Below are 132,687 nucleotides of genomic sequence, written 5' to 3'. Positions count from 1 at the left end.
TGGGCAAAGTGGGGCAACGTGGGGCCAGCAGGGAACTGCTGCCCTCCCTCCCTTCCCCCAGGGGCAGTTGTTGAACCCAGGAGGCAGACGAGCCATTTACAGTCCCACACAGCAGTGCCGGGGTGGCAGCACCCACCGCTTGAGGCCGTGGAGGTCTGTCAGCTCGCCCAGCTTGTGCCGCACCGACTCCACCACGTCTGAGTCCCTGCGGGTGGCAAAGACCACGGTGAGGACAAAGGAGGAAAATCAAATGGGTGCAGCACGTTTCAGGCACTGCAGTGATGGTAGAGGTGGGGGTGAGGGTACTGGGGGCTGAGGACACCCTCAAAAACCAGCTGTCTGCCCCAGATCCGCAAGCATGCTGCTTGTTGCCATAAATTAAATCAAGGCTTGGTCCTCGGCTGTTTTTTGCCTTGGGCAATGAGTCCGGGCTGTGCAAAGCCAGCCTGGGCTCTCTGCCCTTGGCAGGGCTTTCAGTGACTGCTTGCAGGTGAAAACAAGAGGGAAACAGGGCCCCAGAGGGTTTGGGGGCTTTACAAAGGGTGCTGATCCCAGGACCACCCCAGCGACCCTCCCAGCCCCGTGCCAGGAGCAGGACTCTGCCCTGGCTGGGCTCACCACATGTCCAGGTGGAAGCTGGCCGTTTCCGTGTCCTCGAACTCCCTGCAAGGCACAAGCAGAAGGCGTCACACCAGCAGCAGCGGCGGGACCAGCAGCAAGGGGGCAGGACAGCGGCCATAAGGAAGATGGAGGTGATGGAGATGGAGATGGAGATGGAGATGGAGATGGAGATGGAGATGGAGATGGAGAACTCCCCCCCCACACACACACACACCATGCAGCCTGGGAAATCAGTGCCCTAAGAGACTGATTTTGGCCACCCCTTTCAAGCTCCCTGCATCTGCTGGCTGGGTCAGGTCAGACACTCAGCGAGACCCAGCAGGCATCACCCCACAGAGCCCCAAATCCCACCCAGGCAGGTTAACCAGCCACCACCCTGCGACCCCCGTGAAGCGATGGGATGGAGGGGTAGCAGATTACAGGATAAATGTCTCGTCCCACACCGGGCTGAGGGTCTGGCTTATGACTTGTGTGCGATGGATCTGGTCTTCGGGGATGAGGTCCTTGACCACTGCCTTCAGCCGCTTCTTGCTGTCCGAGTGGGCTGGCTCCTGGCTCTTGGCCTCGATGCCCAGCAGGCAGTACGGGTCACTGAACCCTGCGAGGGCCCGGCAGTGCAAGCCCCGTGTGAGCAGCAGCCGTCCCCTTTCGGGCTAAGCCACCCCTCCCATCTCCACTTACCGCTGACGTCTTTCCCCAAAATCCCCTTGGCTTCCTTCACGGTTGCTTTCAGACAAAAAATTGGGCTCTGAAAGAAAGCAAAGATTGCTTAACCTAGGGGAAAAGCAGCCACGAAGATCTGCTCCAGCCTGGATGTGCACCAGGGGGTGAAGGAGGGTCCTGGGGACCCAACCCCGAGAGGAAGTTCAGCGCTCGAGCAAGACCCTGCCATCACCTGCCCCTTGTCACAAACAGGCTCAGCCTCGGGATCTCACACCCACAGGGCACCCCAAACCTGAATATGGGGACCAAGTACTGACCCCGAGTCGGGATCCCATCCTGCTCCCTACCTCCAGCTCCTTGACCCGCTGCATGCTGACCCTGTGCTCCTCCGCATCCATGCCGAAAGCCTGTTATAAATATTAGGGCTGGTGACGGATGTGGCCCTGTTCTTAGCAGCTGGACAGCAGCCAGGGACTTCCCGCCGCGCCCCGGCAGCCAGCTGGAGGCAAGGAGCAGCGGGAGGGCTGGGGACCGGATGAAATTTGGGAGAGCCTTGGGCTGAGCACCCCGAGCCCAAGACAAAGCTCTCTCCCCACCGCTGCTACTCCCAGCCCCGTGGCTGGATGCTGCTGCTGTGTCTTTAGGGGTGTCCCCTCCGAGTGTGGTTGCACAACACGGGGGGGACAGGATGGGATTGGGGGTCCCAGCAGGCTGCACCCACCTTCTGCACGTAGGCGTAGAGTTCCTGGGCGTCCGCGACGTGGTGGGGCTCGGGCTTGCCCAGGCGGTGCCGGATGGTGTAAAGCACCTCCTCGTAGAGCAGGGCCAGCTGTGGGGACAGCACTGAACCCTCGCCACCACCCCGGGGACCCCGTGTGTCCTCCCCCAACCCAGCACCCCACTCGCCCTCCTCCCCAGTGCATCCAGGGGGTGCCAGCAGCCGGGTGCACTCGCTCCAGCACCCAAAGGTGACGTCCTCGGGGAGCCTGAGCCGGAGGCTCTGCTCCCCCCTGCACCTCGGCGTCCCCCTCCGATGCCCCCAAGGGAGCCCACTCCAGCGCCGCGCTCGTACCTCCTGCTTGGAGAAGCGGTGAGACAGGTCCATCTGGAGAAACGAGAGAAGCAGAGAGGTTTCCCGTCAGGTCTGGAGGCACGGAGAGAGTTTAGGAGGAAACTGCAGGGATTTGGGGACGGGGTGGGCTTGTCCCCAAGGTGCCATTAAGCACCGCAGATGGCCAAGGTGCAGCATGAAGCATGAAACCAGATTCTCCATCACCCATCGGTGGGGGCACAGGGGCTTCCCCGAGCCCTGCCGATTGGGGGGGGGACAAGAAATGGCAGCTGAGCTGCCCAGGGCAGCCGTGGGCAAGGAGCCATCAGAAAGCAGCGGGGTTGTGAGGCTGCAGCCCCTTGCAGGAAAGAAATGTGATGCTGAACCTCTCTCTGCTGGCGTGAAGACCTGTGCCCCACTCAACAGATGACCAGCAATGGCATTTGTTTTCCAAAAGCCAATGGAATGAAAAGCAAGCCACGCAATGGGGCACATCCTGGCCCTGCTGTCCCCTGCGTCAGGAATCACACCCCAGTCATCCTGCACCAAACACAGCTCTGCAAGGGCTGGTAGAGGAATTAAACCGCCTCTGCCCCAAATGCCCCTGTACCAAGCTCTCAGCCTGTGCCCACGTGTGCTGGTTCCTCCCCGGGGCCAGTCCTGCATTTGGGCTGGATTTGGCCACAGCTGCAGCTGAGCAATTTGTTCCCTGCACCCATCCTTGTCTAGTGACCGTGACTTTGCCACCACGAGCTGGGTGACTGCAATGGGTGTCATGTGCCAGCCGTGACAGCTCCGGGTGTCTGAGACCCTTGGGAGCGCAATGGGGTGACACCACCACACCACCCCCAAAAAAAATAATTCAACCTAATCTCATCTTTTGGACATCTTTGAAATGCACTTGGTTCTCTCCATGCCAAGTATGGACCCGGCTCAGTCAGGGTTGGGATGCTGGGGGTGGGTGGGAAGGGGGATGGATGAACCCCACCCCCAGGTCAGCCCAGGCCCCCAAATGACCTTGGGATCCTCCTAGCAGAAAGAAAAAAAATACAGCCACTGGAACGTCACCATTTGCTTATGGCAAATCCAGGGCTGCTGTAATCCCCCAGCCATCTGGGCTCCGCCACCCGCAGCGGGTTTAACCCTGGAGCTGCTCCAGCCCCGTGCTGGGGGCTGTGGTCTCCAAACACCCCCTGGACAAAGTTGGAGCCTTGCCACCAGCATCAGGGCAGCACGGGAGGGGGGCAAGGGGCTGCTGCTGCTTTGTGGGGTCGGGGCTCTGCAGCTCCCCACTGAAATCGGGGAAGGCTGCCCCAGTGGCTGCTTTGTGCTCGCCCACACGAGCACAGGACTCTGTGAAATAAAGCCAAGCCCCCACGACGTGTTCGCTGCTGCTAATCCCCGTGCCAAGACCCCAGATGAAATCCAGACGCGTTGCCTAAATCCAGGCCCGGACACGGCTGCCAGCACCCCCAGCCTGTGCGTGGTGGCAGCGACGCGGTGGGCCAGCTTTTCTGCAGGGACGGAGGGAGAACGAGTCCCTCGGGGGCGTTTAACCCCCAGCACAGCTCATCAGCATCAGCTGCAGGCACCCAGCAGCACCAGGCACCCCCCGGAGGCTCCTTTGGCTCCGGCAGAGCCCTGGTCACATTTCCGGGGGGTTGGGGGGGGTGTCACATTTCCTGGGGACATCTGCAGGGACGCAGCCCGCCCGGCTGCCATGGAGGAAGTCGCTTGGGGTGTTTGGGTGAAGAGCAGGGCTTTTGGGGGCTCTGTGGATGGGAGGGAGCTGGGAGACAGCTGAAGGGCCCTTCTGCACCAGCACAGAGCTCAGGTGCCTGTGCAGGTTCGCAGCAGGATGCGGCCCCACCCAGCTCCCACCCCCACTTCTTGCTTGGCATTAGCATCAACGTCAGCATCAGCCCAGCCTGGCCGCACGCTCACCCCAATTCTCTCCCTGAGCACCTTCCCCCTGTCCAGCTCCAGCACCCAGCGCTGCACCCTGGGGTCCTGCAGCCCCTCTGACCCCCAAACCCAGCACTTCTGGGGCCACCATGCCCCAGGTGCAGCCCCCATCCCCTGGGGAGCCGAAGCGGGCACCTACCTCGGGGGTCTCCTCCTCCCCGAGGAGGGTCCCCGCGGGGACCTCGCCAGCAGCCTCCATCCCGGGGTGAAGCTCAGCGGGGACAAGGCAGGCTGTGCAGCAGGGCCTCCCTTCCCCTCACTCACATGCTCAGAGGAAACCACAGCCCTTATCTGCCCGTGGCCATTTGAGCAAACGGAAACGGCGCGCGGGCCTCCTGCGAGGGGAACAGGGCCACGCAGGCGCCCCCAGCCCTGTGGGGCAGCCCCTCAGTGCTTGGGGTGTAGGTGGGGTGGGAGAGAGTGTCACATCCAAAGCTGGCAGTTGTTAATGAGAGAAAGTTTACTTTTGGGGGGGCAAAAGTAATCCTAAGAAGGCAAACGATGATGGTGGGGGAGAGGGTGGTGACGTACGTGGAGGATCTGGCCTGCAGCTCATGTATTCGGGACCCAGTGTGCCCTTGTGCCCCTTAAGCACGGGTGGGGGACCCTAGAGAAAGCAGAAATCATCTGGGGGCTGGAGGGGGTCTGCAAGAACCCCCTATGGCACCCAAAATGCCTCGAGGAAGGCCGGGCTGAGAACTGATGCGGTTACTGCATGCCTGGGGACGGCTGCGGGGCTGTCCCTGCCGGGAGGGGGCACGCGGCCTTCCTCCCCTCCCCGGCCGGTCACCGGGAGAAAAACGAGCAGCAGGAAACTGGTGTTTTACTGTCAGCTTTTGTTCCTGTAAACACTTTATCTGATCGCAAGGCAAGCTGACGGTTCCTATCAGCACCCGCCAGCAGCGCCCCCCCAGAGATGCCTATCGGTAGGGCACGGGCTGGCAGCACAGCAGCACCGGGGGGAAGGCAGCTTCCCACCACCTCATATTTCTGGCCCCCAGATCCTCCTGGATGAAGCATCTCCTACACGAGATGCTTCAGGCCAGCCTGGGCTGGGGCAGCGGGTGGCGATGCTGGGAACATGGGTGCCGCGTCCCCTGGCAGGGATTTCGGTTTGGTCCAAGCAGGAAACCACAACAGTGGAAACTGTGCCGAGACATTTGTCCCCGTAACAGTGGTATGAGGCGATGACGCTGGTGGTGTGGGGGTGCCCCCGGCACGCTGAGTCAACCTGGGGCTGCAGGAGGGGGAAGACAGGCAGCCCCCCTGCTTGCAATCACCCCTTCCCTTAATTCAGTATATTGCGCTCCCGTAGCTGCTTTAGGAGAGACCCCAGCTTCCCTTTGCCCCCCAAACCTGCAAGGGCAGGTTGTGTTGGCAAAGAGAGGTCTCTGAAGTTGGGGGACGGGGAGATGGAAGAAGCTGGTTGATGGGATGCTCAGGTCTCTACCGAGCTCAGCTGTCACAGTCCATCAGGGCTGTGCAGCCCTCACCCAGCGCTCACTCTGTCCCTCCTGCAAATTTCCACAGGCAGGGGGATGCAAAGCAGAGACAGCAAGAACCTGAAGAGCTGCAGCCCATCCCCACCAAATGGCCTCGACCCCTGAGCCTCGAGAGAAGCTGCTCAAGCTCTTGCTCTCCCATTTCAGGAGGGCTCCTGTGCAGCACTGGGGCACAGGACTGGGCTCAGCACCACTTTGCCTCCACCTCACCCTAATGCAGGAATGCTCAGGGCTCTTCCAGCCCTACCATCCTCATCTCACACCTTTCCAACCTGCAGGAATTTCGGTTTAGTGTTTGCTTCACCTTGGGCAAGCAGTTGAAAGGTGTCCCCTGCCCTGCTGGTGGTGGGGACATGGCAGAGGTGCTGAGCTCTGCTCTGCCCCGCCAGGCGCATGTGCTGTGCATTAACCTGGGACAGCAGTGCCTTGCTCCACTGCCCAGTGTCGTCAGAGGAAAGCAGAGACGTGAAGTGCACGATGCCTTTAAAACGATTGCTTTCAGCTTTGATTGCAAAAGCAAAATCTGGCATAGCAAAGAGCAACCACAGAGATAAAGGCAGGAGGCAGGCACAGCACGCCAGCTCCCCCTGAGCTGCTCACACCTTCTGCTGCTCCTTGCCAGCAGAAACTAACAAGGGGCAAAGGAACACCCAGTGCCTCCCCCAGCACGGAGAGAACAACTGGTAAAAGTTTAGTTAAGCCTCCCATCCACCTGCCTTCCCCTTCTAAGGCTGAAGAAATACAATCAGCTGCAAATGGTGCTGAGCATCAGACAACAATTCCCCAGCCAGAAGCCTGTGCTGTGGTTTTGCAGATTTTAGAGAGCAAAATCCAGCTTCAATGTCGCAGGTTCTGTTAAAAAATTGTCGCCAAAAGTGCCCGAGATAAAACAGGTCCCACTGGCACAGGACAGGGCTTGCACAGGGTTTGGGGCCTCTTTGTGTAATGTGAAAGGAGAGCTCTTTGGGGATCGTGTTTCAATAACAACAAATGCCCTTTTTTCCCCCTGGGTTTTACCAGCAAGCACCTGCTCCAGAAAACACCAGAGCTCACATCTCACTGTACTTGCACCTCAAACTACTCATCCTGGAAACACAGAAAAGCCCTAAAAAGCAGCTACCAGAAGTAGCACAGGTTTCTGCTCAGTAGAGACAGTTAACTCCATGCCCCAAATTATCAGGACCTTGCAAAACATCCCAGACACCCCCCGTGCTGCCGAAGGATGTGGTTTTCCAAAGGGACCGGGTCAGGGTTCCCCAGAACAGCCCTCCCTCCTGCACACCGGTCAGGGGCACACACCGTATACAAGCACAATATAGAGCAAACCTCTCAATTCCCTTTAAAAGCAACTCATCCTAGAGGAAAACACTTTTCCTTATAGGCTATAGGGCTATACTCCTATGGGGCTGCAAGCTGCCCCAGTATAAATCAAGTCCACGGTTAATTCATGCACAGGGTTGTAGCTGCTACACCAGGATATCCAGAGAAAATAGGCCACTATAGAGCAAGCAGTATTGCACTCTTTAAAGTTTATCTTTCCTCTAAATGAAAACCTGCTATAAAAGGAGACCCTCCACAGGCATAAATAGCAGTTTGTCTTCCTACCTCTTGGCTTGATAATCCCGGAGACGCCGCCTGTCCTCACCCTTATCTCAAGCTCTCGGCTGGAAATGGGCAAATGGTCAAAAAATTGATTTCAACATGTCCCTCCCTCACTTCTCCTTTTAAACACTGGCTCCAATGACTGTGCAAAACCAGGCTGTGCCTGCTACGGTTTGGCAAGCCGTACAGCAGAAGCCCGAGGCAGAGGAGAACAGGGCACGGTGGCGGAAGGCACTTTCAAAATGAGACCAGGGAGGCTCCTGCTCCCCCCCGGGACTTTCTGCCCCAAGACACCAGATGCTGCCTGCCCTGGGACCAGTGGTTTCATACCCTGACCGATGTCAGCCAGTCCCCCTCCTCACCTAGTGCAGGGCCTTTCAGTTATTTCTGCCCCTAAACCCACATCTTTTCTTCCCAAAGGTTCTCCTGAGCAGCTGGAGTGCTGCCCTAGCAAAATGTGGTGGTGGCTGCTTGGGGGGAACACAGCCCCCTGCCAAGTCCCATCTGGGACATTTCAGAGGGATGTCAAGGCAAACCCTGTGCTGGGGAGTGCCTCGGGGACTTCCAGCCACCTCCTCGGGGCAGTGCAGCTGCGAAATCTGCATTTCCCTGGGAGCAGGACGGGTTTGGAGCACGAGGTGCCTGCTGCACCGCAGATGCAGGTGAGGATGACTCTGGTTTCACAAGGCAGCCAGACCCCAGCCCAGGGGGGCTCTGTGCTGTCGGGCAACGACCAGATGTCACCGTCCCCAGCCCCAACAGAGCAAACACAGCTGTGACACCGGCCTCTGCCCACTGCAGAGGGAGCAGGGAGTGCTGCAGACCCGCACCTTGGCTCTGCCAGCAAGATCAGATCCGTTTCAGCCCCTGGATTTCTCATCCCCACACCATGTCTGCGAGCCCAGGGCAGTGGCTGCTCTCTGCAGGGCCAGCAAAGGGGGGACAGAGATTTCAAGGCCACTTCGCCTGCTGGCTTGCAGCACTGGGCTCAGGGGCTTCTCTTGTGAGAATTTGGGGCTGACACTGGGGTTCAGGCACGCCAGCATGGTGCGCATTGAGTGCATTCATACCTAGCCTGGAGCATGCGTGCAGAATCATTGACCAGCCTCACTGCTCAGAGCCCTCCAAAACATGCTAAAGCTCCTCCAATGAAGCTGCCCTGAGCCCCTGCAGAGCAGCACGCTGGGACAAAAGGCACGGGTCGCAGGGCTGACCCCACCTGCCTGCAGATCCCAAGCAGACAAACCAAAACACCGAGATTTATGGCAGCTGCTCTGTGTCACGGGGAGAGCAACCGCTTCCCAGGCAGGACACAGCCCTTGCAGAGCAAAGTACAGAGCCAGGCAGGAGAGACGAGGCTCCAGCAAGGAAAAGAAAAAATGTAGATAGACAGGATCTGCTGAACCGAGCTCCGAGCCCAGATCCAAGCAGCACAGTCCAAGCCAATACCTTTTGCTCCGGTATCCACCTGTGTCAGAAATCCGTCACCCAACAGCAGCCAGGAGGACACAGCAGAGGTTTTCCCGGTCCACGTGTATGTGGCAGCCCCCGCCGGCAGGTACAATCCACGTCCCGGCTCTCACAGTTATGTGGCTCCTTCACGTCCCGCTGCGGCCTCTCCCCGGCAGCCCTTGAGCAAGGAGGGTGCTGAAATACCGGTTTCCAGTTGGGTCCCATGATGGCAGGCAGCTCTCTGAGCTGACTCACACAGGGGAGCAGACGGGTGAGTAATAGCAAGTGTGACTGCAGAGAAAACCCTTGCCTAAAATTAAGATCCCCGCCTCGCTTGTCCTGGTATTTCAAGCCAACCCACAAAACCCCACATTTGTCACTCAGGCTTGCTCGTAAAGCTTGAAATCACCTCTTTTATTGTGGCTTGTGTTAGCAAAACCCGACTTCTGTGCCCAGCTGGGTGTTATTTACAGCTGACACGAGCCATTGCCAGCTGCTGCCCTGGGGGTGCCCACAGTGATACCACGCGAGCCCACCCCAGCAGCTCACCAGCGAGGGCTGGGTGCGCTCCTGGCAGCGGCCGCTCCGGGACCAGCTCGGTCCCAAGTTCACCCCGTGCCTCCTGCCACCTCCAGCTGTGCTCACAGAGGCGGCCGGTGCTGCAAGATCTTAAATCAGGACATCCTCGCTTTGCTAAACTGCAGTTTGACCATCTACTGATGGGAAATGGTGGGCAATCGCGGCAGTCCCTGAAGGAAGGCACATGTGGGGCATGCAGGCACGGGCCAAGCCGGCCTAGCTGCTGTCCATTTCCCCAGCTAGAAGGGAATTCATGAAAAATAATTATTATATTTTTCCTTCTAATAGCTGGCATGAAATGCTCACAGTGAAATCCCGGCAGAATGGCTCAGCTGAGGAGGGCCTGGTCTCTCCTTTGGCTGGAGGCCTTCCTGAGCAAGCAGGCGCAAGCCCCGTCCTTCCAGGGCGAAGCCCTTCACCAGCCCCAAGGGATTTCGGCAAGACTTTCAGGTCCTGCAGCAGGACGTCTGCAACCAGCACCTGCAGTTCCTGCAGTAACAGTTCTTTGCACAAGATCTCAAAGCACTTTAGAAATACCCAGTTTCACCACACCACAGTGAAGGAGGGAAACAGCCCCATACTCACAGAGGGGAAGCAGGCCTGAAGGGTACGTGAGAGACTTCTCAAACGAAGATCCAACGTCACATCAAGAAGACAATTGTATACATACCGCCTATGCCAAAAGATTTACTGGAGCCAACGCTAACTGCTCCCTGTGCCCTGCCTTTCTGTTCAATGGCATAGTACTATCCAAATGTTAGGATTGGATTTAGCTTTCATAGGACAGTCTTTCTGCCACATAACTGATGAATCATTCAGGCAGATACTAGATCTGGAGACATACTCATGCACATTTCCTCCTGCCCTGCTCCCATCCCCACTTCCAGAGCAGAAGACAACTTTCAGTACAACTTTTCTACTTTAGTATTTAAAATCTGCCCCTGTACATGGGCAGCGGGACCAGGCGATCCTTTGACCCTCTCTAAGCCCTTTAAAAAGCTGAGCACCGCTCACTCTTCCCATCAGGGAGCTACCAGTGAGTGCCAAATACCCAAGACAAATCTGGGTTATCAGGTTTTTATGAGCAAGGCAGAGATTCTCACCAGCATCTAGCTGGCCAAAACCTGCACCCTCCTAAATCGTGCAGCTCCACTCAACCTAATACTAGCACGAGCCTTACTGCGTGACGGGCCTGGCCTTTTGGTCCCACAGCTTCAGCAGCACCAAAACTTGCTTCAATCCTCACCATCTTGCTCCAAACGTACCAAGAAGACCATGATCAATCTTATTTCTGACTTGCTCCTTCTCTCCTCCCCGTAGACTATGCCAAGGTCTAGCATTCACTGACAAACCACTGATTTAGTTCACTAACATCCATGTTAAGGAGACGAATATTTTATTTCTTCTAGCCTGACTCACCCACTCATTTATTTTTAAAGGCAGCAAACATCCTGGTCTCTCTGCAGATCTTACCACTTGCCTGCCCTGGTGAAAAAGACACTGTTTGAACCAAGGAGCCAAGTTCTCATCCAAACAAGTAGCTAAATATTTCTTCTCTCAAGCAGATTTGGTTGTGGAAGGATACTAAAAATAATTAAACAAATAAAACCACTTGTGTTTGTGCTGATTGCTTGCATCTAAGTGGTGCTGGGCTAGAGACCTGGAGACTTTGTACAAACTGTTTTCTAGGAATATCCATCTGGAAGTAGAGTGTAAGTGGGACACATGTTTTGAAACAGAGTGGGAGCCCTGGAGTACAGAGTGGTTTGACAGACCCACAGCAGCAGCTTCCTGCAGTGTCTTACAGTTGGACTGATAATGATTCAAGAAATCTAGAATTGAAGTAATTTAATTCCCAAAACAGGATTTATTGCATTCTCCCTGGGCTGTAACATCTGTCTTAATATCTGTCTTAGTGCTTTCCTTCTCCACCCACCTCTTGCTACGGAAAACAAACCCAAGTACATCAGCCAGCCTAAAACAGTTACAACTTAGTAAAATGGTTGTGTGGGAGGACAAATACAATGTAGAAGAGCAGAATTTGGAAGATGTCCACACCAGCTGGTCCAGGAACTTTGAGGTGGCTACTTACAGCTCAGAAAAGGAACAAAGCCAAGCAAGGTTTGGCTCCTGGTTTTCCAGGGAGAAGAGCTACTAGGTAAGGTAGAACCACACCACCTTAGAGTTCAGACCTAGCTGAATACAGCTGTCCAGATATCTCAAAACACTAAAAAAAAAAATAAAATTAAAAATGGGTAAAATCAGGGATTGCTGTCTGGTAATTAGAGACAGATTTTAGAGGCACTAACTTTTTGCTGTCTACTAACTCTGCTTTGTTCCTCAATGACTACTTTCAGCAATAGATTGCAAAGGATTACAAGGACGACTAGTCTGGAAAAAACAACCATCTTGGTAAAATGTTGAGCAGCTGCGTCACCAATTTACAACAGGATCCGGGAAATGAGCATTTGTAAAGATTTAACACCTGATTATCATTTCACAGAGTAAGCCCAATTCAAGAGAAATCAAGTGACTAATGCCACCAATGACAAGCCAAGGCAAGAAGAAAATCCCTCTGTACCAAGCAATTTTGCTGTTGTTTAAATTCCCTCTGCCCCCATCCAAAGCTACTAAGTCGCTGTCAACTTTGCCCATTGAGACACACACACACAAATGCACAACGCCAATTTTTGAGCTGATTTCTCTTTACTTCACAGTCTCAGCAAAACAAATCTGCATTCAAAAGTCATTTCACATTAATATATTAATCAAACATTTTCAAAATAAATATATATTTTTTAAAATAACCATTTCTTTACATCACTGCAGTAGCAATTCTAGAAAAGTCAGTGCACAGAGAGTAGCAATTCCATTAATCACCTAGACTCAAACGAAAAGAAAACAAGAGGTGGACCATTTTTCTCTCCAAGCAGGCTGCATGCAGTAAGTCTCAGCAGTTCCCTAGCACATGATCTTTCTTCACACTTGCTGGGACGGATCTTCTCTCTCTCACAGACACTGTCACAAGTCAGTAAAATCTGATTTGTGCAAAGCTTTGTACAACGCAGTTTCACAACCTGGTTACTGCCCAGTCCTGCAGAGGTTCTGAGCACTACAGTCATTGCTAATGAGATCAAAGAATCAATGTCACGGAAGGAACATGCTTGAACCCTCAGTCCAGGGAGCTGACATTCCAGTTACTGAGAAGTGAATTCACAGCTGATCCAGGAACACTAACAGCATTAAACAACATTCAGCTGCACAGCTCAGTTATACCCAACAACTCATTCCACCTTGTTGCATATTCTCTCAAGTGCTTCCAGGGCAGAAGCAACTATTTTCTCCCTATTACCTGTTAATTCACCAGTTAAACCACAGGATAAAGATGCTTCACTGGCCAAAAGATGTAACTTGTTACAGCAGAGGAAAAAAAAAAGAGTGCATTAATGACTATAAAGACAATACCCAGGACTTAGTGATCTCAAGCCCACATATCTAACTAGCAAAAAGAGACAACAGAAAATTAGTGTTCCCATATGATCTGTAACTAGTTAGATGCTACTAATCAGCCAGGGGCAGTAGGGGCAGTACGTTTTCTTAAAAAAAGGAAACTTGTCAGCATCACCATAGTGCACAGCAGGAAAACTTGGAGGGCTATCAGATTACTTGTCACGATGGTTAGGAACGACTTATTTGAAAAAAAAATTAATAGATATCTGCTAAATTTAATAGATATCTATTTCCTCTGAGATTCCAAAGGTTCCTTTTGAAGCCCTTTCTCGGTAGGGGAGGGAAAAGTTGGATGCGACTCTCTGGGTTGAGAGGGATACCCAGAGACACTCTTGGCAGTACACCAAGGTAAAGTCAAGACCCCCCAACAGCCTTGTTTCTACGTTATGAGCTTGTTAATTATGAGTCTGGAGCAGTTGCTTACTCTAAAGAGGTACAATTTAAGTATGAAAGGAAACAGACATAAAGGAAACTATCACAGACGAAGAAAACCTCCAGTTCTAGTGATGGCGTGCACAGGGAGAAGGGAATACTGTGGTAGGACGGCAAACCCTCAGAGCTCTACGAGGTACCAAGGCTGTTGAATTCTCTCCCCTTGCTCTGCACATATCTACCACTAAAGTCCAGGAAAGCCATGTGCCTTGAGGTAAGACTCTACTCCTCAGTGTTATGGGCCATGCCCCAAGATTCAGCCAAAATGGGAAGTAAGAAAGCGATGAGTCGTGGAGAAGTTCTCTGGTAGCTTATTGGTTTTTCTTATCCTCTGGTGGGAAGTACGGAGGAGGGGGTGGCTGGTCCTGAAGTAAAGACAGTAAAAGAACATCAATTCATAGCTAAGGAAAACAAAACAAAACAATCGATTCAGACAAACTTTGCTGTGTCACTGAGAAAAAGAACTGCTAACACAACATGGTACTTTTGAACCTTTGCTACTTGTACATGATTCTGACTCTTACAAACAGAAAACCCCTCCAGAAACTCCATTTTAGCACAGACCAGTTTCCTTGATGGAAACATGGACTAGTTTTGCAGACAACAAACACTCAAACTGATTAAAAAAAAAAAAAAAGAGGAACTTACCGTGGGCATATAGACATTATGTGGGTTGACTGGGTTGTAGTAAGCACTGGCAGCAGCTTCAGCTGCTTTCGCTTCAGCTGTCACAGAAACAGAAGTTACAGATTTGGGGACATACTGAGAAATTTTATAATCAAAATTCCAGTCTTGGCCATTAACTGTTACAAAACATTATCTTACCAACCCTCAAGTTCCAAAATAGCTACAACATAAACACAACAACCAAACATTAGCTCTTCTAAATAGCAAAGATTCAGTTGCCACAGGACTGTCAAATGAGAGGCGAAACAGACCAAGACTTAGTTTGGAAATGTCACCTGGAAGTTGCTTGTTAGCCCACATATAAACACTAACAGCTGTTTTGCCTGAATACAGACAATAACCCTTAAAAAGGCAGTCAACCAACCATCCTTCTTGGGAGTGAAGATACATAACAAAAATCAGCACAAGTTTATAGCAGCTCAGAGGATTTACTTAGTAGGAGGTAATTTAGGAAGACAATCCAGATCCTTTATTTCTGCGGAATACAAAAGTCCTGTACGCCTTTCTGGATCAGTGCCATCTTCCAAATAATAGTTCAATGATGATTGGTTGTTTATTCAAACCAGAGACAAGTTAAGCTTACTCAGATAAGTGTCCTTATCTATGAGAAATCTATGGTTCTGTCCAACCACAAAAGCTAATTTCTCATTTTTTCCCACATGCAGACTGTTCAAAATCATGTTCAAAATCATTTTGATAAATCCAAAATGAATAAAAACAAGACTGACTTTTCCCCAGCTCCTTTCCATTATCTGTTCCTCAGTTCCAAATTGTTTAAGCAAAAGCAAACAGGTTAGAGGGAAATAGGAAAACAGGGAGCAGGTATCAGCAAAGACGTATTTGCTAACTAACACAGACAAGAAACATATTTCAACATCAATTTCTTTTTATTCACCTAACAGCGCAAGATTACCACAACAGGAGAATCACAAGTGTTGGGTGGTTTGTTTTTGTTTTTTTTTCTTGTCACAACAAGAACAAATCCAACTGAAAAGTATCTGCTGATGGCATTGGTGAGAACCAGGCTGGCCTCCACACTGAGCTGGATATACAGGGCTGAAGATTAGGGGGGCTCCCTAAGCCCCCTCTCCTAAACACTTTTAACTTAAGTGGAACTCCTAAGTTGACTCTCAGTTCCCCAAGAGGTAAGACATGAATTCTCAGTGAGGGTAATAAAGCTATGACTTTTCTGAGCAGTAACACTGATGCTCAACAGCCTCAGCCTCTTAAGCAATGATTCCTTATACATTTTTGCACAGCTGTTGTCAAGAAGCAACAAGAGAAAGTCTGTCCACTTCTCCCAGTAGCCAGTGCTATGGACGTTATAAAGCAGCTGCGAGCTAATTCCCCTGAAGACAACTCTTACCTGCGGGAGTGGAAGGCAGATCAGGACCACTGGTGGGGGGTTCCATGGGCCCCGGGTAGGGCGGGGGTGGAAGCTGCATGTAACCCATATCTCCGCCCCCAACGGCGGGGGGAGGATAAAACTCTGTCAGGAAAAGGAGATAACACAGCAAAAGACTTAACTCCTTTGGGTGGGTCACAGCATACACCCAAAAAAAGCCACAGGCAGATACATTAAGAAACAAGTTACACAAGGCATCAGATCCAATGTAAGAGAGAATGTAAAATTAGTATTTCTTTCCCTTTTTTACTTATTCAAACTCTTGCTAACTAGAATCATCCCCATTCAAGACCCTCAGACTTACCAGGAGGAGGTGCTGGGTATGGATAGCCCCCATTAGCTGCAGGTGGTGCAAAAGCATAGGATCCATTTGGCATATAGGAATAGCCATAAGCTCCATTGGGCACTTCACCTCTGGAGGCTAAAGAAGTACAGATAAATTCACCCCATCAGAACACCAAACCTGCATAACGTGCAGACCAAGAACTACAACAAACTTAAAGAGTCCCCATCTGAAAAACTTCAATCCTAATAAACCCACTGCTTGTTGCACGTGGAAAAAAAATGTTTTTCTAAAGCAAGTAAGTTGCAGATACAGCCTGACACTCACACGGACTGGAATCCAACCTGTTCCAAATTAAAACTGCCACTGCTGTAAGATTAAGGCAACGCCTCCCAAAACCACAAAACTAAGTGGCGGAGACCACTAGGCTCCCGTACCTTGGGATGCCACTTGCAGCATACGCTGTCCAAACTCGATAGCGCCCCCAGCTGAAAAAGTCATCTTGAACGTGGCAGATCCTTCCCAGCCGCCTGCAGGGAGGGAAGACAGAAATCACAATTAAGGAGAAGCCGTTTTGGTGCTATTTAGCTTCTGTGCTTTATCTACAGATGTCCTGTACATAATTCTTTAAAGAGCTTATCCCATATATCCAAGAAAAAACTGCAGATAAAGCAAGAGAATTACCCTATTATCAGAAAATTTCACACGGGACAATATTTTCAGGTCAAGAGACACCTGAAGAAAGTATCAATGGGGGAAGACATTCAATAGCTTTCGGAAGTTGTGCCTGTTATCACACTGGCTGCCAACAGACCAAGCTATGAGAAGTGCTGGATTTACTTTAGCTTTGTATAAGATTAGTGCAGAATACAGGGATTTTGTTAATCTTGTTTGCTAGAAGGCTTTTGCAACTACACCTAACTGTCAGCTATAAATTAGTTTGGGAGTTCGACTGCTCAGTGAAGCAAAGAGCTTAATGAAAAACACGGACCACATAAATCCATTAGGAGTCCATAGAAAATATATCAAGTTAGGATAATAAAAAAAATAAATTAGCAACATCTCATATTACAGGCTAAAAAAGAAAAACATGCACAGCCCACAGTCCCAACAACGCATCAAAGCAGTAGCTGTGTCAGTGCTGAAACAGGGACATGTAGATTAAAGAACCTTTGGAGCTAAACCAGACTCTCGTGGCTGTTAAAGCAACATCCTCATTAAAGGAGACAGCCTCTGGGGAAAACTCGCAGAGATTTTAGCTGAAGCAGTTTGCCTTTCACACAGTTTACAGCGTTTGTCCTTACTGCTCGGCCTTTCTCTCACGCTGGATGGTCCCGTTTTGCTCTGATACAGAAGCTGTAATGCTGATTTCAGGATAACAGACCGAAGTCTCCTAAGCACTGCACTGTGATTGCAGTGACACAGCTAATAGAATAAGTGAAGCTAGAGATGAAAAAGAGTTTACTGAACCATGCCTTGGTAAAAAGTAGAAGTACAGAAGAGTGATTAAAAAAAATAAATCGAAAAAAAGTCTACCAGAATCTTCCAATTGAACATAAAATGAAACTATGAAACCGCCCCTTGAAGATTCCCTAATTTCAAGATAGTTCATTCTTTTCCAAGCAAGTGTCATTTTACTTCCAAGATGCACTACGGCAGTAACATGTTTTTCCTTGAATTTCACAGGAAACGATGGAGAACGGTGCTCTGGAGATCAGCACCTCAAAACCCACATAGATCCAGAAAGGATCACGCCTGTTTGTCATAGAAGGATCTGGACACAGAACTAAGAAATAAGCCCAACTGACCAAAGCTAAACGACATCCTCAGTTTTGCCACCGCTGCCTGCTCTCTGCTCTGATGTTTACTCAGTGAGATCACTTGGTTGACTGGACTCAGAATTTTGTACAGAGGGCAGGAATGAGATCAGTTGCAGAACAGATCTGTTCATTGTCACTGTGCAGACAGCAGACAAGGGGAATATTTTTAGCTGCTGGTTTCAAAGAGAGAAAAGTATTTTAACAGTACTGTAAGAGCCCACGTGGTCAGTATCCAAGTTTAAGTTGCACTGCATACTTATTTCACTACAAACTACACATCCTGTATCTTAGTTTAAATGCATATCAGTACCATACATACCTCCTGCCTCTGCTTTCACTGTACCCTTGATATAATTTGCGCCAAAGACAGGTTGCTTAATTTCACAATCTTTCAACAAATAAAAGGCCATCCCAAAAGACTGCATAGCATCCTTTCCCTTCGATACAAAGATAACCTAAAAAAGGAAATAACATTGCAAAGGGTGTTTAAAACAAACAGGAAACGCAGCCCCAATTTATTATCTGAAGAGACTTCTCGATGGACTGAAGCTGCTTCCCACACTTAAAGATCCTTGTCATTTCTGCAAGCCCTAAGCTACACAGAACAGTCACAAGGGTAAACTGAAGCCTCATGGCAATAAAGCCATCCAGAAAGATTACACTTGCTAAGATAATACTCCTCCCAATTTCTAGAGAACTTGCTGCTCCGCACAGCTATGATTTAGTAGCTGAACTGTTGCTTTCAGCATTTCCAGACCACTGCTAATTTCCAATCTTGAAGCTGCCTAATGGACTAAACAGCTGCTTGTACAAGAAGTAATCAGATTTATTATCTTTTGACGAATAGACAGGATACGCAATAATGCTTCCCAGAGGGAGAGGATGAGCCATACTTCAAGGAGTAGTAGATTATCCTGACTTTCATGCATTGAAACCATTTAAATACAGAATCATGAAGAACATTTACCTCCTTACGCAAGATAAAGCCTTTTATTACTTACTCTGTAGGGAGTCAAGAAAACACTCCCTTTCTTGGTCCCTTTGAAGGCATCTGGCATAGGTTCGATATCACTGAAGGTAATTTCTACGTGATCATAGGTCATCAAAACGCTGTAAACAAGACGGGAGAAGAGACATGGTGTTACAGTTCAGGCAGAAGTGCAAAATGCACACAGCTTACTGACCTACCATAACTGGATTTAACTTCAGGCCAATGCTCAGCAGACAAAAGTCAGTCTGCTTGCAGTTTTTTTTTGTTGGCCGCAGTAGTAGTGGCTGCTTGTTCTCAGCCCTGTGCTCCTTCCTCAGCGTGCTGGCACAGCTGCTGCTGCTTGCGCAGCCAGGCCGCGAATCTAGTCAATTAAACTGAGCAAGATCTCAATATAAGTCCGTTTATTAAGTTACGCCGCATTTCTGCTGGACGAGGTCCCTCACCTGGTTCACCACCGCAACAGAGGAAGGACCGCTGGAGCAGGCGCTGCTCAGGCTCGGTCACGCAACGAGGCTGTCGAAGGCCCAAGCCATCGCTTGGGCATCTCAGTCACAAAAATGGGGTTGGGAGGAACTCAGTCTTGTCCCCGGCCTTCGGTAGCCGGGGGGGGGTGCCGGCACTCGCGGCCTTCTACCCGTGGCCCCGCACCTCCTTTTTCCAGCCACCCCCCCCCCCCCACACCAGCCCGGCACCTAAAGGGTTAACCCCCCACAAAATGGCGGGGGGTGCGCGAGCCCCCCCCAGCACCACGTGACCCCCCGTCGCCCCGCCCCTCTCTCCCCCTCCCCTCCCGTCCCCACCGGACCCCCCGAGGAGGGGCGGAAGGGGGCCGAGGCCGCCCCCCGGGGCCGGAGGGGGGGCCGCGGGCCGGCTCCTCACCTCTCGCTGTTGTTGATGATGACGCCGCCGCCCTCCGAGTGGTTCCTGTTCAGCGCCATGGCCGCAGCCGCCGCCGCCGCTTCGCAGCCTCGGGCCCGCTCTGCGCATGCGCGGCTCGCGGAGATGTCGGTGGGATGGGGCCTCCGCCGCGCGCGGGGCATGATGGGAGTTGTAGTCTCCTGGCCCCCGACGCCATGTGTCCCTCCCCCCCCCCAAAGTGAAATAAAATAAAAAATCTGACTTGGGGGACGTGGCTCCCGGCCCAGTTACTGAGCGCTGTGAGGGGTGCTTCCACCCTTCTTCTGCCCAGAATCATATCCCGCAGCTTCACTCACCACCTCCATCCTCCCCCACAAAGCCCCCCGGGGCCCACCCGCCACAGCCTCGCCATCCGTGAGGAGATGGGCAGCCCTATGCAATTAACAACCAGTGTTAATTTACTGAGCCACAGCCAGCTGCTGAGATTGTATTAAATTTTCTGTTTTCTAGACATAACAGAAGAAGTAATCCAAAGAGCTAGTCTCCTTTTCAGGAGACCTCCTAAACATATTTACAAACCCATTAATCATCTGATTACACAGCCCTCTGACCATATATAATAAAATTATTTAAGTTATTTGGAGCCTGCCTCATTTGGCAGCAGTCTTCCCAGCTTCCTATTTTAGTCCATGCCACGCTGCTCACAAGGAAAGCAAGGGGAGTTCGCCCAGCACCCTGACAGCTTTCAAATCCGCTTGTATTTTCTTGTGGTTTGCACGTCTTTTTTTTTTTTGGAAGACGTTTCCAGGCCAGCCCACTAGCGGCTGAAATGTTTTTCCTAGCAGGCTATCCAGTTTTGCACGCAAGGTTGTTTCCTTTTTTTTTGTACAAAAAGCACGCAACCACAAGCAATTTAATGCTCTTTGGAAGCCTCTCCCAGGGAAAAGCCCATAAGTAAAAGAAATGGAGACAAAATTGGACTTTCACTGGGTGGTCAGGGCAGAATTCAGGTGTTCAGACTAAAAATCCCACAAATCTGGTGGTACTACATAAAGTGAGGCTTAGTCCCTTTAATAGCAAATATGCCTGCTTGGTTTCCATCATTCTTTTAATTCAGGCTTGATGCACATTTTGTGTTTCATACACCTGCAAACAGTCTTTTGTCCAATATTGGATGTGCACCATGCTTTGTGTTCCTAGTATTACCCCTTTATATTCACAAAGGTTACTCTGGAAGGACTGAACAGTCACCCTAAAAAACAGGACCCTGTCTGCCTGGAGGAAATCTGGGTGCAGGAAAATATCTGTGGTGTTGGTGTAGCTTTAGGTTGGGTATAATCTGCTGCTCCAGGTGAGCAAGCAGGAGTTAGCTCTTAAAAAAAATAATAATAATAAAAAAATGATTGCACAATTTCATTAAAAGGGCTCCTCATATTATAATGCATGAATATATATTAAGAACATACATTATCCAAAATTTTATCTTTTTACATGGCTTTGAGCTTTTCCCCGCAGTGCTTGCAGCCCAGCCGCCTCTAGCTCTTTCTGAGTGCCTGGGAATCAGCTGGGGTAGGGGGAAAATGAGAAACGCTACACAATGGAAACCAGATTTAAATAAACGCAGTGACATAATCTGCACAGTTCCTGGCAAGAAAAGCACAAGTTTGTGCTTTACATATCCGCTTTTTCAATAAGTTGTAAGTTTCCCTTTTAAGAAATGGTTATAACAAACAGCCTTGATTCCTCTCCTATTAAAGTCAGTAGCAGACATTCACACAGCTCCCACCACAGCTCCCAGCTGAAGCACTGCCGCCTCTCATGAACTAATACTTGCCCAGTGATGTTCTTCTCATAGCTCCAGCTGACATTTGGTATTAAGAAACTCAGCCTTCATTTTAAAAAAAGTGCTGGCATGCATGGGAAGCTCTAAACCTCCTTGTTACATGGAAAACCTTGGAAATTTATACTCAGATTAAAACACTAACGAAAAAATGCCTAACCTGTTCCTTTCAACTTTGTTATTTCTAAGTCGAGGACAGAGGTATAAAAGAGGCAAGGAGGGACTTGAGACATCCATTGTTTTGAACTGCCCAGAACTGACAATATTGCTGTTGGATTCCAGGATTCTTCCGCTCCTTTTGTACTCGAGCAATAAAAATGTGTATTTGGCACAAACCCCTCAGACGCTCTTGGAAAATAAAATCTCTGCTATTTTATGCCAGATGTACAGGACACGGAAAATATAAACAGGGGATAATAGGACAACTTCAGTGGTTTGGTATTTAAAGGAGAGACAACCCAGAGCTATGTTTGTGTAACATTTAATGGCAAATCATAGTCTCCACCAACATTATATTATTCTGTTACAGTTTCTTCACACACTGTAAAAGACTCTACAATAACTGTATATTTAAAAATCCTAATTAAAAAGAGGAACACTCTGTGACAGCAAAAATAACTCAAGGGAGCATGGAAAGGCTGTTTAAATTGCTAAGTGCTATCTATCTAAACTCACCACATGCTGTGTTTATCCTTTCATTTACAGCAAAAAAAAAAAAAAATCAGAAATCCAAGGCTGGTATAGTGCACATTTCCTAATCATTCCAGTTTACACCCCAAATTATTGGCAACACAGAGCAAACTCTGGTCCAAGACCCTGAAAGGATTGCCCTCATCTTAAATCGGTCAGAATTTGCTTTATGCCCTAACCCGCCAGGATTTATAGCACTTCCAACCAGGATAAAAAACAGCAGCAGGAAGGAGAGGGTTTGATAACACTTTCCAAACACACTGCATCTACAGGAGCTCTCCAAACCCTCTGGAAAGCTGCACATCAGCACCCCAGCTATGGGGGCAGACAGGAATCGAGTGACTCGCCCCCACTGCAGACAGCAGTGGCACCAGCAAAAGCAGAGCCCAGGCTCCTGACGCGTCCTCCTGCGGCTGCAGGGATGGAAAGGGAGAAGTATTGGACCCCTGCAAGCCATCTCAAACCTTCAAGGAGCAGAGGCTCATGTCTTTGCGTTGGGCAACGCAGGGAAGGGAGGGATCGTGGCTCAAGCGCGCCGTTCCCCCAGGGAGCCATCAACCCGCCCACGGCCAAATGAAATGGGGCAAAGGCCCAGATCCACTGTATTTACTCTGGCAAAACTCCTCACTGCAAACAGTGGGAGTTTTGCCTGAATAAATGACATTTGGGGCCCAGACCGAGCCAAGACACCAGCCCATATGCGAGATCTCTTCCCGCAGGCGTGCAGCACAGACCAAGGTTACCTTCCTCTTCCTCCCAGCACATCACCAAGCACAGGCTGCCGCACGTCTCCAGCCTTCTTATCTGGCAAGGCATTTCTGATACTAAATGCTCTCTGCTGCTAACAAAACAGCACCGATGCCTGTGCTGTGTCACTGCTGACACCTCGTGCAAAGGCTGTTTTGCAGGAGGGAAACTGGCGCGAGCACAACAAAGTGTTTTCGAGGTAGGAGCTCAGGACGTGGGGAGTGAATTCCCATCTGGGCAGCATTCCCGCTGGCCGTGACGATTTCATCCTGAGAAGGGGAAATTGGGAAATTCCCTTCATTCAAGGGAAGATCTACACCCCGCTTCCCACCACCTGCAGCATTTCAGGAGGAGCGGAGAAGGAGCAGTTTCGGGCACATCCCAGTGGTCCCCTCTGTGCATCAGTGCTCCAGCCCTGCCCTGGGGATGGGGAGGCTGCATTCGGAGCCCTCAGCCCCGCATTTGAGAGCTGACAGCAGTGGCTGTTTGCTGGGACCTCTGCCCATGCCAGCGGGAGCTGGCAGCATGGGTAAAGGAGCTCTTCAAGCCTCACTGGTTAGGTAAATGTGGCTAGAACTTCAAACCTCTTGGGTTTGTGGCTGCCTTTTTTTCCCCCATGTTCACTTTTTTTCCCTGTCTCCCTCTGAATATACCACTATCATTTCCAGCTTATCCTCTGGGGAATACATATATATATTTATTGTATATTTAGCTATGTGGGACATTTTCCATCCCTGCTGACTGTCGGTGCGTCATCACTGACTCATTCACGCCAGCAAAGAATCTGGCCCAATATATTTTCTCTCTAGGTATATATTACACAGCATGACGATTCTGTAAAGCAAGCTTCAAGAGGTAGGTAGCCAACTAATCCCAGAAAAAATAAACTTGGAGGAAGGCAGGGTGGGCTGAGACAGGAGCCGCACTGTGCTGCCTCTGTAACGTCTTCAGGGCAGAGCTGGAAAAGCTCCTTTAGGACACACGAATGGGCATTTTGCCTCTCAGCCTGAAGTTTCCACCTTTCCCAGAAGGGACACTGGCTTGAGAGTAGTTTTTGTTAATTGTTACTTATTCCCAGAGCTTAAAGTGTCATTTAATAACTAACTTTACTTTACCTTTTGTTGATGCACTCACTCACAGCTCTCCCTAAGACACACCGTTTGCCCCTGGGAATACTCACAGCACCTCTTTGTTGCTTGAAAAGCTCTCTAAGCTATGGGGTACATTTGCAGCTCAAGTGTGCCCAGGGTACTTGAAGAACTGGGAGTTCAACAGTGTTAAAATCCCCTAAAATAGCAGGGTCATCAAAACAGGGAGGGAAAATTTGACTGTAAGGCTTCTGAAAGCAGTTCCCCAAGAATGTGTTTACTGAAAGCACATCCTCAAAACTGATCTGGGCTGCTCACTTTGTTTCTCAAGGCAGGAACTGTGCTGGCATTTCTCCCCTTTCCCAGGCGGGATGTTTGGCCGTGGTAGGGAATAGCTCGGGGCTCCAGCACACGCAGGACCGCGGCTTTTCCACAGCATCCCAAACATGGGGGAAGGCAGAGATCTTCGCTTCCCGTTTGTGGCACTAATCGGTGTCGAGCCCCGCGGGGAGAGGCTTTGGGGTTCGCCCCATCCACGCTGGGCTTGCTGCTGCAAAGGCACTTCAGGAAGCAGCGTGCGGGCGGTGCTGAGCCCACGCTACGAAAAGCGGCAGCGACACACAAGGCACAAAGCAGGGACCCACACGAGTCGCCGGGCGGCACGAGCAGGTGGGGAGGAGAGGGAGCGGGCAGCCCGGCACCCCATCATGGCCTGGTGATGGGATTTGGTCGGTCAGGCTGATGGTTCCACTTGGAGATCTCGAAGGTGTTCCCCAACCTAGGTGGCTCGATTCTGCGATGCAGCGGCACTTCTGAGCAAGGTGCTGCGCCAAGAGAGGACCATCGCGACCCCAGACACACAAAGAGGGAAGTGATGGCGGTGGCCTGCTGCAGGAGAGACCCTCCAGGGCCTTCCCGTCCCTCGGGGAAGTTACCGGCGCTTGAGCACCGAAACGCAATCTTTCTTCAGTGGCCCGATCTGCAGGTGGGCATCGACGCTCTCCAGGAAGAAGGCCGGTTTCAGCCTGAACGAGAACAGAGAGGTGAAGTGATGGTTGATCTGGTTCTGGAAGGGGTCTAACTGAATCTTCGCAAAAGGGGAGGCCTTGAGCTGCTGCAGGCATGTCATCTTGGAGTCCTTGACTCCATAGAAGGTCAGGGCCTTCTCCGAATACTCCAGGAAGACCCCGATTGTGTGGAAAAACGGCTGCTGGATGACAGACTCAAAGCCACCAAACCAGGCCACGTAGTTCTGTCCGTTCCACTGCAGGCAGCAGGACTTCTCGTTGCGCCCCAGGCGGCAGCGGTTGTAGGCTTCCCGGGGGTTGAAGTCCTCAGTGACGACACCGATGCTCACCCAGCCGTCGATGAGCTCCACCTCCCAGTAGTAGTTGCCCCGGTTCATGAGGTTCACGCCCAGCACTTGCTCGCAGTTGATAAAGCGGATCGGGCTCTCCGGGTAGGGGATGGGGCAAAGCACCCGCTTGGCTCCCTTGGTGCTGAATAGCTGGATGAACTTGTCGGCCGTGTCACTGTCCAGGTCAATGATGAAGGCAACTGTGCAGGGGAGGAAGAAGCACGAGGATGATGAGGGAGGAAATCCCCCCAGCCCTCCCTGCTCTGATCCCCTGCTCCAGCATTCAGCAATTCCCCTGCTCCTTTCCGACCCCAAGCAGCTCAGTTTCTGCAGCATCCTTAAGCCATCACCCTGTCCTCTTGCTTTTAAATCCCATGGCTGATTTCAGATGATGCGGATAAGGGGCTCAAAACTGCGGCATTCCCATACCCAGGGTGAATACAGGTTACTGGTCAGAGGAGAGAGCAGATGGGCTGCAAATCGAGCTCAACCATGTTATCAGACATCAGAGAATCCACCTGACAGACTGGTGATAGGAACATCCCACGTGAAAGCAGGCTTCAGGCAACCACAGAGAGCCCAGAAGAGCTTTGCCTCCCTTCCTCGCCTGCCCCAGTGAGGCTCTCCGATCTCCTGCCCTGTTCCAGACCTTCCTCTTCCTCGCCCCGCTGTGACCCGCTCACCCAGCGCCCCAACAGAGCACCCCCGGGCTGCGGCCAGTTTACCACCACCAGCTTCCTCAATTCACACGACTCTCCCACGTGCTCCTTCCACCAAACCTTCCCTGCCTCGCCGCAACTCCCTGCACAGCCCCCGAATCACGCACTTGCTGCCGACCTGCATCCCACCACTGCCCTGTGGCAAATGAGGCAGACGCACAAACCCTGATCTAATTTAACCAAGGATCCAATTCGCCCAGGGCTGGAAGGCAGCCGAAATTACATGCCTATAGCCCCCTGGCAGCTGCTCTGGCAGAACCGCAGGCTAGGGAAAAAATCACCTAAACGGATTAGTGCCGTCGTCAGGAAAGCGAGGAGACTTCCCCATTAGCTGAACAATATTTCCTCTGGCGCACGGCAGCAGGACCAGCGCCTGCCGGGCGAGCGGGACGGAGCCGGCGGGGAGAGGAGAGAGGGGAGATGGGCCATGGCAACAAGTGTCAAAGCAAAAGGCTGTCGCTTACATTTCAGGAAGTAATCGCGGCTCTCCAGGCAGGCGGGATTGTTCGGCTTGTCTGGAAACCGTGACTCGGTCATTGCTGAAAAAAAATGAAAGGGATAGAAGGGTTTGCCACCAGTAAAGGTGCTGCCACTGCCAAGGGTGTTACTGAAGCATCACCCTGAGCTGTGGCTTTGTCTCCAACTCTCCCTGCACATCCCTGCAGGATCGGGAAAGGAAAGAGGCCACTTTTTCCACCCCAGGGGGACAAACAGGGGGCAAGGAACTGGCTGCGATTCCCACAGGAAAACGAGGGAGAGGAGGGAGCTCAGCCTGGATGGGAGCACAGCCAGGGAGAGTCCCCAACCTCCAGCCACGGCAGCTTCCCACCCCTGGCAGCCCTGGGAGACTGCAGCCTGTCTGATGAGGGGATTGCCTGTCCCAGAAGAAACGGTCCCCTTTCACGGGAGGCCACTTTGGCCACTCGCCCCCTCCCGCAGGGCCCTGCCTAACTCCCAGGCTGTTTGTTGCCTCTCAAGTCTCTGGTCTCCGTGGAAAAATTCATAAAACCTCAAGGAGGAGGCGTTAGCACAGACAGCGATTGTGCAACTGTGCCTGAGAGAGGGGCCAGCGCTACCAGGAGCCCCCAAGCCCGCAGGCATCTCCCGTCCACACGTTTGGGTGCCCTGCACAGCACCCATGGGCAGAGGGGCCGGGTGGGCACAAACCTTCCTCCATCTCCTGGAAATTCAGCCCATCGACGCCTTTCCCCTGCAAGCGGTCCCACTGCTTTTTGCAGACAGCCGACAGCATGTCCTTCACGGCGCACACGGCCTGGGTGCATTTGGTGAAGTTGAGCTCGTTCTGGAAGCTCGGAGCCGGAGAGAGGTTGTCTTCCATGGCTATTTTTAAGGCTTGAAACTCCTGAGCCAAAAAGACAGAATTTCAGGAGGTTTCAAACACGCCGAAGTTGCCTCTTGTTCCGCAACCCCACCCTGCCCCGGAGGATTTGGGAACTGGCAGCTCGCAGGACTTGGCCCAAAATCAGGCTTGCAGAAGGGAGGAGAGCCTGGCCACGTGTTTCTGGCGCCTTCTCTTTGCTCCCTTTCAAAGCTGGGCTCTGACCGTGCCCGTCTCCTCCCCAAAAGGTCTCTCCTGGCCAGCGTGGGTGCAGGATGGGGCAGTGAGGCACCCCAACCTCTGCCTCTGCGACCCCACACCTAGGTACTGAGCCTGGCCAACGCATCAGCTTCTCCCGAGTCCTGGAGAAGGAGGGAGGTGGTGGAGAAAAACGCTTTGAAAAAAAAGCGCGGTCCTGCAGCAGCAGGATGCTGCAAACAGGGTGGAGACCCTGCAGCCTCCCATCTCAGGGCTGCCTGCACCCAGCTCCACATGAAACGAAACCAAAACCAAAAGACAGCGTCTCCAGCTCCTTCCCCTCACCACCAACCCACCCAGGCACCTGGAGGAAGTAGATGGTGTCCTTGCTGGGGACGTTCTGCAGGTTTTGCTTGCACTGGGCCAGCTTGGCTCGCCTCTCCTCCTTCCAGCGGAGGTCGAGCTCGGCCTCCCCCAGCATGGAGCGCTCCCCGTCCTCGATGAAACCGGCCACCTCCTTCTGGAAGGTCGCCAGGACCTCGGAGGCTTCTGCAAAGAGCTTCTCGACCCGCTCCTTCTCCTTCGTGGCGACACCCTGAGCACGGGGAGAGAGGCGTCAGTGTCACAAGGAGCAGGAGGGGAGCACCCTGGTCCCCTGCTGCCGGAGCGGGGCCATGGCGGTCACCTTAATGAGCTCCACCATCTTCTTGGTCTGCGTGATGGTGACGGCCAGCTCCTCCAGCTCGTTCTCCACATTGCTGAGGAATTTGGCTTGCTGGGCCTGCGGGCACAAAGGGTGAGCGCTGAGCTCTGCGCCCTGCTCAGAGCCCAGCAATAAACCCTGCCAATCCACAGCTCACACGACTTTGCTTTTGGGCTTCAGGTGAAGGGTGCAAGGAGATCACGAGTTATTTTCCCCACTTCCTCCCTCTGGAACCCTCTGAACCCATCCAACCTGCAAATCTCTCTTCTCGCTTGATTACTTCTGGCAAAACTAGAAGAGCAACTGGGCTGCAAAGTGCAGTGCCCACCTCCGTGCTCCCCGCTGCCCTCTCAGCTTGAAACAACAAACCAGGAATTTGAAAGCAAAATTGTGCTCATTCTCAGGCAGTGATTGCAGCGAGCACCAATAAGCTGCATGGCCAAGGCTGGAAAAAGCCACCTGGGACTGGTGCAGAAACCAACGGGCAGCCACGGGGCACTGTGGCCGCTGGAAATTTCTTGTAAAAGCAAAGCAAAACAGCTCGGGAGCACAGGGTGCTGTTTTGCTGCAAAGGAAGCACCGTCCGAACACGACGTTTCCTGGAGGGCTATTGTTAGCACCAGCCCGTTGCCCATCACGGGGACAGGTCCCTTGGGTGCCAGCACAACATCGCGCCCTTTGCTGGGGTCGGTTCCCCGCCAGAGCTCGGTCCCTGCAGCACCCATGCCCGGAGAGCTGGGGCAGACGCTCTCCCTGTCCCTCCTTCCCACCCCGCAGACAGTGGCGACGCTAAGCAGTGCCTGTCTCGGTCCAGCAGCTCCTCGGAGCTGGGATCATGCGTGCTTTCTATTTTAAGGCCCCTATGACTAATCAGAAGGGTTTCCCCGCAGCCCCAAGAGCCCGTGAAGAAGCAGGAGCCGGCTCGGGGCTGCCGCTGGGCACCTGCGCCCCAGGCTCACGCCTGGGATGAGCAAACCCCCCGAGGTCCCCGACGGCCCCGATGCCACCACACCGCCAGCTCCATCGCCCTGCGCCCCGCGGAGGCCCCGTGCTGGGAGCCCCGGGGGTGTTCGCGGGGTGCGAATCTGGGAGGTGACTCAGCCGCATCTGGGAATGGGAGTGACGGAAAAAAACCCCGCTGCCAAAAGGCGCAGCACAAAGGGCTCATGGAGCGGGAGCAGCGGCCGGGCAGGGAGCCAGCGCGCGGAGCAAAACCTCCTTGACGGAGCTGTGGGAACGAGACGGAGAGGGCGGGCACCCCATTGGGGCGGCGGGGCTGGGGAGATCCCACGTGCCCATGTCCCCCATCCCCAAACCCAAAGGGACAACGGGATCGGTCCGCCCACCCCACGTCCCACGGGGCACCCCAGTGGCACGCACCCCACACCAGGACAGGGTTCCCCGTGGGGAACAGGGTTCAACACCCACCCCACGCATGGCACCCCACTGCGATTCCATCCCTGCCACACCCACAGCACCGACACCCACCCCTCGCCGTGCACCCAGCGCCCACCCTCGCCCCGTTACATCCCCCCGCATCCCCCCACCAGCCCCCCACGCACCTCCTTGAGCTCCCGCTCCCGCTCGAGGGGCACCACGTCGTGGGCTCGGTGCTCGTGGGCGCGGCAGCGGGGGCACACGCACGTTTGCTCGGCTCGGCAGAAGCCGTCGAAGGGCTGCAGGTGGCGGGGGCACAGCCCTTCTTCCAGCCGCCGGAGGGGAGCGACCAGGCGGTGGGATCGGAAAGCGGGGGCTCGCCGGTGGGGCTCCAGGTGCGCCCCGCAGAAGGACGCCAGGCACACCAGGCACGACCGAGCCGCCGCCGCCCGAGCCCCCTCGGGGCACACGTCGCACAAAACCCCCTGCTCCCCTTCCTCCTCGTCCTCCTCTTCCTCTTTTTTCTCCTCTTTCTCCTCTCCCCTCTCCGGCCGCTCCTCCTCGGCTCCCGGCGCCATCAGCGGGCTGGGGGCGGTCAGAGGGGGGGAGCCGGCTCCGGGAGGGCTCGGGCCGGCCTCGACGGGGGAGGTCGCGGGTCCGGCAGCCCCCAGCAGCGGCAGGACCTCGCACAGGGCTCGGTTCTTGCGGAGCCGCAGAGCCGCCGGGAAGGGCTCCTGGCACAGCGGGCAGCGAGCAGCCGCCGCCCCGCCCGCCGCCGCCCCGCCGCCGCCGCCGCCGTCGGGGGGGCCCGTCCTCCCCCGGAGCTTCCCCAAGCAACCCTGGCAGAAATTGTGCCCGCACGGCACCGTCACCGGATCCTTCAGGATGTCCAAGCAGATGGGGCAACCGAAAGGACCGTCGGGCAAACCCGGCACGGCGAGCGCCAGCCTCAACGCCGCCGAGGTGGCGGCGGAGGGGACCGGCCGGCTGCTCCCGGCGGTGGCCTCCATCCCTGCTCGCCCCCGCGGCCCCAACGGCCCCGCCGGCTGCTGTGGGGCGGGAGGGAACCGAGCTCCGCCCGCCCGCTCCGCCTCCTGCCCGCCGGCGGGGAGCCCCGGCCCCCGCGGCTTTCGGCTCCTCCGAGCGCTGCTGCGCACCCCGGGGCCGGGCGGGGGGCAGCGGGAGCCCTACCCCCCCTCCCCCCGGGCAGTGGCCGTGTCCCCGGGGATGGAAAGGGTACCCGGTGTGCTGGTCCTCGGGGCCACTAAGGGGCTGGGAGGGAGCTGGAGGGGACGGGGTGGGGTTGGGATGGGGATAGGGTGGGCATGGGGATGGGATGGGGATTGGAAAGGATGGGAATGGGATAGGGAAGGGACTAGGGGTGGGAATGGGATGGGGATGGGGATAGGATGGGACAGGGAGGCAGCAAAGTGCTTTCAGTCTGATGAGCTGCCTGCTGGACACAGGGTGACCCCCCCCCCCCCCCGAGGCCATTTTTCATCTTGGATAAGCTCCCAGGTCCACACCAGCTCACCCAAGGACGGGGCTGGGAGGTGCAGGGTGACGGAGGGAGCGCAGCGAGCCGAGCCCCGTCTGCCCCCGAAGGTGGCAATTCCTCCTCCAGGCCTCTTCTCCCCGCAGGAATAAAGGTGAGCTGGCTCCTTGCCATGCGCGGCCCCAGCGCCTTTGAACCCGGTGCCCAGTTTCACCCAGTCACTCCTCACCAGCATCCCTGGGGAAATACCGGGGCTGCGCTCTCACCCTTGGAAAAGCTTCAAAGCTTCGGGTTTTCTTTGGTGCTGGATCAACCTTGGGGCAGAGCTGTAGGAAACCAGGTTTCCTTATCGCAGCGCTGCAGTAAATAAAGCACCTCCTATTTCTGCCGCCTCGAAGGGGCTGCTTCCTGCTGCTGGCCCCGTCAGGATGTGGGAGCAGGGGTGCCCAGCTCAGCCCCGCCAGCACCACTTGGTCCCGCAGCTCCCACCAGTATCGAGGTCAAACCAGTAGAAAACCAGCACTTTATTGGGGAAAGCGGCGTCTCACAAAGAGCAGCTGCAGCATAGTGCCCCAAAAAGTGGCTCTGTCACCTCCGAGAGCAGCAAAGGGACATAGGGAGGGCTGGGGACCTGCACCAGCTTGCCTGCAGCACCTGGGTCCCCCCACCCCAAATCTCCAGGCCTGGGGGCTTTTGCCAGGAGGGGAAGAAGCGGAGGAGCACGGCCTTGCACCCCTGCACAGCGAGCGGGGCCTTCATCCCGCTGCAAGGGCATCACCGCTACCAGTGCATCTTCTCCCTCTCATGTGTCACCATTGGGCTATTTGCATATGCAAATCGGGGCTGATTTGGATGCCTGGCCTCTCGGGCTCTCATTAAAGTCACCGTACCCCATCCTGCCCCGGGTACGGTGCTCAGGGGGCCGGCTGGGGCTCAGTCCCTGCGGCCCAGCGTGATGGTGCGGCCCTCGCACAGCCAGAAGACGGGGTAGAGCAGCTCGGTGAAGACGGCGTGGAAGCAGTGGATGAGCTGCGTCTCCTCCCCGAGCCCGTAGAAGGAAAGCAGCCCCCGGCCGTAATCCAGGCGGACCCCCAGCTCGGCGTAGAGCCGCTGCTGGATTTTCTCCTCCCGGCCCTTGTGCCAGGCCAGGTAGCCGTCCTCCCGCACCTGCAGCCCCCACGAGCCCCCGTCCAGCCCGATGCTGAACTTGTGACCCGGCAGCTGCTGCCGGGGGAGGCCGCGGTACGTCACCCCCAGGATGACGGAGTGGCTGGAGATGGTCACCTCCCAGTAGTGGCAGCCCTGCCCGTAGCCCTGCGTGCACAGCACCTGCCAGGGCTCGAAGGGGCTGCCCCGCTCCTGCCACCCGCTCGCGGCGCCGGTGCCGTGCTTGGCTCGCCGGTGGCCCTTCGACAGCTCCAGGTACTTGTTGGCCGTGTCGGGATCGAAGGTGAGGTTGCGGTGGTCTGGGGAGAGCGATGGCATGGATGGGGCCGAAATGCTCGGTCCCACCTTAATGCCTCCAGGCTTGCGCCAGCTGAAGCGGTTTAAGCTACATAGGGCTGCCCAAAGATAGAGGGGAACAACGCGCAGCTGGCTCAGAGGAGAAGAGGAGGGAGGTGGGGGCGATACCTGCCTGCCCCCCGGCTACGAGGAGTGGAACCAGAGCCCAGAAATAGCTGGGGGGGCACGAGGATGCTGTGCTTTGCACGGCCCTCGGGGGGGGGGGAGGCACAAACCCAGCAGCACCTAGGGAGCGCGTGGTGGCTCAGGGGTAATTTTGGAGAAGAGGTGCTCGATTTTAAGAGTAAAAAATAGGAGTGTGGGTGGAGGTGGGGAACCAGGTGGATGATGAGCAAATATGGAATTGCAGGGAGTTACTCTCATCAGGTGGTGGTAACTCCTCCTGGCACTTACCAGCCCCAGCACCCCACAGCAACCTGGCCCAGCTGCCTATTCTGGGCTTAGGTCTGCTGCTAATAAATAAGTTTTTTCTGTTTGTTTGCTTTTTCCTATTAATAACACTGAGAACAGTCTGTGGGACTTGATGGAAGGAATCCTTATAGGTCCCGTGTGCACTGATTGCCTTCCTGGGAAGAATGTGACCTGAGCAAAGAGCCCTAAATACTCCATCCCTCCTTTTTTCAGCAAGGAGATGGGAGAAGGAGCATTTAGGAAATGGTCCCTAAGGAATCAGAGCGGGATCAGCCCAGGGAGGGGAAGGCAAGGATGCAGCTGGACATGGGGGCCAGGAGATCTAGGGCATGATCTGCAGCGACCGACCCAATGCCAGGCAGTGGCAGCCCCCATTTTTATAGGAAAGCCAGTCCTGGTGCTGCTGTCCCCCTAACGAACCCCTTCCCAGTCCCACAATGTCCCACCCCCCCCACGCTCCTCACCCTTCAGAAGCTCAGCTCGGATCTGGCACTTGGGGAGAGGGGTCGCCGCCTTCATCTCTGTCCCCTTGGGCTGCACCGGGCCTGTGGGGGACGGGGACACTGAGTGACGCCACCCAAAAACTCATCCCTTGGATGGGAGGAGGAGGAGGAGGAAATCCATCGTGTCCAGGCCTGAGAGGTGGCACGTGTACTGCCAGCAAGGAGGGGACACACAGGGGAGCCCCCCAGCCCCTCCTGTCCCCTTGATGCCCATCTGCTGGAAAGCAGCCGCGTGTCCCCATCCCGACCCCCTGCCCAGCATGGTGACACTGGCCCGGGTGACGTGGAGCCCTGTGGGGCGGCCCCGCAAGCAGAGAGCTTACCTGGGACAACGGGGTCGGGGGCTTTGGGGGCCACGGCATTGGGCAAATCCTCCAGCAGGAGCCGGGAGATGCCGGCGAGGATCTCGCTGACGGGCTCCACCACACCGGCCGCGTCAAACTGCACCGGGGGCGGCACCGCCAGGCTCTCCCAGGCCGGGAGCAGGGGGAATTCCTGTGGACGGACACACAGACACCCGGGCACCAGCCTGGGGAGGAGCAGCAGCTCCCAAACCCGCCCGCACACACCCCGCGTCTCCCCGATGGGTGCCCCCAAAATGTCTACGGCCAGTGTTACGGGGCAAGGAGCGGGACAGTACCTCGAGGAAGGTCCTGTGGTCCGCGGTGCAGGCCAGCAGGTGCCGTGCCTGCTCCTGGTGCTGTCTGAGGGTGTCCAGGTGATCCTTCAGGGTCCTGGAGTCCTCTTCCACCCGCCCCAGCGCCGCCACCAGCTCTTGCTCGACCTTGGCCACCATCTGACACCGGAAAGCCTCCAGGCCTTTCTCCAGGTGGGTGAATTTGCTCAGGATCACCGATCTGAGCCCCTCGGAGGAGTCCTGGTGAGGAAGACCGGTGAGACCCAGCGTGCTTCCCACCCGTGGCTCCAGCGCCGAGGCGGTCACGGCGTCACCTTGATGCTCTGCGTTCGCTCCTCCAGCTCCTGCAACGCCCGCTCGATCTTCTCTGACTCCTCCTGGGCTTCTTTCAGGGACTTTTCCAGAAGAGCCTGCAAAGGGGAGCACCAACACCCCGTAGCAGAGCGCGCTGCTGCTCGCTTTGCCCCCAGGAGCCTCCAGGACAAGGCTCACAGAGAGGGACGAGGCTTGGGAAGCAGGGGGGGAGGCACAAAGTGGTTTTGCTTTATTTTGTGTCTTTAGGGTTGTTTCCTCTAGATCGGGTGGTGGGGGGGGGGGCGTCACAAATATTAGTGATGTTTAACTTGTGCTGCTGGGTTCACCCAGCTCTCTGCCACTCCAACAGCCTCCGGTGTCTGGGGGAGCCGCTGGGTGCTGGTGGCATCTCCAGGGCCCGTGGCAGTTCAGCTGAGGCCGGGCACAGCTCAGTGCACGGTGACACATCGCAGCCCTGGCTTCGGGGTCAGCAGCAGAGGATGCTGCGCCACGCACCCCGCTCGCCTCCCACCACCCCGATTTCCCACCTGCTTCCTGGAGCGCTCGTCCTCGAAGAGCGCCCGCCGGTGCCGCTGGCACTGCTGCACGGTGCAGACGCAGCAGATGCACCGCTGCTCCTCCTCGCAGTACAGCTCCAGCGGGCGCCCGTGCCGCGGGCACAGCCCGCCGTCGGCCACCTCGCACCGCTGCACCCACGCCTTGCCCGCCCGCGCCAGCTCCACCACGCTGCACAGGGTCACGTTCTTCTTCAGCTCCAGCTGGGGCTCGCAGCTCCAGCGGCACTCGGGGCACGGGTAGCCCCGCTTGGCCCCGGCGGCCGCCTGCTCCTGCTTGCTCCTGTGGTCGCCGATGCACCGCTCGCAGAAGTTGTGGCCGCAGGGCAAGGTGACGGGCACCGTGAAGAGCTCCAGGCAGATGGAGCACACCAGCTTCTCCGCCAGATTCGGCGAGACGGGCAGAGCCATCTCGTGCCGGGGATCGGGGCAGCGAGGGAAAGAAGCCGGGGAAACAGAAACCCCGCTGGGGAAGGAGGAAGAGCTGGGTGACGCCGAGCTCAGAGGCGGGTCAGGGCTCCGAGCCAGGTGTACCCTTAAAGGGACACCCGGCGGGTGCCCGCTCGCCCCTCGGCCACGCGGGCTCTGCCACCCGCTCCCCCTGGGACCAGCAGGACGCAAAGTGCAGCAGGGCGCTGCGGGAGGAGAAAATGCCACGGTGACAGCGCGGGGAGATGTGTGCCAGAGGCTAACAGGATCCAAAGCAAGGCGTGCAGGAGTGAGTGTATTCCCATGGATACACATTATTCTGTATTATTTAATTTCACTTTTTTTTTTTTCTTCTTCCCTTTGAGGGAGCTTCCTGGCATCCTCACCTCTGCCAGAGCCCGGTCCCTGAGCAGTGCAGGGATTGTGCCCAGCAGGGAGACCTCAGCACAGCACTGCTGGCACCTGCCGGCCTGTGAAGTGGCAGGTAGGGGTGCTCATGGCTGCTGCAGCCCCTTGTCCCCTCCCTCCGCGGTGACAAGGGCTGTGCCACATCCCAGCAGCCAGCCAGCGCCACATCCCAGCCTTGCATCTTTCCATCTCATCCAGCTCCTGCTGTTGGCTTGTGCCACCGCGTGCAGCCACCGTTCCTTAGAGCCGGACACTCCTGGCCTGCTCCTTCCGACACCTGGGTGCACGTCGGCGGGTCTGTACCCCAAAACACAACAAAGATTTCATCGGGGCAACCAGCCCCAGCTCAGACAGCTCCTGGGGTCTGCTGCCTGGAGGTGACTGCGCTGCCATGCACCTCACCCCTCCACTTTGTTTTTTACAGCTCAGTTTTACGGTAAATCTCCCAGCCTTCCAGTCCAAGCCTTATCTACTTGCCCTCGTGGGCGTATTATCGCTGTGTGCACACTCCCAGCCTGCAAAACACTGGCAGGCCAGCCTTAACCTGCAACAGTTTTGCAACCCCTGCATACGTCGTGGCTTTGCTTTCACCTGCTGCAGCCAGGGCTCTCACTGCCAGCTGGCAGCAGGGCAGAGCCCCTTCCATACCGTGGGCGAGCTCAGAGTCAGCACCCCAGGCCGAAGGGACTTGGGGTCTGTCACAATTTGCTGCACCCCACAGCACACCTTCAGCCAAGACAAGCAGCAGCTTCCAAAACATTTATTTTGGCTGCATCAAGTTCTGGACAAGTATTAAAAGCTGAGAGAGGAGCTCAACGTGACCTTTTTCTGCCTGGGTCTGCGCGAGGCCAGCACCCCCGCTGCACCCCACCAGCTCATCCACCTCTGCTTAAACCAGACCACAAAACCCTTCAGGACAGAGTCCTGAGCAATGGCAGAGGGTGGGTGCTTCCGCACAAGCTCTTCTGCTTGCTAGAGGGTTTTAGGGAGAGAGGAACCTCAGATAAACTTACCGGGAGCTGGGAACAGGCAGCCCCAATGGCAGGAACATGCTGATTTTTGGGTGGGGTTATTTAAAACATGAGAATGGGGTTGTACTAAGGGTGTTACGAGGCAGAGCATAGAGTCATAGAATAACAGAATATCCCGAGTTGGAAGGGACCCGTAAGGATCATCGAGTCCAACTCTTAAGAAAGCAGAAAATAAAAAAAAATAAAGCAGAAAGAAAGCAGAGAAGAAAAAAAAAAAAAGAAAGAAAAAGCAGAGCAGAAAGCACAGGGCCTGCAGCCTGGGTACAGCACAGGCTGCGGCAGGGTGCCAGGCCACCACCACGTCTGCCCCAGCCCCGCCAGCTCTGCAGCTCTGCCTTTAATCGTTTATCCACAGCAGGCGAGGGCTGTCTGTGCGAGGGGAAGGAGACCGAGGTCCACGCGCTTGGGTAGCTGTTAGGAGATTATCTTCCAAAACGTCTCCCTCGTACGTGTTTACCACCTGCATGTCGCACTCTTCCCTCCCCACGGCACCCGAGAAGGGAAGGAGATCCGAAGGAGACCCAGGGCAGGGGAAGGGCTGCACTTCCCTGCTGCACCCCGCTGAGCTCCCCAGCTCCGCAGCAGCTGGCTGACACACCGAGCTCCTCCCTATAAAGACAGGACAGCGCCACCACCGTTGCTCAGAGCGTGTTTAATCACTCATCTCTTTCACAGGACTGCTGAAATGAAAGCTGGCACAGTCCTGAACTGCAGCACCGATAAGGGAAGGAGATGCAGGTTGGTTTAACCTTATTCCTCATAAACAGGCAAAAGGAGAAGCGTGATCCTTCCAGAGAAGCCAGGCGGGACATTTCTGGGGGACTCTGTTCTGCCTCTGCTCCTCATCAGCTCTGCTACAGAACCAGTAGCAAGGCTGCAGCCTGGATTTATTTTCATCGCGCTCTCAAATAGCCTTTTTCCCATGCGGCTGCCAGCACCGACTGCCTGTTGCCCTCAGCTGCACGCTTCCCAGCACTGCCAGCAAAGTGGAACTCGGAGCCAAGGGACCGGGATTTTGTTGTCTCCCTCTAGAGGTGCAGACTTCTCCGGCCCACAGAGCTGTGTGAAGGCAGGGAAGGCAGCAGCCCCACCTGCCGGGCCTGCTTGCAGCGGGCACCGGGGCGACGAGGCGGCTAGTAAATGCCGTAGGTGGGCTCCTTGGTGTCCCGGTACCTGTCCAGGTACCTCAGAGGCTGGTGGCGCGGGAACTTGACCTGTGGAGGATGGTAAACGGGCGGCCGCACAAATTCGAACACGGGCTCCCTCATATCTGCAAAGGGACCACGCAGACCGTCAGTAAGACGGCCCAGCCTCGAACCCCACGCCCTCCCCGTGAGATATGAGACCAGGGCTGCTCAAGCAAGCCCCGGTGAAGGCTCTCTTGACGTTATGTTAAAATGCTCGTTCAAAATGGCCTTTTAGAGGTTGTTCCCTCAGCCTACTGTTAGTCTGGAGGAAGATGGCTCAGTAATACCAGGTAACAGAGCTTTGACAGCCAGAACCAAGCAAGAGCTTACAGCGAGAGCTCATTCACCGACGGTGTGCGACGCGCACAGGGGCACACCCCAGCCCCCGACCAGCCCCGTGCAGCACTCCCCCACGCTGCAGCTCTTACTGAGAAGCTGATGGAAGACCCAAGTAACGGAGCTGTCCCACTGACACTGGAAGAACGCCAGCCCCGCTGGGGTCATGCTGTCCTCGTGCTTCCTGTAGAAGTCAAACGTGCTAAAGGTCCGCATCTTGAGGCTGTGGCTGGAACGAGACACGAGCACGAGAGCTGAGGTGAAGCTTGCTTCCTCACAACTTCCCCACATCATCCCAGAGTCTATACAATAAACGTGCAAAAGGCAGTCACCAAAGGAAAACCTCCGAGCTTCTCCAGCTCTGCACAAACCTCCGCCCTAGGCAGGGCGAGCCACTTTCTTAACAGCCTGGTTTAAAGCAACAGGACCCCGCGGTGCTTGCAGGGCCGGGGTTGGGGCTTCAGGTGGCACACAAGGTCAAAGCAGCTCGGAACAACCCCACGGACTGGAAGGAATTGCTCTGCTACAGCAGCACTAAGCACGTGGTCATAACAAGCGGGAACAGCTCAGCCAAAGGAAGAGTGAAACCGCCCAGTGGAAGCCCAAATTACCACGGCGTCGGCCGAACGTCCTCGCTGAAATCTATGGGGCGTTCTTGCTTGAAGAGGAGGAAGATGAAGCGATGGTAGCCGGTTCCCATGGCGGGGAAGGGGGGCAAGTAGTGGCAGATCTCCTTGCCCGCCTTGATGTCGTTGCCTGGGATGTTTGTCCTGGACACAAACAAATTTAATTCATTAAATACCCATTCGTTCCCCTCCTTTACGACCAGCAGTTTCATCCAGGATTACAGGTCACCCTGAGCCACACACTGATGTGACTGACAAGTGAATAGATAGTACGGGCTGATTTCACTGGAAGAAAAATCATGTCCTGGGATTTGAACGCCAAACAGCAGTAACATCTGGAACTACGTCTGGAACTACTGCATTTTCAGCAGGACCCAGAACAGAGGGTTAAAGAAGCTAATGGCAGGAGCATCAGGGAAAGTCAAGGACCACAAAAACACGATGCCAAGCTGCAAGAAGCAGCTCTGATGTCAATACTCACACCAGCCAGTGGAGGTACTCCGCGTCAGTCTCTCGTAAATGTCCATCTGCAAACGCACACACGAAGACACCTTAGTGACAACTCCATGTCTGCATCAACCCCAAAGCGACAACGCCGGGATCCTCATGAAAAGGACATCTCAGGTGGCGTTGGGTCAGTTGCTTCACTTCTCTGTGCCCTGGTTTCCCAGTGCCAGCTAACCTACCTCCCTGGACAGACTGCCAAGGAAGAGGAGAGTTTGGGGGTAAACAAATGACTGGAGTCAGGGAACTGCCTGCTCCATACCATGACTTAAGTCCTGTTGCATCACTGTCCCATCTCTCAGCTGCTAGGCGTGGGGAGGCTACAAACCCTCCTGTGCAGGCAATCCATTGAGGTAACACTCGGTGCCCTGCAAACATCCGTTTATTGTCTCACAAGTGAGAGGAGGGCACAGAAATACTCAGAAAACAGAACTCATGTGGTTTCTTTGAGCGCGTAGTCCCTCAAAGCAAGGGAATTCTAATTCCCTTCCAGTCTTTGAAGTGGTTTTCTGCACCTGGAGCTTAGGGGACAGCCCCTGCTTAGCAGCTGTCACATCACCTCTGACTGCGCAGCCAGAAGAAACAGGAGCTAAACAAAAGCAGAGTGCTACAACCCAATTTAAACACCTTTTTAAGAACCTTGAACTCACCTGGATTTGTGAGCAACAAAGTCCAGAGGGAGCCTTTATCTGCCTCGTATGACACTTCAGGGGGATTGGAAGCCTAAACAAGCCAATGGAAATCATTTGAAGAACAGGTTCCATTAAGATCAGGTCACGATTTCTAACCCACAGAACGTGAATTTGTCATGGGCACGGTCATGCCAGAGTAACCCAGCTCCACCTGGAGAGCCCCACGAGTGTTAAGAGCCATCAGCCTGTCAATAGACAACGATCTCATTGCACACCTCTGTCTTTATCCCATCCAAAAACCTTATTTCCTTCACCCCAGAAGAAATACCCTGATAAAAGAACCCTTCCAGAATGGACAGTGCCAATCAGAAGCACCTGACAGAAAGAAACAGGCTTCCCACGGGGCCAGGGTTGCTCCCACACCCCTCGCACACCTCTGTCGGAGTCACCATGTTCCCGTAGTACACCGGCACGAGGTGCTCATCTTCCTGGCTGTACTCCACTCTCAGGCTAACCCAGGGGGTGAAGGTGCCCTTCTGGAACAAGTCACGGAATATCCCATAATACTCTGCCAGGCGCTGCCTGTGGAACGGGCCGCTGGTCTTCTCCCACTCTGCTCTGACCTCGTCGAGGGGGATGAGTGCTGCGGAGAGAGAGAAACGCTGCAGGAGCTGCTGGGAGAGGGAGCAGCTGGGTCGGGGAGCAGCGGGGCACAGACCAGTCCGGAGCCGTGCTGCTCTTTCCATCTCGGCGTTTTGGTGGTTCTGCTTCAGGATCTTTTTTCTTTCCTTATATTCCTTCAACAGCTCCCCATGTGGCAGGCTGATGTCAGTCTTTTGCTCTTTGAAGAGGGGTGAAAAAATCATGCGTGTGAAAAATCTGAATACCCGCCCCCAAAAGCACCCTGCGATATGCTCAGAAAGTGGAAGAAAGAGACACAAAACTGCAGCTATCAGTCGCTTGATTCCACCACCTCTGTCCTCCCTCTGCACCTCCACGCTTCTGCTTTCTCCTCCTGCCCAGCTCCTTGCGTGTCCACATCCTGGAGCGTGCCAGCTGGCGAGCAGGTCTGGGGTCCTCAGCAGACCACCCCAACTACATTACCTGCTGCCCGTGGTTTAAAGGGCTGTTTTTTGGTTTGCTTTCTTGGATACTATTGGGCTTTCCAGAAATCCCTTCTCTACTCCATTCCACGTGTTTCAGCAGGTCCTGCCCAGCCTCTCTCCTTCTAGGAAATGGTTACCTATCTCCCTGGAAATATCCGTGCTCTGCAAAAGGGCCAACCTCATACCGAGACGTTTCATCACATCTTTACTGACCAGCTTTTGGAGCCAACCCACCGCGGCCCCAAAAACAGACAGCGCCCCTGACTTTCACGTTCAGTGGAGCCCTTCCCGCGAGTACCTGGCTCGGGGCTGGCGTACTGCCGGTAGGTCTTCCACCACCGGGCCTTCCTGCCCTCCTTCTCCGCCTGCCTGAAGTACCGAGTGAAGCTGCGGTATTTCTCCAGCGCCTCCAAGTTGCCGACATCGATCTCCTCGTTCGGCATCGGGCCCAGCGGGGCCGCCCGCCTGCAGAGAGCAGCTGAAGAGGGAAAAGCTTTAGGAACGGGGCTTTAGGAACGGAGCTTTAGGAACGGAGCTTTAGGAACGGGGCTTTAGGAACGGGGCTTTAGGAACGGGGCTTTAGGAACGGGGCTTTAGGAACGGGGCTTTAGGAACGGAGCCCGAGGAGGGGCGAGGGACCGCAGGGAGGCCCCGGGGCCGCAGCAGGCCGCATGCTGCCCCCCCCGGCCTCCCGGACCCTCCCCCCCCGGGCCTGCCCGCGGCCCCCCCGGGGACACCGTGCCCCGAGGCCGCCCCCGTCCCCGTCTCACCGGCGGTGCCGAAGGCCCGGGCTCCCCGCAGGGCCGCGCTCAGCAGGGGCGCCGCCATGATGCGCGCCGCCCTCAGGGGAAGGGCCCCGTTGCCACGGCAACCACGGCTGCGCCGCGCGGGGCCCGCCGTGCGAGGCCCCCCCCCGTTGCCATAGCAGCGGGGCTGCCCCGCGCGGCGCCTGACTCGAACTTTCTCCCATCCCCTCAGCGTTGGGGTCCCCCCGGGTGCCAGCCCCAAACCCCAGCGATCATCCCCCTCCTTCCCCTCACGTTAGCCACGAGGCCAAAAAAGAAAAAACCCTGAGGGACGGAGGCCTGACCTGCTGCGGGAAAGGACTTCAGGCTCTGCTCAGAAACGTTTTTTAATTAAAAGTCAGCATTGTGTCTTCCAAGTGGCGTTATTTATCGTTTGTTCCCTCATCCCCCGTTTGCCCGGCCCAGCGGTCTGCTCAGGGGACACAGCCAGCTCCTCAGGCTGACAGAGGCGACGTGTTGTAGGATGCTTTTGTCAGGGTCTCCAGGAAGAACCGCTCGTCCTCCAGGAAATCGCGGTCCTGAGAAGAGAGGGGCAAGGCTCAGCGAGCGGACCTCAAGGAGCCGTCCCTGCCTGGCACAGGAGCTGGCAGGGCAGCAGGGGGCTGGCAGGAGGGGAGGAGGACATCACAAAACCAGAGTGCAGGAGAGCAGGCAGGGGCAGGGCGAAGAATGGCAACGCCACCGAGCCAGGGGTGTTATGGGGGAACCCGAGACAAGAAGCAAGGATCCACTTGTCTGCTTCTGGGATCGCTCCTCTGGGTGCCCACGGCTTCTGCAAGCCCTCCCAGCCCAGCCCAGCGACGATTTTAGCAGACACCCGTCCTGTGGCTTCACCCAGCCCTGCTCCCTGCCTGCTGGCTTGAAGCCCCTTCCAGCCCCCTCACCTGCTGGGCCCTGTGCTTCAGCAGCAGCAGTTTGGCGTAGAGCTCTGCGGGGCCGGCCGTGCCTCCACTCCTGTGCCCGGGGAATGCCCTAGCAGGAGGTGGAAAGCCTGCAACGAGAGCCCGAGGGTGCAGCCCTGCCGCTGTTAGAGGAAGGCAGATGGAGGAAACGAAGCATCCCTTCTTTGCTGCCTTAAAGTCCCCATAATGGAGTCATCCTCAATCTCTGAGCACAAATGGGTTTTAGCCCACCTGCCTCTTTCCTTCCCGACCCCTTCTGCTCCCTCTTGGCATTGCCCTGGCTCACAGAGCTCAACTGAGCTCCTTAAGAGGATATGGGGCCAGCACCAACTCAGATCTGATGTTTGTGTACAGGGGAGCTGAAACAGCCCCCAAGAGTACCCCAAGACTCCCAAGATGTGAAATAAAAGCGCAGCTGCCCCTCCCATCAGCCTTACTCAGCATGCCGGAGAGGCCCTTGGTGGGGGCACCGAGGTCCTGGTCTGTGGGCAGCAGCAGCGTGGGGTTGGTGGGCAGCTCCTCGCGCAGCTGCTCGAGCTGCCTCCTCTGGTGAGCCATGCTCAGCCGCTCCTGCCCCAGCCCCAGGAGAGAAGGAGAGAGGTTGGTGGCAAAGGTTCAGGCCCTTGGTATGGCAGCCTCAGTCCAAGAAGGGAAGGTGAGGGGGGGATTACCCTGTGCAGACGCTGTTCCTGCTGCTTCAGCTGCTCCAGATGCTGCTGCATGACCTGCAGCCGGGTCTGGTGCTCGGACTCCAGCCTGCACGCCTCCCGCAGGGCTTGCTCCCCTTCCTCGTACTTCTGGGATGAGAGCTGCAAGGAACAGAGGATGGGGAGGATGGGGACAGGGTCCCTCGCTGCCCTGGCACAGGGCTCCTTGCTTTGTGCATTCCCTCATTCCCCTCCCAGGACAGGACTAGGATGCACGACCTCAGGAGGGGTGTGATGCCCCAGCTTTGCTGCCATCCCGTGTGCAGCTGTGAAACGCAGCTCGCGTGCTCCACTGACCTTGTTTATGCTTTTGAACTCCTCCTCCCGCTGCCGGATGCGCAGCGCGGCCCCTTTCACCTTCTCCTTCTCCAGCCTCAGCTCGTGCCAGGCCTCGTCCAGCAGCTCCCTGTCCCTCGCCAGCTGCTCCTCCTTGGCCTTCAGCTCACGGCCCCGTATCTTCAGCTCTGCCTGCTCCTGGGATGGGTATGGGGGCAACCGATGTGTTACCAGACCTGTCCTGGACACTGTCTCCTGTCTTTCCAAGTGATAGGAGAGGTCTGCTCCTGCTGAGCAACTTGTGGGCACCAGGCCTGGGTTGCAGAGCAACACCAAGCAGTGCCCTCATCCACCTCTCCTTTGGGACCAAGGACTGGCAGGGCTGGGACTGTGTACACGCACACACACACCTTCTCTGGAAGGGAAGGAGCCCCTCCCCTCAGCACGTCGCACACCCTAAAACATGCTCAAGGTGTGTCAGTTTGTCAGCAGTGGAAATATCCAGCTAAATAGTTATTTATTACCACGGTGGTAGCCCTGAGAAACGCAGCTCTGACACACCGTGCGATATCCCCTCTGAACAGCCCCAGGAGGAAGCAGAACTGGCTCTGGACACATCCCCATGGCGTGGTGAGGCTTGGCTTAACCCATCACGGCTGCTTCCTCTCACCTGACACGGATCTTACAGCAGAGGAGGCTGAGCCTGGCCTGGCTGCCCCAACTCCTCCCAGGCAAAGGGGAGAGGCAGACGGGACTGACTGATGTCAATCTATGTCAACACCTACAACCAGCTGGCAAGGGCTGCCCCTGGAAGAGCCCGATTCTCACCACCAGACCCAGTGGGATGCCTCCACCCTAAACACCTGAACCCAGCTGTGAACCTCTCCCCGTGACCCTGTGGGGGAGCCCAGCTGCCTGCCAGGCAGCGCTGGGTGCCGCGGGAAGGGGCTCTGGGGCCATACCTTGGCCAGGCTCATGATGGTGCCCTCTCTCTGGGAGTCCATCTGCAGGGCTCGGTCTATATCACGCTCCATCCGCTCCTTGCTCAGCTGCTGCTGGGTGTGGAATTCGGCCCACTCCACTGCCAGCTTCCGGCGCTCCTCTGAGCACTTCTGCATCACCGACTTCTGCTCCTCCAGCAAAGCGCTCTGGAGAGCATCGAAAGGGGGAGAGAGACGGCACTAAGTCCCCCAGCCACAGGATTTTCTCCTTTAACCCATCCCTGCCACTAAACCCCACGTAACATCTACATGTAACATCAGCCAAGCACCCATCTCTTTCATCCACCACACACCACGGTGCAGCCCCAAGCAGACTCGTGAGATGTGAAAAGCACCCGGAGATGTCTGCCCCGTCTCACCTTCGCCCTCTCCAGCTCTGCTCGCTCCATGGAGAGCTGCTGGGTCATCACTCGCCGCTGCTCCTCCAGTGAGTGCTGCAGCGATTCCACCTTGGATTGCTCTGCTGTCGCCCTCCATCGCTCCTGGTCCAGGCACAGAGGAGAGACAGATGCCATTCGCAGGCTCCAGACCAAGGATCTCCAACGGGAGAGTAATCATCCTCCCCATACCCAGAGGGCACGACATGCACTCACCTGCTCCAGCAGCCGAGTCTGCTCGCTCAGCCTGGCCTCCATTTTGGCGATCACCTCCTGGAGTCGGCTCCGCTCCTCCTCCATGTCCCTCTGCTGCTGTGACAGCCTGTCCTGGAGCACTGGGGAGAGGCAGCAGCAGCGCTGTGAGCTGAGGTGTCCAACAACCAAGGCAGGCAAGAGTTTTTCCAGCCTGGGCTCCCACCCTCTGGCTGCGTCAGGACAACACTCCTTTTTCTGGGTGCAGGGACCCTGCAGCCGTTTCAGCCCAGGAGAAGGGCAGACGTACCCCTGAGCTGCTCGTCCCGCTGCCGTGCCCCCATGGCCAGCTCCTGGGAGGTGGTGTGGTGCGTGGCCTCCACCTTGTGCGAGAGGTTATGCAGGTCGCTGGAGAACTTCTCCATCTGCTCAATGACACCATTCAGAGACCTGCGGAGAGGAGCACTTGTGGGACATGCTTCATCGCACTGCGGTGGAGAAGGGCATTTGTGGCTGGTTTCTGGCCCAAGGCTGGTTTCCTGTAGGACAGGGAACAGAGCGGCCAGGGCTCAGCGTGGGGATATGACAGCGGTCATCGGTACCTGGTGTGCGAAGTGGCGCTGGTCACCGCATCGATCTCCTGGTCTTTGAGCCGCTTCAGCCGCTGGAGCTGCTCTTCGTGGTCTTTGCGCATCTCCTGAACAGACGACCTGCAGGGCACGGAGGAAGGAGCCCGTGAGGGGCTGCTGCAAACTGGTGCTCCCTGTGACAGGCACCGTGGCAAAGACTTCATTATGGGGCTGAGCTGGGGCATCCCACTGACAGCATTCACATCTGGGATGGGCTACATCTGGGGGTCGTGGGTCACTTTGCTGAGAACTGTTCTCTCTCATAAACTATGTAGACAACAGAGACTTAGGGACCTGAATAAACGGTATTTGGGGGAGATAAAATGCTTGGATCTCCTTTCAAAATACAATGCATTCACTCTGAAATGATACCTACTGCCAGATCTCCCTCTGCCCATCTACGAAGCAAATCCCATTCCAAAGGCCACCAAGCTGCCCCCAACCCAGTGCTTCTGGAGCCTGTTTTTTCATTTCGCTGTGTCCCCAAACCATTCCCCAGACAGGGGGAGACTAGACTAGCACCGTGTGCACACCACGCTCACCTCTGCAGCTCTCGCAGCCGCTCCAGCTCCCGTGCGCTCTGCTGCTCCAGCGTGGCCACACGCTGCTGGTGCTGTGCCACCAGCTCTGCCCGGGCCCGCTCTGCGTCCTGGCTCTGTGACAGCAGCTGGGCCGCCAGCTGCTCCTTCTCCCGCCGCAGCCTCTCCTCTCGCTGCCCGTAAGTCTCCTCCACCACCTTCATCTGGCTCCTGCCCGGAGACCCACAAGGGGGTCACAGTGAGGAAGAAATGCTGCTTTCACGGCGTTACCTGGTGCCCTCCACCCAAAGTGCACATGGGGATTTAGCGAGCAGATTGGTGTCACTGTGCGCAGGGAAACTGAGGCACGGGGCACTTTGCTCGCTCTGGTCTGAGCCCTCAACTCTCCCACTCCCGCCCAGTGAGGTGCCCTGGTTGGGGACATGCTGGCAATGGGACCGCTCCCTCCTCCTATCACCCACGGGACAGGGCTGGTGAGAGCAGACCCTCACCTTGGCCCACCTGTGGGGACCCACCTGGCCAAAATTGATGCGGCTTTGTGCTTGCTCACCTCAGGGACAGATCTGGGAAGCAGCCCAGCCCTCCCACACCAGGGGAGGACAGGACTACAGGCAAGGTTACAACAGAGGCGACAGCTGTGGGCAAGAGCCCGGTACCTGTGTGCTCTCTCAAGGAGATCCAGGTCCTCCTGGTGCCGCTGCTTGAGACTCTCCAGCAACAGCTTGTGCTGCGTCCGCTCCAGCTCCAGCATCCGGACCTGGGGGGCACCCAGGGGAGAAGGTCCTGGTGCTGCCCTGGGTACGGAGTTCCCAAAGCACCACCTGGCAGCGGCAGGCATCCCCAGACTGGGAGGTTTCTCCTCTCTCCCCTGCCATCCTGATGCCATTTGGAGCAGATGTGGCTCCTTTCCTCCCCCAAGGACCACTTTTTTTTTTTTTTTTTTTTTTATTTGTGCCCCCCCCAGGTGAGGCAATGGGGCTCACCTGACTCTCCAGCTCCACCACACGGGCCTGGGTGCTGAGCAGTGTCGCCTGATAGCCCGTCACATCCTGATAGACCTGCGCTGAGGGAGCCCCCAGCCTCCTCTCGTGCAGCGAGCCCTGGGCTGGGGACTCAGCCTGTGGAGACGGAGAGAGAAGACCAAGACCCTTCAGGATCAGCAGCTTTGCAGCGTGGCCATCAGTTCCCGAGGGAAAGAACGTGGCCTCACCTGCAGCTGCGGGGCAGCCTGAAGGGGTGCCCTGGGGGTGGTAACCTGCAGAGACACACGGATGCTCTCAGGGAGGTAAACCCTGGCTCTGGGAAGAATCCATCCCCAGTGATCCCTCTTCTACCCTTCTCCAGCCCAACACTGCTGCTGACCTGGGTCTCCTCTCCCCAGGTAACGCTTAGCAGCCCCTACCCAAACACAAGCACGCCAGGCTCTTCTTTGCTGGGGGCAGAGCGTTTGGGTGCTGGTGAGTCCGCAGGGCTGACTCATGAGCACTGCCCTGATCCTGCACCTCTAGATACGGTCCCAGCAGACCTACCTGAGCAAGTGGGGCAGGGCCCAGCACCTCCTGCTTTGCTGGGGATGCTGCTGCAGGGCCTGAAAGTATAACAAATTCATCTTTTGGACATGGCAATGGAAACCATCCCCTTCCAGAAGGACGAGGGTCCAAGTCTCTCGGGCAGAGAAGAGTCCTGCTCTGCTCCAGCAGCTGACCATGGGGACAGCTGGGCTGCCCAAATTGGGTCATGCTCCTGCCCAAACTGACCCACCACGTGAAACACACCGTTGGCGCTGGCGTCTCTTGGGGGATCTCCCTTTGCAGGCTCCGACGGGTGAGCTGAAGCTTGTGTCGCAGTGCTGAGCCAGGGGACCGGGTGCCTGCGTGGGCACAGACACGTGTGAACGATGCACAGCAGTGTCACAGCTCGGGGAAGAGGTGCTTGGGTGTTATTTTTTGAAGTTTAAAGCTTGGCTGTTCCACTTTGAGCAAATAACCAGCCAAAGGTCCTTCAGAGCTGCCTTCCCTCCTTGTTACGGGGTCTCAGACCAAACTGACCACTGCTGGCCACTGGCTCTCCCCTTTCCCCCCTCTCACTTAGCTGCTTTCTGCAGGACCCCTCTCCCAGGATGCCTGAAACACGAAGGAAGCCTTACCCAGAGCTGTCTGCACCCGCTGCCTTGTCCTGCAGGGCAGCTGCCTGCGGTGGTGGTGGTGCTCCTGCGTTGGTGGTTGGCTGGCTGCAAGCGAAAAGCATCATATGTAGCAGAACTGAGGAGACGATGAAAACCCAGATCCTTTTCCCCAGTGCCTCACCGGTGACAGCCTCTGTCCCACCCAGCTGTGGCAGGATTCAGCCTTTTGGTGGCAAGCGGAGCAAAGACACCCCAAAACCTCTATCATCTGTGTTCCTCCTCACTGCATCCAACCACTTCCCCTGGGCTGCACATCCCTGCCCGAAACACATCTGTTTGTCTGCACATTGCCTTGGAGTCCCACTTGAATGGCACAAGTCTAAGTCCGTGCAAAACCCAAACTGGAAGAGGTGGTTTGCCTGTAACTGAGAGGAACGAAGGGGATGTCCGGGCAGGAACGAGGAGCACAGGGTGGGCCCTGGGGATGTGCTGATCCAGGACAGCTCCAAAGGACCCAGGGCAGCATGTGAAATCTTGGCTGCAACTGGAAGAAGAAGGGCCCAGAGGTGGGATAGGCAGTGGGCTGGATCAGTGGGAGAAGGTCCTGCATTATTACCCCAACGTGAGACGAGAAAGCACTTAAAATTAATTCCTTAAATCCAAGCCAAGGCTTTCTGAGGTCCTGCTGGAGCAGCGACGCATGGAACAAACAGGAGACGCTGATCGTGCCCTTACCTGGTGGGAGGGTGGGGGTCTGTTTTTTTGCTCGGGGTCTCCAAGGGCGCAGCACTTCTCTCCTGGGCCTTTGCCTGTGCTTGGGCTTTCTTGCGAGACAAAGCAGCACTCAGCCAGTTCTCCTCTTCCACATGGGTGGATTTAGGGGCTTCTTCCTCCGTGGCTGGGAGCTGGCAGGAGCTCACCACAGGACTGGCCTTAGCTGGAGATGGTGGCTCCGAATCCAGAAAGTCCTCATCCTTCAGGCCCAGCCAGTCACCCCCAGCCCTGCTGGCCCGCACGGAGCTCTGGCTGGCTGCAGGAGGAGGTTTGGAGCGTGAGTCCAGTTTTGGTTCGCTGACGTTCTCAGATGAAAACCTGCCATAAGGAGAGGGAGTTGCATGCCTGCCTGCAAGGGTACCCTGCCAGCGTGGCTGGTAGTTGGAGCTACAGAAGCGCACGGAGCACAATACCTCACAGACTGCCTCCTTGACGGCCGGCCCTCGGGCGTGGAGGCCACCGTGGGCTGGTAGGCTCCAAAGACAAACTCCTCCTCGTCCCAGCCCTCTTCCTTCTCTGTTCAGACAAGCAGCCTTGAGTCAGTGCCCAGAGGAACAGCCAGCTGCAAAGACACCAGCCCTCCTCCTCCTCCTCCCCTGCAATTCCCACTGGGATCACACAGCTAGAAACATCCTCCCCAGAAACCTACAAGCAACACGCTTCCCACTGCTGCTGGGAAAAGGATCTTTATTAGGAATCGGCCCACGTCCAAACGTGACTGAGTTACTCAGTAGATTACCAATCATTACCTGAACTGCAGCAACTGTGTAAACGCTCTCAGTCTGCCTCCAGGCCACAAAAACATTTTGCATTAGCCACCATCCCCATGGGGCTGACAGAAAGCTCATTAGCAACCCTACTCACCACTGCAAAAAGGGTATTTGTCCTGCAAGGGCGTTAGAAATCCACCTCGCTATCCTGAGCCAACACCGTCACCTCTTTGGACCATCCCAGCACCCCTGGCTGTGCTCACCTGGCTGCTTTTGGTATTTCTTATCCAGTTTGAACTCCTTGCACTCTCCCGTGCCCGGCCACTCCAGGATTTTGGCGACGGAGCCTCTTCCCAGTAACTCATCCAGCTTGGAGCGGGCTGGACGCACCTCCTCCCTGTTAAGGACAGAGCAGCAGATGGGTTTCTTCAAGAGGCAGGGCCGTCCCAGAACACACAGCCTTGCCAGGGCGTTCTGACTCTTCTCTGAAATGAGGCTGCTCCTGCTCCTTTCTGGGACCCAAGGACAGAAGCTTTGAAGTTCTCCAGCATCCCCCACCCGCTTTTCAGCAGCTGCCACTGAGTGTGGAGGCACCATCTCACATCCAAGCCGTCCCCAGCTTTATTCCCACTGCATTTTCATTGCCCACGAATGTCACCTTACTCTTCTGCCTTCTTTCCCCGCTTCTGGTCTCCTTTTGGGCTGTTACCAAATCCCAGTGCATCCATCAGGTCATCACCATCATCTTCAAATGTGAGCTCCTCCCTCCTCCGGACTGGGGCTGCCGCGTGAAGGGGTGTCTGGGGTGGGGGTGGCTCTGGGGGTGGGATCATGGACAGTAGGAAGTTTGATCAGGGTTTAAAAAAAAAAGAAAACAAACACACAGAAAATACAGGAAATCAAAGCAGCCCTGTCTACTCTTTTCTCTAAGTCACTTTTAAATAGTGCTTCTCTGCGACCAAAGCCCACAGTGAATGACGAAGTGGCAATGCACTCCTTCCCGGTCTGTGGCCACACATCTATTGATGGGACAACGCTGGGTTTTGTGAACATAGGGTTTCTGGCTAACACCAAATTTTTAGCTTTGCAAGTTTCTAATCAGATAATTCTGCCTCCCCACAAATGAGTCCTTACTTCACAAGTGCGCCCTAGAACTTGCCCTAACCTACCAGGGGCTGTTCGTGTCCCTCTCTGCAGCAAAGCAGGTTTATTGGGGTGCAGGGGGATTCTAGGGGACTATCAGATCCATTAACATCCCTACTGCAGGAACAAGAGGGATGGTGCCTAAACACAGCCACTGTATGCCTGGATCCAACCCAGAGGTGCCCTGAACAGGCTTTGGCTTGGGCTGGAAATGCTCACAGCCACCTCAGCTCTGCCCCAGTAAACTTGTTCTCATTTGGCAAGGCACGAAACAGGTTGAACAAGGTCATGTGTAAGATCTGAACCTCCGTTCCCAGAAAGGAAAGGTCAGTGCCGTAACCTATGGCACACTGGAAATATCGAGCCCTCGGTGAGCTGTACTACAATTCACCCCGCCACAAAGCTGCTCTATAACTGACCGTGCTGGTTAACACCAGATGGGACTAGGTGGCTTTCAATTTCATCAGTTTGGACCTCACACAAACCAGTCCAGGTTGCTGATTTGAATACAAAAAGGATGTGTTGAGCATGCCTACTTACCTTTGTCTTTGCTCGGTTCTGTTTTTTTCTCAGGGACACTTTCACAGCCTCTTGGAGCTGGCTTCTTGGGAGCATCCTGCTCCTCATCAGATAAAAGCCCAGCTAAAGGATCGTCTAAATCTGGGAATCACCCCATAGGGTCAGGAAAGGAGAATAATATCAGCAACAATGAAACAAACAAACAAAAACCAACAAACCCAACCCTATTTAGAAGAACAATTCTGCACTAAGCCATGCACTACCCCCACCAGGAGCACATGGGACAGGAGACCAGTTTTGCCCAAAGCCACAACTGCAGATTCTGCAAGGATACCCTACAGTATTCCTGAATTTTAAACATTCAGTGACTATATTTCTGTTCATTTTTTCCGCATTTTCTTTCTCCTAGAAGAAAATAACCCAAGATGTGGGTGCTTGAACACTTGGACACTGTTCAGGCAAAGAAAAAAGGGAGAAGAAAGCCCTCTCGTCAGCTTCACCTAAAGCCCACTGGGCTTAGTGATTTTAACTGTGGTTTAACCAAGATCTGACTTGGACAATCAGATCTCATCTGTACAAGGAAACCTCTTCTCCAGCCTCCCCTTTTGGAAGTTGGATGGGATCCCTCTCTGATACAAAGGTGTCTGAGTGTAACAGACAGTCATTGAAAAACAAAGCACACAGGAAAACACAATTACAAAGAGATGCCCTCAGGAATCACGTTCCAGTCCTGGAGAAGGCCTAAAAGCTCTCCCGTTCCCACCTTACATATGGGAACTCCAGCAGCAGAGACTGGCACTGTATTTTTTTTTCCTCTGGTCACTTCTGTGGGATTAGATCTGCACCAGAACCATAGGAGTGAAGGGCTCTGTATCTCATTAACCAGCCAAGCCTCCAGTTTACGGCAGAGGCCAGCTATGGGCAAAGGGCAAGGACAGAGTTCCCAGTTGCCGCCAGGCATCTATGAGCTGAAGTGAAGCGAGATCCTACCTTCAAAGTTAAATTTCTTATACGGTCGGGAAGCAGGTGGGGATGAGAGTGGCTTCTTTTCCGTCAGAGGTTCAGACTCTCCTAGAAAGAGAGACCACAGCTCACTCAGACAGGGCACTGCAGACACAGGTGCCCCTACCCTATCCCAGGTGAAGGTCACTTTTCTTGCAGCAGCCCCCTAAAAGCACATGTTGTGACAGACAGTGCCCTTGTGACCCTATGGGGTGGGAACATCTCTAGAGGAGCCTCCTTGCAGAAAAGAAGAAAAGTGCCTCAGGAGGAGGACAGTTTGGGGACCAGTGTATCTTAAATGCAACCCCTCTGGCTCTCCTTCCAGGCTGATCAAGCAGATCCCAATAGAAATACTTTGCAAGGCACCGGGGAGCTACTAAATGGCATTTGGCAGGCAGCTGCAGCACGGCTGTTGTCACTACTGATGTTAGGGATGTTATCACAGCACAACAAGAGGCTGGGACAGGGATCTCCCAAGGGATGACGCACAGCCAGAGTAATGCTCTGTCTGTGACAGCCCCCAAAAGGGACCAGAAGAAAAGAATCTGGGGAACAAATACACTTTTTATTCGCTATCTAGCATCTAAATACCCCATGCTTGTTTGCAATCAGGCTGTGAAAAGAAGAGCAGAGCTTCCTTTTTACCTTTCTCAGGAGCTGGCACCTTCCCTGAAGTTTTTACTGCTCCTTCAGAGGAGTCACATTTCCCAGGGCCTTTTGTGTCTGCCTTCCCAGGCCCAGAACTGGGTTTTGATATTCCCAGGAGATCAGCTTCCATGTCATCCATGTCCTGGAAACCAACAGGATGAGGATGGGAGGAGGGTGAGTGATCGCCAGGCCATCACAAGGACCGTGCCTCAGGGAAGCGGGCAGGGTGGCTGGTGCTGGGGCTGAGATGATGGGTACTTGTGCACTTACCTTCAGGGTTTGCAGCACAGCTTGTGGGTCTGCATCGGAGACACTGGATCCCTGCATGCCAGAGAGGGGAGAGATCAGACAGACAGGCTTCAGAAACTCCTCACCCCAGAAGAAGCACCCTGGTGTTCAGGACCCCCATCATCTGCATCTACCAGAGACCAGGGTAAATTGCTCCAACACTCAGAGCCCTGGTTCTCCTCACTTTATGAGAACACATGCTTAATTCCTTCTGTTGCATTCCTTATTGGAAGTCCCCTGTGCCTTGAATCCTTTGCTCACATCCTGCTGTCCCTGGGAGAAGTGTCAGGAATGTTGCTTTGGGTTAGGGTCCACCTCGTCCAAGGCACCTGGAAGCCCTCCTCCCATCATCCACCCACACCCCTGTCCCATCTTCCCCACCCCGCAGAGGGGTCACCTCTTCAGCCAAACTTCAAGGTTCCTCCCTGATATCCCACTGCTGACTTGGACGGGGCAATGCTAGGGGCAAACTTGGCCCAGCTCACCTCCAGCCCTCAGGATACCCGTTCTCTCAAAGTTTTGAGCTCACCTCTGCAGCTTCCACATCCTCTGCAGGGAGTTTGCTGAAGAAATCATCCTCTGGAAAGGACCTGTGACACAAGCCTAGGGGTTAGCAGCACATGGGAGCTGGGGAAAAAGGCTAAAAACAGCACTAGGAATAAAGAAATAGTGCTGGGACTGCTACATTTAAGCAAGTAATGGAGATTTACAGATGTACAGGCCTTGGGGGCACTCAGCTCTTGCTGGAAAGCTTCAGGCTCTGGGTTCCCAGCTCTCAAAGCCATCACAGATAACTCCTTCCCACGTAATCGCTACTAGGGCAGGGAGTGAGGTGAAGGAGACGAGGACGGGGCAGGTCAGAAGGACGTGGGGAGCGCAGGGAGCTCTCCAAACGGGAGAGGCTGTGTTTGAAAGGTACTCACTTCTTGCCGGCCTGCAAGCTGGTGCCCCGGGCTCTCCCACTGCTGACAACAGCCGGCTGGGAAGGTCTAGTAGATTTAACAGGGGCTTCGTCTGAAAATAAGACAGGGAAAGATTAGGGTGACAGACACAGGCACTCCAAAGGGGAATTTGCTGTTCCCTAATGGGCCAAAGAGGCTTTGAAGTGGATATGCTTCACTCTGCCCCCCCCCCCCCCCAAGCCGATGTCCAACCCTATTCAATGGCCTCTGGGAAGCCACACTCTCAGCCCTGCTCCCTGCTTCATCCCCCCTCACAACTGGAGCTCCCTTGGAGAGGAATGGCTCTTGCACCAGCACCTCCTGCTCTCAGGAAGGAACAGTATGAGGATGCTGCCCTTCCAGCTGCAGAAAAGGTGCACTTTACCATCATATCCCAGGAGGTCACCCAGCACATCATCAATGGAACCTAGAACGAGACAAATTAAAGGAGCTGAGGCAGGTAGGCTCACCAAGCAGGTGTAGAAAAGCTCCCTATTTCAGTATGACTTGCTCTTCTGAAATCCCCCAGAATAAAGGCTTGATTTCAAGCATCATCAGGCCCTCCTTGCCAGCCTAGAGAGAATTGCCGGGACCATGACTTGGTCCAATATTTCATAGATGATTTAGCTTCACTTAGCCAAAAATGCTATTTTTTTTATCAAGTGCGCCGGCTGCTTTCCATTCAGATAGTCACTGGCCACAAGCAGCACTTAATCTGTGAGCTCCACAGTATCTAAGAGCCCCTGGGCAACCCAAAAGCACCGCAGTATTCAGGCCTACAAGAGGCTTCTAAACAAGGACTTGGGGAGCAGCTGGGGGGAAGAACTAAAATAAATGCTTTTGATCTTCTCTAGAAGAACGTAAGTTCTTCTTGGAAGTCTCCAAGAAAGGGAATTTATTATCACAATAAGTAAATCCACTCAATCTGAGAGGCAGGTGACCATCATTGGTTCAGGAAGAGCATAATATAGTGAGCAGTAGCTTTCAGACATGGCTCATAAATTATTTCGGTAGCCATGACTGCTGCCTGATCCTAGCGTCCCCCATCTGCTCTGTTCCATGTATTCTTAGCAGATCAAAGCACCTACGGACAGTGAAAGGAAAACACAAACGTGTACATACCTCTTAAACTTTTCTTGGACTTTGCAGCCTATAGAGAAAGACAAATTCCCTCATTACAAAACAAAGCAGATCTGACCTAGATTTTCCCAAAAAAACCACTAAAGCCATAGGCAAGTTGCTCCAGAGAACCCCATATGCAATAGTGAAGCCCTCCTCCTGCCCATGCTATTTGGGAAATGGCACACGAAATGCTGGGAACTGCAGATATTTACAACTTCTGAGAGAGCCCAGCGAGCACGCAAGCTAAGCAGAAGCCTCTAGCCCCTGGGACCACTGCTGCCTCCATACAGAGGTGCCAGAGCATCGAATTTGGATTTCCCAGGCCTGTGTTGTGCCGTATCACACTCACCATTGCAGAATTTCTGCCTTCCCTTGCTGTGACAGGTCTGGTTATACGTTCATCCAAGCTGCACCTCACAGGGGGTCTAACACCACTGCTCACATCTACACCAACCTCCTACCTGCAGCAAGAAAAAGATTTATTGATTTGCTTTTAAAGCTAGCTGTTCCTCTATTAAACAGACTTCCCTTCTACAGCCTGCCAGACTGCCTCTGTGCTGCTCAGACCTCTCTAATCCACTTAAAACAAGTCTTAATATGAGTTAAATAAAAAATGAAAAAATCCCCTGGGCAGTTTTGAGCTCCTGCAGCAATTTGCACAGGGAACGTCCCACCAACACCACGGAGATGCTCTGCAAAATAACCTGAGCGAGCTTGCCCATCCATGGAGCTCAGGGGGCGACTCCTGCCCCATCCACGATCCAGGCGACCACCCCTGGGGCTCGGGGGCTGGCGAGGGCAGAAGGACAGGAGCCCTCTCCCCTCTGGGCGAGGGGCACTGGGGGGGCTCCAACGGGAGGGGCAGCCAACCCCAATTAACCCGGGCTGAAAACAGAGCTGTCCCGGTGTGAGCGGGACGAGGGGAGCCCGCAGGTCTCACACCAGGACCCCCCCCACACCCCCAGACACCTCCTTGCCCCCCGGTGCCGGGGCACCCGCTGCCCGCCCGACCCCCAGCGCCCCGCTCCCCGGGCCCGCACCGCGCCGGGCGCCTCAGGCCGGGGGAGGCCGCAGGCCCCGGCCCGGCCCTTCCCCTCACGGGGCGCTGGGAAGCGCAGTCTCCGCCGGGCTCCGGCAGCGAACTACAGCTCCCAGCAGCTCCAGCAGCTCCCAGAAGCCGGGACCGGGCGGCTGAAGGCCGCCCCCGGGTCTTTCTCCGCCGCTTGGAGCGGCGGGAGGCAGCGGGATGGGGCAGGGAGGGTCCAAATCTGCAGCCCCGCTCCAGTCCTTCCAGCGCTTGGCTGATAAAAGGGACAATCTCCTACCTAGAACCTCCCTTCGAGGCGCTCAGGAACCGGTTCAAAGCCCCAGTTACAAGCTGGCCGATGTAAGGGGGTGGGTAGCTGGGGAATCGCCTCAAGCAGCGATGTTTAAGGTTGTTTCAAGAGCACAGACCTCACGTAAGGGTGGCAGCCACTGCCTTCAAGCTTAGTAGGATGAAAATACTGGCTGGATCCACAAACCTCAAGGAGAAGCTGTGACTACCCCCCTTTAGCAGTGCTCTTTCTGTTAGAGCTGCTCCTTGCAGCCTAGGACAGTTTGCTAGCTGAACTACAAGTAGTGACCATCGAGAGGCAAGATTAAGCAGATCTAACGCCAGCAGTCAGCGCAGCAAGGTGTGCTGGTACTGCTAAAATCAACTAATGGGTAACAGTAGAAATTTAGGTTTTTTTGTTTGTTTTGTTTTTAAAAAAGGTTAATTTCTCACTCTTACCAAAGCGGGGGCCAGGACAAAGCCAGCCCTACTCCTGAGGCTGCTCCAGCCTTGTTAGTTTCTGCTCAAATTACTTCCAGAAAAACCATAGGGAAATGCCCTTGAAATCTTACATCCTGCAGACCCATACACCAGTGATTTTCACCAATTGTAGTGCCAGTCTGTGCGCAAACATAGGCTCCTTCTGAAGATTTCACCCAATGCTGCAGTTTTAGGAATATACCACTCAAATCAGACTGAAAACCATACTCAGCTTGTTTCAACACTCTTAAAGAGGAACCACATAGTATACAAGTGTTATCATTTGACACTGAAATCACTTAAATGTGAGCAGCATTTTTGGAAATGGTGCCATTATATTTTGTTAAAAGATGGAGAAGTCCTAACCAGGATGCAGGGCCAGTTGACAGAGTTGAAATACTGTCTGCTGACCAAGAGACAGCAAGTCATACCAGGCTGTGATCTTCAGGTAATAACACCAAAAAGCAGCAAGCTCAAAAAGGATACAATATATTCACCAATAGCAAATACAGCATTTGCTGTTATATCACTATCCACTCAAAAAAAAAAAAAAAGGCAAAAACAAACCAAACCAAACACAAGGAGGAACAATTTTAAAGGAAGTGCTTTTATGAATTGAAGTTTCTGCTGCCAAACACAAATCTTCACTATTGGCGGTGATCAGCTTTTGCTGGCCTATAAGCAGTCACAACCAAGTCATGAGAGTTTTGATCTCTGCCAGATTTTTTTTTCCCTGTAGTGCACACAGCACCAGAGGCAGGAATAGCTGCCGGGCTGCTAGCTGCCTTAGAACTCTGCAAAGCCAGAAAGGTCAGACTACAGGTAAGAGAAAATCCAACAGACTTAAGGTGAATTCTTGCAGAAATTCTAAACATGGCAGGAAAAATGAAGCCTTACATTTCTTTACGCAACTGGTTGAGAGCAGCAAGTTCAAGACATTATTTCTTTGTAAAACTCATCTTTTCAGTACTTCATTCTACTTTGTTACTTTAAATGAGATTCATGGAAGACGACGCATGAGAGCAAAAAGAACAAAGAAGTTTTGTCTGAAAACACATTTTTTGTAATTTATTATATTTGTACATACTGTTAGCTAGTACTGTTCTCATTAACATATCTTTAACCTTTCCCTGCTCCTCCATCATCCCTCCCCAGGTCAGCAGTCTGCTCTGTTGAATAGATGGAAAGCAAAGCAATTTGCCTCACTTGGTAACCTAAACAGCAGTGGTTTCATTCAAAACCTGACTCGAAAGCCAAAAGGCATGTTTCATGTTTGCCTTTTTTTTTTAAGCCATTTAAATTTAAGCTTTTCTTTCTCTTGAGCTATTGTGTATGAAGCTAAAGATCCTGTCTAATGATTGTTAGTATCAGGAAACACTCCTCCATGATAAGTGATCCAAAATTAGAGACTCCAACAGATACCAAAGCTGTCAGAAGCAGCTTCTCAGATGCTGCCTCAGAACTACAGGTTTATACTGAAGCTTTTCACCATTTTAATCTCAGAGTTACTCATCTCTTGAAGAAAGGTTTTATTGTCACTGGACAGAGTTATTGGTGTTGAAAGACAGCAGTAATTTTGTTTAGTTGTAGTTGCACTGATTTCATTGGACAGACATCAGGAGGTTCTGTTAAAAACGAAATCATCTGTTAATCCAAACAGCACTGTGCAAGTCGCAAGTCAATATAAAAAAATTAAGAAAATCAGAGAAAGCTCCTTGGAAATGCATTGGTGGGGAAAAAAAATCTGGACACTTCGCTTAGGATTGTTTTCTTCAAGAATGGCTTTTAAAACCAGAACATCCCGGAACAATCTGAAGATCCAAGGACCTCGGCCAACTGATTTCTGCCCTCGAATACTGGCTTCATCCTTCCATGTCAAATTTGCAGTTTCCACCACTACATGTGGTTTTTCACATCAAATCACCATAATTAACATTTGTAAAGTGCTTTGAGATAGTGCTATGAAAATATCAACAGTTAAAAGACGGGCAGGACGTCTATTATCAGCATCTAGCTGGTTACTACTACTTGTTTTGTTCTCAGAGCAGCATCACTGTTTTCTCCTTTTACTTCTTATTAACAAAGAGTAAGGTGACAGCGTTAGAGATGGCACACAGGTAAAGGGAGTTTCTGCAGGGCAGTGAAACAAGGATGTATTGGAAAACATGAAGATGTCTTCTGGAAAGAAGACTGAAGCAGAGCTCCAGACAAGGATGGGTATTTACTTCCCAGCTACATCAGGGAAGTAATGCTACATGCAGACTTTCTGCACAGAGAACTATGTGGGAGGCTTTAGATAGCATAGACATTTGTTAAACAAGGAGAGAGTTGGTGCTAACCTTATAAATATATATATCAAAACATCAATGCTTTTTGGGGAGGGGGAAGACGTAACTGCTCATTTGAAGCTATTGCCTGAGGGCTGTTAACTACTTAGTAGTAAAATCCTGCTACCTTTCCAGTTGACAGGAACTTCTCTCTAGTTAGCAGCTTCACAAAAGCAATTCTTGTATGAATCCATAAAGCTTTCCCAGATTTTAAAAGGTTAATTTTACCATTATAATTGCACTTTAAAAACAGGCATCAATCCCTATGCACTCTCCCCAAACACCTTCTCAATTTATAAAAGGGGAAATAAAGGCTACAATTATTCACTGTCCTACAGCTACCAGGATTTGGAAGGTTTGATTCAGGTGCCTGAAGAAAGGACACAAACATCCAGTTTTCAGGGCAGGAAAATTGTGCATTTTAAAAACCAGCAGGCTTCACAGCTTGGCTTGCATCGGCTTCAGATGTTTGTGGAAAGACTCGTGAACCTGCGAAGAGGGCAAGACACTAGTTACAGCAAGATCAGGCCAGCATTTTGAAACACTTTTAGCTCTCTACATGTTGCAGAAAATCTGAATCAGAGGCACTTTCAGGACTCAAGAACAGCCAACTAAGTCCTGTATTTGAGTGTAAGACAAAAAATGAGCACAATAGACCAAACAAGTGCTTCTCCACTACCTTTCTTGCACGAAAGGAAAGAATGCAAGGTATTTTATATCCACACAGACAATTCTTTAGCATTTTAACTAAAAGAAAGCTGGCAGACATCTCCTAAGCGGACTGTAATGAAGCTCTTAAGACCAACTGACTTCAGAAGTACAAACAAATTAAGAAAGCTCTGGTGGGATTTAACTATAATTGCACAATCTCTGCCAGCCTGTGTTAGGAGTACAGTCTGTCCAAATAAAATAAAGGCAGTAAAGGCCACTGTGACAGGATTTACAGTTCTGTTTTGGCTGGTGGAAGATGGACGCTGACTCTTCACATCTCAGTTTCTTTTATTAGCTCAGCTACAGCCTTAGGGCAGATATGCAGCACCTGACACTTTCAGAGAACTACCTGGGAGCAGTTTCCTTTTACAGTCTCTAATACTGTCCGAAGGCACTAGAAGATCTGATAGAAAACAGGTAGGCTTTCACAGCTACTATCATTAAACAGAATTAAGATAAAGGGATAATTGCTTTTAGCTTCAATGAGATTATCCAGTTGTTTCTCTAGGTAGAGTACAATTTCCTCCCCCAACTGAGGAAGTAAGAAGTATCCTGCAAGACCGTGTGTAAGGTACGTGTGGGAGATTAACTACAACGGAAAGTGTGCTGAAAGCAGAGGAGCAGAAGCAGGTTGCTACTTTTGTTCCACTACCACTAGTGGCTTCAACTCCCTCCCCCCCTTTATCAATTACCTGCTGAGATCACTGACTGGATCAAAATTAACAACCCTGAATTGAGTTATTTCTCTGCACACATATGACCTAAGAGGAAGAAATAAGGTTTCTTTACCTCTGTTTTGTTCAGTGGAGATTTCTTTGCCCACTCAAACATGTTCTCGTAGACATTGCCATCATACCGGCCAAGCACAGATCCAAGGTGAGTGTCGTGAAAGTCAAAGGAGTCTACCAATGCTACTGCGTTGGGACGAATTATTGCCAAGAGCTCCTTCACGCGCTGGTTCACTTGAGTAATTTGGGCATCTGTCAAAATACCCGCCTTGGGAAAAAAAAAAAACACAAACGATTATCAGAAGAGTATGTAAGTCACAAGAACCTTCCCTTCCACTATGATCTAATGCAGGTCAGCCTTCCCTCACCCAAAAATCCAGTATTCCATAAGACACTGGATTCCCACCCCCTGCCTCTAAGTGCTAAGTAACCAAACTGGCAACCATCTGGAGTACCACTCCCCATTTTGTGCACTAATTTACAAATGCATACAGCTCTCAAAGCATGTCTAACCTACACTTGCATCTCCTTTATCATCTCGTTAAGACATATTCATCACCATTATCCACTGGAGCACATTAATCCAAACAGATGCCATGCTACCATTTTCATCCAACTCTACTTCTGGTGGATCCCAAGGGAAACATAACAAGAGCCTTCCATCAGAATCACACTGCTTGACTTACGCAAGTGAACAGTCAAAACCTCAGGCCTAAGCAGTCATGCAGTTCTGCATTTAAAACATCTCATAACGAGAACTCTGGCTCAGGTTTATAGTGGTGGAGAAATACACCAACCTGCATGAAATCCCCTGCGTTCTTACTGATCCCATACAGCGCGTACAGGAGACATAGCTCAGTCATGACAGCACGGACTGCTGCATTGCTGATCTCAGACAGCTTTGCTGTGAAAAGCTTCACTATCACATAGTGACAGTGTACCTACAAGATACAAAAGGAAGATGGATCAGATTCACAAAGGGATTAGCAGCTGCTATAGCACCCCTCTTTATCAGGTACGTCACTGACCTCAGATGCTCGCACGAGGTCAACAGAAGTTCTGTTCCAGGCATCCTCCTTGCTCTTTCTGTGGTTCAGTTCAGCTTGCAAGTTCTTTGCCGCAGCTTCTACAAGCCTATTTCATAAAAAGAAAAACAGGTTATACAATAACACATTAACAAGATTACACACACTGAATTCATATAAATTTAAGTCTAACACATCAGAACTCAGAGGTGGCGTGTGGCACCTGAATACATTGCCTGGAGCAAGCAGCTGTCACCCTAAACCCCCTATTATCACTGCTGCAACTAGAACGCAGCTACATGGGGATAAAAAGACATTTGACAACACAGAGGGGGTGCCTGAATGCCTCCTCTCATGTAGGTTCTCTGTTACACTCTTACACCTTCCTCGCAATGGGCTTTAGAATCAGGATTGTTTGCCTGTATGTAGCCTCTTGTAACCTCAGAGCACTTAACACCATTCCAAGCTAGTAAAGTGCATTACTTCTTGCAAGCGACATGCAGAGCAAAGCTTTGCCAACCACACCTTGAGAATCTCACGTTAGCACGGCAGTACAACACTACCATCTCCCAACACACCCGATTTTATTAGTGCCTGGCTCAGCCTAACAAGCATGAACTCACCGGGCAGCCCGTGCTTTGTAGGCCTCTACCAAGCTGACTGGATCATTAATGCGCACACTCACGGTCCTTGCAGCCACGTGCTGTGGCTGAATGCGTTGCCTGGAGAGATCGTTAAGGTAGGACACCATGCCAGAAACCCGCTGACCAGCAGTAACTTGGTTGTAGCTTTTTACAAGGAATCTGAAAATAAGGACAACAAATAGCAACTCTCACTCCTTAGTTTGAATGCAGAGAAGTCCTTTTACCTAGGGTCCGTCAGTCTAGCAAAGAACAGTTGCAGGCATACGCATTTGTCAAAAACAGAGTTCCATGGTAACACAGGATACTTCTCTGCTCTTCGCTTCAGGCACAAAGATCACAATGCCAAGGCAAGAAAGTCACTGGATGGAAGCTAACATACCTGGCTGTCTGCAGCATCATGACTGTGTTTTCTCCCTCATAGGTGCAGGATGGGGTGAATGTGACGTAGATGTCAGGAATGCCACTGCAACGAGAATAGCCATGCCCACCACAGGCCATTCGACACTCCTCAATACCAGCATTGGCAGTCCAGGAAGTGAAAGCCTTCAGTCCTGCTGTCAGCGCATGGAGCTGATGGACAAAAGCAAAGCAAGTTAGTTTCTTTATATTCCATTCTAAGTTTGCATGTACCTACCAAGTACTGCAACTCCCAGAAAAAAAAAAAAAAATCAACACCACCCTCCCACTTACCACTAGGTCTTGTTTTTCTTGTAAGGACTCTTTCCTGGGACAAACTACTTATGTGAAAGCCTCTGTACATGTAACGACTTATTCTGAGTACCTCATTTTTTTCTGTTTCTACACAGAACGCAGAAAACTGTTTTCAATTTACGTATTTATTTTGTCACATTAGGTTCTCAAACAGAATCCCTAGTTGAAAACTAACACTTTGCAACCCTAATCCCTCAATATAGTACTGAGGCCTTTGATCAACACATCAGTTCTACTCTAGTCACTTCAAGATTAAGAATAATCTAGAAGGTACAGCACAGGTATAAGACCAGTCTCAACTTCACTGTGAAGTGATGTGCCATCATTCCTGAAAAGACTTTTTTTTTCCCCTAAATATACGCATTAGCTTTCTTTCTTTGCATCACTCCCTATTTTTTTTTTGTGAAGCACTGCTAAATAGTGCAAACAAAGAAGTAAGGGTCACAAGCACATACTGGACTTGGGATCACTGGATCTAAAGTACAAGACATCTCAAGAGTCAAAACCACAAAAAGGCTTGTGACTTTGCTCCCATGCTATAAGCAATTCTTGCATAAAAACAGAAACCCCCTCTGATTTCTAAAGGATACAGTACCTCTGGCAGCTCACTCAGATCCCCTTCATTGATGTCTCCACTAATGCGCCGATAGGTGTCTTTTATGTAGGCTCCCACGAAATGAAAAGCATATGCTGTTGCCAGGAGAGGGAAGAGTTTGTACTGTTGGGTCTGATAATCCAAGATCTGGGGTTCTGGTTCCCTAGAGCAAAACACCTGAGAGTCAGTATGCCTGTGGCTGGCGAGCTGCTACAGAAGTCCTATTCAACTCTAAGTAGCTTCACCACTTGGATAGCAAAATCCACATCCGTATCAAGCCAGAATATGTAAGACCATACAACAGTCTCTGGCAAGGGGAGGGCAGTCTGGCAGTCAAGAATGGAAGACTACTCATTTTCCAACATTAAACTGTTATAAAACTCTATCAAGTGCCAAAGCAAGTAACATCAACCACGTTCCCTCCTCCCTCCAGTTTAGGAACTTCCCCTCAGCACTTCAGCTGCTCTTTTCTTTCAGTGCACTCACCCTGGCTTTAGCTCGGACTGGTGTCTCACTGCGCTGTAGCGGATGGCAATGGTACAAGCCCGGGACAGAGAGCGAGCAGAATCTCCTACAATGAGAGATCGGATGAACACCATGGTCCCATAGGTTAGCTTGTCACTGAGTGGTTTCACATAGGTGCCATCTGGTTCAACCTACAAAAAAATAAACACAACAGCCTGTTGATTTTTAAAGTATCTTCCCTTTTTACATATTCACATCTCATGCTCTACACTCATCACGTAGTACTTAAAAGCAACCTACAATCTTGTTGGTATTTGGATGAGAAGCTTCTCCAAGAAAGACCAGAATAGTATAGAGACCTTGCCAGCTGGGTGGGTGACTTTTCTGTTCTTTACTTACAGCCTTTGGGCAGCAGCTAGAGGTGAAACCTTCTGAACCAGCCCCTGAACAGTCATTACAGGTCCTCCCTTCCCATACAGTTAATAGGACAACCTGCACATTTCACGGAGCAATTTGGGATAACGGACAGCTGTTAAACTAAACCACAGTGGACTCAAGCTGAAGACAAACAGAATAGGGCTATTCTACAGAAGAGAACCACACCGTAGCCAACTCCCCATTCGTATTTGGAATAAAAGACCATCAGTAAGCGAGGACAGCTCATGAAGTCAAGAAATCTTCCCTGGTAGCGATGCTATCACACAACACAAGCAGGGAATGCAGATAATGGATAAAACATCAATTACTACATGTACTGCTCAACCATCATCATTCAGAACAGTCCAGGGTTAAACATGAGAGGCTCCCAAAGGAGGAGCTTTCTGGTTCTAGATCAGGAAAAGTCAGCAGAAAGTGAAAAAGAAGGTTCCCATTTGCGATCAAGAGCTACAAGTTGGGGATGGATTCAACCCAGCTAAAGAAAAAGGAAATAATATGTAAGGTTTACGGCACTATTCAACCACACAAGAGCATTTGAAATGACCATTTTTAAAGGCATATGCTGAAACTCATCGCTTTACCTGGGCATATTTCATCAGCATGTTTTCCCGAGGAATTCTGAAGTTGTCCATCTTCAAGTAGCCATTATCCATTTCATCATAACCAAATTTCGGCCCGATGTCACCCACTGTAATACCTGCCACAGACAGAGCCATTTGCATTAAGAAACAGGAACACTACACAACAGGTTTAAGCCTTCTCCAAGAAAGGCATTCTTTAGTTTTCTAGAAAGTCCTGATGCTGCTAGGAGTAACAGCAAACTAGAACCTTAGTTTCTTTATTGGATTAAAAAGCACCAAAACATGTGGCCTTCGTAGTTTACATGAAATCCTACTATATGCTGACTGGGGGAGTTTTCTCTAAGGATTCTTCACCTCCCTTCTGGCTAGAGGATGATGAAAGGTATTTTTCCCTTTCAGAAGCAGCACGTGCTGCCTCACAGAATGCCTAGCTGGACAGAATCAAACTCCCAACTAATCTTCACATTGAAAACATGACGTGAAAGCTGATTTAGTGGTAGCTCAGTTTTAAGTAAGACTCATGAAGTTTTAAGTCCTGTGACCTACAATCTACACACTGAAGTCAGCTAGTGAAATACGCTACGTTCATTAACAAGACACATGCAGCTGTATATAGCTGAAGAGAAACAGATCTGAAGTTTTCCATGAACACTAAACTCCCAACACAAATTTTTACCTGGCAGAGGTTCATGGGTGCCCAGCTGCCGTATGGGAACGATGAAGGCATGCAGTCCTTTGCACTGGCCCTGAGTGTAGAGCTGAGCCAGAACAATGGCATGGTTCGAGGTCTTTCCAACTGCAGAAGGAGTGGGAGTCAGAAAAAAAAAAAAGCAGCACACATATTAGTAACACACACGTCTTTCCTTGAAGCAGGATCCAAAATACGTTAACCCCACCATGTTAGAAAAATAGATTTGCAACACTGATTAATATCCAGATTTTGCAGCTAGACAAACAAGGCTGTCTAGGTCAATGAAAGCTGCACGTTATTATTCTCTTGGCTATACAACACCGAGTCCTTGGCAAACCTGACAGGAAAGCCAAAAGAAGTTCCGTCTACCTACAGGCTGCCTCAGATGCTTCAATAAAGATTTTGACAAAACAGATAATAAATTACACCAAATCCACACAGTACGAATGATTCAGGGAAATAATCCAGAGCACACAGATAATCAGAAGTTTAGGTAAGCTCTGACAGGTCTTTTACTTGTTCAAAATGCAACTCTGACTCTCTGGACCAAGCTTCAGTCATCCTTCTGTAGATATAAGACACATGACATCACCTCCTTGAGTTTTTCATATGTATCTTCCAGATTTATATAGATACACTTACGTCCACCCGGCCACCACTTAATAGAGGTCACAGTGGGGCTGTTGAGGATGAATTCCTGGGTAGCGGGGTCATAAGTAGCTGTGGTTTCTAGCCCTCGGAGATGAGTTCCTGAAAACAAGCAAACACATCGTGTTGGCAGAAAGTCAGTCACAAAATACAGACAAGGACTGAATTGGACAATGGAAAGTTGAACTCCAGTAGTAATGCACAAATTTTAAATTTGCTTTTAGGCTATAATTAGTAGATATTTAATCCTTTATAAAGAACAAGTGAGACTCAGGCTGTATTCTGGGACCTAGAGCCAATTCTCTGCAAACTCATTGTTTCTGTGGTCCAATACTACCTTCCAAGCACCTCCAATCTGACACCTTTTTCCTATTACATACCAGAAGCCCTTTGTCAATAAAGGGATCCACCAAACCATGCTCACCTGGCTTTCGCTAAAACTGCTGAATAAGCGCAAAACAGAATTGTGCATTTTGCCGCCAAAAGATGGAATAAATAGTACCTGTAATGTCTTTATTTCCTCATCAGGCCTAGGATCTCCCCACCTGACGGAGCAAATTCTCCCAAATGAGATCGATCATTGCTCCAAAACAATAAGTAATGGCGTGCATATGCTAGGTTACCTATACAGGTAGATGAAGAGGCTGCAAAATAACAAAGGTTACAACTGCAGGTACAGTCTGTCTTCTGCCTTGAACCCTACACGATTCATGCAAACCTGTCTCAGCAATGGCAGTGTCTCTGCATTAGTGAAAAAACACTATGCCTACGTGTTTAAACTAGCCAAGCTGCAAACACTCACGATAGTCTAGATGGACAGAGAAGATGGAGCCAACGACTCTACATAGGAGTTTCAACATGAAAAGACATCACCTCGGTGCATCCACATGTTTCCAAAGCATGGAGCTTAGCGGTAGATTTCCATGGGCAACTTAACTCTTACTTTGCTGGCAAAGGGTCTTCAGACCTCACTAGATGCAAGAGACTCCACAGACTTGCAGTTATTTTATGCTTCTTACAGTCTCCGTATTTCATTCAGCACAAAGGTGAATCCTGATCATTTTTAGAAAATACTTCTTATCTGCAACTCTCAGATATCAAATTAGAGTTTCCCGAGGCACAATATCCTCCCTTTAAAACTTGGATTAAGTGTTGCAATCACAATACTGCTGGAGTTATCACAATCCATTTCAAAGCTCGAAAGCAAAGAACAGCAACAGAGATCAAAGTCTACTTAATACAGATACTCTAAAAAATGATTTCATGGTCCAATTAATAAGAACATATGGGAGTGAGCTAAGGAACCAGGAAAAACGCTTCCCACAAAACATGAACATTGAAACCAAGTCATCCACATGTTCTCTGATCCAAGGTCAGTCCCAAGGTGACAAGCAGTTCTTACTTTTTTGGCATCTCTTTCAGGATCTTAAAGCTCTGTCCTTTTGTCTTCACAGTGAGCGTTACAGTAAAGCAGAAATCACACTGGAAAGAACGGTAAGTGTAGAAATGATGCATCAAATTGACAACACCACAGCTGTATGCACGAGGTGTTTTAAATCATCTATAGTAATTTGAATGGCACAAGAGGAGCACTCAGTATGCGTCTGCACAAAAATCCAAACTCTTCCACCATCAGGGAAAAAAGGTCAGAAAGCATGTGGTGTTATGATCTATTAAAAGTTTCCAAAGCAGTCCACTTTTCCCTAAAGCCATAAACACGTACTTACAGACCATGGGATAAACACACACCCTTTTTCCCAGGCAGGGGAATCCTCTGCACACAAAACCATTCTTAGAAATAGCATTTAGTGAATGTACTGTACCATGGCCCATTTCAGTCTGGGCATAGGTGCCAATGATCTCCAGGTTCCAGGCAGGCATGAAGAAGCGATCCTGCTGCTCTGGGGTTGCCTGGGTGAGAAGGGTGGGGAGGAACATGCCCAGATGAAGATCCAGAGGCTCAGGCCGTCCTCGATGAACAAAGCTGTGAAGAGGTGCCATGGGATGGGAGTGTGAAGGCAATGTTATGGGAGGGAAGCAAGCGAGAGGATTCATGGTGGAGATTCAGGAAGAGACAAAAAGAAAAAAAAAAAGATTCATGTGTAAATCAGAATTCAGCAGGTGTATTTTAGAAAGCCAGAGCACTCTCCTTTCCTCAGATCTGAATAACAAAAAAACATGCTTACTCTGAAATAAGCATGCTGCAATTAATTTCTTTCTAATCCTATATAAAACGCATTTGCAATATTCCCCTATTTTTGATGATAAATAATTGACGATGGACAAAATGATTAACCCAAACTGAAAAACGAAGACAAGATCCTCGCTAGGGTTTGGAAACCAGAGCCCACTGAGTTAAAAGAATGGCAGTTTGTTGAAGATGTGGTCTGGTTGGATGTAGCGAGCCTTCGTCTGTATGAACAAAGTCCACACTTTTTTCATGGTTGGAGAGCAGAAAGTGGCAGAAGTCCCAGTTCATCCAGCTGAATGAGCTAGGTTTTCACTGGAATATTCTTTAAAAAATAAGTCTGCACTAATTCCTTTTTATTAGTAGTATTATTATTACTACTATTAGTTAAAGATTAGACATGTATATACTACATACTCCTAAAATTCCTGCTATCACCTCCCTTCAACTCTTGCTATTTTTAAAGGCTCTCTTAAAAGGAAAGTGCTCTGCATGTGTCAAAGTTGTGAACATAAACAACATGGCAAGAAAGCCAACATTTCTCAACGTGGCAATCACCAGTACAAAATCTCTCCACCTAAACGTTTCACTAGAACTAACCTTCCTCCAAGTTCTATCAAACACCACTGTTAGGTTGTTAAGTGGTCTATTAAGAATTTGGATATGAAAAGCTAAATGCTTCATTACATTTTTAAGTATTAATTGCTTTGAGTACTTAAGAGCGCTGTACTTTTTTTTTTTTTATCTCCTCCAAGCTACAATGAACTGTTCTACTGCAGTGTTCTCCAGTCTCAGTATTATTCCATTTACTTGAGGAGTTTCTCAAAATATACAGAGATTATTTTTGCAAGTATTACTTACTAACTTCCAAAAATAAGGGAAAAATCAAACAGCATTAATCCCTACTGTGCAAGGCTGACAACACTGCATAATAGGGAATGCAAACCCTATGCTATGGATTGTTGATCAGTACTTCTGCACAAAGACTAGAACATGAATGTGCCAAGTGGTAGCTTGTTTTTAATAGGATTTTTTAAATAAGAACACTTGTTGGAGCTCAGCTCATATTCAGCTGGCACACGGAGTGGGACCAACACACTCATGTTACCTCTAGGCATACATTAAGATAAGTGGCCCTCTAACGAGTGTAGTTTTTTGGTTTATTTGTAGGTACCTGAAAAATATCAGCCAGCTAATGATCCCAGCAGCAATGTTTTATAAGCTTTTTGACTGAAGAGCGACCAGGATCAACTGAAGACTAGTGGTTATTTTAATCAGGAACATCAGATTTCAAGTGAGTTCAGTGCTGGTGAGATACATACAGCTGATAGTCAAAGACTGAGAAAAAAAGTCCTTATTTACTAGCCATAGCTATAAGCCAGGTAGAAACAATACCATATTTTCATTTCTCCTTTGTGTTTCCCTTTCAGCCCAGTGTTTTATGGCTTTTTCTGTTTTGCTTTTTAATCATTCACTATGAAATAGGTTAAAACCACTATAGATTATCAGAAAGCTCTCCCTAGGTTAAAATTTGACTAACTACCCATCCAGGCTGGGATTCAATTCAGAGGGCTCTTTCCCCCATCACCAGTTTCTAAACATCAGGCTTAAATTAAGCAGAGCTCAGTGACAATTATAACAGAAGCTTTACTGATGGAACAGATGTCCAGCATTCACAGCAAGAACGCCAAACCATTGTATTTTCATTATTCGGCACAGCAAGTATACTCACTTTTCTATATCATCATCGCATTAATTCTATTAAGTGTCAAAATAGACATTTTACCACTAAACATGAGAGCTGCAAGCAAACCAAACCATCACCAGGCAAGAAAGTGCAATGATCTAACGTGAAACAGCAAGTAAACCAAATCACTTTGGTGCGGACGTGCGCCTGATTTAAAGAAGGCGGTGGGAAAAAGCAAACATGGTTAGCAAGCATTTTTGTCAGCCGTTTGACTCCACTTCCCATGCTGAGTTCAGTTCACTAGCTCCATCTCTCTGAAGCAGAACAGACGATGGGATTTCCTCCGTTGCGTGTTCTATGAAGATTTCAGCTAGCACAAGTAACGTAACCTACCAAGCAGGCATCCAACTTGATTATTACCATCCAACTTGAGCAGTTGTCCAGGCTTGTACACATCATGCTTTCCAGGTTCAGATGCCAGCACAAGTACTGACATCTTTGGTCTGTTAAACTATTCTTGCTGGTATTTAATGTCTGTAATTCCAGGTTCTGGGCTAAAATTGTGTGTTCTTATTCATTAAGCATTCTTCCATTTGAATAACTGAAGGTAGCTTTCCTCAATAGTAGGAATAAGATGTTTTTCTTCTTCGGAACCGAGATCTTTCCATGAAGATACACAGCTGCAGTGGAGTAGCACCTGGAAGGACAGTGCTTGGGGCAAAGCACACCTTACTTTCAAGGGCACAAAATGCAAATCTCATCGTGTTACACTGCAACTGAAGGTGTAGGCCTGATGTGTTTATGCAGGCTGATCATGCACTAAGAACTCTGCAACACATGCCTCAATCCAGGCAAAAATAAAATCCGCAGTACTGTTGACTGACATGTTCCAACTAGTTCAACTGAAATTCAGACTCCCAGGGCTTATAACAACCTCCTCATCTTAAATCAAAGGCAAACAGATATCAGTGAACAGCTGAAGTCAGCAATCAGCTAAGAGGTGCATTCTGGAAAAGACCAAAACTAACCCTGTGTGTTAAGATGAGAGACAGAACAGCTCTCTAGCTATCAAGCTGGTGACATCAATGGTTAACCAAGTTACTTTACCTTTCCCCTTTCAGATTTACACAGGGAACATCATCAGTTTATAAACTGGAGTTACAGAAAAGAGGTTACCCAGTGATCCCTGAAGGGAACTAACCATGTCCCATTTCGGTTTGGGCGTAGGTGCCAACTATCTTGACTCCACGGACCAGGGGCAGCCATTTCTTCTTCTGAGCATCAGTCGCTTGGCTCTCTATGGTTTTTTGAAACATGCTGAAGTGTAGACCAAAAGGTTCAGGAAAACTGCCCAAGCATGTTCTACAGGAGAGAAATAGAGGGATCTGGATCTCAGTCTCACTGAGAACGAGATCCTGAAAGGCTTTTCTCCAACTGTAGCATAAGATAATGTTTGTTATTTCGACTTTTCTTCGTCCCACAAACAGCCTCCAAACATGGAGGCATCAGAAGCAATGCTAACGGGAAACATTTATTTCAGGCATTTTCTTCATGCTATGATTTCTGCTGTTGTTATGTAGCTAGAAAAAAAGAACTAAGCTACAAAGATGCACTGGGAACTTAAAATAGAGGACAGGAAAACCAAACGATTTTTTCCCCCATCCCTCATGCTTGGTGGGAATAAATCCCACTACTGCTAGTGGCCTAGAACCAGGCCGTTATTTCTTAGAAGCACTACGTATTGCAAAGGAAACGGCTTCTTAGGTGACCAAGTGCTTTTCTGAAGAGCTCTGTTTTACCTGTATCTGCTTCCATCAGCTGTGAGATGTTGAACTCACCTTCCATTAAAACTGTTAGAGGTTAGTAGTGGAATGTAAGGAAAAATCAAACATTTTACACAGGCTTCATCAAAACAAATTATTTCATGATTTGTAGCCACAATGGCAGGCAAATTCCGTTCCCAGTGAAAAACTCTGGGACGAACATGCTGTAAAGTTTCGCTGTGTAAAAGCTATGTAGTGACAGCATCTTCCCTTCAATGTTCTGCAGTCTGAAGTTCTTTCATCTTCCATCTACTGCACACGGATGCTTATCCCATCCAGACTCAAAGACAGAAGAGAAACACGTGTGCTCTACATGAATACCTACACACAAGATCTCTTCCACCTGCTCAAGGTATCTGCAAGGGAAGTGCCTCCTTCCATCGTGGGGTATTAACACCTGCCCAGGAAGCAGACTGAAGTTTGTTGCCGGTGCAGACCTGCACTGAGTAGCAGGTATTATGCATCCAGTTTTTCAAATTACAACAGCGTTTGTGGCTGGCATTTTACACTGTGCTTGGAATGAATGCCTGGGAGCAGAGAATAAATCATTCATAGTTCAAAACAGATCCCTACACGAACTGTACAAATCAGCCCTAGGGGGAGAGAGCAGGACGATGCTTCTTCAGGACCACTGCACTGCATGTTGAAGACACTCATGTTCACTTAGAAATTGTGCTGTTGAACAAGACCAAATGAGCCAGGAGCAAAACTCGCATCATCAAGTAATCTCATACTTGCTACTCATGTGCTTTCAGCTGGTGTGGATGAAAGCACAGTGCCTAGAGTTCTTGGGATCAAGGCAGTCGCTTCCCTTAGCGGAAAATATTATGTTGCCTACAGCAGCAGCACATCTACCTGCAAAGCAGAAGTTATTTTTTTGAACAAGGGCTTTCAAATGCTATACAAATAGGGAGACAGAATATTTCACAGCACTGTTGTGGTTTCTTAAGTGGGTTTTTCCTTTTACACCTACACAGTAAAAGGTACTCGGATTTAACAGATTTGTCTGATTGCACAAATATCAACCTTATCGTGTCCTACCAGTACCTAAAGGGGGCTACAGGAGAGCTGGGGAGGAACTCTTTGTCAGGGGGTGTGGGGATAGGACAAGGGGGAATGGCTTAAAACTAAAAGAGGGTAGGTTTACGTTAGATATAAGGAAAAAAAATCTTTACTCAGAGGGTGGTGAGGCACTGGAACGAGCTGCCCAGAGAAGCTGTGGATAGTCCATGCTTGGAAGTGTTCAAGGCCAGGCTGGATGGGGCTTTGGGCAAGCTGGTCTGGTGGGAGGTTGGAATTAGGTGATCTTTAAGGTCCCTCCCAACCCAAACCATTCTATGACTCTGTGATCCACGGACAGAGTACAATAAGGTACTAAAAAGCTAAGTACTAAAGCTAAGTGTTTTCCTGAGACTCCAAAGCTAAATGAACAATTGCAAAGACATTCTCAGCCTGCAGAACTGGGTTACAGAAAAGGGTCATTTACTTTAAAGCAAAATCTGCAAGCAAAACGTCCTCGCTTTTGCATTTTTTGAGGTAACTCTCAAGAAAGAATGTCAAGAACCTTCTCAGCGGGCAAGAAGCCGGGGGTATGCCTGACCTGTGCTGACTGGGCTTCAGAGGTAACAACCGCGTAGTTACCAATCCCTTTTCTAGCTGTATCAAAAAAAACAAGTCAGCTTCATCCACTCTAAATTAATTTAGCAGTGTCTAGTAGGGCCCCTATTACAATTTTTCTGGTTTGATACACTAAATGCTACTCCAGGTCCTGACCTGGACACCAAAACGAGAGGCAGAGACATTCTCACAAGGGAAGCGCACATTCACGCGCTGCTTATGAATACAGGAATCATCTGTTGACTTGCAGCTCTCAGACCTTTTCTCTGTGCCCCAGTTTCTCCCAACTGCTTTTCTCTTCTCCACTTAATCCCTTTTTCCTCAATGAAGGCTATTGAAATTTGAAGGTGAATTAGGATTCATCAGATTGCTCTCTTCAAAGAGCTGTGCAGCATTGTGGATGTCAGAACAATATCCCGTTTTTCATGCTGACTTGCATTAAAACAATTAAAATGGCTTCTGTATATATTTACTAGATCTCATGTTTTGGAGCCTAACAAAGCCCTTGTGGAACAGGAAGGAGGCACATTTAGTTCAACATATCTCAGCAGCAACAACTATTTAAGCACGCTTTCAGGTCACCTGATGAAAGCGTTTCTCATCAATCAAGCTATGATTTCGGTCATTTCATGATACAGAGTTACTGAACGAGCTTCCAACAACACACAAAAGCTACAGGAAAAGTATCTGAGAACACCCCAAAAGGCTCACTAACAGCCACTGCCTATATAAACAAACAGGTCCCTGCTCTCTGGGGACAGTCACAAGGTGATAGGGTTTATTGCAAAATATGTTAAGCTGCCATATGTAGAAATCTGATATATTCAACTTGACAATGGAATCAAGGACGTCAATCTATTTCATAAACTTCATTAAAGCATGTCACAACACCATAGCCATTCAGTTTTCCCATGTGGAAAACTGAATAAACCCAAAGAGTTTCTCCACATGAGCTTTTCCACAAAGTCCCTTCTCGTTAGCACTGATTAACACACTTGGATATTTGGGTGGGATTGACAAGGTGTAAAAATCATAGTTTGTCACCCAGCAGGTGAGAAAATGGGAACAGATTTTAAAATGCATATGAAATCGAGGGATGAAAAGTACTTTCTCTTCCATATATTAAGAATCACTAAGCCAATACCCTCCCTTGCAAACACTAGACATAATAAATTTAAATCAAGAATTCTAACAGTATGTTCTGATACAGTTCTTACAGCAAACAAACTTCACTTATTAGTAAGAAGTGTGTGTACTGCTCTTCATTCTTCTACATGCTGTTAACACAGAAGACATTGGAAAATAGTCTACAGTAGCTGCAATTATATTTGGAGATCCTGAATACCTGCAATTGGAGTTGACTCTGAAAATAAGTAAGCCTTCTCCATTTTTTCCGTTGATTTTTGGATTGTGAACTTGACTAGTCTCACCTAACTATTCAATCACAAAAGATATGAATAATTATTTGGAACCTACAGGAAATATTGGCGTTTTTATCCAGTCAAAGTTAAGAGCTGCTGACTCTAAAATGCGTTTTTGGAAATAAACTAGAATCTATCGTTTGATTACTTCAGAAGTGGCCTCATTTATAAAATACTGTTAGCTAAATGCTAAGGCTAGACGTCTTTCTTAAAAGACGGTATTTACATTGCAAACTTCATGGAAATTTGCCAGCTGGTATACTGGATATACCTCTCTGAATTTTCTCCACTGTAGTAACTGAAGAAACTCCCCTATTGCCTCCAGTAGGAAAACGCTTGTGTAGGAAAAAATTAACGATTAACTTCTGCCATCCAGTACCTGCAATCTCATGCAGTCAGTGAACTTTCTGGTTATCACTGTCCAACGACACCACCTTTCAAAAGAACTTTGACAAAGTTCTCCACAGGAACTTTCATGACGTTGGTCGGTGCAGACCAGCTTCTTTGAAATTAAGCCCACAGCAGACAAGGTGCTCTCAATTAATTAGTTCCAATATTCACACCATGAGGCCAGTAGCAGCTCTTCTACAAATCCCATCAGAAGGCTTGTGATTCCACCGGTACATTAAATAATGTGCAATGCCTATTTAATGTGCCAGAGGATACATTCATGGTCTTATTTGCAGAGTTCTAGAGCTGTTAATCAGTTTATTTGATTATATCAGAGCAAGCTTAATAGAATTAAGGGAGAAATACAAAGTCAGAAACTCCTGCAAGCTGGAAGCAATGAAATTCAGTTGTAAAGACGGTTTTATTTTTATTAACTTTACCCAGGGGTAATACTATCAGATAAACTAAAGGTCAGATACAATAAAAAGCATCTAGGTCAAAGGGAACTACTATAGCACCAGGGAGCCTGAAGAGATATGGGACTGAAGAAATATAAACAAGAACTTATAAGCCATCTTGGAACATTTTCAAGTATGCCTGTAACGTAACTTTGTTAGGTCTCAACACAAACCGGAACAATCAGCTTTAAGAGACCTCATTTGAAGATCCTGCCTCATCAGATCTGCTCACCGTTAAATATTTCAGTATATTCTTTACGCATTTTGGCGAGTCAGACCACAAGCCCCGTTTTTAACCTGCTGCACCACACGTGATAGAAGGGCTGTAACTATCAGTGTTGTATTTCTAGCCAAAAACCTAAGAAAACACAACATTCAGGACAACTGGTCTTCATGTGAAATTCACCGAAGCCTTGAAGCCAAGGCTTCAACGGGCTTTGCTGCACGTCTTTAGTTTTCTTTGAACAGCTAACATAAAGGTGCAGCTCTAATGACCTCGGTGATGATAAGAGCGAATATAAGAAGCAAACTCTACAGCTAGGTACCTTTTAAACCAGTAGATCTCCTCCGGATCTGCAATGCCATATTCTCTTAACTTCATAACCATCAGAGAGCTCTTCCTGATGGCTTGCTCATAGCGCTGGCTGCGGGAGAGGAAGTTCAAATCCTCGTGCTGGAAGTCAGGGTCATTAATAACTAAGGCCTCTGGGGACAGAACAGAAGAGGAAAACAAACTCAGTTTTCACAGGCCACAGTAAATTGTGCATGAAATGATTCAGCTTTTTTCCTCTGCTGTACCTCAGGTTGCAGAAACCAAAAAATTAAAACACAACATTAAAAGTTAATGAAATCGGAAAGGAGTCACAAAGCTCTTGAGTGTCTTGGATAGAAGGGCTCTTACAACCGGGCACTTTCTCGTTACTCCACATAAACACATTTCAAATTAGACACATTCTGGACTTGGCAGGAAATTAACTCACTGATGTAAGAACTGCAGGCCACTCAATAACTATTTCAACTCCTCAAATGGCCACTGTTACTGTAGGATCAGACTGCCTCACGAACATCTGCTCGCCGCACAAGTTCTTGGAGGAGGACACAGCTATTAGTCCCCCTGTGCTGTCTGGAAACTGAGGCACCCAGAGGCTACAGACTTTCCCTGTCCCCTTTGGCACAGACATTGCACAACACCAGCCTCTGACAGTCCCACCCCCAGCACGGGCCGGGGAAGAAAAGATGGCAGCATTTCAGTAACCCCATATATCGTAACAGTGACTGGTGAGAAACACGCCAACTCTGTACCGTTGGGCAAGAGCATACCAGAAGGACAAAAAGGAGGGGAGAGGGCCCCAAACAAATGCCCCCGGGAAGCTGCCTCTCACCCGGCAGAAGGGGGAGGACAGGAGCACGGTGCCCTTTTCCCAGCCTCCAATCCCCCCCCGCACCCCAAGAGGGGAATCCCTTCCCTCAGGCACCCCCCTGCCTGCACACCGTCTCCTCACAGCCTGACCCTCTCCCTGGAGCCCCTCATCTCCCGCAAAGCCCCCTCAGGGCCTCCCTCTCCCCCCCCCAGGGCCTCCCTCCCCACCCCCCCCAGGCCCCCTCGCCCCGCAGCCGCCTCCCCCCTTCCCCTCAGCCGCCCCTCCCGATGCCCCCCCCCCCGGCCCCGAGGCCTCCACCCCCTCCTCACGGCGCCCCTCGGGGCCTCCCTCACCGATCTCCTTGCGGCGCCGGGTACGCTCGGCGCCGCCGTCCAGGATGTGGGTGAGCAGCTCGGGCTGGAAGGTGGCGGCGGCGCGCTCCCTGCGCAGGTCCGCGTTCATCATCGTGCGGCGGCGGCGGCGGCTCCGCTCCGCTTCGGGTCCGTTCGGGTCGGGTTCGGCTCCGCTCGGGTCCGGTTCGGCCCCGGTTCGGCTCCGTTCGGCTCCTCTCGGTTCCGGTTCGGCTCCGTTCGGCTCCTCTCTGTTCAGGTTCGGCTCCGCTCGGGTCCTCTCGGTTCCGGCTCGGTTCCGTTCGGTTCCGGCTCGGCTCCCCTCGGCCCGGGTTCGGCTCCTCTGGGCTCGACCCGGCCTGCGCCTGCGTCCGACCTCAACACCGCCGGCCTCCGCGTGACGTCACGCCCCGCGACGTCACGCCCCGCCACGTGACCCCCACCCCGGCGTGGGGGGGGGGGGCGGGGGGGGCGGGAGCGGCGGAGCGGGCGGTGAGCGTGGCGCGGCGGGGCTGCGGACGGGCACGGTGCAGCGGGGCTGGGCGTGCATTAAATCGGCCTCAAACGTGCACGGTGCACGGCGTGCACGGGGCTGGGCGTGCGTTAAATCGGGCTGTAATTGTGCGTGGTGCGTCTGGGGCTGGGCGTGCATTAAGTCGTGCCGTAAGTGTGCGTGCAGCGCGGTGCACCGGGCTGGGCGTGCATGAAGTCGGGCTTAAATGTGCACGGCGCGTGGTGTGCACGGGGCTGGCCGTGCGTTAGGTCGTGCTTTATATATGCCTACGACATGGCGTGCCTGGGGCTGGGCATAAATTAAATCGTGCTGTAAGTGTGCAGGCAACGTGGTGTGCCCGGGGCTGCACGTGCATTAAATCGGACTTTCAGTGTGCATACGTGGTGGGCACGGGGCTGCACATGCATTAAATCTTACTTTAAATGTGCATATGTGGTGGGCACGGGGCTGCACGTGCATAAATCCCACTTTAAATGCGCATACATGGTGTGCCCGGGGCCGCCCGTGCATTAAAGCCTACTTTAAATGTGCGTGCAACATGGTGTACCCAGGGCTGAGCGTGCATTAAATCATACTTTAAATAAACATGCACTATGGTGTGCCCGGGGCTGGGCATGCATGAAACTGTCCTGTGTGCATGCAACGTGGTGTTCCTGGGGTTAAGCATGCGTTAAATCAGGCTTTATATATGCATACGACATGGTGTGCCAGGGGCTGGGCATGCAATGCACGTGTGTTCAGTGTGCATACATGGTGCATCCGGGGCTGGGCATGCATTGAATTGTGCTTTAAATTGTGCATTAAACCATGCATACGATATTCTGCAACTGTGGCTGTGCTTGCCTGAAACTGTGCATTAAATGCACATGTGTTGCATCTGGACTCAGCATGCCTCGTGAATTAAATGTGCATACAACATTTCGCATTTGAGGCTGAGCATACATTCAGTTGTGCATTAAATGATGTACTAAATTTACCTATAACATGTTGCATCTGAGGCTGGGTGTGCATTAAATAGCACACTGGATGCGCATGTAGCTGCTGCATCTTGGGTGTGCATTCAGTTGTGAATTAAGTAACAGATTGAGCGTGCACATAACATGCTGCGTGTGCAGCCAGGCATTTAATAATTGATTAGTTAAATGGCTCATTAAGTGCCCATATAGCATACTGCATTTGGACAGGGCACACATTACGTAGTGCCGTGGATAGCACAGTAAGCGTGCAGATAATGTGCTGCACTTGGAGCCAAGCATGCATTAAATGCACATGTTAACGTGCTGCAGTTGATGTTGTGCAGTGCATGCAGGATCGCCCTGGTTTCAGTGGCCTCCCACAGCTGGTCTATGGGATGGCAGTGGGGTGTTTTGAGAGGTTACAGCCCCCTGAGCAATGCATGGGGTGGGGAAGAGGCACCGAGCGTTAAAGCCGTGAGGTTGCAGCTCAGCGCGTCCCTGCTGCTGTGGAACCAGTACTGGGGTCCCCCGGCCCCTTGGGAGGCATCACTTGTCTGCTTTGCAGTGGGCTTGGGCAACAATTGGTGTCTTCCTCCAGTGGGGCGAGAAACCTGAGAGAAAAGCAGTAAATGGAGCACAGAAACCTGCCAAACCCAGAGACTCTGCAAGGGAGAGAGCAGAGAAAATGCCAAAAGAAACCACTCTGGGGCACAGCCACATGCCTGGCCATGGCACAAAAATTGTTCTCCAGCTGCAGGATCAGCCAGTACCAGAATTTCCTATCCTGCAGCACTCAGGACTATCCCTTAAATCTTACCGCATGGCACCCTGTCACTGCAGCAGCCTGCATCTCCATCCTTCAGAGTCCCTGAACGTCTCAATCCCTACTTTTCTTCACCTGCCATTTTTTCCACTTCCTTAATCTTTATCAACTCACCCGAAATGTGGGGGGAACCTGGGGGGATCTGGTGGGCTGCCTGTTGCTGTCCATGTTGGGTTGTGGTGGGGGAAGGCAGTCACCCTCCATGCCAGGGGAGGATGCTGCACGCAGGACTCAGCAGGGAAGGCAGGCAGCCCCCTGGCTGGGGGGGCGTTGGCACAGCAGGAGTTTCAGGGTGGTCTCACGTAGCACTGGGTCAGGTACAGGTTGGCAGGAGCTCAGATCTGCTTTACTACAGGCCCAGCAGTGGTTGCATGAGATGCTGCCAGGTGCTGGGGTCTACTACTTCCCATGGGAGATCAACAGCTCCGTCCCAGAGGGGGAGGCGCTGAGGACGTTTGGCAGGTGAGAAGGGTACCCGAGGTGTCAGGCCTCTCCTTCGCTGGCCTGCATCCCCCTGCTTTGTTTGTAGTCTCCACTGCACACCGCTGAGCTTCCTGCATCCGTCGCTCCCAGGTTACGCTGCTACAACCTGGCCCGGTCCGAAGCCGTCCTCAGTGCTGAGCGCAGCGCAGCCCAGCACCACGTCTGCGTGGACACCCGACTGGTGGAACCATTTGAAGCCCAGCTGGGATCTCTCTACATGGTCCTAGGAGAGGCTGAACACAGGGAAGGTAAACGCTGGGTGCATTTAAACCCTTTAACCGGGTGCACGAGTTACGCAAGGAAAGGCAGGTTGGCTTCAACCAGCGGCGCTGACCCGTGGTCTCCCTTTCCCACCGCAGCAGTGGGCTCAGGCACTTGGTGGCGAGAGCTCAATCAGCACCGTCTGCCACCTGTGCGGCCCTTGAAATTGTTTTGTACCACCTGCTTCAGCATCCACATCAGTACCATGGCCACAACCCTTACTCGAAGGAGTCCCCACACAGAGCGCTACAAATTGCACAGCGCTGCTTTTGTGCCATCTGCTCGAGGAACCGGTGCCCGGTACTCCTGCTGGTGATTCTTCAGCTCCTTCACGCCTCCCTGGGCACACGGTGAGACACACCATCGGAGGTTAACGTTGGCCAAGGCAGCCTCAGCCCATGCCACTGCCTCTGGTCACACAAAGTGCCTAATTCAGTCTCCTCGCTGGCCACAAGAAGAGCCACTCTTGGTGATCTGGTGCTCTGGCACAGATTTCTTTGGAAGGCAGAAGTGCCTTAGCAGCACAACCGAGCTTGTGAAACCTGTACTAAAGCATTCTGGCTCCATTGCCATCAGATCAGGTCGGCTTTGCTCCGTGATTGATTGCAGCAACACCTCCTCATGAGCTGGCTGGGTTGGTCCTTGCCATCCTTGAAAGGCTCTAATTATACCCCTGCTCTCAGAGATGGGGCATGAGGAACACGGGCAGGCTTTGTCACGCAGGGCACTCTGTTGTCACCCTGTTGCCCTTTCCTGGGGTGCCCTGAGTGTTATTCCAGCTGCACGGTGCTTTGCCTGGGGAGTGGATCAGGGCTGGGCCACAGGGTTGTGAAGCAAATCCCGAGAGTTGTCTTGGCCACACCTGGTATCAAGCATCCACATTTGTGCCCTCGAAACCCTTGGTGGCATGTGGAAAGTCACACCGCACATGGCTTCTGGTGCATCACGTGCTAAGCCTCTGCTGCAAAATTCCTTCAGAAAGACTTGTTGTTTTGGTTGCCACCGCTTAGGAGTGAGCTGGCCCCATTCTGCAGGCGTGGAAGGGGAGGACCTAGAGGCAGCATTGAGCCTCTTTAAGCCCAGCTTTGTTCTGTCTTCTTCTTGCCTGCACAGAGGCATTCACAGATGAGCTTAGACCCAACCCTGATGTTTTTTAGACAGGGAAAACCGAAACTGCGTAATCCAGCCACGAGGTAGATGGATGCTGTGTGGCCACTGAGGGCAGCGCAGTGTCAACCACCAGCATTTGGCAGCCAAAAAGGCAGAGGGAAGTGTGTCACTGAATTAACCTGCACTCAGGTCTGTGGTGGCATTCAGCCAGACTTGTCTCGTGCGAGGTCTTGGGTCATAGTTATTTGGCCACCTGGAGCCATTCGCTGCTAGAAGGAACCTCTCTGTGTGCCCCCAAGCTGCTGCATCTGTTTTTCCTCCTACAGAAGCTTCCCGTTTATATTCCTAGGTGAGAATCCCGTGATAAAAGCCCGGATACTGACCTGCGTGGAAGGGATGAACGTGCCCTTGCTGGAACAGGCCATACAGGAGCAGAGGAAGTACTTCAGTGAGAGGCAGCAGCGGATGGGAACAGATGCATCCTGACAGCAGCTCCGAGCCATGCCATGTGCTGGTCCCCACCACAGCCACCTGGTAGCACTGCCATTTGCAACAAACATCTTGAAAGTGTATTTAGAAGGTGGGTTAGAAACACAACTGCTTTTTGCCATGGCAGAGAGAAGTCACTAAGCAGGGGAACATGTGAAGACTGAATCAGTATGTAGTTGTGGAGCTGCCAGCCTGTGCCAGGTGTCATCACTGAAAATAGCTCTGGGAGGCAGGTTTGTTGTTCAAGAGGGTGGGTAAGGAAATTGCGTGTGATTTACAACAGTCCTTTTGTAACGCAGGGCTTAGAGAAGTCAGAAAAAGGCAAAGTATATGAAACTGGAGTTAAACACCTGTGCACACCCCAACACACACTACCAAGGTGCAGCAGATAGAAGGTAAAGGGCATTAGTGCAAAGTTCATTAGCCCTGCGTGGCTGCGGGTCCACGAGCACACACGTGTGTTGGGTTGCAGTGACTCAGCTGCCACACAGGAGCATTCCTGGCAAAACACTCAGGTCTGGACTGAACAACAAAGGAACAAGAAGGGCGAGGAGTCACTATTTCCAGTAGCACTTATCTCTACAGGGGTTCAGGAGCTCGTGTTCAAGGCAGGTCGTTGACTTTAGCTCTAAATTAAGTATTTGCAGTGCCCTGAGAACCACCACTTGACTTTCTTCCTTGACACAATTAAGTTTAGGAAACCTTAAACCACTAATTTTTGGAAGCATCTAAAGGTTTTGATTGATATGTTCCTAAATAAAGATTAAAAGAGAATGTGACCTGTCTTTTATTGATTAAAAAACTCTTTCTTGCTAAGACAAATGCATTAGACCCTGCAGAAACACCATGGATGATGTAAGAAAATTTAGCAAAATGCAGTTTTCCTCCTACTACTTAGTACTGGGCATGTAAGGAAGTGCTTGGTTTTGAAAAAGTTACAAGAAGAGGAGATGAAATTACATCAGAGCCACTCTGGTTTAAGAACGCGGTGCTAGGCCCACCCAGCAGGATTAAACGGTCAATAAAAAGACAGAAAAATCACTAATGTGAGATGAGAATAAAATGCTAGTGCATGCGAGAAGACTCCTGTGCAATGGGAAATGCTGGACCTGGAGTAAGTTGGGGCTATGGTTCTCTGTAACTCTGCCACCTTCAGCCTTTCCTGTTTTTTGCTGGTGAAGTGTTCAAAAAAATAAGTACTGAAGCCATACAGCTCACAGAAGCAGATCAAAATGGAACAGATATTGGCAAAGTTCCATTTTACCAGCAGGCCTGATTCAAGATCCGGAGATTGCTCAATAATTACAGTGCTTGTGATAATCTTTAATCATAGTTTAGCCTTCTGTTTTTCTTCATGCAGTTACCAAGCTCTGAGATCCCTACTTCTGCACACTGTCTGTTCAGCCCAAGTCCAAAAACATGAGGCAAGATTTTATTCTGTTTTTGTAAGAGACAATGATTAGTCTGTCACGATGTGTTTATATTTATACCTCATCACCTGTCTGTTCTGCCTTCCTCCCTATGCTTAAGTTTTATCCAAATTGTCAGGTCTGCCATAGAATTGGCAATATCCAAGATACCAGGTTCTTACAAGTGTTACAGAAAAAAACAAACAAAAAAAAAACACGGGTAGAGTGCAAACTCAAACTTCATAACCCACAAAAGAATCCACACAGGAGCTTGCCTTGGACATGAAAATCCATAGGGAGCTGGGGCCCAGCTCTGCTAGCCACTTTGGTTCTTCCAAATCAGCAAAATCATAATGAATTTTAAGGTATTTTGAGCTGGTAGCTCAGCAAAGTCCTAAATCAGTCCTGTTTAGGTCACTTAAAAGCGCTGTGGACACACGCAGCCAGTGGGCTGCTGTGTCCTGCTGTGCCCACCCCAAGACATGCAGCCCCAAATTCTGGAAGAAGGCAGACCTGGATCTCCGTGGCTCTATCTTTTGTGGTGCCACAATTTATAATATTTTTTTTAATCTTGTCTTCTGCCAGCTGGCAAGTCAATAATTAATCCACCCCCTACAAGGACATCTTCGAGAAGGCTGACCAAGCAGTGCAGCCCACAGCGTTCAAGGGACAAAGAAAATAAGACATTTGTGCCACATGTTTGACCTGAGCATGTTCCAGGGAGCCGTAATTACACACCACATCCCCTTTACGCCAGGTGCTGTACCAACAGAGCTGGAGCTTCCCTTGGCCCTGTGCAGCCTTTCCCACAGACCCCAGGTGCCACTTTGCGTAGGTTTTACTCAATTTTTGCTTTAACCAACGTATCTCACAGCCCCAATGCAAACATATGGCCCTGGGCAGTCACCACAGGGCTCAAGGGCTTCTAAGGGCCTGGCAGCCCCACAATCCAGGCAGCCCTGCCTGCTGGTGGCTGTCCCCACCCACAGCTGGTTCCTGGGCAGCAGGGAAGGCAAGCAGACACTTTCTGTGTTCCTGCACTTCATTTCCCCTCCTCCCCCCCCTCCCCCCCCCCCGAAAACAGTGCTAGCAGCCCCCCTGCTGCAGCCAGGAGGCCAAGGCCATGGAGACCCTCCAGCAGGTGTTTCAGAAGGTGGAGAAGATCGGGGAGGGCACCTATGGCGTGGTGTACAAGGCTCGCAACAAGCGGACGGGGCAGCTGGTGGCTCTCAAGAAGATCCGCTTGGACTCGTGAGTGGGGCCAAGCCCAGTCCCCAGGGACACTGTGGCCCAGCCCAGCATGGGAGTGAGCAGGAGGGCCCTGAGCACAGCCTAGTGTCCAAAATGGTGCTAGAAGCTCAAAAAGAGCCTGCCATGAGAGAAAAATTCTCTCCAGGCTCACATGAGCACAGTTAGGGCCCAACCCTGGCACCACAGCCCAGGGCTGGGGAGGCAGCCACCATGTTGGGATGTAGCCTCTCCCTCAGCGGTGCGGTGCTGGGGCCTGGTGAGGCTCAGCACCCAGCAGAGCTGACTTGGGTGGGGACTGAGTACATAAAAGCTTATCCCTGGTTCTCTGGGTTGGCCCTGGGCTGTTTCTGCACTGAGGGGTGTCACTGCAGATAGGCAGCCATGGTGGTGGGACTGCACCCCCTGACTGTCCCCTCCCTCACCACCCCCGTGGCTCCATTTCCCCCCAGCTCATGCTCTGTTCCAACCCAAACCCGGGGTGCCCAGTATGAGACCCTTCCCTGGGCCCAGAATAGGGCACGGTGTCAGGGAGAAGGGAAACAGCACCCTGCCAGGCTGCAGGGTCCAGCTGTGGGACAGGGTGCCCTACAGCCCACCTTTACCACAGGGAAACAGAGGGTGTCCCCAGCACAGCCATCAGAGAAATCTCGCTGCTGAAGGAGCTGAAGCACCCCAACATAGTCAGGTAAGAGCCATGTGAACCCTCCCCACCACCTCACTGACCAGCTTCTGCTCATCAACATGGTCAGCTCCAGATCAAGCAGCAAGAGGGGCCTTTCAGTCCTTCACTGACTACACAGAAAGAAGCAAAACAAACAAACAAACAAAACAAAACATACAGGAATCACTTCTGCTTCCTTAATGTACAGCAGCAGCTCACAGCATTACTGCTTCACTTCACCAACACAACCTGGTTTAGACTACTGCTGCCCCTTATCCTGGGTGCTGCTTTTATACCTAACTCACTGCTCTGCCCCAGAGGGCTCTCAAAACAGATGCACCTGTGGGAGGGAGGAGGGATGTTTAGGAATTGGCAAAGGTCTGGAGAAGGTCACTCCAGGTGCTTTGTAACAGGCTGTAACATCCCTGTATAGTATGGATTCCCACACAATGATACTGAAGGGAGTGCTTGCACTTCTCTTGCAGGCTCCTAGATGTCGTGCACAGCCAAAAGAAGCTGTATCTGGTATTTGAATATCTCAATCAGGACCTGAAGAAATACATAGACTCCTCCCAAACTGGAGAGTTTCCTTTAAGCTTAGTCAAGGTACAGTGCAGAAAGAGTGAGTGCTAATAGGCCCGCAAGAGTGTGTGTCCTTGCTGCCTTCTGCTGGTGAGAGCCAGCACTGAGCTGCTTTTAGCCAGACTGCATTGGGAAGAGGTTTGTCCTTGGCTGGAGTCATTCAGCCTGTCAGATCTCTAACACTGCAGCTGGGAAACATCCTGGTGCTATTGCTCAGGGCATTTGTTTCCCAGCTGTTTCCAGGCTCTCCAGCCTATCTCATTGTTTAATAAACTGTTGATATGAGGATAACAGAGGAATCTATTGCTAATTGCTTTTGTATGGAGTAATGGATGAGTGGAAGGGACTGCCACTGCTTGGATTGGAATGTCTCTGTTCCCCTACAGAGGGGGAGCATTTTGCGTGCATCTCTGGGTAGTAGCCTGCAAGCCTGGTGTTGCATTATAGCAACGTCATATTTCCCATTCAGGTTGATAAATGATCCAAAGTTTGTTGGTTCACATGACCAAACCTTTGAAAGGGTTTCAGTTGTGGCCTCGTCTAAAATCTCTTCTCTCTTCAGAACTACCTTTTCCAGCTGCTGCAGGGTGTGAGCTTTTGCCACTCGCACAGAGTCATCCACAGGGACTTGAAGCCACAGAACTTGCTCATCAATGAAGCAGGAGCCATTAAGCTGGCTGATTTTGGTTTGGCAAGAGCTTTTGGAGTTCCCTTGCGGACATACACTCACGAGGTACTGTTGAGACTCCCTGCCATCTGAGAGCACGGTCCACAATCTGTAGTGGGTGAACAACAGCAACACAAGTGACTTGATCCGCAGCTGTGCCTAAACACCTGCTCTTAACCTCACCTGTAGCTAAGGGGTTATCTTGTGTCCCCACAGTGTGCTGATTGCTTTTATCCCAGCCTGCCTGCAAGCTGGGTTCCCACCTTCTTTGCATAGGGTATATTTTTTCCAGTGATCTGCTGAAAAACAATCTGTTAATCCTAATCATGCTGTCACTAAGGTGTCTGCTAATGAGGCACGGACTTAGCACACTCTGATTTGTACAGTCACTGCGACACAACTCAGAAAAGAGAATCCCATGCCTCTACACAAAGCCTGTTTGTTGGTTCCTTACCAGGTGGTGACTTTGTGGTACCGAGCCCCTGAAATACTCCTGGGATGCAAATACTATTCGACTGCTGTGGATATCTGGAGTATCGGCTGCATCTTTGCAGAAATGGTAGTATGGGTTTAAATGGTGTCTTTAATGAGTGGGGAGGACACAGCTGCAATGGGAAGTGGAAAAGGAGGGGCAGGATGCAGAAAGTACTGTGGTCCCCCCCCCCGTGTGTTGGGGTGTGTATTATGGAAACTCCACCCTGAGGGTAGCTGGTCGTTAACTGAACACTCGGAAGGAAATCTACTGGCTCTAGGGGCTTGGCAGGAGGCAAAGCAGCCTCTGTAGTCCAGTTGCAGCGTCAATATGTGGTGATATCAGACTTCAGTCTTGCTGCTGCAGCATTCTGAACCTGGGAGGAGATGACTCTCTTGCAAGTGTCCCCCAGCAGGCTGCAGAGAACTAGCACTTCAGAACACGGCACAACATTGCTCTGTTTGGGTCTCCTAGGTGCCCATAGTCTACTTTGAAGAGCTCAACATCCCTGCAGTGAGACAACACTGCCCCTAGCTCCCAAAACCCGTGAGGTGCACATCAGCAGAGCCTGGGCAAGTAGGTGGGGAAGGTGCTAGCCTGCAAGAGAAAATGGTAGGAAACTGGAGACAAAGAGGGATAAGGGTCTGGTTGTGAGACAGTCAGTCTCAGGGGGGCCTGGGTCCATGGAGGGGAGCTGGAGACAAGCCCTGGTGAGTTTCACAGCCACTGCCTAAACTGTCCTGGTCCGCGGACAGAAGTTTGCAGAAGGAAATAGGGCACAAAGCTAACGGAAAGGTGGGAACTGGCTGCTTTTTTTTTGCCCCAGGTGACCAGGAAGGCCCTGTTTCCAGGGGACTCCGAGATCGATCAGCTCTTCCGGATCTTTCGCACCCTGGGTACTCCCACTGAGGCGACCTGGCCTGGGGTGACACAGCTGCCTGACTACAAGGGGGACTTTCCTCGGTGGAGAAGGAAAGAGATGAAGGAAATCGTTCCCAACTTAGATCGAGATGGCAGAGATTTATTGGCGGTGAGTGAGGGTTCATAACAAGACCTGGGGAGACAGGACCCTATCAAACTGGGTGAAAAATAGGTAGTTGGGACTGATCTATGTTGAAGTGCGTTAGCTGATCTGGCTCTAATGTTCATCTTTGCCATCACATAAAGACCAAGTCATGGAATAGGGCTCAATGCTGGCTCTGAAATAGGGCTGTCAGTGTAGGTTCCCCTAAGACACCACTGCACGGAGGGTCAGAAAGGCCCTGTGGTGTAACCCACATGGTAACTTCAGCTGTGGGTTACTCCTGAAGCCCAGAGAGGGGAAAAGGCAGGAACATCTGCATTTGGGCCCAGCCATGTGCACATGCAAGCAATCAATTGGCTTTTAGAATCCTAAACCTGGTGGGTTTTTCTCTTGGCAGCAATTGCTCCTGTATGACCCCAGCAAGCGCATCTCAGCCAAGGCAGCCCTCAGTCACCAGTACTTCTTCTGGAAAAGCCCGCAGAGCACCGAAGAGCAACGTGTGATGCACAGACACTGCAGATGAAGTGACGCAGCTCTCCCCGTGCACTTGTAGCCCTGGGTAGCAGTGCAGATCTGGTTTGGGGCACTTAGCAGGGGACTAGCTGGGACTCGGGGCCTCACTTCTGAGGAGCCCTGAGGGGAATATTCTTGCATTTAGAGACTCTCAGCCTGTTGCTGGAGGAAGATTTGCTAGGTTATGGCCAGTAGAGCTGTTTTGAAGAGGTCATGTGGAAAGGTGGGGTTATTTATCAACATAAAACACTGACATATAAATGATAGAGCATACTTGTCCTTCATTAGCCAGCAAGCTAAGGTGACACAGTGTTCCAGGGCATCACCAGCTCTTGCTGCAGGTCTGACGGTGGCAGTTCCTGACACCAGGGTGTGCTGGAGCTCCAGTGTGGGTAGGACATTGCTGCTCTGCTCAGCCGTTTGTTGCTGTTAACAACCAGGTTTGTCAGTGTTAGACTCGTTGTTTAAGTTGAGCTGTTTAATAGAGCTAACATTCTGCTGTTTTGCAAGCTGAGGAGTGCTGTAAGGTATCTGAATTTGTGCTTTAGCTGGGACTGAGAAGCCAGAAGATCCAGTTAGCATAAAGCGCTTGCTGCATGTGGTTGGAAACAGTGACAGCTGAAACACCAGCTTCCCATCATCAGTCCAGATGTAACACTGGTTCCTTTGCTTTATTGTCTTGGAAAAGTTCTTGCCTTCAAGTGTTTGGAGAATTATAACTAACTTTTAATGTGTTTTTGACATCTGAGATTTTTTTTTTCCAATACAGAAAAAAATAAAGGCTTGTCATTTGTTCAGAAACATCTGTGTTTATTGCTTGGCTCAGCCCATCAGGCTAGTGACGCAGGACAAGCTGGCTGGTCCCTTTTTTTTCCACAGACCTCTTCTCCCCTCATCATTTCCTGCACTCTTTCTTTTATTCTTTCCAGCTCACGTCCTTGGCAGGTGCAGAGATGTGCTCTCGATTCTGTTGAGGAACAAGGGGCTGATGGTTCTTCAGCCCAGTGCTGTCTCAGTACAATAAGATTGGATTTCTTTCCAGCAGCGGTTGCCACAGACCAGTTCAGAGTTAGGTCCTACTTATTTAAATACTCGAGACAGTTTTTTAACTTCGGGAAGCTAAAGTTCCGAAAGTTCTGTTTTTCATGCTTGTGCACATGCAGCCCCCTAAAACCTGTGAGCCTAAGAGCTGATTTCAGCACAAGCTGACAGCTCTCAAAAGCTGTCACATTCCTAGAACTTGGTAACAGCTAAACAACGTGGTGAAGGAGAGAGGCTGCTGCACATCTCAGCTGCAGCATAAACCCCTCACCACCTATGAGGCAGCAGAAACCTTTAGACTTCTCCCATAGAAAAATCCCCTTTCAGCCCAGAACCTGCCTGCCTGAAGCCAAGCTCTGTTAACCTTTGGCTTGCTCCTTCTTCCCACCTGAGGAAAGGCAGCAGGTGGCTCTGCTTAATTCCCAACATCAAAAAGACCTCTGTCATCTCTACTGAAGCAGCCACCCCACACACACCCCCAAGAGCAACACCCTGGGAGCTGTTGCTCACCTCCCTCTGGCCCTGCCCTGCCGCCTGGCTGAATTCCCCCTGCAGGTTTAGCAGCCGCCAGGACCTGGGTAGCTCTCTTGCATCTGCAATTTGCACAAATTAGGTTTTGGGGAGGGTTGCTTTGCTTTTGAAGCTGTTGTTAGGAGTCATGCTGGAGTGCCTGCCTGGAAAAAGGTGTGCTGCTCATGCTAGGGAGGCACGATTTTCTGATCGAGCAGGGAAAAGCAGGCAGCTGGGCTCTCCCAGCAGCCTTGAGAGCTACGTGGCAGGAAAACCAAAGTCCTACTGCGTTCCTGCAGCATCTCTTGTCCTCTGTATGATAACACCCAGCTTGCAGGGGCATGTTTGAGAGACCTGGATGAATTCTGCTGTGGGAATCATTTCCCTGCCTTTACATACATGTTTTAAAGTCAAATCATTTTGTATAGACAATGCTCCATTGTTTGCTCTCTGCAAACAAATGCTCATGTTGTACCTAACAATTTGCAGAAGTGTTGGCTTGCTTTCTTTTTTTCTTCTTCTTCTTTTTTTTTTTTTTTTAAGACCTATGTTAGGAAATAAATTTCAAGGGCATTCACGCAGTCCAGAACTATAACTAAAAATACTACGGCTCATCTAGCCCAACAAAATGAAGCAACATGCTGAATTTCAGTGTTTATGACCCAACCCCATTGTCAGCAAAGGGAACTAACAACAGCTGTGTTGAAATAGCTGCTCTGGGAACGCCACGATCCAACCCCATCATCCTGTGCCTGAGAAGGGAGGAAAAGCACTACCTGGCTCCTCCTGAGCAGCTCACGACCCTGCCAGACAGCTGGGCTCTGGGAAAGCCCCCTGGCTGTGTGGTGCTTCCTATGGACACATCAGGAGAATACAATGGCTTTCTGCAGGTAAGGACCGCTTGATAGCAAAGACAAGGATTTTTTTGTTGTTTTTCCAGAAACAAAAGGCAGACCAGCCATCCAAGGGAGACTGCTCAGCCAGCTAGACCACTCATCCAGCTAATCGTCTCTTAACATCTTCACCCAGCCATGGATAAATACCTATTATCCCCATCAAGCAGCCAGGGAGTGCATTATCCAAAATGATCAACCGACTGCCTAATTACCAGAACTCCAAATCCCTTAGTTACACAGCATTCCCTAAAACTATTTAAACAGCACTTCAGGAAAGAGTCACCATGTGACCGTCAGGCTGCTTTAAAAACAAGCAGGGCTTTATCTCATTTGCAAGGGGAGCAGTGAGGAAGGAGGGCAGCCCTACAGCCCAGCACCCTGCCCCATGGGTAGGCTGGCAGCAAACTCACGTGTCTGGCTGAGCTCGGTGGAGATGGATCCTCCCGGCCTTCAGCCAAGGGGTGTGAAGCCGAAGCACGACAAGATTGCTCCCAGCAGTTTTGGAAAGGATCCATCGGTGTGCTGGGCTGTAAGGGCCAGGCTCCCCCGCGGTTTTGGGGGCTGTGGTTGTTCTGCTGCTTGCACTGGTCCAGTGTTCCTTAGTTGTGGTGGGATTTGATCCTTACCTGGCCTCGGTCCTGTGCTCCGAGGGGCTCACCCATGCAGGGTTTCTCTCCTGATGTGTCCCCTGGTCCATCACAGCCCAGCCCCTGCTTCTGGCCCAGCCCAGGCAGGAGGTGATGCACAGTGCCCCACGTGCCAGCAGCGCTCTGCCAAGAGGGAATGGGCTGGGAACAGCCACTCTGGGGTGCTTGCGATGGCTTTCCCCATTGTAAACCAACAAACTTCCCTGTATTGATCATGCCAGTTGAGACAGGCCACAGTGACAATAAACACTGACACTACAGGGCATAGGACAGAGCTCTTTGACTGGAAACGTGACATTTCCTTAGCAGGACTTGTTTTTTTAACTGAACACTGCCTACCAGCAGGAAGGCAGCAAGACTGTGTTGAGTTTGCCAGCATGGGAACAGCTTCTTCTGGGAGTCCAGACTCCAAATCCCAGGTAGGCTGTATGGAAATACAGGATATGCTGCTGCTCTGATGGGGGAAGAAGGGGAAGGATATCTACTGGTATGTATCATTTTGGATTGTGTTGAATTTCCCCAGCAGCATCAGCTAAAAGCACCTTTGTTGGAGGTGAGAGCAATCAATGTCAGTAAAAAGTAGTGGTTTTTTTTTTCTCATCCCACAAAGCCAGGGGACTTTCTAGAACAGGGCAGAGTCTAAGGAAGAACATTTCACCTCTCATCTCAGCAGAGACACGTGAGAGATGGGACTTGCTCATTGCAGCAAGGGCTGAGCACTGCAAGTGACAGGGTGAAAGCTCACCTTAAAAAATAAAATAAAAATAGTAAATGCGGATTTTCAGGTATTGCTGGGTGGATCCCACAGCCAAGGGCTGCAGAAAGCAGTTTCCATCACTGTGGATTGCAAACATCAGCAGTCTGCTACTGAAGGTCACTCCTTCCCTTGCAACACATCTGCCTCTGCATGGGTGCAGGACAAGCCTCAGAAACACCTACTTCAGTGAGGTTTGGCTTGGTTTTGCTCGAGGCGTGGCTTCATCTGTCAGCAGCTCAGTGAACCAACCCCAATCATCCTACAATCAACACCATCACTGGCCCACAGCCAGAGAGGCACCAGGGACGGGCAGCAGGAGGGGATATGGGGTCTTCTCCATTGGGTAGTTGCCTGCACTAGTTGTGGATCAAAATAATGTGCAACTGCGCCCTTTGGTGACCAAGTCCCAGTTTCAGAGGTGTCCAAATGACCAGGGAGCAAAGTCCCATTGGTTTTCAGTTTGAAAGACAAATGTAGCAAAATCTTTAAAAATATGGACTCACACAAAGAAATTTAGGGTGTTCAGTGCTGTGAGATTGGGAGAGCAAGGAGCAGCGAAGCCTCTATAGATGGGGCCGCAGGGCACATGACTGCATGGGGGCACCAGCCTTACCTTTGGCCACTTTGCAGCCTCGGGCTGCAGAGAGAACACAGCCACAGAAACACACTTACTACGTTTATTGCATGCAGAAGAATGACCCAGCCTGAAAACACTCTGCCTCTCCCCCCCTTTCTGGGCACAACCATGTTTAACCTACTGCCAGAAGTTCTTGCAAGCAAACCCCCCTCTGCAGTCACAGCATCGCCTCGGGGCGGCTGGGACCCCGCGTGCTCAGGTCCTTCCACGATCACGTTTTTCTTCCTCGCACGGCCAAGCTGCGCTGGGAAGCAGGGATAGCTAAGACAGAAGAATATGCAGCCCTAAATGCTAGACGCTCCGTTCCTGTGATCGCTGCTGTGGGGAGAGGTGTTTCGAAGGGATGAACTCCGGAAGAAACCGGGTCCAGTGCTCGCCTGAATCCCATTCAGTGCCTGAACCGTGAGAGCCTGGGGGAGCGGCTCGCCTGGTGGTAGGGCTGGTAGCCCTCCGAGGCGGCCGGGAGCAGCAGGAGGCTGCCCAGCGAATCCTTCTGGCAGAGAGCCATGGCCTCCTTGTAGTTTATCTTCTCCTTCGTGACAGGATCAATGAGATCTTTCTCGTAGTTGGACTCATCCTGGAGCCTGTTGGCCAGGTCACCTGTTATCATCCCTGTCTGGGCGGCTTCCAGCACGGGGATGCGACCAGTTTTCTTGGGATCGATGAGTCCTCCGGTTAGATGCTGGACCTCCAAGTAGGGGAAAGCGCTGTCCCTGGTCATCCACCCCTTCTGGACTGCTTCCCCCACGGACAGCCTTCGCTTGGTCACTGGGTCCTCAATCCCCGTGAAGGCTTTCTGGGCGTTGAGCAGTCTCTGCATGTAGGTCCTGTCGATCAGCCCCCTCTCGATTGCCTTGTGGACTGACAACCGGTCCCGAGAAATGAGGTCTATGATGCCCCCCGTGGCAGCCTGGGCTTCCAGGAGCTTCTGAGCTGTCATGGGATCAAGCAGCTTCTTCGCCACAGCAGTCTTGATGTTGTACTTGGTGTCAGTGGTGGTGTCGTACACCCCGGCGATGGGGCATGTGTCATCACAGAAGCCCTTCTGCGAGGGTGAGGGGAAGAAGTTTTGGGTTTGGTGGGTGGTGGGTGACTGGAGCGGGGATTTGGAGATGATGGAGCCGATAGAAAGGGATGACAGAGGCTTAGATTCCCCGGCCACCAGCAAGGCGAATTCAGAGATGGGAATCTTGCCGTCCCGGTACAGCTGGTACTCCTCCTTGGTGATCCTCCTCAGCCTTAGCGCATCGTCAATGGAGTACTGCTTCCCGCTTTTCTTGTCCAGGAGAACCGAGACCTCCCCGTTCGGGCCCAGGGTGGTGACTTCCTCCCAGTCACACTCCAGCTCCTGCAGCTGGATATACTGGCCTCTGTCTATGATACCTCTCTTATAGGCTTCGTAAGGGGACATATCCTTCCCCGTCTCAGGGTCCAATATGGAGATCTTGGTGGAGAGGTTCGTCTCTCTCATCTGGGTCTCATGATTAATTTCTTCCCGACTGACCCTTGACTGGAGATCTCGGATGAACCTCTCCTTGTTGTAGATCTGGTCCTTCTCCCTCAGGATGTCTGCCTCCAGCAGAGAAAACTCATGCTCCAGCTGCTTCTTCTTCTGCCTGTCACTCTCAGTCCGTTGGTTGAGCAGTTTGGACTCCTCCCGCAGGAAAAGGACTTTCTGCTGTTTCTGCCTCTCCAGCTCCCGCAGTTCACTCTCCAGGTTGGCTCTCTCCTGGATGGCCAGGTTCCTGGCTTTCTGCAGCTCCGTCTCCTCGCGAGCCCATGTCCTCTTCATGCCTTCAGCTCTCTCAATCTTCTCCCTGAGCCTCCGCACCTCCTCTTCAGCCTTTTGCTTGGCCCCTCTCTCCCTGCTAAGCAGCTCCCAGATGCGTGCGCGTTCACTCTCCAGTGCTCTGTCCTTCTCCACTCGAATCACCTCCTTGTAGATGGTCTTCTCCTGGGATTTTGTTTTCTGCAGGACGTCAATTTGCATCTGCAGGTTCTTGCATTCTCTCTGCAAGTTCAGCACCTCCATCTTCTCACGGTCCAGCTCCAGGCGCAGGTTGCTGGCAGACTGTTCGAGGACTGGGTCCTTCTCCAGCTTTACCACTTCTTCCATAATGATCTTTTCTTGCACTGGGGCTGGGCTCTCCTCCAGCTCCTTTATCCTCAAGGTAATTTGCCTCATATCTTTTTCCAGCGCAAGCCTCTTGCTTCGATCCTCCTGAAAGTTGAGCAGCTTCTCTTGCTCTTCCACCAGCGCACGAAGCTGTTGCACATCACGTTCCATACGGCGCCTGTTGCTCACCTCCTCGTCCAGGCTCCGGCTCAGCCTGTTGTGCTCATCTCGGAGCTTTGGATCCTTTTGAGTAAGAATCACCTCTTGGACAATGACCTTTTCCTCTGGCTTCCTCCTCTCCAGGAGCATGTATTTATTCTGCAGGTCGTAGATAGCGTCCTCTGCAGCTCTCCTCTTTTGAGACATGTTACGCACTTCTTGGCGGAGGCGGTCAGCTTCTTTTTCCAAGAGTGGGTCATTCTCATATCGGATGACTTCCTTGTTGACCAGCTTGGTTTCCACCTTGGATCTCTCCCTCTTCCACTCGTCCCTTTCACCCTGCAGCCTAATGAGCTGCTCTTGGGTCCTGCCATTGGTGTTCACTAGTTCATTCAGCTGTTGTTTTAGTCTGTCAATTTCTCTAAGAATTTCTGGACTCTTCTCATGTTTCACCACCTCCTCTATGACCTCCTTAAGCTCCACCACTGGTTTCTGTGACCTGAGGACATTGAGCTCTGCTAAGGCCTCTTCCACTTCACTGTCAATCTTTGTCCTTTTCAGGGTAACTTCCTGCAGCTCTCTCTTCAGGTGAGCAATTTCCTGCTCTGTTTCAGGATCCACCAGGAAAATCTCATTGACCCTCTCTTTAACTTCTACCCTTGGTTTTTGCTTCTCTGCAATACTGTACTGGCTTTGCAGCTCTCCCAGCTCACCTGTAAGCATTAAATTCTTGCTCCTCTCTTCTTCAATTAGGTTTTTAAGCTTGGTAGACTCTTTCAGTAACTCTGGGTCCTGCTCTACCTGCTTCACCTCCTTCACGATAATTTTGGGTTCTGCTGTTTCAATTAGTCTTTCCACCTCCTCAATCTTACTCTTCACCTTCACTATTGCTTCCTCTGCGGACTTTTTCTTGAAGGATTCCTCATCAATTTGTAGCTGCAGGGTCCTAACGGACTTCAGCATTTCTGGGTTTTTCTCCAGTTTGATCAGCTCCTTCACCACCACTTTCTCTCGGATGTTGGGCTGCTTTCGCTCTAGTTGTTGCAGCTCTCTCTTACGCTGCTCGAGTTCAGAAGCAGCAGCCAAGCTTTCCTCCTGGAGACGCTTGATCTCCTGACGAAGACTGGCTGCTTGACTATCCAGGCTTGGATCCTTTTCAATTTTTGTTATCTCTTTGGTGAGGAGCTGGGCAGGAATGGCCTTCTTCTCATTCTCCATCTGCGCAAGCTTCTGGTTCATCGCTTCAATGTCTTCTTGCAGGTTCAGCCTCTTTTTACCTTCCTCTTCAATCTGCTGTGTCATCTTAGACAGGCTGCTCTCCAGCTGTGGGTCTCTGTAGTATTCTACCACCTCCTTTTCTTCCACTCTTTCAACAGGCCTCTGAGTCTTCAACATTAGCAGCTTGCTCCTGTGTTCCTCCAGGTCCTCTTCTATCTTGGCCACTTTTCTCCTTTCCTCCTCCAGCTGCGTTTTCAGCCCCTCCGATTCCCTGCTCGACATGGCTTTGTTTTCAGACTGCTGGGTTTGCTCATGTACAACCTGAATATCCTCATGCACTTCCTTCTGCAAGGAGAAAACAAAAAAGAATTTAAATAAAAATAATAGCCAGGGAAACCAAGTCACTCTCTGAATCAAGCGCGGAAGCCTTTTTTATGACAAGACTTGGCAGGAGGCAGAACTGGTACAGAAACCTGACACCCTGCAGATGAGGCTGTTTGTAAATGACAGATGAGGACGCATTAACACCATCTCAAGCAACTGACGTCTTAAAGAGTTTCCACCTGTCAGAGAGATGCTGCAGCAGCCCACAGCGGTGCTTTGTGCTGCCTCGGAGCTGCAGGAGGATAACCTGCGCAGCATGGTGATGGTAACAGCATAGAGCATCCATATTTAATCTCCTGTCCTTCATGAGTACACTGAATAGAAGCCATCCAGACTGGATAACTTCCCTACAGGTGAATCAAGCCATAGAAAGGCATAAAAATCCTACTGCCTGGAAGTGATTCCAGAGGTGTGTGAGCACAAAGTTCCAGCCACATTCACAGATGAATGTGAAATTCTCAACCCATGAATGTTGAATAGGCATGGCTGAAAACAGGAGTTAACATTCCTAGTTTAAGTTTTTTTTTTTCTAGCAAAAACTACAGCTTCAGTTAGAGTTTAGGGCCCACAGAAGTGACAAAAGTCACAAGCTGAGACCAGCTACAGTGAAACTGTTGTTACTTTAGTCTTTGCCCAGTGGTTTCCATTCCTGTCCTTCTTAACGCCTGGATGTGGAGACCTGGAGAGGGGTGGGGGGGATCCCAGGCTGAGCAGATGGTGACAGCTTTGGAAAGATCATTTCCAACCCCGATCTAGAGTACCCCAACCCTGCCACAAGCTCTTAGCTGGTACCTTCTCAACAATCTTCTTGGCAAACTCCAGCCAGCGGAGCCGCTGTTTATTTTCTGCTGCCAGCTCCATGTAGAGCTTGGTTGCATCATTTTCCTGAAAAAGAAACAGCCATGAGAGCCTTGTCCCACTCACCCTAGCACAGCCCTGTTGGCTGCTTTTTATTCCCTTTTTATTCGAATACCAAGTTATACCCAAATCTCAGGGGATATACAGCAAAACAACAATGATCTACATTATTATTGTTGATTCCAAACAGAGAATGTGTAAATAAAAGGTTTTGGAGGGGACCATCAAATTTGTGTTCATCGAGAGATGCCTGTGCAAGCCCACACACCTACACTGTAACATTTATCTTCATGCACAATATATTAAGAAGGCATCATCAGCAACCTCAGCCAAAGGTACCAGAAACATTCTTAATTCCTGATCTCACTTGCTGCTCTGCCCCATAGACAAAGAAATCGCTGATGACATTTGTCCTTGGGCTTAGAATAATGATCAACTGCAACTGTAAGAGTGGATTAAAGCCTTGCAGAGCACACAGGGCTTGGGTAAGGAGCTAGAAAATATTTTCCGTGCCTTTATCTTAACATTTTACCTGGGCCTGGATGCTTTCTTGCAGTGGGGTTACACGCAGCCTCTTTGCAGCAAAGTCTGTCAGGGTAGGGTCCAGAGAAGAGCTGTATTTGCCTGCTTGGAGTTCATAGTCCTGTTCAGAGCAGAAACAGAAGAATCAGCTGGGATCTCTCAGGTGAGATGACGATAAGGGAGTGTTACACGGGAAAACCCAACCATACATTGAGTGTGGACTGCACGTTCCGGGACTGTCTGACCACTGTGTTCTTCTCGGGCTCCTTGCTTTCGATCTCCTCCACCAGCCTCTGCAGGAGAGATGCGTGATGTTAAGAACAGGTTGGAATAGCAGCCAGAGACCCCCACATCTCATCACCTGAGCTAGCCAGCTTAGGATCTGCTCAAGGAGAGAAAGATGCAGGGCCTGGGTGCAACATTTCAGCCCTAGGTAGCATTTCAGATGCTATCTTTCAGGAGCTGAGTGTGCCCTCTCTGTGCAGAGGGTATCAACCTTGGGGTGACTACCACAGATGAGAACACCAGCTCTGTAGATGAACACAGCTGGGCAAGATAAATCATCTGTATGCTGCAAGCCATTGTCTCCTTTTTCCAGCTCTGGGGCAGGTGCAGCACACAGCTAGGAGCTGGTTGGTACCACTTGGTGTGCCATTCACAAAAGCAAACTCCTCCCGTGCTTGTAATGTTACAGGTTGGGGTGCTTGCCCTGGAACACACCTTCTGTGCCTGCAGCTTGTAATTGATCTGGCTTGGCCCATCTGTGGTCTTCACTTGGTGTTTGGGTAGGTTGTTCATCCAGAACATCAGGTTCTCATTGGAGTTTTGGAACTGCTGATAGGTGAGGCTGATATTTCTGAGGGTCTTCTCTCTGCACGGCACAGAGGTGAACAGGAACATTAAGGGCAAGGGTAAATATTCATGTGCAAGTTTCTAAAAAGAAACCATGGTGAATTTCACCACCAATGGTGATGATCCTCACCGCTGGTCCAGCTGGTCTGCCACGGCGTGGTAGCGGTCGTTGAGGAGCTGCACCTCCCGCTTCTGCCGGGGCAGGTCAGGGCAGTACTCCTGGAAGTTATTCTGCACAGCACTGCAGCTGTGCTCAGCGTCCTTCAGCCCCCGGTTGAGCTTCAGCACACACTCCTCTTGGGCCACCAGGTCCCGCTTCATCTTCTGCAGGGGAACGAGATGCCTCCAGGTTTGCACCAGTCAGTGCCCCAAACACCTCCTTAGCACCATCCCTAAGCGTGCAGTACCTGGGACTAGCCAGACTCTCCAAGACACACGCACAACATGGAAGAGATGGAGAAATGAGGCTTAGACAGCAAAGAAGGTGGGAAGCAAGGTGGGTTGGATGGAGCATGAAGCAGAAGGGAGAAGTTTTGGGGAAGGCAAAAAAGGGCCACTGCAAGTCAAGGGTGAGAGCTAACGATGGAGCAGGGAGATTGGGAGCAGGAAAGGAGCAGGATGGATACAGGGCAAAGCAGTGGACAACACACAGAAGAAAGGGCAGGCAGGTTAGAAGCTAAGGGGTGCGTAGTGGATTTTAAGGACCACAAATGTAGTCTGAGAGGGACAGAGCATTCTGCAGTGAAGTGAGTGTAGGTCAGCGTACAAAACCAACACAGAGCCTTCCAGGAATAAATCCTTAGAAGGGCTCCATCACCAGTGCCTCAGAGTGCTCAAAGCCCAGCTCTCCCCACAAGTGCTAGCTGAGCCCACCAATCTCCCCTCCCTAACAAAGAGCCTGACGTTCCCCTACCTGCAGGTCATTGGCCCGATCCTGCAGGGCATTGGGGGATGCAGGAATGATGCTATCCTGAGCCAGCTTGGCCTCAAACGTGCTGATGATCTTGTCTGTGTTCTCAATCTGAGTCTCCAGGTTCAGGGCAGCCTTAGCCCTGGGGAAGGGAAAAACGACACAAGGTTAGCTGCAGAAGACCCCTTTCTTTCCCTCTTCTCTCTGATTCTGCAGGTTTAAGCTCATTTACCAACAAAGCTCCTGCAGCATGGCAGGGAACAAGCAATATGCACTCACAACCCCACTCTGCTGCCCACAGAGACGCGTTGCACTTCCCTGCACACAGCAGGGCTGGGACACGCACCCGTTGTGGTAGGCGTTCCATGCCTGGGGGGGACTGACCACACATTACACACAGAAAATCCTGTGGGGATGCCTCTGATGATGGATGGAAGCTTCCCAACCTCCCCTGGGCTGGATAGGCCACAGCCAATGCCCACACAGACCACGTGCATTTTCTCTCAAAGCCTTGTGTTGACACATCTGCGCGGCATCTTGCTCCCCTCATCCCCGCCAGGCCTTGCCACCGCCACTCACTTCTCGTTGTACAGGCTGGAGAGCATATTGACATCACTGTACTTGCTCCTGAGGGCATTCAGCGTGACAGGCAGCTGGGAGGCCGAGGTGCTGGTGGGTTTCTTGGAAAGGAAGCTCTCACACTCCTTCTGCAAGGCATCCTTGGCTGCCCCCAGGGTCTCAAGTTTCTTTGTTGTTTCCTGGCACATCAGATGGGAGCAGAGTCACCCAACGTAGTCATAACAGGGCTGTTGCGAAAAGGTGTCTCCCTCAGGGGTGGATTTTGCTGTGGGGCTAAGGGTGCGGTAGAGCCCTCTCATGAGGTGCCGTCCCTCGGGGCACAGCCCCAGCCAGACAGTGGCTGTCTGGCAATGGCAGTGTGTGGGGAAGAAAGATGGAAGAGCTACCTGCCTGAGCCCATCCTTCTGCCAGGGACGGGTAAATACCCATGGACGAAGACGCAATACATTGAACTACTACAGAACAGACCTTCTCCCAGAGAAAAGGAAGGGGGCTCCAGGGCACTGTGTCTTTTCCTGTGCCCTTCACATCTACCAGGCTGTATTCGCCATCAGGGGAACCAAAGCCAGACCTTGGATTAATTCCTTCTATCCCGTTGTCTTTCATGCTACAGACTCGAGAGTGGTGGTGACAGCATCCCCATGGCAAGGTCGGGAACTCCCCAAAACTGTTTGGGTCCACTGCTCTGACATGAATGGGACATCCTGCTTCAGAGCTGAGCCGAGGGAAAGGGCCGCGTTCCTCTAGGGTCTGCCTTAACCAGCCCCACTCCAAGGGCTCAAGCCAGCCCAAAACTCCTGCAACTGCAGCAAGGTTTTCTCCCCCAGAGCACCAGCCGTGTAATTCCCGTCAGCTCTGTTTTGGGTACCAGTTACGGTGCTACCATACTCATCCTGCTCCAGCCTGCCTGCTGCAGCGCCCACCTGCTGGTGTTTGATCCTCCTGGCAAGGTCGTCTGTGGGGTCGCTGTAGCTCACTGGAGACCTCACTCGGTTCAGGACCTCCTTCTCCACCTGGACCAGATCCTTGCCAACACGATCCAGGCTACCGAGAAGCTGATCAGCTTGGGGATCATCCTGGACTACCGGGGGGCTCCTGGGCAGAGCTGTAGTGAGAGAGAGCTTGGGTTAAGTCCCTTTTCTCATCTGCCAGCCCAGTCTTGGTACAGAGCCCTTTCCCCTGAGCTCTCCCAAACATGATCCCCAAAGCTCCAGCGACTTCTTCTGACAGCCCTGCTGCAAAGCTCTGCCCTGTGTGGGCTGCAGCTCTGAAACACACAGGGGCTTATCCTGAGAGTGGGGGTTTACGCAGCCATAAATTATTCAGCTGACTTTTCTAACTCACACAGCATGATGCAGATGTGTGTGTCTACCTGTGGTAAAGGCTTGGGAAAACAGCTTTCCCTCTGCACTGACCAGCCAGAGCTCATGTCCAAGGTAGGGACAAGGATGGCCACGTGCTGCCATGCAGACATAGTCCCTTCAGTGGGAGCTTTGGATTTGCAGCTGTAGGTATAACACAGCTCCCAGGGGTTGGGATTCAGCCACTGCTACCTCCTTATTGCACACCCCCAGCTAGTGAAAAGACCCAGACCCCAAAGATTTAATTAAGGCTTCTGGATAGGCACGTCCCCACCTATCCCAGGTGTTTGAGAACAGCAGCAGGGAGCTGAAGTGAATTCCCCAAGACCAGGCAGTGAGCCCTTGGCAGCATCACGACTTGGGTTACCCCTTCCCTGCTCTTTTCAGGATGTAAGGCATCCTAATGCCAACCCACAGGCTGCCAGCCAGCTCTGCAGCAGACTTGACCCACGAGCAGACATACCCTGCTGGCTGGGCTGTACCGTCTCCTTGTGGCTGCGTCTCAGGGTGCTCTGAGCTGCTGCTCGCTTCTGCTTCACTGCACTCAGCTCCCCTTCCAGCCTGCGAGCAAGGAGAATCCACATCAGCCGGCAGGTTGGGAAACCACGGCACGGGGCAAGACCCAGCAGAGCCTGACCCGGCGCAGTGTGGGAGCTTACAGCCTTTTGCAGCTCAGAGAGATCCCTCAAGAAAGGGGAAAGCAACAAGAGCTGGTTTGATTAGCTAATTTCTCCCAGCAGAGCCAGTGTTTCCCAGCTCTCGCCAGAAGCTAACAAAGCTGGAAATGTAGTTCACTCCACTGCAGTGCTTTGCAGGAAGCAAGCACAGGAGCTGCTTCTGTGGCTGCTGATCTGGAAGTCCGAGTCTCGCCTAGCTGTGGTCAGATGAGCCCCTGCAGAACTCCATGCAGAGGGACTGAGGCTGGGAAATTAGACAAAGACAATTTTTTTTTTTTTTCAGGAAGAGAAGTAAACACTGGGAAATAAAGCAAGGTGCCAGATGCAGCCTGAAAAGGACAGGAGCTTCGGGACAATACCTGCAGAGCTGATAGCTAGGAGGATATTACAAAGTTCTCCTTTTCTGTTTTAAAACATGAACATTCATGAAGTCCATAAAAACAAAAAAAATCAGTAACGTGGGATGTGTGAAGAGGGATTTTTGCTCAGCAAGAGCAGCACAACGCAATAATCATGCCTGCATGACTTGGGAACTAAACTCCCATCACGGGCATGCCCAGTGATGCTGGATTCGGGCTGTGGGCAGAGTTTTGGCAGCACATAAGCAGTGCTGGTTTATCTAAGCACCTGGGGACATGATAAAAATGGAACGCCAAAAGCTCACTGCATTATCCCCCCCCCGTCTGTGGGAACCTCAGAAACCGACTGAGCAAACAGGCAGCAAAGTGCACGGTGGTTCGAGGAATGTTTTCCAGTCTCCAGCTGGGGCTGGCGGAGAGGAGATAGCACAGATAATTCCGTCCTGTTTGGCAAGTCCCAAGCTCCAGACTGATTCTGCAATGAATTTAGTCAAACCTATGCAAGTCACATGTTTGGGTGAAGAAATCAAGCCTGTCTGCCAGAAAGCTCTTTGACAGCAAGATCCGTACAGTGTGCAATGCTGACGAAGGATGGCAGGAAACTGGACAAGACCGTGGGGCTTAGGGAACAAGCCCTCAGCAACAGGACGACCAGGTGGTGTTTCATACGAGCTGATCAATGGCTCTGTTCCCAGCTACTATATCTCTGCAGTTTAGGCAGTCAGGGGATGGCGAGGACCGAGGAGCAAGCCTGAATGTCTCTCTGGGTCAGGCTCTCCACAGCAGACTCACCTGTTGACCTTGTCAATGGACTCAGGGTCTGGTGGAGGGATGGAGAAGCAAGCAGAAGGTGCCTCCTGGACCACGCCAGTGCTGCTCTGCACCACCCACATCTCAGGGTTGCTGTTGTCCTTCAGAATGTACTTGTCACCTCTGGTCAGCTGCACCTGGGACAGACACAAAACCCAAAGGCTTGGCTTTCCAGTGCTAGCCCAGGACCTCCCCCCATGGAAGGAAGATCTGGAGCACTCAGAGAAGAATCCAGTTGCCTGACACTTTGGAGGGCACCGCTAGCCAAGCCCTCACCTCCCCAGCATCCCAGTCACACAGCGTGTCCAAGGAGAGGGGCTGGGAGGGATGCATCCTGCGCAGTTTCAGCGGGCTGATCTCTTTGCTCCTCCTCTTCAGGTCAGCGATGCTCTTCTCTGCCTGCTTCACTGCCTTCTCCTCGTTCTAGACAAAGCAGGGAAGGCAGTGGTTATAATCAGGCTTGGATGAGGAGAAAGGGGATTACGCTGCCATGGGTACTTTGGGGCCAGTTGTCTGTCCTTGTGCTGTCATTCCTAGGGTGGAGTCAGGAGTTTCTCTGTTCTTGACCCATCCGTGTCCCTTCCTCTCCCGCTGTTACTAACACTCTCCTCTGTTTTCTTCGCTCACAGGAGATCTGCCCTTGAAAGGACAGCCTGAGTTAACCTTAGGTGATCCCACAGTGTCATATTAAATCTCCCGGGGAAGTTTTGCCTTCTCAGATGAGGAGCAGAGACCTGCCAAGAGGTGGCTGCATTCCAGTGTCAGAAGTTACCGAGATCCCAGCACCTCCTGGCAGTGAAACGCATGGGAAGACACCGCACCGAATGCGTCCCTTCCCTCTCTCCCAGGCAGACGTTCCTTCCCAACCTGTATCTCGCCCCCGAGGTCAGATTTCTCTATTCCCTCCTCACTCTTGATTCATGGCAGAGCTGAGGAGATGGCAGGACCTCTCCCTGCTGCTTGGGTGCCAGCAGCTCACACTCTCTGCAGGACCTCTAACCCAAATACCTCATGTTTAGGACAACACAGCTCCTCCCTGTGCTTCTCCTGTACTCTGATAGTGCCCTGGGGCTTGGATACGTCTCCCTGATGGAGACTGCCTCCCCAGGGGTCACTGCCCCACTGCAGGAGCAGCGAGGCCCTTCTGGGGCCACAGGGATCCAGCACTGTATTGCCAAGGGCCTTCCCCTCTTGGCACAGAGGCAGGACGAGCTGTCCCAGGGGAGTTATTTACACACCTCTTCCCCTTCCCCACACTTATTTACCAGGACGGCTGTGAGGGTTGGTCTGTGCCCGAGACCCAAGGTCCCCCAGGCCTGGCTGGTACCACCAGCTCCGAAGACCTCACCTCCAGCTGAAGCAGCAGGTCTGACACCATGCCAGGGCTGTCCTTGTTGAACTTGCTGTATTTGGTGTCCAGGTCAGAGTTCATCTTCATCAGGGAAAGGCTCACAGCCTCAGCGTCATCCTGGAACTGGAGACACAGGTAGGAAAATGGTTAGAGGTGGGAGGACATTAGTGTGTCCAGGTCTGGTGGCGTGCCTCAGTTCCCAGCCACTCTCCCACAACCTGGGGCTCACAAAACCCTACAGACCACCTCAGAGCGTGACCTTGGACAAGGACTGCACCACAGAAATAATCCCTGTCAGCAGACACGTACCAGGTAACAACAGTGAGCAAACCCTCCCCTGCACCTCCGAGCCAGCGCACCAACTGGTCCCAGCAGCAGGGCTGGGAGCCAGTCGTTCACTGAAGGACCATGTTTTGAGAGGCATTTCCCCAAAATACCCTGACTAGGTGCAAATAAAATACCCTGACAAAGCAAAGGATCCCATATTAATCCTTTTGCTGGCTCTGTTCCCATGCACAGCCTGCCCACTCTGGCCTGACCGTGCAGCCCCATGGTCTCCTCACTGCTTTTTACCTTCTTATAGTTCTCCACGCTCTTCAGCTGGCTCTCCTGGCAAATGCAGAGATTCAGAAAATTCTGCCACTCATTCTTCAAGGCTTCCTGGTGAGCCTGCGGTGGGACAGAGCACAACTCAGTGGGCTCCAGCTGGTCCCACCTACCTCACCCCTGGCCTCCTTTCCCCAGGAGTCCCAGAGGTCAGAGGAGGGGTAAAGACCGCTGTTGAGCAGAGGCAGAGCTATTCCCAGGCATCGCCTGATCCTGAATCTGAGCAAGGGCAGTGCTGCTCAAGGACCTGGCTCCCACACAGCAGCCACCATTACTCAAGGGGTTTCTGGTGCAGGGGGTCGCAAGTCCACCTCGGCTGCCCATGGTGTCTGCAGCCCTGGGAGCACAACCTTGGAGGCCAGGAGCTGGTTTCACCTGGGAGATCTCATGCCACATCACACCATGAGTTTCGCAGGATGAATGTGGCTGCATTTGACCACGTTATCTGTGCACCAGCCCAGGAGCTGACAGGCCCCAGCACACAGACGTCAGCCACCATGCCTTGGAGGTTTCTGAAGGGGGTGAAGACCCTGCACTGCCCCCAACCTCCCCATGGGGCCAAAGCAGACAGAGGGGTGCTGCAGTACAGTTAGTACAATGTGGGGAAAAGTGTAACATAGCAGCTCTGCAGAAGAGGTGAAGAGGTCTCCTCCAACCCATCCCCTGGCTCTTGGAGCACGGATTATGTAAAACATTCTTGTTCTCTTCTAGGGAATCCCCCAACCCCTTTCCCCACCTGGATAGGTTTGACAGCTGGGTGCTTTAGTTCAATCATTCTGTCCCCATCATCCTGAAGGTTGTTCACAAACTCCTCCTGGCTGAGCAGCTCTTTGGACTTGAAATCCTAAAGGGGAAGAGACACTTCATGACAGCGGGAGCACGCAGGGAGCGCAGAGCAGCCTCCTGGGCCTCCAAACCCCACACAGCAGAGAACAGGCTCCCAAAGCACAGACGTCTGTTTTGGTTTGCCCTTTTTTTTTTTTTTAAATAGGAAGGTGCTAAGCATAACTAAAACAAATTAGGCACGCTTGGGCCTATGGAAGCATCAGGGCATTTGTTCAAAGTGCATTTTCCTAGGCAATTAACTCTCAGTTCTTCCTGGTCCCAGCAGAAAGCAGTCACTGGGTGTTGTACTTTGGACACCGAGGCTGACAACGCCAGACCTCTCCCTCCCCTCTGACCACTGACAGGTCTGCACCCAACATCAGACAGCACTCTCATGTATGATCCCATGTGCCAGCTCAGAGGACAGGAGGGGACGCACTGCGTGCCTCATCCCAAACCCTGGTTCCTCCCAGAGCATCTCTTCTGCCTCCACTCCTGTGCCACCAGGCTCCAGGCTGGTGGTGACCTCCAGGATGCTGGGATCCATCCTGCAAAGCTTGCACACCAGGCTTGGCCAGCCCGTGACAGCTGCTGTCCCCAGGAGCTCACCTCGTACTCCCGCCGCACGCTCTGGACGTCCATCATTTGGTCGCTCCAGTCCTGCTTCAGGATCCTGGTCTGCTGCCCTGTGAGGTAGCCCAGCTCCTTGGTGCAGCCCTGGAGGTGGTGGTACAGGCTGCCCAAGCTCTGCCCGCGCCAGATGGAAGCTTTCTGCCCATGCACAGAGGAGAGAGACGGTGTTGGTGCTCAGGCTGCAGAGCCCCTTCCCCTCCTGCTCCCCAGGACCCCGCTCGCCCTGCGTACCCCCTAGGAGATTCCCAGAGACCTGGATGAGACATTGCTGCCACTCGTTCTTATCTGATGGGGCCTTTCCCTGCCTCACAAACAGGATGTGTTTGTCTAACCAGACTCTCAGGTGTGGGCTGATGCCTCAGGCAGTCTGAAAGCAGGCCCAGCTCTGCTGTATTTCTCACCAAAGGTGTTCTTCAGCACTGAACTTAGGGACCCAGCTGGCTAAACCCAGCACCTTCTTCCTGGCCACCTCCTTTGTTCCAGTTGGTCATTTCCTCTCTGCAGTCCTTGTTAAGGATCAGTGCAAGCCTCAACATTTGCAATCCCACAGGAACATCCTGCGGGCTGGGACGGGGTTTTCTGCAGAGGCACCTCCCAGACCAATGACCCACAAAGAGAAGAGGCGCAGACCTCACCCACAACATGCCCCTGTTCTCAGCTTGCACCCAGTCCAAGGTGGGGAGGAGATGGGGAAAGAAAATGAGGGACATGACTTCACTGTGCAACACCAAAGGTAGCTCCTGCCCTGACCTGAGCATTCCCTGCCCACTAGGAAAGGAATTACTTTGCTGTGTGACCCCAGAAAACCACCGAGAAGCTTACCAGCAAGTCCTTGTATTGACTCTTCAAATCTGCCACATCCTGGGTTATTACACAGGCAAAACCAAGAGGGGAAAAAATAATAATAGAAAAAAACTGTTACCAAAACACCAGCAGTGATAGATGTTGTCAAACTGATTTATGGAAGGTGCTTTAGAAATCGTACAGGAACCACCTGCCTGGCTCTGCCTGAGCTCAAGTCTCCCCACGCCCCCTGCAGAAGGAGGGTGGGTGTTCACCATGGGAAGGAGCACGTGGGATGCAGGGGCAGGGGTCCCTGTGAAGCAGACAGGACAAGGGGAAGTCGGAGAGGTGCCTTACCCCGCAGCGGATGTTCTTGATCTGGAGGCCATAGGCTTCGATCTCCTTCTGGAGGATGTTGTGCTCAGCTATTTGCTTTTCCAGCTCCGATATGCCAGGGCCGTACTGTCCCGTGCTGACTTGTTTCTGTGCACAAGGAGTTAGGCAGAGACTAAAGCAAAATACCATATTTTAGGGAGAAACCACAGTATGTGCTGGCAGGTTAGGAAAGATCTGATACCACCCCAGGAGGAAGGGAGGGGATCTTGTTGCTGTTTGCCATGATTGCTGCGGGCTGCCACTTCCCCAGCTGTACAGAGGGGCAGAGATAACCAGGCCATATACCCCATCGTACAAGTCTAAGCTAAACCAGCCACTTCCCATGGTGATGTGCAGTGGGTGTGCTTAATTACCATCTGGTTTTCAAGGGAATCTAAATTGACTCCAAACTGGGCACTTCATACCCAAGACCTTGCAGCGTGAAACCCAATGATGTATGGCTGTAAAGTCCTTGGAGACGTCACCTTCTCCATCCTTTTATTGTGGCATCTCTACTTAATTCTCCTCTGGTAGCTCTTAATCTCAGTGGGTCAATGCAGAAGGTCTTCTTGAGGCGTTTAAGACGTGGAAGGAGAGCCTTTCCTCCTATCAGCTCAACTGAGTTAGCTCCACCACCGACCCACACCATTCCTGCATGACACTGAGCACACGATGGCTGGCAGAGCCCTAAAGGCAACGTCTGGCCTTGTAGGAGTTGGGAGAAACACGTAAAAAAACAGCTGCTGTTACCATCTTTTGGTCCAGGATCTTCGCCCAGTCCACCCTGGGCCCCACGTCAGCGATGTTCAGCTTCTCGTAGAGGGCTCGGTACTCCGCACACAGCTGCGTCGTGCGGTCGTGGAGCTGCTGGATGCTGCCGAGGACAAAAGGCAGATTTCACCCATAAAACTCAGGCTACTTTGTTGTCCCTTCACGCCATTGGCCTCCTTCAGCAGCGGAGGCACTTGCCCTGGGGTTCTCCATCACCCAGGAATTACAACCCAGGAGAAAGCTGGGAAGAGCTACAAGGAGGTCAGGGCTGTCCCTTCCCAGCTAGGAAATAATTCTCCCCGCCTGATTTCCACCTAGAGGGGCTGGAGAGAGAAGGGAAGCCAAGCCCCAGGTGCCAACTGAAGATCTCACACCTGAACACCCACCTCTGATTCTCTCTGCTTGCCTGAGGACAGGTCTCCATCTCATGAAAGGCAGAGGAAACGGGGATTTGCCTTGGGCGTGGGGAGCCTGGGATTGGGGCCGCCTTTTAGCTCGGCATTTTTCTGGCAGCTTTTACAAGAGCTCCCTGACAAGAGCGGGGGTCTCTTGGGAGATGGCTCTGGCAGCCACAGCACACACCATCTTTACAATGCGCTGGCAAAAACCCAATTTTAAGGCTGATGGGTGAAGCTCTGCCTTTTCATGGCATTGACCGGAGCTCAGCTTAGATCCCAGCTCTGGGATGGGGGCTCCCGATCCCACCAGCTCCTCCCTCTGCACTCACTCTTTCTCTATCTCATTAGCCTGAGGGTGCTTCAGCCGCTTGGCACGGTCCACGTCCAGGAAGAGGTCCTTCAGCAGGGTCTCTGCCTCCTTCAGGTTCCTGGCATTCTCTGCCTGGAACTCAAAGGCCTTATTCTTCTGCTGATTGCTGACATCCTGGGGACCAGGTAAGACAGAGGAAAAAAAAAGCCTTGGACCACAGAGACCTCACAACATGGACGGCCTCGATGCTCAGCACACCAACCATGGAGGAACCCAGTGCAAGGGGATGGCTGGGGAGCATGCATCCAGCCAAGCTTCAGCATCCCTCCCAGCCAGGGACCAGCATGGGACAGGTTGGCTGCCCTCATGGGGCTGCTGGGAGCCACCAGCCTGGGACGTGGCACTGCAGATGTAGGTGGTGCAGCCCCCCGAGGCGCTGAGCGTAGCACACCAAGGGTAACATTTTGGAGGCCCTGGCATGCAGCCCTAGGGGCTGGGAGGCTCTGCAGGGTGCCTGGTTCCTCCCCAGCCCCGGGTCAGCCCCCAGCCCTGCTCCAGCAAGCTGATGCGCAGAGCAGACACCTCATCTGTTATTCTAGACGCTGCATCTCTAGGCAAAGCCTTCCACCTTCCCTCTGCCACATCTCACCTGCGTGAGCCTGGCCTGCGTCTCCAGGATGTCCTTCTCCACCTGGTCAGCGTTTGTCTGCATGCGGGCGATGAGCACAGCCAGATCATTTGTGGAGGACCTGAGGGTGGGAGCAGCAAAGCAGACGGTGGGCGAGGGCAAGTCTCACCCCCTTCATCACTGCCCAGGGCCTGATAACAGTGGTGCATTCACAGTAGGTAGGTGGTGGATTTTTTGCTCCTTGCTGCAGGACACTGCAGATGCTCCAGAGTTCAGGAGGATTCAAAAAGCAGTGGAGGGAAGGGGGGAAAAAAAAAAAAAAAAAAAAAAACCTGGAGGGCTCCCAAAAGCACTGACAGCACCTCTGGCTTGGGAAGACCTGGCGCTGCAGACAGCTGGAGGCCGGGAGAGCACCCTGCATAGGCAGCATGACATGCCTGCCCTGCTTGGAGGCACTGCTCTGCCTGGCCGCCCTTGGCAGCTGGCAGAGGTAGGCAAGATGGTCCTTCAGCCTGGCCCGGAGCTGCAAAGTGCTCTGCATTTTGGCCCCACGTGGTGCTGTGGAGCCCAACGCCCCCCAGGATGGGGACATTGTGGACGAGGAGCTGCAGCACAGGCTGCAAGCCCCTCTGGGCACCATGTCAGCTGCTGCAGTCATGTTGCTTTCTGGGCTTGGGAACAAGTTTCCTAAGGCCGTAGCACAAGTACAGCCCTCCTACGCCCCAGTGGAGGTTCACTGGAGGTCCCGGGGACCATCCCCTGTTGTCTCTCACCTCAATGCCATCACATGGTACCACAATCCATCACCTTTATTGTGAATAAGCACCCAGAGCCCTGCCAAAATGACTGGATCCAGAGCCCCCAGCAGGGCATTGGGTGGTTCCCAGCCAGGTAGCTGCAGCCCTAAAGCTCCCCCGCGGACAAGGAAGCACAAGGCTCGGTGCCACCTTTGTCCTCGTGTCCTGTGGCTTCTGATAGCGCTGCCCTTGGGGATGGAGCTGGCCCTGGCCTCCAGGCAGGGAGGTGCAGAGCTGCCAGGATGTGGGCGAGCAGGGGTGCGGACCGATAGCATCATCCAGGGACTTAGGCCCATGAGTGACTAAGGTCAGCAGAGGCTGAGTTCGGTTACCTGCTATCATCTGAGACCTGAGGGAAAGAATTGGAGCAGCAACAATGGGACCAGTTGAGAGTAGGGGGACACTTCTTCAGGACCAGTTGGTACAACCTAGCTCACATCTTTTGAGGAGGAGGAAGGTAGGAGATAGGCGCTGTCCTACTGCAGAGCCACCCACATCTGCCCTCCAGCCAGCTCGTTTCCTTCCCAGTCCCTGCACCCAGCCAAGTGAAGCTCTGCCCTTAACGGCCCCAGCAGGCTCCAGCCATTCCGTGGTTCATACCCAAGGTGAGAGCAGATGCTGGACGTTCACTTATTACAGCCTCGAGTGATGACAAAGTGCCCATTAATGTTATAGTCACGTCTGGCCAGGCTGGTGTCTAAGTCACAGCCCACGCTGACCATAGCCGAGCCCGTGCAGCTCCAGGGAGGCGCAGCCCAGCGCTCCTGCTCTCAGCATCCTCCTCTCCCCTTTGTCCAGCTCCTCCCTTGTTTGCGATTGCCCAAGAGGGCGGCGTGGGCCTGAGACACAGCAGCTTCCAGCTCCCTCGGGAACTTTGGGCTGGCAGCGTCAGCCGGTCGTGCCCCAGCCTCTCTGCCTGCAAAGCGCACGGGGTGCCTTGCTCCAGCAGTGCCCTCCTGCACGGGGTCTAATCCCAGTGGAGACAGCCCAAATAGGACATTCATCACCTGCAAAGCATCACTGCTCGGTACAACCCATCTTCTCCATCCCTTAAACATCCTTCCCACCCTATCTGTGGCCCACGGATGGGTTTTCTGGGGCAAGCTGCAGTGCTTTTGGCCCAAACCACACAAGAGGGTGGTTGGGAGCAGCACAGAGCAGGGCTCAGTGCCTGTGAGCCTGAGCACACAGCCGGCTGGAGCACCTGGAGGTCCCCCCTCCCCAGGGGCTTACACAATATCCCACTCATCCCCGACACGCCTGGAATGAGGTGGTGTCCCATGAGCAAATACTCGAGCACCACCCAGGTTTCCCGCCCAGACTCTGCGCAGGGAGGAGCGACTGAGTCACGGGCTGGCTGCCGGCCCGGGGGACGGGCGCCTCTCTCCGGCGTGCCCCGAGACACCCGGGTGAATTCAGCTCCCACCTGGGGTGCCCACATTGATCCCCGTTGTGACATGACCCCGGATTGATGCCTCTGTGCCTCTTGGAGCAGGGAGAAGCGAGGATGCAGCCTTCCTGCAGAGGGGAGATGCCCAACAAAGCCTTTTCCTACCTGTACACCCTCCCTGGCCGACGGACACGCTGGGATGCCCCATCCCTCAGTTCACAAGGATAAATGCACGGAGCAGCTTGGTTTAGACCAAGCCACAGCAAAACTACAGACTGGAAAGACCCCCAACAACCTCCTGGTCATAGGATGGGAACAATGTGTCTCCTACTGGTCCCGAAGCAGCAGGGGCTCAGCTGTGCCCACCCCAGCCTTGGCTCTGCACGGTGCACTCGAGGTTAGACACAAGGACGTTCTTAGAAATGACCCGACCTTCAGGGAGGAAGCAATGCTCTCCAGAGAGCATCACCTCAGCAGGACAGGGTGTCTCCTCTATGTGTCCGGGAGATGCCTGTGCCCACCAAGGAAGGAAGCCTGGAGGAGGAGGAAGCTGAGAGCCTTCAGCCAGCAGCTGGGCTGGATCTCCAGCCTGCAAGCAGCTGAACAACCTCAGAGCCTACAGGAGGGCAGGCTGGTTGTTTGGGGAGTGCTGAAGCTGAGGAGAAGTCCTGGGAGGAGCAGGGTGTCTGCACGCTGTCCTGGTGGCCTGCGAAGACCTAATGCATGCCTGGCCAAGTCAGCCGTCCTCAACTGAGACCAAGCAGGTTCCTCAGGAGGCTGTGCGCGCTTGGAGAAGGGCCCAGACCACCACAGACCCTCCTATCTCAACCACAGGCCATGCTGAGAGGAAAGCTAGCCTCCTCCATCCACCCATGCAGCCCGTAGGCCATGTCACCATCCTTCAGGGCCTTGTCACCATCCTGTGGGGCCATGCCACCATCCTTCAGGGCCATACCTCCCATCCCATGTACCAGGCCCTTCTATCCCAAGGAGCCCTCACACAACGGGAGCTGACCACAGCCCAGGCCCACATTTCAGAGTGAAGATGCTGAAACCTGGGCCACAAGGAGACAACTTGTCATGGGGCAGGATGTGAGAGCCACGAGCTCCCCATGCTCGCATCGGGCCCAGGCGTGGTAAGCGGCTGCAGCCACGGGCCTGCCGGGATCGCTGTGGACACAGCTCCCTCTGCAGAGCCAGGGCAGGCCTCCTCCCTAGGGCTATCTCCCGCCTGGAAGAGGCAGAGCACCGTCATTATCATTATTAATTGCTTCATTTCTCATACCACTTTCTGCCTCCCGGACAGCCCAGCTGCACGCAAGGGACGGTGCCTCAGTGGGCAGAGGATGTGTCAGTGGGGCCACGGCATCCACCCACCCACCCCTGCACCCTGCCCCTCCTCTCCTTCTTCGCAAGGGATTTGGGCTGCAAGCGACACCCCAGCGCTGGGGCTGTGCTCCCCAACATGCACAAGTCCTTGCTCTGCCCCTCCAGCCCCATCTGGTCACAGCAGAGAGGTCCCCAAGCCCCTGCTCCCCCCTGGGACTGCACGGCTTTGGGCTGCAGAGGAAGAAGCAGAGGCAGGCAGTGGCTGAAGCGGCCATCCTGGGAGAAGATTTGCCAGCCACCTCCGAAGCCACCCACCCGGAGCCTTTGCAGAGATCACACCCAGGCACCCAGTCCAGCCAGATCTGATTCGGTTCCACCTATGCATGAATTTTCCCTTTCAGCCCTGCAGTGACTCTTCCCAGGGCTGGGCACAAACCAGAGGTGGCCACGGGCTCCCCAGGATGCATCCACCGAGCAGAGAGCCCCAGGAGCTCAGCACCACTGCCCCTAGGATGGAGACGAGGTTCTGCTCCAGGGGTCCCTGCCAGAAGCTGCAAATTGGGAGCCCCAGAGGCAGGGAACCTCAGCTGCTGCTGAGCCTCTGGGCCACCAAGAGCAGCTACGGGCCACCAAAGTTTTCTTGGGGCCATCTGCAGAGCATGTGCCGGTCCTGAGACAACTCATCCACCTTCATTTTCTCAGCTAATGGTGGCAGGATGGTGCTGACCGAGCCCCAGGCTGTGGCCAAACCAATTAGCCATCATCTGATGGTCAGTGCCTCCAAAAACAAGCATGACCAGCTCGGTAATTGCTCTGGCTCCAGCCTCCATCCTGCACAAGGAAGAGGTGCAGGACTTTGCTAGGATGTGATGCCCATGCAGGGAGAGAACCTGGCCCAAAGCCCTCAATGGCACACTGCGGGCTGCAGTGAGCTGTCCCACGAAGCTGCACAAGAAATCCCCAGCCTGGTTTAGGAAGCCAACAAGCAGCATAGACTGGGGAGGTGGATGGATTACACTGGACGGACTGAAAACAAGAGGTTTGGAGCTCTGAGAGGCCCCAGGCCTGCCTCTGCATTGAGTTTGAGAGCGCTCAGCCCCACTGTGGCAGAATTGTGGGGCACCAGCTTCCAGGTCACACCAGGAAACCTCAACCTTTGCCAGAAGCCCCCTATTCCCCAGGTCCCTGCCCATCCAGCAGCACCGAGCCACCACCCTCCTCCACAGCTGTTTGCTGATGTTGGGTTTGGCCCCACAAACCCCACACTGCCAGCACCGCACTGCACCCACCCAGGCGGCTGCAGCTGCAGCGTCCCGGGCAGCTGGTGCCGGTGGCCCCTCTTCCCTGCAGGCTCCCACCTCCTCCTCCTCAGAGCCACCCCTTCACAGCTTTCCTGGCCTTTTACCCTGGGATTCCTGCAGAACTAGTCTGCTGACGCTGGGAAATGCAAAATTGCTGAAGGAAGGTGGAAAATAACCCCGAGTTAGGACCTGCAGCACAAGGGAGGGATGAGCGCGCTCTAGAAGCTCCCCGGGCAGCACCTCCTCCCCTCCTGGTCCCACATCTCCCTCCCCAAAGCTTACTGGGTCTGCTCAGAGCAGGATGTGCCCATCAGATCCTTTTGGTGCTACCTCAGCCTGGTCTGAACGAGGCCACCTCAGTGACTTGGCCCGCAGAGACCCCACCTGTCACCAGGATGGATGAGACCAGCACCAGCAAACCCGTCCCTCGCCCATCCCCACCCGAGCAGTGCCCAGCCGAGCATCCCTGTCCCGGGAGTGCCCTTCCCAGGGCAGCACCCCACCAGCCTCACCCAACAGGCACGGCTCAAACCCAGGATCTCAGATCCAGGCGTCCGTCTGCCTCGCCATCGAGCCGAGCCTGCTCCACCCAAGCAACGAGGTCATGCTTGTTCTTGCTGCTCCTGCCTGCCAAAAAGGGGCTCTGCGCCTCCTGCCCAATGCTCTAAGCTCGTGCTCAGGCCCTGCACATACCAGGGGTGCACAGATGCACCTGGGCTGGAGCACGAAGCCCACCAAATTTGAGGAAAACACAGTCAGCCCCCAGAGAACCCTGGCTTCCTGGCTGCTCCACAAAGAGGGACGTTCCTGGGGTAAATCCCAAAAGCTCCGAAGCGCTCGTAGACATCAAGAGCCCTCCCCTCGTCCCCCCCCTCCAGGTTCACAGGGCGGCTTTCAGAGAGAAAAGGGGCTGCACTTACTTGCTCGGCTTGGCGGGGGAACCTTTGCTGGGGGAACTTCTGCTCGGGGAGCCTTTGCCCACCCCCTTGAACATGTCGGCGAGGTCCCGGCTGGTCTCGCGGAGGCGGCGACGGCGCGGCGGGCGCTGGCGTCCTGCTGGGCTCTGCGGGGATGGAGTGCCAAGGCTCAGCAGGGGAAGGCGGCAGCCCTAAAGAGCCCTTTCTGGGAGGCTCCTCCCCGAGCGCAGGTGAGCAGCTGCGGAGATGGAGGCACGCTTGAAAAAAATCGACTCGAAAAACCAGTTTGGGGTGGAAAGAGCAGAGCCCCAGAGGGAGAACGGGGAGACCTCGCCCTGGCTCGCAGAGCGTTTCGGCACTCACGGCCCCAGCCGTGCAGCAGTTCCCAGCAGAGGGGCAGAGAGCGCGGCCTCTGCAGAGCAAAAGTCTGGAAATGTGACTTAGAGGGAGATGGCTGAGACTACTGACATGGTTTAAAACATCTTATGTGAGCAATTTGACATGCTGGAGAAGCGGCAGAGGTGCTAGAGCAGAACTACAGACAGAGCCGACCAAGAGTTTTCCAAAGCAGCAGCATCGGTTTGGGAACCTCCAACTCACAGAGTGCGATACTCACTTGTAATCCAGGGAGCAGGGACACTGCCCAGAGCAGGAGCAGGGAGGGAGGGCAAAGGATGGGGGAGAAGAGGGCCGGGAGCAAATGGGGACCACAGCACCCACATAAACACCCGCCACCCACGATGCTGGTGCAGGTTTGGGGCTGTTCTTCCCCATTTCCTGCAGCCCGACCAACCCAAGGCCAGAGGCAAAAACCAGGGGTCTCTCATCGCTTCCCAGGTGAGCTCATTGTCCTCGTCAAATCGGCACAGAACAGATCACGCTCGTCTCAGGAGAGAGCGAAAGACACGCATGGGACAAGGCTCTCTGCAAGGAGCTCCTTCCACTGTGGATTTGCTCTTCTACAAGCTGCAGAGTGCCTTCTCAGGGTGGTATCATGATGCTGCTGGTGAGCATGATCCCCTGCTTGGGCCATGCCCTCACACCAAGCCCTCAGAAGGAGGAGGACAGGAGGTCCCAGCTAGTGCTTGAAGCACTGGGGGAGGCCAGGAGGAGGACAGACATCTCCCCCAGGCAGCCTGGAGCTAACAGGGACCTGGTACAGGGCCTGGCTTTGCTGCCTGCAGGCCCACAGGCAGGGTGGAAAGGGGTGGCTGAGAGGATTACCCTCTGGCCGTTGACACCCAGGTGGCTGATGACAGCGGTGATGCTCTTGGATTGGAATAAAATCACAGCTGATGGGGGCCCCCGGGGAGAGGACCCCATACAGCTCCAGACCTGCAGCCCGCAGCACCAGACCCTGCCGCACTCACATTCAGGAGCTTAAAGAAAGATGGGAACTTGCCAGGGAGAAGAATGGAAAGCATTTAAGACCTCGGCCACGGCTGGTGCCCACACACAAGAGGAGTGCAGGGGACCCCACAGCATGGGACAAGCCCTCCTCCTGCTGCTTGTACAGCCAGGAGAGAACTGACGCCCTTTGACTTCAAAGCAGCAAAACTAAATCAAGCCAGACTAACTGCTGATAATCCCATGGAAGACGGCGTGCTAGCACGTGGAGGAAGTTTCAAGCAACGCAGAAAGCAGAACAAGCACACGCCAACCCCCCTGTCCCAAAGATGCTTCCAAGCAATCCATCACCCGGAGCCCAGAGCTCCTGGCCTGCAGAGCCTTACAGCAGCACCTCCTGACAGAGGTGTGATCCTTCCCCCACCCCGTCCTCACCTGGCGAGGATTCCCCTGAGAGGTGTTTGGGAGCTGACACGCTTTGATCCATCCCCATCCCGCCCGGCGAGCAGCACCCGGCCACATCCCCCTGGTAATCCCTGCGCGTGTTTTTGGGGGCTGGAGCAGGGGGAGAGCAAAGTGGAAGGAGCAGCCCCCAACCACGCTGCTGAGCAAGAGAGCGATGGTGCACGTTGGGCTGGGTTTGTTTAATAGCTGCTTTCCTTTCCTGAAGCTTTGGTAGGGCTGCCCAGGTCCAGGACAAAGCCCCCTGCAGAGGCTCTCCCAAGATCAGCCCACATGAAGTGGGCCAGGGCCACGCTGCCCCTTCTTCTTCTCAACCTGACCGTGCTCCAAGTAATGCTGCCGACCTCCGGACAAAGCCACCAGACGAGGAGGCTGCGTGTCACCCAGCGGGTGCCCAGCAGTGGGACCAAGGCGTCGCTGCTGGGCTCCTGGCTGGCTGCGCGAGCACCGCTGCAGGCACAGCATCACCCTTTATTCACTGCACCCGCCGAGCAGGATTTGGGGATTCACCCCGGTGCTATGGAGATGTGCCAGGACGCAGACATCTCACTTCTCCGAGCACCACACAAGCTTCTTGCTGCTGACACGAGTAGCTGCCTGCGGGGGCAGACACCAGGCACAGCAGCACAGAGGATCTCAGGGAACATTTCAGGGAAGATTTCAGCGTGGCTTGGAGGACAGTCTTCAGTAGAACAGGGACATCTCTGACCAGCCGTGCTCCTCCTCGGGAAGAAAACTCCCCTTGAGGGCATGGTGGGCTGCAGAAGCAGCAGCGATGCACATGGAGATGATGCTCTGGGCTCTGGTTCCTGGTTTGGAAGAGCAACCACGGTGGTGGAGTCATCTCTTCCCCAAAGCAACACGTGCCAGTGCCGGGGGACTGCAGGGTGCCGCAGGGCAGCTGCAGGCAGCCCCAACTGAGACTTTCTGCCAAAAATGTGTGTCTGCAGACTTGGGGTCCCTCAGCTGAAGGAAAAGCCCCCAGCAGCCCCAAAGCTGGCTCTGAACAGCAGACACCTGAGTCAGGAGCCAGAGGACCCCGCTCAGACCCCACCACGCACAAGGCAACCTCCTTTCTTTGCAGACCCCAACAACAGCATCTTCTCAGATCATTTTCCCCCAGCCCTTTTTCCTCCTTGAGGAGCAGTTTTCACACGAGCCAAAGCGCAGCATCAAAGTCTCTGAAGAGCCCGTCTATTTTAAACAACTGCCACCCTGCTAAGAACACAGGACGCCTGATTTTCTTAAACCTAAAATCACTCCATCCCCAAGCCTCGTTTTGCTTTGCTTTATCGTGACGATTCACGAGCAGAGCGGCGACAGCACCACGAGTGAAGGAGGCAGCTGGGAGATGGCTGCCAGAGCCGTGGATGCGGCCGTGCCGGTGTGGGCACAGACCCTGGGCTGGCACACGGCCATGGCGCAGCCTCGTGGGGCTGGCAGAGCCATGGGGCAGAGCCAAGACCCGGTCCTGGGGGTGCTCAGCCCCCACAGATGAGGCTGAGGACCCATTAAAGAAAATCTTCCCGTGGCTGGGCTGGACTCAGCTCGCTGCCAGTGCCGGGACGCAGAAGGGGCTGTGACCTTGGGCCCGAGGGGCCTCTCCCCAGGAGGCCGGCCCCGGTGCGCCGCAGCCTCACCTGTGCCGGGGGGGCGAGCGCGGCCGCGTGCCTGGGCCATGGCCCCCGAGCTCGGAGTCTGGGGAACCACAGCCCAACGGGGAGCAGGAGCTGCTGCTGCTGGACGTTCCTCCTCTTCTCCAGGTCTCAGGTGGACAGAAAGCCGCGAGCCTCACTCCTCTGTCTCTCCCTAAATAGAGGCTGCTCGCCCCATGCCATCTCACCCGCTCATTAACAGCTCAGTCCCAGGGCAGGGCTCATCCCCAGACCCTTCCGACATCAAAAGGACCCATCGGCTCTCGGGGCAACCCGCAGTTTGCTCCGACTTTCAGCCCTCGAGCCAGCGAGCAGGACGTCACGGCCATTCCCCACAGCAGCCCGAGCATTACCCCGATTTTCCTCTCCCCAGAGGATGAGCAAAGCTGTAATAGCGCTAAATAAATTCACTGATGGCCTGTTCTCAGGACATCTCGTCTGGAAAACTCGTTTGTAACTCACAGGACGCGCCTGCAAACGTTGAGTTATTATCCAGGGACACTGCTGGAGCAAAGGGCTCCATAAACTGGGTCTGGACAAGGTCTGTCCTGATCAGGTAACTGAGCAACGAGAGGGAATGAAGCCCCTGGGATGAGCACACCCGTCTGGGAAGCCGACCTTCCCTCCCAGCAGCACAGCTGGGGAAGCGCCCTTGGACCCCACCCGGGGGATGGGAGTGTTTTGGGAAGGTTTCTTCAAAAAGCTGCTTGGGTGAAACGGCAGCACCCTGGAGAAGGAAGCGCCCTGCACACGCGCCAGGCTGAGGCACAAGACATTCGGCTCATTTCAGGGCGATGGGGAGTTAAATGCAAGGCCAGGCTTGCTCCTGTCCGTGCCTCCACACAAGTGATGCCGAGGCCCTGGGATGCACAAACCCACCTGCAGGATGCTGCCGTGTGGGTGGTGGGAGGCAGAGACACGTACCTGGGACAGTTTGAGGAGCATCTGCCAGGAGAAAACCTCCCAGCCCCAGCAGGACCAGCTGTGAGCAGGAAAATCAGCAGAGCAGGACCCAGGCACCTGGTTCGGCACCAGGAAGGACGCTCACGCACCCCAGCAGGCGAGCATCCTATTTTCAGATCCCCTCAACCCAACCGAGCCCCTGCGAGGGCTCACGACCCTGAGCTGGGCAGCTCGCACTGCCCCAGGTGCTGCCTGCCTGCTCCCAGCCGGGATCTCTTCACCTTGGACTGGATCTCCTGCAAAGCTGCAGTGGCGAACATTTTTGTGGCCCAAGCAGACCCGAACGGGACGCATCCGTCCGCCAGAACTAATTCTGAGCGGCCAGACTTCCCCGAGTTAATTTGACGCTCCGAGAAAATTAGAAGTTCTCCTGCTTCTGCGGAAAAAAAAAAAAAAAAAAAAAAAAGGTGAACATTGAAGGCAGTTCAGAGGCTTTGATGCTGCTCTTTAGTCATTCGGGCACCACAGGCACAGCATTGCTCCCCCGCTGACCACGGCTGGGGAGGAGAGTCGCTCCTTCCAGTTTGTGGCGTGGGGGCCCGGGGCAAATTGCTGCGTCTCGGCGGTGTGCGCGGCCAGCCCCAGCAGTCAGCCCGGCAGGGGAGTGGCAAGAAAACTATTTCTAGAGCACCGATTTTGATTTTAATAACCCTGACACTACGGGTGCCCGGCAGTGGAGAAGTTTGCCCAAGATCACAGCGCAGCAGTGCCTGGAAATGCTAAGTACGCGCCGGGGCCTGGTCCCAATGGGAATTCCAGGGAATGGGAGCACATGAAAGCTGCGCCCGAGGCCACGTGCGCACAACAGACATGCAAAGCGCCCTTTGAAAGTGGTTTCAAGCTTCCCCCTCGGAGGAAGCGCTGCTTCGCAGGCCGCAGGTGGGGAGGTTTTCACCCCGGGTTACTCGCACCAGCCCGGGGAAGGCGGTGGGGGGCCAAGCAGCCTCCATCGCACACCAATCGCCCTTTAGGCAGGGTAAAGCACTGATCGTTCCCTCTCCAGTACACAAAAATAATGCGCCAAAGCAAGCAAATCCCCAAATAGCACTCCAGAACCCCATGACCCGCTTCTGCAGGAGATGCGATCGCAGCAGCAGCGAACCGACTCGTGCTCCGGTTGCCCCGTGCCCAAAGCCCCAGACCTCTCCTCGCCACACAAAGCAGCACCCTGCGGCCGAGGAGACCTCACCCGAAGGGAGAGGGTCAGGGACAGGCTGCCCTTCAACCTCCTTACCCTCCACATGTCTTGAGTGAGCCCGAAGAGCCCAGCACTACGGCAAGCGCCCAGCACCCTGTGCGTGAGCGGATGAACCCTGGCTGTAGGGGCATCCCTCGGATCCACTGCGCGACCAGCTCCCAGCGCCGAGCTGCTCCGTGCCAGGACCAGGGCGGCCGGTGCAGATCCCAGGACGAGGAGGGGCCTGACCAAGGTCTCTGGGGCCAGAGGCAGCTGCAGCAGGAGCGCTGCCTGATTCAGAGCAGGGAGCGGGAGCATAGGGCAGGAGTCAGAGCTGGGAACCCAGCAGCGCTATTGCAGCTGCACCGAGCTGCTCGGGACCAGTTTGCTTCCTCCTGGAGCTTCCTGCTACACACTGGGGGCACCTGCCACCCGTTTTCCCCCCCTGGTCAGAAAGGGCTCTTCCCCTTTGGTTCTTTGCAAGGCAAGCCTACCTCCACCTGTCTTATACACCTGAAAACAGCAACACAGTCAAAAAACCTCCAGATCGCGTCAAACCACTCCTTTAAGTGAAAAAGCTCCCAATTTACACCCTGAGCTGAACACCACTGGGTGTTCGTGCTCATAGCTCAAAGGGGGCAGCTGACAAGAGCTACTCAGCAGCAGACATCTCCCAGGGGATGCATCTGCTCTCCCAGGAACCAGCTCTCCCCTCCTGCTGCGGCTGGACAAGGACTTCCCCTGCCTAAATTTGAGGGACTGCAGCCCTTTATTGCCAGGTGCGGGCAATACACTGATTTTTTCTAGTAACACAATACATTTGGTTTAAAATACCCCAAATTCCTCATTTTAAAGGAGGTGGAGACTATGATTTAGGAGCTCCCAGTCCAGAGTATTCCTATCCCACCCACCTCATTCAGCTCTTTACCTGCCTGTTCTGTCCCACGTCAGTCATTTCCTACAAACACACCCCAGGGGTCTCTCAATACCTATCCACCGTCCCCAGACCTCCTGGAGTGGAGGACCAGGTGTGAACACAGCATAAGACACACGCGCATCACTGCCGTTGGGGCCAAGGGCCATCATGCACCTCTCTTATTTAGACTGATGCCGTGATACTCGGCACGGCTTGCTCGGCCTGTAATTAAAATTCCAGAGTGAAGACCAAAGATGCTGCGCTCCGTATGAAGAGCTGGCTGAAGGCAATCATCTTGACCACTCTGCTGGAGCTTCCTGGCTGAGGGCAGTCCTGGGGACTCCCTGCCACCTAATTCATGGAAAGAGAGCAAACACTTTAAAGCAAACACTGCAGCCTAATGAAAGAACAGCGCAATAAGGAAGCGCCTTTCTAGGCATCAGACTGGCATCCCGCACCTCGCTCTGGCTGCTTCAGTTTGGAGGTCCGGCAGCTGGTGGCACAGCTACGTGCCCGCCGGTCCCAGGGGAATCAGTTTGTTCTGTATTTACACCTCACGCTTCAGGCTTGCCTGCGCTGTTCCCTTGCTGCCTGTGCCTTCCTTTTGCCATCCCAAGCTCTGTTGCAGGGTTGAGAGTCTCAAAAAACATCACGAGTCTGGTTTTCATCATACAGTGACTTAAATGTTTTTCTACCTTCCTCCCTGCCCCGTTTTCAGGTGTTTTCCAAGTGCCCGACCTGAAGACATGATAAAACACAAAAAATGCAATGTGCCATTCTCAGAGGTAGCTCATCCGAGCCTTCATGCAGAAATCCTCCTCCCAAACTAAGTGGCCACTCTCCAAGGTTAAGTAGCCCCAGACGAGGGTACGGCCTTGTTCATCTGATCGCTGGGGAGGCAAAGAGCACTCGGCGTTCTCAACGCTCACCATAAACTACACACCTCAGAGGACAGGAATAAGACTTTATTGTTTTCAGATTCCTTATCGGTGTTCAATGAATCAGTCATCTTTTAAAAGGCGTTTAAGAGAGAGGCCAATTCCTCTCTGTCTGTAACAGCAACAAATCAGGAAGTGGCTGCACTAGACTTCCACTGGAATCAATCCAGGCACCACACAGATTTTGCAGACAGGAGTTTGGTTTGCAAACCAACAGGGTAACACTTCTCCACTTCTCCAACTGAAAAGGCTGAAAAGGAGAGCAGCTCCGGAAGTACCTAGAAAGAGGTACCGCAGAGCTATCAACCACCTAGTGCCGGGACAGTTACTGCATGATCTTTCCCTGTAAATAAGGAAACTGGCTTTACGGCGAAGAGAAATCAGTCATCCACGACCATGTTTTCTAAAAATTATCACCTGATGAAGACCTCAGTGTTTCTTTCTGTTCCACAATTCCTCTCTCTCTTGTAAAATCCCCTGGCAACCAGAGGCAAACGGATAGCTACAATACCAGAACTTCCCATATTGCTTCCATGTTGCAAAAGTTAAACAGTAAGTTCCTTCTGCTCCTCTTGAAAGCTGCTTTGTATTTTGAGAACTCCCAAATCAGATCAACTTGGAACAAAGTAGCAAACATTCATCTTAAAATCATTGGAATCATTAATTCCCCCCATACTCCTGACATGCACCTTGCACGGAAAATCCCCACATCAGTCAAATCACTTGTTCCTGTTCCCACCCCATTAACTCCAATGCCTAAAAATGGCGAAACAACGCAGGGTCGGGACGACCAGCGCAGGAGAGGTAAGGCAGGTAGGACTGCTGTGCCAGCTTCCAGCAACAGACTGAGTAAAAATCAGTGGAAACTTCCAAACGCTTTATTAGGAACAGTTCTGCCCACGTGCTGTTTTTATTTCCCCTCCATAATGAACGCGATCGTGGAATTACTCGCCTTTTTTAAGTGCCTATCACCACACCACGTGGGTGCTTTATAAAAAATGCTGCCTGGCACGACAGAGAACCATCACTACTGGCATCCCGTCGCTTATTTCTCATGCAGGTTTATCTACTAACCAAGGATGAGGAAAAAGCAACAGATGAACTCCAGAAAAAAATCATTTTTTTTTTTTAAAGAGAAGGTTTAGATCAGAGACAAAATGAACAGTGACAGCCCCAACTTCCCATGAAGATCAAGAAGCCACCCATGAAGCTCGTTTCCCAGGAAAAGCCTTGTGGGATTAGGTTCTATACTGCATTACGTGTTTAACAAAACACGTACCGATGAAGAAGGATCTCATCAGCCCAGAGTACAAATTCGGATAGGTTATACTCCACATGTGGGGCAACCATTAACATCTGGTAAGTGTTTGCCATCCTTATTGATAAGGAAAGAGGCTCCGTTTTGTCATTTCTGAATGTCAATTTTTTTAAAAAATAAAGAGACTTCTCTTTACATAACTACAGATGCTTCTCAGCAGGGACTGGGAGTCGAAAGGCAAGGAGCAGCCCCCCTGGCTATTTTTCCACACCCTTTGCCTGGGCACCCTCACCTCGCTGTTTCAGTTCTGCATCTAATTTTGCCTGTTTCCCCATCATACCCAAATTTCTGAAACAAAATACCAAATAAGTGTCAAATAATGGGGCAGGGGAGGAATCAAGTTATGTCTATGCCCTGGTCCGTGGTAAGTAAATGTGTACCGGCCCCGAACAGGCCACTGGTCACAAAGCACGCTCCAACTTCTCCAAGCGGAATGGAATTTCTCTGTGCTCCAAATTATTTTCAGCTATTTAGAGAGTACATATGTTTCTGAAGAAATTGCTTGTCTTTAATACACCGGGAGAGAACGTAAGTGCACAGACATACACACAGAACACAGGGAAGATGATGGTAAAACCTCCCTTTGTCGGTTTCGGTTGCAGATATTTGTGTCCTAGAACCTCTTGGAGCTTTTCCTTCAATACAGGATAAAACCTCTGTTCCTCAGAGGGGTCCTGGTTAACTTTTGAATCCAAAGATGCCCTTTATATATCCTGTGAGGCCACTCTTGGCCTTTGCTCCACCTTGTCTTCCAGAGGTGGGAAAGCACATGGTTAAGGGCCAGGTCAAAGAACAAGGGTTTGCATGGAATGGGCTGGAAGCCCGGAGGGAAGTGCACGAGGCTGACTTGCTTGCTGACAAGAGAAGGATCCAGACAGAAAGTCTCGAACCGTTCTGAGAGTGGCTGAAAGAGACCAACGCAGAAACAAAAGTTAAACACATGTCAAAACACAGCTGACAAACCAAACAAGCAAAGAGGAACTAGCAGCACTGAGCTGACAGAAGATGGAAATCCCACGTGTGGTATCTTTGGCCCATGAAAATGGATTAATCTCCTGCCAAAGATTTACTGCAGGATCCACAGGGAGAAAGCTAAAAAAAAAAAAGCCACACTAGAAGCTGCAAACAGCATCCTAGTTCCCACCAAGGAACTCCGCCCTGCCAGCAGCTTTCAGGACTCGCAGAAGGAAAACTAAAATCCTCCTAAAATTTCTCAAATACACTAGTCGTGACAGAACTCCAATTAACCTGATATTTCTCGAGTTGAAAGAGACACTCACGTAACAGGTTAAACGCAGTATTCATTAAGAACACGTCTACAGTATGACCAAGCTCTTAGCTCTTACCTTGCCATCCTTGACCTGAGATGGAGACTCAGTCTCATGATTATCATTTGCATCTGCAAAATTAAAGAAAAGGTGGTAAGAATAACAGACTAGACCTTGGTGTATGCTAAGAGTGTCTCAGGAATCAGCTGCCCCCTAGGCTGAGCTACGAAAGCAAGTTTCTGGGATTTGTAAGAATATTTTCAGTTGAAGCAGCTCGCTTTCTAGATCACATATGTGGAGTTACAGCTTTTCAGCGATGGAGAGCTTCTCCATCACATGGCTGTGAGAAGCTCCTGAAAGCAGCACAATGTTAGTTAAGAACAAAGATGATGAGAAGACCCAAGTGGGGTCTGCTAAAACAACATCAAGGCAATAAAACGAGGCAATCCATTAGTTATCTTGGGTTTCCAGCAGCAGGCGCAGCAAAACCAGCAGCCCAAGAAATCACAAAGTTCAACCATTTCCCTAAAGCTCCCCTAACCTGGTCAGCACCGACAACGAGCAGAACAACGCTTCTCTTCCCTTTTCCAGCAGTTCAGGTAGGCAAATACAAAACAAGTGAGGCCACTAAGAACAGTGCTATTACCAAGGAGGTGGTACACACTGAATTCAACTTGTTTGCAGGAGGAAAATTAAACACTAAAAGTGTTCTGTGCAAGTTCCCAAAATAGGTGCACGTCCTTAGAAAGCACTTTTGCAACTACAGGCAGGGAGCACGATGCCAAGTATCTAGCCAATAGCTGCCTAGCTGCATTACACACAGCTAGAAAAAGCTAGAACGGGGAAGAAAAAGTTTAAGAGCCTCCATAAGTCACAGTTGATGTGGAAAAACATCTGGAAGTTCAGAAATAAAATAAATGAAGTAGCAGCAGAGGCATTTAAGAGAAGTTAGAACTCCAGCATAGTTATAGAACTCACCTAATATCGCTGCTGCTTGCAAGGAGTATTTCTCTGCATTGACTTGAGTGATCAGATCCTGAACATCAGGCAGCTCCTAAGGCATTAAAGAAAATCGCATGAGAGCCTAAAATATGCCAGAGTTTAAGAGTTGGAGCAAAAGTAAAATCTGACAAAGAACTAAAAATTAAGTCCTAGTGCTGAAAAGCCTTCCCAGGAGAGGACAAGCTACAGCACAGTCCTTCACGCACTAAAGTAGTAGTACGACAGAAAACAGATGTGAGAAAACAAGGAAGAGTGGTATGGAGATCTTGCAGCAAGGCCACCTCACCTCCAAAGCAGGCAGCCAGTTGAAACATTTCCACATGATTAGACAGTCTCTAGTACAACGTGTGAAGAAGTCACACTTTTATTATACTTCTCGCTACTTCAAGACCAGCCTTGAATTTTAATGGCCTGATGTCTAATGGACATGAAATACTGGGGCCAGAGCTTTTTTTAACTTCAGCTCCTCTCTGCTCACAGGATTGGGTTCCTACCTTCAAGCTGTTTGTAAAAGCTCCAGCTTCCGACTGAACTTCACCAGCATATTTCAGCACTCTTTCATACAAAACGAGAGCTTCGCTCCACTTCTTTACCAGGACATAGGACTGTGCAATGAAGAAACACCTGCAACAGTAAACAGTCGATCCCTGATATGGCCATATTTGTAACCCATGGCTTTTACAGCTCAAATCACTAATAACAGGCGATATTAAGTAGGTCTGGCCAGCTTCCCCTTAGCATCCACTCTTGCCTTCACAAAAGGGCAGAGGAAACTGCATCAAAGTCCTGTACAGCGCGTAGAGCTTTGGGACAATAACCTTTGAAAATGTAATGCCCGCTAAGGAACACCTGGCTGTTTCTCAGTCACCTGTAAGCTTTGTACACAAGCGTCTTCAATCCAATCTCTTTTTGGAAGTTCTTGTCCTCTTCTAGGCCAGGAAGCTGTGTCAGTTCCACAAGGTTCTGTGCAAAAGAGTCAAAGTAACAAATTCAGGCAAGTGCTATTTTCCTCTGGAATCCAGAAAGCTGCCCCTTTTAATAGCCAACACTACACTCCCATGAAAATAGCTCCCAGTTTTCTAATCATCAGTATGCTAACCTTGTGAAGGACAGTCACTGAAACTTGTGCAAGTTCACCCTCAGGACAGATTTCCTGACACAAACAGGAATTGGGACAAAGACTCCTCAAATTTCACAGGGAGTAATGCTTTCGTAAGCCATTACTTTTCCCATTCATAACTTCTCCAGCCACAGGCTCCCACAGTTAATTGAAAATTTATGTGAGAAATTGAGAAACTGCTTACGAAGCACAAGTACAGGGTGTTTTTTCAGCTGCTACTTTCTCTAGCCACCAGAAGCTAAGGCAGCCGCTAGGGTGCTGTACAAAATAGTCTGAAAAACTACTGGAAAACTGCATTAGAGTGTAAAAACAAGCAAACCCATTCTAGTAGCATTTTCTGCTCACAGCTAAAGGCTGTGGTTTTTTTCATATTCTATGCAGATGCTGAACATCTCCAACAAGGTTACTGGATGTACCAAGTTGCTCTTTAGATTTCATGGGCAGTTCATTTGCACTTCTCCATTTTATACAGGATCTTTTTGTAACAAAGTTCACCGGTTAGTAAAACGATTTAGATCTGCTTTCCCTAGCATTACCTGCAAAATGATATCATAAAGGCGGATCAGGTCCTGAGGCCGCGCGGTGCGCTTGCCATCCTCTTCTGATCGCTGCTGCTGCAGCAGTGCCTTCTGCAGAGACTTCGCCATGCTCTCGTTGCGCTTGATGGCTGTCGACAACTTGATGTAAGTCAAATAACTAAAAAGATACACCATTAGCAGACTGTCAGAACTACTCAGACATTACTCTGTTCCGGAAAGAAAAAACCAAGTCCTCCCCCAAGTCCACGCTATTACCAGCGGGGGAAAAACACCCTGAGAGGTCAACATGAAAGCCTTAAGTACTTTGAATGCCACATGAATCAGACCCTTATCCATACAGTCACCCTTTGAGGTCTGAGAGCTCCAAGACAAAAAAAACCTTGACATAAGAGCATGACTTCTTCACACTAGTAGAGGCAGCAATGTTTGCCTATTACCTGTGTAAGTACTGTATGTTGGACACCTTCCCGGAATCACTTTCGAGAGAGTGTTCCCGCTGCTTCTGTGAAAAGTGGGGACAAAACACTGCATGATTCACTTAAAGGGGCTTCTGGCAGAAGAAAACATAGAAACAACTCATAGTTTAGGTAAATCAGGAAGTTATAATAAACTTTTGGGCAATGAATGAGGGCTTCTACATTATTGTTCACCCTCACCAACTCTGAAGAGAATCAGATCATAGGTGGTAAACTATTTTGTAGCATTTCTTTAAAGAAATCCAAAAAGACGCTTCTGCCATTAAGCAAGTTAGACAATAACAAAAACTCCCAAAGAAACACTACCTTGTGGAAACACTGATGTTTGGTGCTTACCTGGTCCGGTTTCAGATCTTCCCGAACAGCCTGAATGGCATCTCTACACTCACTGAGTAGAGATTCAAACAAACGTTCCTTTGTCTCCTCATTTTCTGCCTAAGAGCAAAGCAAAATCAAGACACCTGTTAGACATTTTGGTATCCCATAATGCAAGAGTCAACAAAGGATTACACCAAGTTTCTCCCAAATTATGACTTGAGCATCCATGGGTAGCTAGAACTGTGATCTGTACCTGTCTGCAATATAGTTTAGGGGCAAACTGCCAGAAATTGGGACAAAAAAAGTGCAGGGAACGTGGTCAATACTTCAGAGCTTCTTGTGCTGGGCCTCCAGTGCTGTGATCACCTCCTCCCTGCAGCTGCTGCCATCCCAGCAACTCCCCTGCCGTCCAGGATGGCACCCGCACTGCTCTGAGAACCACTGGGGCTGGACTGCGCTGTGGGAAAGGCCCAACAACACAAGAGCTGAGCATTACCAAACTGGCAAACTACCAATGCAGACTGCTCTTGTTATGCTGATTTAGCTTTTCTCTTGTGATAAGCACACGTAGATGACTATCTTTTCTACACTCCCACTCCAGCAATGCTCTCGGTGGCAATAATTAGTTTGTTTGAATCATTTTTTTAAATATAATTCTGTATCTCAGCAGCAGGAGTGAGTAGCTTTCTGCTGTCACCACAATTTGGTCAAAACATGAAGCAGTTTTTGTCTTTCTGCCCCAAAACCAAAATTTAAAACACCTTTGGAAAGCAAAAACAAGTTGAAGCCTGATCTTCACCTAATGGACTTGCATACCAGGTACCCAATTAAACAATACACCCAAAATCACTCTTACTGATTCAGTATGAGCAAACTGCCCAGAAACTAAATCCCAACCTTAACAATCAAAGGAGAGGTTAATCTGGTAAAAGCAAAGCACGTCAGCACTGTTATACCAATTCCAAGTCATGTAACAGCCGAACGAACATTTGCTGCAACAAACTTGAAATTTTTCCAAATAAACAAGAAATGGTCTAAAACGTAATTGCTTTTATTATCTTCAGTAGAGCTCTACAGTCTCCTCTTTCAGAAGCTAAGACTTCTGTGAAAAGCTGCTGAGCTCTACCAATTCAAAGCCTTTCCTCTTTTCAGGTTTGCAAACCCAGGAAGGAATGTTATGTTTACTCCCCCACAAAGCCTCAGGTATCTTGACCTAAGATGAAGGTGTGGTTTTTTGATCCTTTTTTTTTTTTTTTTTTGCTGCAAGAATTTTTAAGGTGGGACTAACTACTGAGAAAAACCAGAGACAAGTCTGGCAGCATTCTCAACCTCACCCAGCGGAGCACGGCCGTTTCACTGCGCGCACAAAAATGAAAGACGGAGCTAAATCATCAGTCAAACAAACAGGGAAAGGGCTGGGCCACGCAATGAAACAAAAGCTTTCCTTTCGAAGCAAAATCTCTTAAGGTTAAACAGATCGTGAGTGCGTAAATACTCATATGTTCTGATTTGTGAGATACAGTCCATAAAACTGCGATGCAGTGCTATGGCTTGGGATTAAAGCGCTCTGACAGAACAGCACAGTTTAGACTTAAAGGAATCAAGGGAATCAGTCCAACTAAACACAATTTTGAAAGTCTAGGAGTGTTCACGTCTATTTTTTTTTATTTTAAAACATCATATATCATTTCTGAATTATTACCACCCATTCTTGCTACAATCCCAGTTACTAAA

The 132,687-nt window shown here is 52.0% G+C and overlaps 11 protein-coding genes across 23 annotated transcripts in view; 2 read left to right on the top strand and 9 right to left on the bottom strand.

Annotated features, from left to right (window-relative positions):
* UNC13D (unc-13 homolog D) overlaps nt 1–9,126 on the bottom strand; it is an 18,192-nt gene extending 9,066 nt beyond the window's left edge. The window contains exons 1-8 of one of the 4 annotated variants that reach the window (XM_040530649.1): nt 8,854–9,126; nt 2,357–2,389; nt 2,006–2,113; nt 1,632–1,691; nt 1,303–1,369; nt 1,042–1,219; nt 619–663; nt 137–205 (exon numbers count right to left, since the gene is read on the bottom strand). In XM_040530649.1, coding sequence (XP_040386583.1) covers nt 137–205; nt 619–663; nt 1,042–1,219; nt 1,303–1,369; nt 1,632–1,691; nt 2,006–2,113; nt 2,357–2,389 — 560 coding nt within the window. In that variant the 5' untranslated portion in view covers nt 8,854–9,126. Of the gene's footprint in view, nt 1–136; nt 206–618; nt 664–1,041; nt 1,220–1,302; nt 1,370–1,631; nt 1,809–2,005; nt 2,114–2,356; nt 2,390–4,439; nt 5,277–7,407; nt 7,821–8,853 lie in introns of those variants that run through there. The other 3 variants (XM_040530650.1, XM_040530648.1, XM_040530651.1) reach the window with 3 other exon arrangements.
* A 2,996-nt stretch (nt 9,127–12,122) lies between these two features.
* WBP2 (WW domain binding protein 2) lies at nt 12,123–19,598 on the bottom strand. 3 transcript variants are annotated; one of them, XM_040530440.1, is made up of 8 exons: nt 19,443–19,598; nt 18,574–18,682; nt 17,892–18,027; nt 16,190–16,282; nt 15,774–15,890; nt 15,431–15,553; nt 14,026–14,102; nt 12,123–13,742 (listed from the first exon to the last, which is right to left on the bottom strand). In XM_040530440.1, the coding sequence occupies exons 1-8, from the start codon at nt 19,499–19,501 to the stop codon at nt 13,689–13,691; spliced, it is 768 nt and encodes a 255-aa protein (XP_040386374.1). In that variant the 5' UTR covers nt 19,502–19,598; the 3' UTR covers nt 12,123–13,688. The 3 variants fall into 3 exon arrangements, with proteins under 3 accessions (XP_040386374.1, XP_040386375.1, XP_040386376.1); XM_040530441.1 differs by lacking the exon at nt 19,443–19,598 and adding an exon at nt 19,007–19,254; XM_040530442.1 differs by lacking the exon at nt 19,443–19,598 and adding an exon at nt 18,761–18,903.
* Nucleotides 19,599–21,726: 2,128 nt separating this feature from the next.
* Nucleotides 21,727–30,538, bottom strand: TRIM47 (tripartite motif containing 47). The gene is made up of 6 exons (XM_040530686.1): nt 29,665–30,538; nt 28,085–28,180; nt 27,764–27,994; nt 27,030–27,225; nt 26,327–26,401; nt 21,727–25,343 (listed from the first exon to the last, which is right to left on the bottom strand). The coding sequence occupies exons 1-6, from the start codon at nt 30,487–30,489 to the stop codon at nt 24,718–24,720; spliced, it is 2,049 nt and encodes a 682-aa protein (XP_040386620.1). The 5' UTR covers nt 30,490–30,538; the 3' UTR covers nt 21,727–24,717.
* A 945-nt stretch (nt 30,539–31,483) lies between these two features.
* On the bottom strand, nt 31,484–35,898 carry TRIM65 (tripartite motif containing 65). Its single transcript, XM_040530687.1, has 6 exons — nt 34,892–35,898; nt 34,364–34,459; nt 34,053–34,289; nt 33,736–33,907; nt 33,374–33,454; nt 31,484–32,440 (listed from the first exon to the last, which is right to left on the bottom strand). Exons 1-6 carry the CDS (start codon nt 35,660–35,662, stop codon nt 31,908–31,910), a joined length of 1,890 nt encoding a protein of 629 aa, XP_040386621.1. The 5' UTR covers nt 35,663–35,898; the 3' UTR covers nt 31,484–31,907.
* Nucleotides 35,899–37,418: 1,520 nt separating this feature from the next.
* MRPL38 (mitochondrial ribosomal protein L38) lies at nt 37,419–42,101 on the bottom strand. The gene is made up of 9 exons (XM_040530688.1): nt 41,948–42,101; nt 41,476–41,655; nt 40,790–40,912; nt 40,506–40,714; nt 40,090–40,162; nt 39,417–39,462; nt 38,921–39,079; nt 38,402–38,538; nt 37,419–38,056 (listed from the first exon to the last, which is right to left on the bottom strand). The coding sequence occupies exons 1-9, from the start codon at nt 42,003–42,005 to the stop codon at nt 37,920–37,922; spliced, it is 1,122 nt and encodes a 373-aa protein (XP_040386622.1). The 5' UTR covers nt 42,006–42,101; the 3' UTR covers nt 37,419–37,919.
* Nucleotides 42,102–42,296: 195 nt separating this feature from the next.
* Nucleotides 42,297–57,221, bottom strand: FBF1 (Fas binding factor 1). 5 transcript variants are annotated; one of them, XM_040530681.1, is made up of 31 exons: nt 57,204–57,221; nt 56,228–56,339; nt 55,879–55,906; nt 55,142–55,183; nt 54,739–54,829; nt 54,345–54,405; nt 53,798–53,848; nt 53,525–53,669; nt 52,868–52,948; nt 51,899–52,018; nt 50,879–51,032; nt 50,479–50,612; nt 49,919–50,021; nt 49,467–49,823; nt 48,753–48,836; nt 48,382–48,476; nt 48,136–48,194; nt 47,817–47,861; nt 47,590–47,724; nt 47,263–47,363; nt 46,610–46,816; nt 46,041–46,148; nt 45,749–45,888; nt 45,463–45,581; nt 45,229–45,351; nt 44,831–45,016; nt 43,890–44,066; nt 43,560–43,694; nt 43,323–43,458; nt 42,868–42,974; nt 42,297–42,501 (listed from the first exon to the last, which is right to left on the bottom strand). In XM_040530681.1, the coding sequence occupies exons 2-31, from the start codon at nt 56,228–56,230 to the stop codon at nt 42,418–42,420; spliced, it is 3,411 nt and encodes a 1,136-aa protein (XP_040386615.1). In that variant the 5' UTR covers nt 56,231–56,339; nt 57,204–57,221; the 3' UTR covers nt 42,297–42,417. The 5 variants fall into 5 exon arrangements, with proteins under 5 accessions (XP_040386615.1, XP_040386611.1, XP_040386613.1 ...); XM_040530677.1 differs by lacking the exon at nt 57,204–57,221 and adding an exon at nt 56,919–57,017 and having other exon boundaries at nt 43,323–43,455; nt 43,557–43,694; XM_040530679.1 differs by lacking the exon at nt 57,204–57,221 and adding an exon at nt 56,919–57,017.
* Nucleotides 57,222–58,713: 1,492 nt separating this feature from the next.
* Nucleotides 58,714–78,983, bottom strand: ACOX1 (acyl-CoA oxidase 1). Of its 3 annotated transcripts, none has more exons than XM_040530684.1 (14): nt 78,536–78,983; nt 77,367–77,526; nt 69,061–69,221; nt 67,232–67,339; nt 66,575–66,694; nt 65,899–66,014; nt 64,901–65,070; nt 64,415–64,577; nt 63,488–63,678; nt 63,088–63,267; nt 62,468–62,573; nt 62,237–62,380; nt 61,501–61,707; nt 58,714–60,489 (listed from the first exon to the last, which is right to left on the bottom strand). In XM_040530684.1, the coding sequence occupies exons 1-14, from the start codon at nt 78,645–78,647 to the stop codon at nt 60,439–60,441; spliced, it is 1,989 nt and encodes a 662-aa protein (XP_040386618.1). In that variant the 5' UTR covers nt 78,648–78,983; the 3' UTR covers nt 58,714–60,438. The 3 variants fall into 3 exon arrangements, with proteins under 3 accessions (XP_040386618.1, XP_040386617.1, XP_040386619.1); XM_040530683.1 differs by lacking the exon at nt 69,061–69,221 and adding an exon at nt 72,314–72,474 and having other exon boundaries at nt 78,536–78,941; XM_040530685.1 differs by lacking the exon at nt 78,536–78,983 and adding an exon at nt 72,314–72,474 and having other exon boundaries at nt 77,367–77,506.
* A 25-nt stretch (nt 78,984–79,008) lies between these two features.
* On the top strand, nt 79,009–83,931 carry TEN1 (TEN1 subunit of CST complex). 2 transcript variants are annotated; one of them, XM_040530676.1, is made up of 4 exons: nt 79,009–79,024; nt 81,181–81,287; nt 81,399–81,556; nt 83,029–83,931. In XM_040530676.1, the coding sequence occupies exons 2-4, from the start codon at nt 81,202–81,204 to the stop codon at nt 83,163–83,165; spliced, it is 381 nt and encodes a 126-aa protein (XP_040386610.1). In that variant the 5' UTR covers nt 79,009–79,024; nt 81,181–81,201; the 3' UTR covers nt 83,166–83,931. The 2 variants fall into 2 exon arrangements, with proteins under 2 accessions (XP_040386610.1, XP_040386609.1); XM_040530675.1 differs by lacking the exon at nt 79,009–79,024 and having other exon boundaries at nt 79,040–81,287.
* A 1,181-nt stretch (nt 83,932–85,112) lies between these two features.
* Nucleotides 85,113–91,161, top strand: CDK3 (cyclin dependent kinase 3). The gene is made up of 7 exons (XM_040530674.1): nt 85,113–85,828; nt 86,436–86,513; nt 86,975–87,095; nt 87,634–87,804; nt 88,196–88,297; nt 89,037–89,240; nt 89,632–91,161. Exons 1-7 carry the CDS (start codon nt 85,701–85,703, stop codon nt 89,755–89,757), a joined length of 930 nt encoding a protein of 309 aa, XP_040386608.1. The 5' UTR covers nt 85,113–85,700; the 3' UTR covers nt 89,758–91,161.
* Nucleotides 91,162–94,261: 3,100 nt separating this feature from the next.
* On the bottom strand, nt 94,262–117,677 carry EVPL (envoplakin). Its single transcript, XM_040530673.1, has 22 exons — nt 117,458–117,677; nt 111,742–111,841; nt 111,112–111,266; nt 110,364–110,487; nt 109,596–109,721; nt 109,278–109,316; nt 108,432–108,593; nt 107,734–107,841; nt 106,965–107,060; nt 106,389–106,514; nt 105,317–105,463; nt 105,023–105,177; nt 103,658–103,755; nt 102,757–102,938; nt 101,834–102,012; nt 101,258–101,396; nt 100,475–100,668; nt 100,213–100,363; nt 99,702–99,785; nt 99,503–99,613; nt 98,905–98,997; nt 94,262–98,073 (listed from the first exon to the last, which is right to left on the bottom strand). Exons 1-22 carry the CDS (start codon nt 117,529–117,531, stop codon nt 94,624–94,626), a joined length of 6,093 nt encoding a protein of 2,030 aa, XP_040386607.1. The 5' UTR covers nt 117,532–117,677; the 3' UTR covers nt 94,262–94,623.
* Nucleotides 117,678–125,775: 8,098 nt separating this feature from the next.
* Nucleotides 125,776–132,687, bottom strand: part of SRP68 (signal recognition particle 68) — a 14,945-nt gene continuing 8,033 nt past the window's right edge. The window contains 10 exon segments of the mRNA XM_040530043.1: nt 125,776–126,961; nt 126,964–126,999; nt 127,002–127,134; nt 127,577–127,629; nt 128,477–128,552; nt 128,995–129,124; nt 129,369–129,463; nt 130,157–130,316; nt 130,597–130,661; nt 130,972–131,070. Of these exon segments, the coding sequence (XP_040385977.1) occupies nt 126,909–126,961; nt 126,964–126,999; nt 127,002–127,134; nt 127,577–127,629; nt 128,477–128,552; nt 128,995–129,124; nt 129,369–129,463; nt 130,157–130,316; nt 130,597–130,661; nt 130,972–131,070 (900 nt within the window). The 3' untranslated portion in view covers nt 125,776–126,908.

The sequence above is a fragment of the Cygnus olor genome, chromosome 18 (assembly GCF_009769625.2).
Source record: "Cygnus olor isolate bCygOlo1 chromosome 18, bCygOlo1.pri.v2, whole genome shotgun sequence".
Taxonomy (NCBI): Eukaryota; Metazoa; Chordata; class Aves; order Anseriformes; family Anatidae; genus Cygnus; species Cygnus olor.
This window is presented reverse-complemented; position numbering and strand designations above follow the sequence as displayed.

Bases quoted from the DNA above. Each gene is read 5' to 3' on its own strand.
- CDK3 (XM_040530674.1), top strand. From the start codon at position 85,701: ATGGAGACCCTCCAGCAGGTGTTTCAGAAGGTGGAGAAGATCGGGGAG. The intron at 85,829-86,435 runs GTGAGTGGGGCC...CCTTTACCACAG, and splicing joins AAGAAGATCCGCTTGGACTC to GGAAACAGAGGGTGTCCCCA. The intron at 87,096-87,633 runs GTACAGTGCAGA...TTCTCTCTTCAG, and splicing joins TTCCTTTAAGCTTAGTCAAG to AACTACCTTTTCCAGCTGCT.
- MRPL38 (XM_040530688.1), bottom strand. From the start codon at position 42,005: ATGGCGGCGCCCCTGCTGAGCGCGGCCCTGCGGGGAGCCCGGGCCTTC. The intron at 40,913-41,475 runs GTACTCGCGGGA...CCCTCTTCAAAG, and splicing joins GTACGCCAGCCCCGAGCCAG to AGCAAAAGACTGACATCAGC. The intron at 40,715-40,789 runs GTCTGTGCCCCG...CTCTCTCCGCAG, and splicing joins AGCAGCACGGCTCCGGACTG to CACTCATCCCCCTCGACGAG.
- TEN1 (XM_040530675.1), top strand. From the start codon at position 80,992: ATGTTGGGTTGTGGTGGGGGAAGGCAGTCACCCTCCATGCCAGGGGAG. The intron at 81,288-81,398 runs GTGAGAAGGGTA...CGTCGCTCCCAG, and splicing joins GCGCTGAGGACGTTTGGCAG to GTTACGCTGCTACAACCTGG. The intron at 81,557-83,028 runs GTAAACGCTGGG...TTATATTCCTAG, and splicing joins AGAGGCTGAACACAGGGAAG to GTGAGAATCCCGTGATAAAA.
- FBF1 (XM_040530681.1), bottom strand. The intron at 45,889-46,040 runs GTACCGATGACC...TCCTCTCCGCAG, and splicing joins AGCGCCACTTCGCACACCAG to GTCTCTGAATGGTGTCATTG. The intron at 45,582-45,748 runs GTACGTCTGCCC...GCCTCTCCCCAG, and splicing joins GCGGGACGAGCAGCTCAGGG to TGCTCCAGGACAGGCTGTCA.
- TRIM65 (XM_040530687.1), bottom strand. From the start codon at position 35,662: ATGTGTATCCATGGGAATACACTCACTCCTGCACGCCTTGCTTTGGAT. The intron at 34,460-34,891 runs GTGGGAAATCGG...TCCCCTTTGCAG, and splicing joins ACGAGCGCTCCAGGAAGCAG to GCTCTTCTGGAAAAGTCCCT. The intron at 33,908-34,052 runs GTACTGTCCCGC...GTCCGTCCACAG, and splicing joins ACCACAGGACCTTCCTCGAG to GAATTCCCCCTGCTCCCGGC.
- TRIM47 (XM_040530686.1), bottom strand. From the start codon at position 30,489: ATGGAGGCCACCGCCGGGAGCAGCCGGCCGGTCCCCTCCGCCGCCACC. The intron at 28,181-29,664 runs GTGCGTGGGGGG...TTGTGCCCGCAG, and splicing joins GGGAGCGGGAGCTCAAGGAG to GCCCAGCAAGCCAAATTCCT. The intron at 26,402-27,029 runs GTTTGTGCCCAC...ATTTTTTTTCAG, and splicing joins TTTCCAGGAGATGGAGGAAG to CAATGACCGAGTCACGGTTT.
- EVPL (XM_040530673.1), bottom strand. From the start codon at position 117,531: ATGTTCAAGGGGGTGGGCAAAGGCTCCCCGAGCAGAAGTTCCCCCAGC. The intron at 109,317-109,595 runs GTAAGGCACCTC...GTAATAACCCAG, and splicing joins TCAAGAACATCCGCTGCGGG to GATGTGGCAGATTTGAAGAG. The intron at 98,998-99,502 runs GTAAAATGTTAA...TTTCTTTTTCAG, and splicing joins AAGAAAGCATCCAGGCCCAG to GAAAATGATGCAACCAAGCT.
- ACOX1 (XM_040530684.1), bottom strand. From the start codon at position 78,647: ATGATGAACGCGGACCTGCGCAGGGAGCGCGCCGCCGCCACCTTCCAG. The intron at 65,071-65,898 runs GTAAAGCGATGA...ATTTTTTTGTAG, and splicing joins TGCTGATGAAATATGCCCAG to GTTGAACCAGATGGCACCTA. The intron at 61,708-62,236 runs GTTGGTGTATTT...TTTTTTCCCAAG, and splicing joins ACGCAGGGGATTTCATGCAG to GCGGGTATTTTGACAGATGC.
- WBP2 (XM_040530440.1), bottom strand. From the start codon at position 19,501: ATGGCGCTGAACAGGAACCACTCGGAGGGCGGCGGCGTCATCATCAAC. The intron at 16,283-17,891 runs GTATGTATGGTA...CCCTCCCTGCAG, and splicing joins AGTGAAAGCAGAGGCAGGAG to GCGGCTGGGAAGGATCTGCC. The intron at 15,554-15,773 runs GTAAGTCTGAGG...TTTTCCTGACAG, and splicing joins ATACCCAGCACCTCCTCCTG to AGTTTTATCCTCCCCCCGCC.